The 125000-nt window shown below is 47.5% G+C and overlaps 3 protein-coding genes and 1 long non-coding RNA gene across 4 annotated transcripts in view; all 4 read right to left on the bottom strand.

The window, feature by feature from the left end:
* Window positions 1–15547, bottom strand: part of plekhg4 (pleckstrin homology domain containing, family G (with RhoGef domain) member 4) — a 33381-nt gene extending 17834 nt beyond the window's left edge. The window contains 11 exon segments of the mRNA XM_038701225.1: window positions 1133–1255; window positions 1888–2175; window positions 2364–2462; window positions 2808–2924; window positions 4457–4543; window positions 4971–5064; window positions 5151–5274; window positions 5608–5784; window positions 11601–14061; window positions 14355–14552; window positions 14851–15547. Of these exon segments, the coding sequence (XP_038557153.1) occupies window positions 1133–1255; window positions 1888–2175; window positions 2364–2462; window positions 2808–2924; window positions 4457–4543; window positions 4971–5064; window positions 5151–5274; window positions 5608–5784; window positions 11601–14061; window positions 14355–14552; window positions 14851–14985 (3903 nt within the window). The 5' untranslated portion in view covers window positions 14986–15547.
* Window positions 15548–31969: 16422 nt separating this feature from the next.
* On the bottom strand, window positions 31970–51467 carry LOC119890139. The gene is made up of 5 exons (XR_005442194.1): window positions 51032–51467; window positions 45770–45867; window positions 40990–41059; window positions 37322–37588; window positions 31970–35376 (listed from the first exon to the last, which is right to left on the bottom strand). It is a non-coding gene; the product is annotated as an uncharacterized LOC119890139 (long non-coding RNA).
* Window positions 51468–52794: 1327 nt separating this feature from the next.
* slc9a5 (solute carrier family 9 member A5) lies at window positions 52795–91283 on the bottom strand. The gene is made up of 16 exons (XM_038702149.1): window positions 90909–91283; window positions 85350–85652; window positions 82802–82965; window positions 77169–77247; window positions 76907–77084; window positions 74702–74922; window positions 73068–73270; window positions 70866–70955; window positions 70554–70624; window positions 69384–69510; window positions 68161–68252; window positions 67942–68068; window positions 60483–60632; window positions 59034–59100; window positions 57705–57833; window positions 52795–56734 (listed from the first exon to the last, which is right to left on the bottom strand). The coding sequence occupies exons 1-16, from the start codon at window positions 91267–91269 to the stop codon at window positions 56166–56168; spliced, it is 2931 nt and encodes a 976-aa protein (XP_038558077.1). The 5' UTR covers window positions 91270–91283; the 3' UTR covers window positions 52795–56165.
* Window positions 91284–94617: 3334 nt separating this feature from the next.
* Window positions 94618–122647, bottom strand: fhod1 (formin homology 2 domain containing 1; the record flags this gene model as incomplete). The annotated part of the gene is given in 25 exon segments (XM_038700772.1): window positions 94618–96226; window positions 97148–97324; window positions 98244–98415; window positions 98864–99056; window positions 100140–100330; window positions 100441–100602; window positions 102082–102201; window positions 102815–102997; window positions 104265–104420; window positions 106172–106744; window positions 106967–107136; window positions 107307–107456; window positions 108521–108577; window positions 108689–108834; window positions 110173–110211; window positions 110666–110710; window positions 114474–114563; window positions 115088–115195; window positions 116720–117195; window positions 117289–117432; window positions 118412–118506; window positions 119598–119709; window positions 120180–120274; window positions 122350–122455; window positions 122580–122647. Coding segments are annotated over 25 exon segments (3911 nt in total), but the record flags the coding sequence as incomplete, so codon positions are not given.
* Window positions 122648–125000: the final 2353 nt, after the last annotated feature.

Raw genomic sequence — 125000 nt, 5'->3', positions numbered from 1 at the left:
GAAAGGGCCGTTTAAGACCTGGTTTTAGGACCCAGCTCAGGGGAAAGGGCCGTTTAAGACCTGGTTTTAGGGCCCAGGTCAAGGGAAAGGGCCGTTTAAGACCTGGTTTTAGGGCCCAGGTCAAGGGAAAGGGCCGTTTAAGACCTGGTTTTAGGGCCCAGCTCAGGGGAAAGGGCCGTTTAAGACCTGGTTTTAGGGCCCAGGTCAAGGGAAAGGGCCGTTTAAGACCTGGTTTTAGGGCCCAGCTCAGGGGAAAGGGCCGTTTAAGACCTGGTTTTAGGACCCAGCTCAGGGGAAAGGGCCGTTTAAGACCTGGTTTTAGGGCCCAGGTCAAGGGAAAGGGCCGTTTAAGACCTGGTTTTAGGGCCCAGCTCAAGGGAAAGGGCCGTTTAAGACCTGGTTTTAGGGCCCAGCTCAAGGGAAAGGGCCGTTTAAGACCTGGTTTTAGGGCCCAGCTCAGGGGAAAGGGCCGTTTAAGACCTGGTTTTAGGGCCCAGCTCAGGGGAAAGGGCCGTTTAAGACCTGGTTTTAGGGCCCAGGTCAAGGGAAAGGGCCGTTTAAGACCTGGTTTTAGGGCCCAGCTAAGGGGAAAGGGCCGTTTAAGACCTGGTTTTAGGGCCCAGCTCAGGGGAAAGGGCCGTTTAAGACCTGGTTTTAGGGCCCAGCTCAGGGGAAAGGGCCGTTTAAGACCTGGTTTTAGGGCCCAGGTCAAGGGAAAGGGCCGTTTAAGACCTGGTTTTAGGGCCCAGCTCAGGGGAAAGGGCCGTTTAAGACCTGGTTTTAGGGCCCAGGTCAAGGGAAAGGGCCGTTTAAGACCTGGTTTTAGGGCCCAGCTCAGGGGAAAGGGCCGTTTAAGACCTGGTTTTAGGGCCCAGCTCAGGAGAAAGGGCCGTTTAAGACCTGGTTTTAGGGCCCAGCTCAGGGGAAAGGGCCGTTTAAGACCTGGTTTTAGGGCCCAGCTCAGGGGAAAGGGCCGTTTAAGACCTGGTTTTAGGGCCCAGCTCAAGGGAAAGGGCCGTTTAAGACCTGGTTTTAGGGCCCAGCTCAGGGGAAAGGGCCGTTTGAGTGTGTGTGTGTGTGTGTGTGTGTGTGTGTGTGTGTGTGTGTGTGTGTGTGTGTGCGCGCGCCTTACATATGCAGTAGTGTGGAAATCTTTGAAGTCGTGTTGCTTCTTGTTCAGAAGCTCCAGTGAATCCTCCGGTTCACTCAGACTCTTCAGACGAACCTCCCCGACCTCCTCCAGCCAGGAGCTCACCTGAGACACAGGTATGATTTTACTAGTTGGTAAGACAGCAGCAAAGCCAAAAGGGGTTCTGGGAACTGGGCTGCACCTAAACATGACTTTTTAATTGATTAATCTAACCTTTATTTTCTTTTGATCAGTTCATTAATATAACAATTAAAATAAATATCACAAAGGTGTCTTTTTAATATTCCAACATGTTATTCAGTCATAAAGCTCATCAGGATCATAGCAGCGTATTTATCAGATTGGAGCCGCATATGGATGCGACATGGCCTGTTCACACCGTCATAAAAAGATCAGATCTGAGTCACATATGGGCATATCATCGGGTTTGGGTCGCTGCGGCCTGCAGTCTGAACGCAGCCCTTGTGTCAGATGCCACTAACAGCTGTCTGAACTGGAGGCTGACTGAGCAGATCTGTGGTGTGGGAGACATTTCACTTCCTTTCGCTCTCTGGTGCACAAACTGATCCTGAGAGACAGCATGTTGGCTCATGATGAAACAAGGTGATGCACCTCAGCAGCAGGGTGTCACAGGTGTGGCTGGACTGCAGACTGAAATGTGCTAAAGGTCTGAATCTTCACAGTAACACGATGACCTTCCTGTCAGCAGAGTGCGTACTGAGCGTGCTCAGACTGACCTCGGTGAAGCCCTGCTCCAGGCTTCTGAACTCCAGGATGAAGTGCAGCTCCTGGGTCCTGGAGTTGGACAGCATCACCAGGCGGTGCAGCAGCTCGTCCACCTCCTCGTACAGAGACGACACCGTCTCCATCGCCGCCCGGTAATCTTCGGTCTCTCTGACGCTGCTCTCCTCCCTGCGGAGCCGCGACAGTGAGGCTCCGCCCTCCTGCTGTAACTGTACCAATCGGCTGTCTTCGAGGATGCTACGCATCACCGCCTTGTACCTGGACAACAGCAGCTCGGCGTCCTGGGAAAGAGAGGGAGGTTTGTTGAGCGCTCCGGCCGTGTGACACGAAGGGAGGCGGAGCTGAGGAACCGAACCAGCGGCATGATGATCTGCAGCTCACGGTCAGGCCTGCAGTTTGTTCACGTGGTCACAGGCGTGTTTGTAATTAGTCAGTGACCTCATGAAGGTTAAAGAAAGGTGTGTGTTACCTGAGCTGCAGCAGGTAGAGGTGTGGACTGCAGGATGTTGATGGTTTTCTGCAGGAGGTTGACGACGTTTTCACACTGACTGGTCAGCTGCTCCACCCTCTGACGGACACACACACACACACACACACACACACACACGTTAACACGTCATGTGCAGAAACAGCTGCAGCTGAAAGAGTTGGCGATTCTCTCTCTGTGGGTTCACTATGAACAGTCATGTGAGAACACTGACGAAAGAAGCGGATCGACAAAGATCTGAGGGTTCTGTTACATTTCGATCCAACAGAAACATAAAAGCAAAGAAAAACTATGAACAGCAAAGTGTGCTTCATAAAACTACAGCAGGAGAACACTGTGGAGGGGAGGGGCGCCACCTGTGATAACTACCTGACTGTGGTCGTCCAATCAGAGCATGAATAAGAGTGTCTGTGTGTTTGTACTGACCGATCTGAAGCAGAGCCAGCTGCTCTGACTGAAGCTGAAAGACCCTCCGAACTCTGCGGGAAGCTGCTGGAGCGCCACGTGTTTCTGGACAGACTTCAGAGAGCTCAACACCTCCACCTGCGCACACAGAAACACACACGGTGTGTACGTGCTGTGTGCAGTCACATGATGAAAACCACAATCTGCTCTCTGTTAGCAGGCAGGGGGGGGGGGAGAGAAACCTGGTTTCCTCAGGTAGATTTCACCTGGACAGAGACTGTTGATATATTTAGCCAGGTGAGAGCATGTGCAGAACTACAGACTGCAGAACGGCTGGATGGAAGCAGATCCAAAATAAGATCAGAGGTCGGGGAGAAGTCTGATCACTGAGCTGCTGCACGCTAGGGCTGGGTATCGATTAAAATGTTACGACACCAGTACCAAAACCAGTACCCTTAAAGTGATACCAATACCAAAAGAGTACTTATCCAACGAAGGTTTAAATCAAGGGCAACTGGACTTGGCTGAAGATCCAAGAAGACATTTCGGCCCTCATCTGAGAGCCAAGTCTGAACGACCATCGTTGGCATCTTCACCTGAAGCCAAGAGGAAATGCTCGAGTTTCCTGCGAAGTGATGAAAGTGGGGGGTAAGTGGTGGCGTAGACCCCCTCCTCTGTTCAGCGACGGCTTCTCAACCCGGGTGTAGGTGCTTCCTTGACACCTCTTTCAAACAGTCGATCCTCTTTGTCTAAAATGTGCACCTGGTGTCCTCGGTCCTTCAGATGTAAGTAGACTGCAGAGTCTTGACCTGAGGAGTTGGCCCTTCTGTGTTGAGCCATGCGTTTGTGTAGTGGTTTAGTTTATTTAGTCAGTCAGAACTGAAGAAGTCTCTCGGATGAGGGACGAAACGTCTCCTAGTATCTTCAACCAAGTCAAGTTGCCCTTGACCTCAACCTTCGTTGGATAACTAAGAAACTTCACAGACAACAGAGTACTTCATTCGATACCTTGATATGCCACCTGTTGAAGCTGTAGTAGTTGATTGGTAGCGTATTATTATTTTTATTGTTCTTATGGACAAGCAAGGTTATCTATTTTATTTTTTTCGTGTTTCAAATATCTGTTACGTAAAAGTTTAGGGGAACTGTATCAGATCCTGCTCGTCCTGATTAGGTCCGGAGGCTCCGTCAGGAAAATCAGCTGCTGCGCCACAAAAGCTTTAACTGGTGTGATGGAACGCAGCGATCGATCAGTGACAAGTGATGGGAACAGCAAATAAAAATGTACAGAGACGTGTTAAATGATCTCAGAGGATAAAAACAACAGAAAGCCGAGCTTGTGGTGAGAAACACGCCTGAGACGCAGCCGAAGGTGAGCGGCTGTTAAAATCAGCATAGAGCCTTATTTACACAGTTTATGGTGCAGGAGAAAAAGCTGCTCTTCTCTTTCTTTCTGTGTGTTTGGCTGCAAGTGAAACCACACAAAGTCATTTTCTGCTACCATCTGGTGACAGAAAGTATTGATTGAAGTACTGATTTGACTGGAGACGATTCAATTCTACTCCATACCGGCTGCTTCTGTTGATAACATAAAAGGTATCGACGGAAGTGATACCCGTCCCTACTGCACACACGTGTGGTTTCGACAGTAACCAGGTGTCAGGCGTTACCTGTGTGGCTGCAGGTCTGTCCGGACGCAGAGACGAGTCCTTGCTGACCAGCAGGAACACAGTGTGGATGGAGCCTGGTACGTTCTCCTGCACAGACACACAGACTCAGAGTAAGATTCGTCTTTAATCAGCTGTCGCTTTCACCCCCCACCTCCCTCACAAGGAGCTGAAACACTGAGACCAGAGGACGAAGACGTGCTGCTGCTGGTCCCCTCAGGAGGGGGTTTAAACCAGGACCAGGGAGAGGACGACTCCTGACCTCCTGAGCCTGATGATTTTCCACCTGTTCTCATGTGTCAATATTCAAACAACATCCTGAGAAGTTCTTTGTGAAACATGAAATGCAAATCAACTTGAAGCCCGGCACTGTAATATTGAGACGGTGGTTTGGACTTTCTTAGTCTGCCCGCCCGTCTACAGCGTTATAAAGTTTCATCTCTGAACAGCCGAGTCTTGAGACTTCATCCGTTTCATCTCACTGAACTTTACCTCCTCTAACTTTAAAAACACTCACCTGTAGGGACCTGAGGGCGGAGAACAGGGCGGGGACAGGAGCGGCTCTGCGGGCGTCCACCAGCACCGTCAGCCCCAACGCTGCCACCTCCTTCCTGTTCCACACAAGAAGTGACGTCAGAGGAGGACCACGGTACAGTAAGCTGAGAGAGAGAGCGGTGGAGCGGGTGGGGGTTCCTACCTGAGGGTGGAGGTGTAGTAGAGCAGGAGGCGGAGCAGCTCTGCGCTGTCACAGTCGGGGTTCGACCACACGGTGTTCGTGGTGCTGACCGCCAGCAAAGCGCGGCCACTGCGGTCTCTGGTTCCTGCAGAGAGACGGTGGAGGTGTAAAAATGTATCGAGCTGCAAGGAAACAGGACCAGAACCAAGACTTCATTTTATCGGTGAACCTGATCGGATCTAATCAGGGCTCATTACAGAACCCGTGTGTCCCGGTGATGACATCATGCTTCAAACACCATCAGTCACATGATCGTCGCTGCTTCACACTAAAACAAAGCTCGGAGCTCCGGACTCAAGTGGACATTCAGAACCACCAGAAGCTCGTTTCATGCCTTGACCCTGGTCTGGGTTTAGTCCCGAGCTCGGTCTGTTCCGGGGTCAGTACCTGCTCCGGGTCTAGACCTGTTTTTTCTCACCTGGCAGACAGAGGGCTCCAGAGCTCAGCAGCAACCGGTAGAAGCTGGATTGCTTGGACTGGGAGGACTGGGTGAGCCTCACTGGGGCTGAGGAAGCAGCTGACTGGTCCGGCTGTGGAGAGGCTACGGGTTGTTCTGGTTCTGTTGGACTGGGACCAGCAGACAGACTGCTGAGGCCTGAGGAGAGAACACGCACACCCTGTGAGGACCGTCACTGTGACACAACACATAAACCCCAAAACCAGCTCTTTACCCTCCAACAGACCTTTAAAGACGGGAGAACCTCACTGAGGCCAGTTTATACTTCTGCACTGAACGTACACCTGCCTGACGCGCACACCCCCAAAAACGTGACTCCATGTCGCGCCGACGCAGACCAGAGAGAGCAGACGGGATGAGCACCGTTTACGGTAGCAGAAAGTAACAAGACCTTTTTTTAAAAGCCTACTAAATGTTCCGAAACCCCATAACTGCCACGCTGCCATCACTCAGATTACAGACAGAGCTGAGGGCTTCATTCTGGTTTCCCGTTGATGTGAACTGGAGCATTAAGTTTACTGCTGTGGGCGGAGGTCAGGCGAAAAAAAATCAATATTCGAATCCCAAAATTGAAAATCGAATGTGTACCCAACAATCAAATATTCAGGTCGAGCCCTACTAACCAGCCAACCTCCAACTAGTCCTCTAACCAGCTGACCTGCAGTCCTCTAACTAGTCCTCTAACTAGTCCACTAACCAGCCGACCTGCAGTCCTCTAATCAGCTGACCTGCAGTCCTCTAACTAGTCCACTAACCAGCCAACCTCCAACTAGTCCTCTAACCAGCTGACCTGCAGTCCTCTAACTAGTCCTCTAACTAGTCCACTAACCAGCCAACCTCCAACTAGTCCTCTAACCAGCTGACCTGCAGTCCTCTAACCAGCTGACCTGCAGTCCTCTAACTAGTCCTCTAACCAGCTGACCTGCAGTCCTCTAATTAGTCCTCTAACCAGCTGACCTGCAGTCCTCTAACCAGCTGACCTGCAGTCCTGTAATTAGTCCTCTAACCAGCTGACCTGCAGTCCTGTAATTAGTCCTCTAACCAGCTGACCTGCAGTCCTCTAACCAGCTGACCTGCAGTCCTCTAACTAGTCCTCTAACCAGCTGACCTGCAGTCCTCTAACCAGCTGACCTGCAGTCCTCTAACCAGCTGACCTGCAGTCCACTAACCAGCTGACCTGCAGTCCTCTAACTAGTCCTCTAACCAGCTGACCTGCAGTCCTCTAACCAGCTGACCTGCAGTCCTCTAACCAGCTGACCTGCAGTCCACTAACTAGTCCTCTAACCAGCTGACCTGCAGTCCTCTAACCAGCTGACCTGCAGTCCTCTAACCAGCTGACCTGCAGTCCTCTAACTAGTCCTCTAACCAGCTGACCTGCAGTCCTCTAACCAGCTGACCTGCAGTCCACTAACCAGCTGACCTGCAGTCCTCTAACTAGTCCTCTAACCAGCTGACCTGCAGTCCTCTAACTAGTCCTCTAACCAGCTGACCTGCAGTCCTGTAATTAGTCCTCTAACCAGCTGACCTGCAGTCCTCTAACCAGCTGACCTGCAGTCCACTAACCAGCTGACCTGCAGTCCTCTAACCAGCTGACCTGCAGTCCTCTAACTAGTCCTCTAACCAGCTGACCTGCAGTCCTCTAACCAGCTGACCTGCAGTCCTCTAACTAGTCCTCTAACCAGCTGACCTGCAGTCCTCTAACCAGCTGACCTGCAGTCCACTAACCAGCTGACCTGCAGTCCTCTAACCAGCTGACCTGCAGTCCACTAACCAGCTGACCTGCAGTCCACTAACCAGCTGACCTGCAGTCCACTAACCAGCTGACCTGCAGTCCACTAACCAGCTGACCTGCAGTCCTCTAACCAGCTGACCTGCAGTCCTCTAACTAGTCCTCTAACCAGCTGACCTGCAGTCCTCTAACCAGCTGACCTGCAGTCCACTAACCAGCTGACCTGCAGTCCTCTAACCAGCTGACCTGCAGTCCTCTAACTAGTCCTCTAACCAGCTGACCTGCAGTCCTCTAACCAGCTGACCTGCAGTCCTCTAACTAGTCCTCTAACCAGCTGACCTGCAGTCCACTAACCAGCTGACCTGCAGTCCTCTAACTAGTCCTCTAACCAGCTGACCTGCAGTCCTCTAACCAGCTGACCTGCAGTCCTCTAACCAGCTGCTCTGCAGTCCTCTAACCAGCTGCTCTGCAGTCCTCTAACCAGCTGACCTGCAGTCCTCTAACTAGTCCTCTAACCAGCTGACCTGCAGTCCTCTAACCAGCTGACCTGCAGTCCTCTAACCAGCTGACCTGCAGTCCTCTAACCAGCTGACCTGCAGTCCTCTAACTAGTCCTCTAACCAGCTGACCTGCAGTCCTCTAACCAGCTGACCTGCAGTCCTCTAACCAGCTGACCTGCAGTCCTCTAACCAGCTGACCTGCAGTCCTCTAACCAGCTGACCTGCAGTCCTCTAACCAGCTGACCTGCAGTCCTCTAACCAGCTGACCTGCAGTCCTCTAACCAGCTGACCTGCAGTCCTCTAACCAGCTGACCTGCAGTCCTCTAACCAGCTGACCTGCAGTCCTCTAACCAGCTGCTCTGCAGTCCTCTAACCAGCTGACCTGCAGTCCTCTAACTAGTCCTCTAACCAGCTGCTCTGCAGTCCTCTAACCAGCTGACCTGCAGTCCTCTAACTAGTCCTCTAACCAGCTGACCTGCAGTCCTCTAATTAGTCCTCTAACCAGCTGACCTGCAGTCCTCTAACTAGTCCTCTAACCAGCTGACCTGCAGTCCTCTAACCAGTCCTCTAACCAGCTGACCTGCAGTCCTCTAATTAGTCCTCTAACCAGCTGACCTGCAGTCCTCTAACCAGTCCTCTAACCAGCTGACCTGCAGTCCACTAACCAGCTGACCTGCAGTCCTCTAACCAGCTGACCTGCAGTCCTCTAACCAGCTGACCTGCAGTCCACTAACCAGCTGACCTGCAGTCCTCTAACTAGTCCTCTAACCAGCTGACCTGCAGTCCTCTAACCAGCTGACCTGCAGTCCACTAACCAGCTGACCTGCAGTCCACTAACCAGCTGACCTGCAGTCCACTAACCAGCTGACCTGCAGTCCTCTAACCAGCTGACCTGCAGTCCTCTAACTAGTCCTCTAACCAGCTGACCTGCAGTCCTCTAACCAGCTGACCTGCAGTCCACTAACCAGCTGACCTGCAGTCCTCTAACCAGCTGACCTGCAGTCCTCTAACTAGTCCTCTAACCAGCTGACCTGCAGTCCTCTAACCAGCTGACCTGCAGTCCACTAACCAGCTGACCTGCAGTCCTCTAACTAGTCCTCTAACCAGCTGACCTGCAGTCCTCTAACTAGTCCTCTAACCAGCTGACCTGCAGTCCTCTAACCAGCTGCTCTGCAGTCCTCTAACCAGCTGACCTGCAGTCCTCTAACTAGTCCTCTAACCAGCTGCTCTGCAGTCCTCTAACCAGCTGACCTGCAGTCCTCTAACTAGTCCTCTAACCAGCTGACCTGCAGTCCTCTAATTAGTCCTCTAACCAGCTGACCTGCAGTCCTCTAACTAGTCCTCTAACCAGCTGACCTGCAGTCCTCTAACCAGTCCTCTAACCAGCTGACCTGCAGTCCTCTAATTAGTCCTCTAACCAGCTGACCTGCAGTCCTCTAACCAGTCCTCTAACCAGCTGACCTGCAGTCCACTAACCAGCTGACCTGCAGTCCTCTAACCAGCTGACCTGCAGTCCTCTAACCAGCTGACCTGCAGTCCACTAACCAGCTGACCTGCAGTCCTCTAACTAGTCCTCTAACCAGCTGACCTGCAGTCCTCTAACCAGCTGACCTGCAGTCCACTAACCAGCTGACCTGCAGTCCACTAACCAGCTGACCTGCAGTCCACTAACCAGCTGACCTGCAGTCCACTAACCAGCTGACCTGCAGTCCTCTAACTAGTCCTCTAACCAGCTGACCTGCAGTCCACTAACCAGCTGACCTGCAGTCCTCTAACCAGCTGACCTGCAGTCCTCTAACTAGTCCTCTAACCAGCTGACCTGCAGTCCTCTAACCAGCTGACCTGCAGTCCTCTAACCAGCTGACCTGCAGTCCACTAACCAGCTGACCTGCAGTCCTCTAACCAGCTGACCTGCAGTCCACTAACCAGCTGACCTGCAGTCCTCTAACCAGCTGACCTGCAGTCCACTAACCAGCTGACCTGCAGTCCACTAACCAGCTGACCTGCAGTCCTCTAACCAGCTGACCTGCAGTCCTCTAACTAGTCCTCTAACCAGCTGACCTGCAGTCCTCTAACCAGCTGACCTGCAGTCCACTAACCAGCTGACCTGCAGTCCTCTAACCAGCTGACCTGCAGTCCTCTAACTAGTCCTCTAACCAGCTGACCTGCAGTCCTCTAACCAGCTGACCTGCAGTCCTCTAACTAGTCCTCTAACCAGCTGACCTGCAGTCCACTAACCAGCTGACCTGCAGTCCTCTAACCAGCTGACCTGCAGTCCTCTAACTAGTCCTCTAACCAGCTGACCTGCAGTCCTCTAACCAGCTGACCTGCAGTCCTCTAACCAGCTGCTCTGCAGTCCTCTAACCAGCTGACCTGCAGTCCTCTAACTAGTCCTCTAACCAGCTGACCTGCAGTCCTCTAACCAGCTGACCTGCAGTCCTCTAACCAGCTGACCTGCAGTCCTCTAACCAGCTGACCTGCAGTCCTCTAACTAGTCCTCTAACCAGCTGACCTGCAGTCCTCTAACCAGCTGACCTGCAGTCCTCTAACCAGCTGACCTGCAGTCCTCTAACCAGCTGACCTGCAGTCCTCTAACCAGCTGACCTGCAGTCCTCTAACCAGCTGCTCTGCAGTCCTCTAACCAGCTGACCTGCAGTCCTCTAACTAGTCATCTAACCAGCTGACCTGCAGTCCTCTAATTAGTCCTCTAACCAGCTGACCTGCAGTCCTCTAACTAGTCCTCTAACCAGCTGACCTGCAGTCCTCTAACCAGTCCTCTAACCAGCTGACCTGCAGTCCTCTAATTAGTCCTCTAACCAGCTGACCTGCAGTCCACTAACCAGCTGACCTGCAGTCCTCTAACCAGCTGACCTGCAGTCCACTAACCAGCTGACCTGCAGTCCACTAACCAGCTGACCTGCAGTCCTCTAACCAGCTGACCTGCAGTCCTCTAACCAGCTGACCTGCAGTCCACTAACCAGCTGACCTGCAGTCCTCTAACTAGTCCTCTAACCAGCTGACCTGCAGTCCACTAACCAGCTGACCTGCAGTCCTCTAACCAGCTGACCTGCAGTCCTCTAACTAGTCCTCTAACCAGCTGACCTGCAGTCCTCTAACCAGCTGACCTGCAGTCCTCTAACTAGTCCTCTAACCAGCTGACCTGCAGTCCTCTAACCAGCTGACCTGCAGTCCTCTAACTAGTCCTCTAACCAGCTGACCTGCAGTCCTCTAACCAGCTGACCTGCAGTCCTCTAACTAGTCCTCTAACCAGCTGACCTGCAGTCCTCTAACCAGCTGACCTGCAGTCCTCTAACCAGCTGACCTGCAGTCCTCTAACTAGTCCTCTAACCAGCTGACCTGCAGTCCTCTAACCAGCTGACCTGCAGTCCTCTAACTAGTCCTCTAACCAGCTGACCTGCAGTCCTCTAACCAGCTGACCTGCAGTCCTCTAACTAGTCCACTAATAAACCAGTTCACCAACGGGCCGCCTCCCGTCACTCCTACCTAACTTCCTTCCAAACGGCAGTGTGTTTAGAGTTAGAACAGGAGGTGAAGGTCAGTGTGTGTTTTTACTGAGGATGAAGGTGAGGAGGAGGAGGAGGAGGAGGAGGAGGAGGAGGACTAATTCAGCGAATCAGAGGAGGAGGTGATAGAAAGAGTCTGATGGTTTGTGGGATGAAAAGCAGAAAAGAGGGAAGGATTGAGAGGGGAAACAGGTTTCTGTACCTTCAGTCTGAAGCTCTGTAGTTCTTCCTCCACCAACCTCCTCACAGCTGCACTGCTCCTCTTCTTCCTCGTCTTCCTCCTCCGGCCTTTCCTGTCCACTTTCAGACGGAAGTGAGTCTGGATCCATCGCTGGTGTGTTAGACTCCTCCATGTGTGTCTGTAGTGCGTTGTTTTCAGAATTAGAGTCCTCAGAGTGTGCTAGTTGTTTTTTGTTTTCAGAATCAGTGCCCTGAGAATGTGTATGCTGTGTATTATTTTCAGAATAAGAGTTCTCATTGTGCATTTGTAGTGTGTTTTCAGAATAAGTGTCTTCAGACTGTATATGCTGTGTATTATTTTCAGAATAAGAGTTCTCATTGTGCATTTGTAGTGTGTTTTCAGAATAAGTGTCTTCAGACTGTGTATGCTGTGTATTATTTTCAGAATAAGAGTCCTCAGAGTGTTGTGTGTTGGACTCCACTGTGTATTGTCTGTTCTTTTCACAATCAGAGTCCTCAGAGCTCGTGTTCGTACATGAGCCAGCCTCCTCATCTGTGCGCCTTTGTTCACCTCTGTCATCATCTTCCCCTTCTCCTCCTCTCTTGTCTTCCGTCATCATTTGCTCCTCCTCCACCCTCCTTCCTTGACTCTGCTGCACGATTCTAACTTGAACTTCCTCTTCTAGCTCCACCTCCTCAAACTCATCGCCTCCCTCCTCATCCAACTCTTCCTCACCCTCTGTCTCTTCACATTCATTTCCCTCCTCCTCCTCCTCCTCCTCCTCCCTTTCTCCTCCCTCCTCAGCAGTGTGTGTGCACAACAGTAAATCTTCATCCCTACTACACTTCAGCTCTTCTTCCATTTCCTCATCCTCATCAACCACCATGTCATGCTTCCCTTTCTCCTTCTCCCTCAGCTCCTCCTCTTTCCCTCGCTCTTTCACTGCCACCTCCTCCTTGCTCTCCTCCACCTCCTCCTCTTCCTCTCTCTGCTCTGTGCAGTTTGCAGGTTCAGTGTTTAGCTTCAGACTCCCGCCTGAGTCAGTACCTCCTCTTTGCTCCTGAGACGTCCAGCGCTCCGACTGACAGCTGGAGGTTCCCACGACTTCAGGAGGAGCAGAGGAGGAGGTGGGGGAGATGGGGGTGAGGATGACGGGTCCACAGGAGTCCTGGCTGAGGTTCTCCTCGAGGAGCCTGGAGCACAGCCCAGCGTGGGAAATGGCGTGTGTGTTACTGGCGGAGTGTGTCGTAGCGTCAGTCGGTGTGTGTTGAGGTGTGTGCGTGACGGAGAGTGCGTCTTGAGGTGTGTGCGTGGCGGAGAGTGCGTCTTGAGGTGTGTGCGTGGCGGAGAGTGCGTCTTGAGGTGTGTGCGTGGCGGAGTGGGTGTGTTGAGGTGTGTGCGTGGCGGAGAGTGCGTCTTGAGGTGTGTGCGTGGCGGAGAGTGCGTCTTGAGGTGTGTGCGTGGCGGAGAGTGCGTCTTGAGGTGTGTGCGTGGCGGAGAGTGCGTCTTGAGGTGCGTGTTGAGGTGTGTGCGTGGAGGTGTGGGTGTGTTGAGGTGTGTGCGTGGTGGAGTGGGTTTGTTGAGGTGTGTGCGTGGCGGAGTGTGCGTCTTGAGGTGCGTGTTGAGGTGTGTGCGTGGAGGTGTGGGTGTGTTGAGGTGTGTGCGTGGTGGAGTGGGTTTGTTGAGGTGTGTGCGTGGCGGAGTGTGCGTCTTGAGGTGCGTGTTGAGGTGTGTGCGTGGTGGAGTGGGTGTGTTGAGGTGCGTGTTGAGGTGTGTGCGTGGCGCAGTGTGCGCTGGTTCTGGCTCGGTGCTGCAGACTGATGGACTGGGTTAAGGAGCCTTTCTGAGGGGAGAAGCGAGGCAGCGGGAGCTCCATCAGCTCCACGTACTCGCCCTCCGAGTCCTCGCCCTCACTGCTCGCTGCTGATTGGTCAGTTTTTGTAGCTGGGAGGAGCTGTACATCCTGTCTCCTGTCGCTACACGGATTGTGAGATGCATTAATTAACGCATCTCCATCCTTAACGGACGACTCCTTATCCTCCTTCAGGGAGGTCCGGGGCCGGCTGATGAACTGTGGATAGACCAGGTCCTCCCACGGGACCCTGAAGACGTCTCCGTGGGCAGAGAGGAGGCAGCGCTCCAGCCTGGATGCTCCTCGCTGCTCCCTCTCCCTGTTAACAGAGTCCAGCCAGGCCATGCTGAAGATGGACCGCAGGGCTATCTCCGACACCTCCTGCTGCTCCACATGACGGCTGCCGGCCGACACGCTGCACACGAGCAGGCGGGGGGAGGAGGACACGGCGCTCCGACAGGAGGCGCTGCGTGCTTGAGGACGAGGAACAGCAGCAGGAGGAGAAACCAGCAGGTAGAAGTCTCCTGGACGGAGGAGGCGTTGGTCCAGAGGACAGAGCTGAACCGCTACCTTCTCATGGACGCACAGAGGCCAGCCTTCATGGCGAAACAGCAGACCACAGTACTGCAGCTGAGAGGAGGAGGAGGAGGAGGAGAGAAGATTAGGATCAATTAAAAATTGAAATTGAAATTTTTCAGCTTGAAACAGAGGGTCAGGCAGGCGTTATTCTCCTGACTCCTCCGTCATGTGAACCACAACTCCAGAACAAAAACCCAAAACACAGAATGGAGGAGAGGCAGGTGAGCCGACGATCGATTGGACCGTGACCACAGTAAAAGGGTCTGCAGCACTGACTCCTGCTCCACAGACAGCGTCGAAGGCTCCCCCCCCCCCCAGTACGTATACCCTCCCCGTATACTCACGCAGGCGTCTTGCTGCAGGTTGGCTAACAGCTGCTTTGCGGGCAACAGGAAGTGGATCAGGTAGCGAAGGCCGTCTCCTCTGTAGCAGCTCTGCACCACGCTGAGGACCTGACAGAGGACAGTCGGGGATGTGGCCTGGAAGGGCGGGTAGAGGTCTGACAGAGCAGTCTGGATGCAGCGGTCCAAAGACTCAGAGTCCTGAGAGGAAAAGGACAGAGAAGGAGGAGGGTCAGACAAACAGGGCCACCAGAGTCAGCACCGGGTCCAAGACCACAAGAACTCAGGTTCAAACTAAAGCAACAGGATTCATCATTGCATTGATTCAGATAAGATATTTTTTAATCCCAGTGCGAAACTGCAGATAATAAAGTCACGTGACCTTGCCCCTGTCCTCCGACCCAAAACACCTGTAGTGTGAAAAACCATGAACTCACTGAGGGTTCAGGTTAGTCCAGGTTCATTTGAAAGGTTACAACAGACTCACAGTGGAACTGACCTGCAGACAGTCAGCGGCAGTCTGCAGGTCAGACAGGCGAGTCCCCTGATCCAGGTAGCAGAAGCAGTAGCTGGTCTCAGCAGTGTCCATACTCAGCTGCCGGTCTCCGTTGGTTCTCATACGCCTCGTGTTCATTCTTTCAGTGCAAAGTCAAAAAACAAGTTCAACATTTCAGGCTAACCGCTGAGAGCACGCCCGGCAGGCCCTGGAGGTGTGGCCGGGAGGCCCCGTCTGCCGCGGTGAGAGCAGGAAGTGTAACTGGATCCGCTGGTCTGGAGGCAGCAGAGACCAGTCAGGTAAAAATATCACCCGGCACACGGCGTCTGGCTCCGGCCGGCTCTCTGACAGACCGTCAGAGGCTCCACTGCTCCATCTCTACAGATATTCTGAACACGTCTCTCAGAGCAAACTTTAACTCATACTGAACGCTGCCTCGTGGATAAACACCTGCTCGCCATCATGCACACAGACCACAGCTTTTACAAAAAGCCTGTGTAGCAGTAAAGAGTAACGGCACCTGAGCAGAATCTGCCGCATCTACTAAAGGGGTTAAACTGATCCTGCAGCGGGTCTACAGACCTGCATCTCGGTGGAGATCAGCTGCCAGTTTGCTTCCAGTGTCGTCAGCGCTCTCCTCTCTGCTGGGCTGAATATTCTGGACGTGACTCGGCTCAGCACGATTCACACACACAGCTGGCAGCCAAATGTAGTGCTGAGGCCAAAATTAGCAGCAGGGTATCAGATGACACCGGGGGGGGGGAGGTCTGTACTGGAAGGCTCGGTGGCCGACAGACATGACAGATCACGAGCTGAGGCTCCGAGATAAACACATTTCAAAAAGGGTCACAACACAAACTGAAAACAGTAACGTAGAGACCGGCCACAGAGCGCAGCAGGTCCGGTTCTGTGCAACATCACGCTGGGCGATACGGCCAAAAGGTTACCAGGATAAAACATTTCAGGTTTAAATTCTGATTTTTGCTCCTGAGTGAAAGTTAATGTGGTTTTAAACTTTTCTTTCCGGTCAGAACAAACACTTGATGCCATACAGAGGATCATTAAACCAACCTTAGGCAGAATATTCAGAACCGTTCTGATAAAATCTGACTTCAGTAACAAAATAAAAATGTTCATAGAAGAATTAAGTGCTGATTCGTTCATGATTCTAATTAATTTAATCAAACATTTATTGAACATTGTATTATTGTTGAAGAGCAGTGTTTCCCATCACTGAACGAGACCATGGCGCCTCGCCACAGTCCAGTTATTTAATTTAATAAACTATTTTTACATAAAAACATTTCAGACCTCTAACATTGTGTTTTGTGGGCGCTGCTGTGAGCTCGCACGCTCATACACTTTGGCATCCGACTCCAGACAACCACTTTTGTTTTTTCTTTTGTCTTTTTTTTTGTTTTTTTAGGTAACTACAGTAACGGTCTGTTTCTGTCACTCGTTTCTGAGAAGGAGATTAAGCTAGCAGCACCTAGATTTGGAGTGCACACGTATTCAAGCCTTTACGGTAAGTGAAGCGGCCCAGAGCGAGCTGACAGGCAGGTTAGAGACTTTATCCTGTCAGTTTGTCTCTTTAGTATGAAGAGAGGCTGTGAAGTCTTCATGTTACAACATTATTTATCAAACCGGGTCGGACTGGATGAATTTAGCGTGAGGAGGAAACACATGTGACAACGTCCGTTTTTCAAAATAAGACAACTGTACAGGATGGAAATTCTATTAATTGGATTGTATTCACAGAAAGTATAAAACATATTACATGTGTCCGTTAAAAAAACAACAACAATAAAATGTTAGGGAAATTACTTACTCTAGTTTCTATTCTTTGACTTAGGGTTTTTGGAAAAACATTAAACAAATTTGTTGAACTGTTGCTGTTTCGACACCATTTAAAGCTCTACAATGGGTTTATGGTCAAATAGTTTATTAGAGCACAACATTGTTTACAGGAGTGCACAGTTCTTCATAGATAACCTCTTCATTTTGCACCAAATTAATGCATTTAACTTTAAAATGTACAAAATTGTCTTACAAGGGGGGGCCTATAGCAGCAGTATATACATGTGAGGATTACAGTATTAAGACTGCCTTGGTTTTTGGGGGGGGGGGGGGTGAGGTACATCAAAGCAGGCTGAGTGAGGTTCCCATGGGAGACTGAGAGGGGCCACCCACTCTGAGGCCCTGCTGAATAATAACTTCATTATCCTCCACAGACCAGAGTCCTGGGAGAAAACACACGTTTTAATTTTGCTTTCTTTCAGCTTCACGACGTTTCATTTGGCTCCTGCTCACGTACCAACGCAGAAAAAGCCTCATTTCCAAGGTTAACGTCTAAACAAACAGCCAATTAGAAGGTTAGAGGTCGAACCAGTGGATTTCCAACCAAGTTCCTTCCTCTGCTGAGCCTTCAGACAGCAGCAGGAACAGAAAAACTATCCTTCTATAAATACCAAAGCTCTGCTGTTATAACAGTTGTGAACAATCTGGGGTGTCGCGATCCCATCTGAACATTACAGAGAACAAGTAGCAGCTGTGAGAGCACGTCCAGGACAGATGAATTCAGAAATGAGACAACTGTTAAAATGACAACCTTCACTGTGCTAATTTAATTATTAAATGAATAATAAATTTAAATTTCTTTATAGTCTCTCAGGTTTGAAATGTTTCAGGGTGGTCTCTATCTCTACTGGCAGCGGTCTCACATTTTTATATTGAAAAACCAAACAGTTATTGATGATTGAAATGGATCGTGTTGCCCTAACTCCTCCTGCAGTAACAGGAGCGTTGGACAGACGCTCGGCGTCATCTTTGGTGATTTTCAGGTGATCAAACTGTGAAACGTCTGTCTGAATCAGCTCTCCACCTGGGAGAACTCCAGCACCGGGTTCCTCCTTCCTATTGGACGAGTTGAGGCGTGACTAACAGGAGAGGCCAGATAAACCTGATGGGCGTGTGTCAATAATTCCAACAGGACGCTGTGACACAACATTATTATAAGTCTTATAATAACATTAATATGACTGTGTTGTGTTTGGGTCAGTTTCACCTGAAACACCTGTTGTTACCTGGAGTTTATCTACAGCTGCTGGGTGGGAGGAGCTACGTATTCCTACGTAGTTCGGGTTCTGTAAACTGGACGACGACGACGAGACGGGCCTGAAACCCTCCTGATGAATCATTAAAACAAAAGATCAACAACTGTGTCAGAAAACATCTGCGTCAAAGAGAAGTCAACTACGATTCCCAGGGTGCATTTCACCAAACAAACGTCCAATCACAGAGCTTCGTGTTCTGCTTACAGAGAGCTGCAGTTTAAATCAGGTCACGCTCAGATTCTGGACCAGTTCCTGATGAAGTCAGTAACTGCGGCGCTCTCTGACCATAGCCACAGCAGCCGAGGCTCATGGGTATTGTAGTGCACTGGTGGTCAGGACGTGAACCTGCAGTCCCAAGTTTCCATGGTGACACAACATTAGAGAAAACGTTGAAATGGGAAACAGCTGGCGGATAAACCACAGCCCACATTAACGTGGTGTGAGTGTGTTTTGGTGCGACGCTGTGTCATCATCTCAGATTAACTATCTCTCAGGTTCAGCTGGTTTTAATGAACCGTCTCCACCCGACTGAAAAAACAGTTCCTGCTGGGCGTGGAGGACGAGGGCGCAGCAAAGAACAGGGTCACAGTCAGGCTGCGTCAGGATCCTCCTCGCCAGTGACTGAGGTGCACAGGTATCTGAACAAACTAACCCTGAGAGGGGTCAGGGCTCCTAAAGGGTGAGGCCACGACCTTTTTAGTAACCAATCATGGTGAAACAGCACGGGGGGAGGAGCTCTATGGGGAAAGACCCACAGGAGACGTGACCTTCGACCCCTACCAGTGAACACAGTGAGAGAACAGGCCAGCTGTCGTGCCGCCGTTAAGTGGCATGAACAAGATCTTTCTCCACAAGTTATATGAACAATGTTTTAGTTGTGCTCAATTTTATAAGTGCGTAGTTCTGTATGTTTTGCTTTAGGTATCATCTCAGTTCCTGTCTGCTACACTATGTTAAAGCAGGGATGAATGTTCGGCCATCAAAATGAAATAGCAAAAAAAGATCTTTGGGCGTTCGGCCTAATAAGTCAAAAGACAGATTAAATTTTACCGAAAAAAATAAATAAAAAAATGGAAAAAATGCCTTGCAAATCTTCTCATTAAATTTGGCTTCGGCTGTATTTATATATGTGTTCAAGTACTCTGCTCCTCTGACGCCACTCATCTGGCCATCACGAGTTTTCACTGCACGTAACGTACCGGCGTCACCACGAGCGTACAACGTGAAGACCTGAACACCAGAAGCCTTAGCTCTCCTGCTTTTGCAGTTTTATTTTTTCAGGGAGAATTCATGCGGAAAACCCAAAACAGAGCAGATGTGGACGCCACCTCAACCTCATGTCATTCAGACCGTTCAGTCTCTCTCACACGCTCGGCTCATCTGCTCGGGCAGCTGGGAGATAAAACCACTTCCTGTTTCTTCCCCTGAGCCGTGCGGCTGTGATGTGGCTGAGCATCACCGTCCGGCCTGGAATAAAAACAGGCTGTTTGTGAAATCCACCGCTGGATCAACATGTTTTCACAGTTTCATCCAGTTTGTGAGACGTCAGGCTTCTGTGATCAGTGAAGGACACAAACCTGGTTTCCCCAGAGAGACGGAGAGAGCCTGGTTCCAGGTTCCTGACCCGCTGCATGTTTATGGATCAACCATAAACAGCTTGACGCCGTTCAGCAGGTTGACTGTTTACAGCGGCGTGGCAGGAACGCCAGAGAGAACGAGACGAGGATGCTTAGGTTACCGTCCGTTTAAGTACAGACGAAATGAACTAGATCCTCAGAGGACGATCTGCATCACAACACAACAGAACGTGACCTGTTCTCGATCAGCCGGAGAGGAAGTTTGTGACTCGGCCCTTGCTGAACCTTCCTGTGCTGATTGTATCAGGTGACCTGGGGGGAAACATTCTGACTTTACAGATCACACGCAGGACTAGGAACACCGACGACCCCCGGTTTTCTTAATTACTATGAACTGAGGTAAGACGGCGGCGTGTGAAAAGGACGTGTTGTTCTCCATCTGCAGCAGAGATTAATCCGTTTGATGAAGAGCTCTCGTCTATTTTTACCTGCGGTTACCTGCTGCAGCTTGTTCAGAGACCGAGAGATGAAAGCTTCATCTGTCTGATCGTATCTGGCTCGATGAATGACGAGCAGGAATGGAAGCTGAATGAAGGAGGAACAGACCCAGCAGTGCATTCTGGGGGAAACACGAGGTGTGAGATGAGACGGCGTACCTGGCTGATGTTTCCACAGATAATGCTTTCAGGAATGTTACAGAAACCAGCGCTGTCACAAAACATCCAGCTCATTCAGCGTGACCACACAGTCTGATCGAGCGGCCACTGCCTCTGATCAGCTGATCTGTGCGGCGTTCAGACTCTCCAGCTGTTTCAGCACACGTCTGAACTACAGGTAGCACTCTCCTTTACCTTTACTCTCCTCTGTCTCTGTATGCTGCATCACAGCCGACAGACAGGTGAGAGAGAGAGAGAGAGAGAGAGAGACAGGTGAGGAGAGAGAGAGAGACACAGGTGAGGAGAGAGAGGGAGAGAGAGAGAGACACAGGTGAGGAGAGAGGGAGAGGGGGAGAGACAGAGAGAGAGAGAGGGAGAGAGAGAGGTAGAAAGGTGAGGGGGAGAGAGAGACAGGTGAGGGGGGAGAGAGACAGACAGGTGAGGAGAGAGAGACAGACAGGTGAGGAGAGAGACAGACAGGTGAGGAGAGAGAGACAGGGAGGGGTGAGGGGAGAGAGAGACAGGGAGGGGTGAGGGAGAGAGAGAGAGACAGGTGAGAGAGAGAGAGACAGACGAGGGGGAGAGAGAGAGACAGACAGGTGAGGAGAGAGAGAGACAGACAGGTGAGGAAAGAGAGAGGAGAGAGAGAGACAGGTGAGGGGAGAGAGAGAGAGAGAGACAGGTGAGGGGAGAGAGAGAGGTGAGGGAGAGAGAGACAGGTGAGGGGAGAGAGAGGTGAGGGAGAGAGAGGGACAGGTGAGGAGAGAGAGAGAGACAGACAGGTGAGGAGAGAGAGAGGTGAGGGAGAGAGAGGTGAGGGGAGAGAGACAGGTGAGGGAGAGAGAGGTGAGAGAGAGGTGAGGGACAGGTGAGAGAGAGAGAGAGACAGACAGGTGAGGAGAGAGAGAGAGAGAGGGAGAGAGAGGAGAGAGAGGTGAGGGGAGAGAGAGACAGACAGGTGAGGAGAGAGAGAGAGACAGGAGGGGGGAGAGAGAGAGACACAGGTGAGGAGAGAGAGAGACAGACAGGTGAGGAGAGAGGGGAGGAGAGAGAGAGACAGACAGGTGAGGAGAGAGAGAGACAGACAGGTGAGGGGAGAGAGAGACAGACAGGTGAGGAGAGAGAGAGACAGACAGGTGAGGAAAGAGAGAGGGAGAGAGAGAGACAGGTGAGGGGAGAGAGAGAGAGAGAGACAGGTGAGGGGAGAGAGAGAGGTGAGGGAGAGAGAGACAGGTGAGGGGAGAGAGAGGTGAGGGAGAGAGACAGACAGGTGAGGAGAGAGAGAGGTGAGGGAGAGACAGGTGAGGGGAGAGAGACAGGTGAGGGGAGAGAGAGAGACAGACAGGTGAGGAGAGAGAGAGAGAGAGGGAGAGAGAGGTGAGGGGGAGAGAGAGACAGACAGGTGAGGAGAGAGAGAGACAGGAGGGGGGAGAGAGAGAGACACAGGTGAGGAGAGAGAGAGACAGACAGGTGAGGAGAGAGGTGAGGAGAGAGAGAGACAGACAGGTGAGGAGAGAGAGAGACAGACAGGTGAGGGGAGAGAGAGACAGACAGGTGAGGGGAGAGAGAGACAGACAGGTGAGGGGAGAGAGAGACAGACAGGTGAGGGGAGAGAGAGACAGACAGGTGAGGGGAGAGAGAGGTGAGGACACGGGAGGACAAAGACTGTGGCGGAGGAAACAGACTGGGAGTCGTCACAAAGTAAATACAGAACTTGCAGAAATGTTATTTACACAGTACAAAGTATTTTAATCAAACTCGTGTTTCTGCTCTGACTCACTGATAAGAGCCAATCAGGAAGCAAACGTGAGCGCCATCGTTTTCACCATTCAGCAGTAACACGCTGCGCCGGAGTTTAAAACCAGAATGTTTCAGTCCGGACGGGAGGAAACGTAGCAGAAAGTCTGAGTTTAAAACAAAGACGTAGGAGTGTGGACGGACGCTGAAGGACAGAAACAGACTGAACTGTCCTGAACCGGCCGCACTCCGCTCTCTTTGTTTCTGGTGACTGATAGCAGAGCTGTGACCTTGACACGCAGCGAGTTTCTAAAACAGGAGATTAGATTTGGGAGTTTTAATGCTGCTCTATAAGCTGAGCCCAGCTGTGCAGGGACACAAAGACAGATTCAAGGCCGCTCCTCTGAGGCCCTTTGTAGAAGTTAAGAGGGAAAAGCCTCGGCCCCCGGGGACCTGCTGTGATTCAAGCACCGAGCTAATCTCAGACCCCCGAGAGGCTCAGAGGGGCCGCAGGAGGGGACGGACATCCAGATAATCAGATCCTCAGGATGGGAAGAGAGACGTCAGCCTGGACATGTCTTCAGCCTTTCAGGGAGAAGAATCGTCTCTAAAGCCGATTTCGCCGTCAGGCTGCGATCGGGGGTAAATCAGCGATCGATCGGCCGCCGCCGGTCGTTATGTGTGAACTACTCAACGACACATCAAAACGCTGACACATCGCAGACGCCAGCCAGATATCTAGCACGCCAAATATCTGAGGAGTCGGCCGACTGACATCCACATCCAGCCAATGAGAGCAGGCGGCTGCTTTTCACTGCAGAAGCCTTTTTCCTCCCCTGCTGCTCTCTGCAGCTCAGACCTGCGGAGATAATCCATCCTTTCTCCCAGATTCTTTGTCTTTTTAATAACAAACAGCTCTTTTCTCTGTAGGTTCGCCTCATTTCCTGTTTCACATGTTTTCTTGACTAAACGTGGTTTAATCGGGTGACACTGTCAGCTCCTGTAGTGTGTGACCCCCTGTCACCGATGAACGCCACAACGACTTCAAGACTCCCGTAACATGATGATGAACGGCGCGGCCATCGTTTGATTTAGTTCCATGAAATGAAGACCTGAAGAAAAATCTAGATTTTTCACATAACGCCTCCATGTGAAAGCAGGTTTTAATTGAAACGAACATCATTATACATTTTAAATATGCTTCTCTTCTCCCCTCACTCAGACACACCAGAGGCCTCCACCTCAGGTAAACACCCCGGCTGGCCCCGCCTCTCTCTGTCTCCCCCCCTCGCCGTCTGCTCCACTTTCTCCATCAGCAGTACGTTTTATAAGGTCGGCTAAAAGACACAGAACTCGTCTTTTTCGCCGCTTGTGGACTTGTTAAGACGCAGCCAATCAAACAACTGAAACCAGCACCTGCACCCTGCGTGTTCACCGCTGCTCCACCTGCTCCTGCTGGGAAAATATCACCGCGACTCGGTTAAGTGCTTAACCGAGTGAAGTCTGTGCGAGTGAACACGATGACAGATGGGTGTTGACATCTCTATCCGATGTCAACGCCCATCCCGATGTTTCGATGGGGACATCGCCCAACCCTAGCAGACATGAAATCTGGAGACCACAGTCGAACCTTAAAGTTGATGAAGTTTCACTCAGGCGGCAGGATTCAGAAAGGAGGCGTCTGTAATTAGAAACTAGTGATGAACACCTTTCAACAGCAGGGGAGCGTTTGACAACTCCATCTCTCTGACAACACCTGAACTCACCACCACCGCTGTGCCATGCACTGATAACTGGCTGCGGTTGGTTGAGCCTCTGAATGATGTAATATGGTCATATATCTCTTTGGAACAAAATTTGCCAAATTTTGGGTCATTGGTTTATTTTTTACATTACTGTGTCTTTATAGAGGCTGAGACTAATGTGACCCTCACGGTGCACCGTACCTATCGCAACGTCAGCGAATCAAATCAAAGCAGAAAAATCTAACGGTGACTCCAAGGTAGGGTTTGGAGAAGAGGCGTGACAAAGACATGATGAAGATGTGCAGGAGCAGCAGCACGTGTTTTTCTGAAGATGCTCAGGATGTAAGTTTTCTTTTCATTACGGTCTCTTTAAAGCAAAGACGAGTCTGCGGACTAAAAACCGGAGGTCAGTATTTTCAGTAACGCATCATGCAGTTTAATGGCAGGTGAACCAAAGAGTGGGTTTTGGAACATCAGGCTGAAATTCACTGATTCGCCTGTTAATAATATAATAATGGTGAAGACCAAAGTCCTCATAGGCAGGTCCTGCCACTGGGACGCCACCTTGGAAACGCCTCCGGGCAGCTATTTCGGACTAACAAGACCGGTCTGAATGAATGGGCAGAGAGCCAGATCTGCACTTTCACTGGTCACCGGGACATAAAAACTACATGATCAGAATCTGCAGTAAAAATCGCTGAAAAAGTTTTGACAACCTTGCCCCAACATCAGGTTTAAAAAGCGTTTCCCGACCCGTTGTACTTCCAGTGCGCGTGCCTCACCACTTCCGCGCGCGTGCATTGCATTGAGGATGCGATGGAGTGGCGTGGAACTGGAGCTGGTTTTATTGGTGCGATTGTTAACACTGGGTTGTTCATGATCATTAAAATACTTTAATCTTATAAAATGTTTCCGGTATCTGAGTCGGTTTCAACTCGTATCTTTTCCCAATTTTTCAGTTATTTGGTCGAATCTTATTTTTTGTAAAATGTTGTAAAATAAACAATAAAACAAAAATATACTGGCAGTTGAATAAATGGTCATAAATGTAAATGCAGAATAATCAATATTAATTTCTGTATATAAATTCTAAATCCTGAATCTCTCCCTGCATGTGAAGGAGGTCAGAGACCTCAGAGTCCAGACCGTGTTAAATTCAGGTGGCAGGATACTTTCCCAGACCATGTGGGGGGAGGGGGTTTATGGCTTCATGTGTCAGGAAGACGGCAGACAGTTGAAGTCCTCCAGTCTAAGACCAGGACTTTGTAGTCCTCGGCCCCGGGACTGTCCCGTCCAAACAACACAGCACTCGACACCGAGGACAGCGGACACTTCCTGTCGCTGACAGGTCCTGAGAAACGTCTTTGTCCAGAGAAATGAAAGCTGCAGCTGCAGGTATAAAGGCTGAATTCCTTTCCTGACATCCGACCCGATAGGCGACGTGGAAACAGCTTCCATCAGGCAGCGAAGCGGCGCCCAGTGGGTCAGTGTGTTAAATGTGACACAGATGACCAGACTGACCCGGCTCATGGAACCTCCAGACCTGAAACACCTCAAAACCAACGAGCCCCCAAATCTGGATTTCTTAAAAACAAACACAAGGCTCGCTCCCTGACAGCACACTGGTTCACAGCTGTTCCTCTGCCTCTCCTGGAAGCCAGACTGTTGTGAAAGTCCAACAGAAAGGTTCTCTCTATTACCTCAGCACAGGTAATCAGGCTTTTTACCTTCACACCACAGAGACACCTCAGGCCAGCACCTTCCCCTCCGTCCGTTCACCACACTCACTTCTTTAAACTTCATCACACTTAGGATTTGGTTTAATCTACATGATCCTTCTGTCATTTTCCTCGTAGTGCTTAAAATCTGCTACTATGATTTGATTTGGATCGATTTATCCAGTCCAGCTTCTTAAACGTGAATCTGTCCTGGTTTCTTTCCTCCTCTGAACCTTGGCTTTGGCTTGAGGACTAAACGAGACATTTGAGGACGAATAAAAATAAAGGAGGTATAAAGAGCTGGAAATGAGAATAACATCTGCCCTTTAAGGCCGAAACCAAGTTTTCAGAGGCTTCAACAGGAAACGTCCCTGCGTTTGGATGCAGAACCATAAATCAGAGAAACTCTGGCTTGAGCTTCCCGAAAACACCTCGTGCAGCTCGTGCAGCCCTCTCTGAACCATGACCACACTCCACTCTGTCCACAGAAAGCTGCTGCTGCTGTTCATTAAAAACTGAACGTTGTTGAGTAAAGTTCAGCTGATGTGTGAGCAGTCCGGACTAAAACGGCGAAAACGAAGACCTAAAACGGAGTCTGGAAACGCTGCAGACCTCCTTTTTCGTTTTGAAACTCCGGGTAGCGCTGTAGTGCGTACGGGCAAAAAACAGAGGACTTTAGAAACGATGATGCAGACGTTCCCGTTTGGCTCTCATAAGTCATGCAAAGCAGAAACACGATGTTGCTGAAAGAGTTTTAGTTTTGGTGTTTTTATTAAAGTATCTTGTACTGTGTAAATAACACTTAAACACTTGTACTGTCCGTGTCGCCGTATTTACTTTGCGACGACTCCCAGTCTGTTTTCTGCCGCTTTTAACTCCCGTGTTACATTCAGTAACAGTGCCAGCTCGTTCATGCAAAGTAAAACCAGCTTCTTCGTCTGCTTTACTTTATTGTTTGGCCAAATCTTCTGTAACTATGGAACAGACCATCTGCTTCATGTTTACACCGGCACACACACGCTCAGTGTACCTGAACGGTCACTGGATGTGTTGTTTTAGTACAGGCTGAGATCAGCTCTGATGCGCAGCTAAAACGCTGCTGGTCTTTGTTGTTAAACAGAAACGGAGCAGTGTGGACTCTGCGTGGAGTCGACGCGCCGCTGAATAACTGCATGTTGTTTTGTGTCCCTGCATTACGAGCCTCATCAGAGCTCCCATCAGTCCATTATCTGAGAGCTGAGAACATTCCTGCCCCCCCGTCTCTTCACCCAGCAGCCCCTCAACAAGCCCCAACAGGCCTGATTCTGAGGGAGAGCCTGAACACGTCGGCCCTCCTCCCTCTGATCTTTGTCTCTCAGACTGATAAAGTCATTCAGCCGGTCCTTCTGCCTGTTTACAGCACAACAAAGCATTTTCTGCTCCAGCGGCTGAGGGGCAACATATTTACAGATGACGTGGAACCTGGTTATAACAGGCTACTCTTTGTTTACCGTCCGGATGGCAGACCGGCCGGAATCAGTGAATCTGCCTCCGAGCCGACACTGAAACAGCAACAGTAAACCACGGTGAGGCTGCGGAGGTGCGGGCGTGCTGCTGCAGGTACAGGTGAGGTGACACGATGAAGTATGATGTAGGAAGTGAGGATGCCCCCGAACACAGAGGACTAGTCATCGCACGCTGATGTTTGGGTCAGTAAAAAAAATTAACCAACAGACATCACCATGAAACTTTCCTAGTTGATTACTGACATTAGGACAATCATGTTTTGTATTGCTTGTTTTCTGAAATGTTATGTTTAAATATGCAAATGAGGCAGTATCTATTTAAATACGCACTAATCTGAACACTGGATGAAGTCATGTTCAAAATGATTTTCTTATTTTGTTGACATGTTAGACTCAAATATTTTTACAGAGGGGATTTTGGATATTTCTTTTTATTAGGGAATAAAATGTTCGCTAGTTCAGGCTGTGGACGATATGTGAACAAAGCCCTCAGTACAAACCTTCAGAATATAGTCAGGAATAAACCTGGAAAGTTTGGTGTCTGTAAGAGCTGAGAGATTTCAGGCTCTAGAGATGCAAGGTGCAAAAGAAGTGACCACACAGAGACGAAGCTCTGCAGCAGATGATCTAACTCTGCTCTTCAGGTCTCTGTAGTGACGTGTGTCTCTGCTGGACCTCACTGAGACCACCTGATGAACTGAAGCTGGTCTGCAGCCTTGTGTAGTCCTGGTCCAGACTGACACCCTTCACGCTGCTTTCTCCTGTAACTCGTCTCCATCTGTAGTTAATGAGCCTTTAAAATACTGATTTCAAGCTTACGCACAAAGCGAGCCGACCTGCTAACGGCAAAAGCAGTACCGATTGTGAATGTGTTGAACAACCAGCGAGGAGTTCACGTCGCAGCGTGACGTCCGCTTCACCCTGGCAAGATCTTTAAACCGCCACCTGTCCAAAAGATGACACTCATCTCCAATCTTCAGCTTAAAAACAGAAACTTCCCAAGTAAAGACTCTACAGCTCCGCTGTAACTCCTAAACTGATCGATCATGCTGATGACTCAATGACGGGGTGTACTTCGTGTCCCGAGGCACCGCAGCGAGCGGACGGCTGGGCCGAGCCGGTCCCGAAGACGGTTGTGTACGTGGTCATCCTCCAGAAGACACAACGAAACTGATGAAAACTGTGTACAGATATAAGTGAGCGGTACGCCACGCTCACATGTGTAATGAGAACTGAACGTCAAGGCATGGTTCTGGCCGTGTCACAAGACGAAAGGCCCGGGTCGTGGCCGCCGCCCCCGATACTCTGGTCAGAACAGGAAGTGCAGCTCCCGGATGGAGTTTGAAGACTTCTGTTTTTTTACCTGTGACTAACCGACCAATGAAAAAAGTCAGCCTCTTCTCCTCGGCTTGGTCCACCACCAGGGGGCAGCAGCACTAGGAGGAGGTCCAGTTGGAGGATCAGGTACCACTTTATTATGGTTCTATCTCCTGTCTCCATGACGACAGAAGTAAACAATACAACCACATTACAAAGTCATCTTGCAGGAATGTGCGCCTGTGGACGACATGTGATTGGCCGGATCGTGTTGCATTGTGTCGAGGCAGGTTAAAGTGTTTTTGCAGATGACGCTGCTCTGTTCGTCCCGATGGAGGAGGCTGTCTGAACACGCAGCTACAGTTACTTCACTGAAATGTTGAAACTTCTACAAAGAGTTAGAGCTGGGGTTCCCAAAATAATAAAGCTGAGCTGTTTTTGGGGTGTTGCTTTTACATTTACTTATTTAGCTGACCTGTTTTCCCAAAGCTATTTACAGTTGCTATAAATATCAGAGGCAGCTAGGGGTTAAGCGTCTTGCTCAGGGACACATTGGTAGGAATGTCACTGTGGGAATCAAACACTCTCACACCAAAGGCATGTGTCTCATCCACTCTGCGTGTTCACCACCCCCCTCTGGTTTGTTTGTAGAGCACTACTAAAATGATCAACATCACACATGAACTGGTTCCAGCTCAGACCTGCACCCAGGTAAACAGGTAGGGAACCACTTTGTCAGAGTCCTCTGATGGTGGACTAACGTCTCCCAGAGATCCAGTCTGACTGTGTCTGTGGGGATCAATCCTCCAATCAGAGAGACAGGGTCAAAGGTCACACGAGGGGTTAACTTCAATAAACCGGGTCATATGTCAGCAACATCAGGGTCCAAGACCATACATCACACGGGCCGAGTGCCAGATCACCTAGAGTCAACATCAGGACACCTTCACAGACAGACGGCACCATGTCTGCTTGATGTTACCAACGGCCCCTTTACACCGGGCTCCAGAGAACCTGGATATGATTTTACCCTGAGTACACCTGGCGTTAACATGCATCGCCACACACGGACATTTGGAAATAAAAGCTTCTAGTCTTTGACTAGAACCAGCGCCCCCTGGCTAGCTAGCAGGATGTTCACTCTCCTCCTGGGCCTGTCGAGTTTGTAGCGGCGGTCAACATCACAGCCAGGCTTTAGCAAACGCCTCCTGAGCCAATCAGAGACAGAGTAGGGACGGGTCTTCACAAAAGGCATGCTGGGTAGGCGTGCACAGCGATCAGTCCAGCCTCTCCTGTAGGCCAGATGTTGCTGCTTTCGACTAAAAACACAAAACTACGTTTCTTATTCTGAAACCGCAAATCAAGAAATTTCAGAGGTAAATTTAGGTTTTCAAAGTAAAATGTTTCAATGCTCATGAACGCTGAGGATGGCGACGGGGGGATCACGTCACACGCCAACATGTTCCTCTCTTCTGAAGTCTGTGCAGTCTGAGGCGCTAACTGATCCATCAAACATTTATTACATGAGCACAAATTATGACAAATTGATCTTGCCTTGTTTTAATAGCATGTTTCTCTTTCTTTTGGAAAACCCTTTGTGTTCTGTGCTTTTCTTATAAATTATATTTTAACTGCTGCCTGAACAGCCTCAACACAAATAACAATCATTTAGCTGACGCTTTTCTCCAAAGTGACTTACAATTGCTATTTTATTTATGTCAGAGGTCGCACGCCTCTGGAGCAACGAGGGGTTAAGGGTCTCTCACACCAAAGGCATGTGTCTTATCCACTGCTCCACCACCAGCGTTCTGTTGACCCTGAGCTCAGAGGCAGCGTGATGGCAGCTTTTGAAGACATGTCGCTGTTGCAGAGTTGGGGTCTCTGCCGGGGTCAGTGAGGGAGCACAGGAGGAGCCACCACCGGGTTTCCTCTGCTCTCTGGACACAACAGCTGCCTTTCTCTTTGTCTCACTTGTAAATGGGCAGATCTTCTTTTTGACAGCATCAGCTGGCTGCCGGATAGCGGCGGTGAGTGTGTCCGGCATCTGTAATCTCCTGAAATAAGCGTTACGTGAATTTGGATTTCTCGACGGAGGTTACCAACACCTCTAAATCATCTGACCCTAAATTCAATGATAGTTGTTGTTTCTGCTCCATTTTCAGTTTGTTTCATTAAAAAAACAGCGATTAAAAACTGTTTAGTTCGGCGAGATGAGAAAAGTGGCACTGGTTGCTAGGTAACAGACATAAAAGTTGATAACCGCTGTTGGATTGAGTGTTTAGGATTTCCTAACCTACAACGCTGTTGAATGATGCTAAATTTTACTTTCTCTCTCATTTTCCAGGCGTTTTCCATGACTGGAAAATTGGTCAACAGTTTTCCAGGTTTTCCAGGACAGGTAGGAAACCTTGTCACACAGTCCGATAATACAAACGGGTTCTGGTTTCAGTCTGTGTGGATCAACCTGGTTCTCCAACATGTCTGAGCTCGTGTTTTCACTAACATGTCACCTTTATTCATATAAATATATGAAAACACACCCAGTCACTGTGTGTGTACAATCACACAGCGTCTCCATGGTAACACCGCGACTTCCTCACGGCTCAGGTGTGTACAACCTGGTCAGCGTCTGCTGTTCATACAGAGCGAACTGAACTAAGACTGAAGAGCAGAACCCAAATCCAGGGTCCACACATAAACCGAAGACATTACTTTAGCTGCAACGGTCAATACGAGCGGGAGACGTAAAGACAACAGCTCCGTTTTAATAATTCAAAGCACAGAGAGCATCCTGACAGCTGTACCTGTGCTCACCTGTCACACCCTGAGCCTCCACAGCAGCTCTGAGATATTTCCTACATGTCTGCTGCATCACACCGTCCCAGTCTGGATCGGTGGAAACTTCAGGATCTCTAGAATATAAGTTCTGACAGTTTGAAAAAACTGTACTGGTACTGTGAGCTGCTGACAGAGGCGCTTCGGGTGTGTTCATGACGCGCTGCGACGACGACTGAGCCGAACACCTGCGGGTCGAGTGTAAACCGATTCCACCTCGCACACAGAGCAGACGCCTCCCTCTGCAAACACACACTCAGTGCTCACTGTTTCACTGAAAACACCTCTGGACAAATGTTTGAATACTACACCTTGGAGGAAACCCTACACCCTGCAGCCCCCCCCACCCCCTCCCCCACCCAAAAACACACACACACTCTCTCTCTACATGTGCTTTGAACCGGAGCTGCCAGCTGTGTTGGTGATCTTACCATGGTGAACGCAGGGTCGTGTCGGTCGCTGTATATTCCAGTTTGGGATCATTGTTGTCCTCCAACTTAGTCTCTCTCTCTCTGTGGTGTGTCAGGGTCTCTCGTCCTGACCGATCTGATTCTGTTGTAACTCTCAGTGGAGTAGCTCACATGTTAAGCCCCACCCACCAGCTGTCAGTCATTCTTCTCTGGATCCCCCCCCCCCCCCAACTCTGTCTCTCTCTGCTGGCAGCAGAGGGTAAATCCACATTTATTACTAACAAACTAGTTATTCATACACAGAAGCTGATCAATTCATTTTTTTTGTCTTTTCTATTAATATATACACACATTTACAGTTTTTTAATTTTTTTATGTTTAATATTTATTTTTACTATATTTTTATATCTTTTATTATTATCATTTTATATTTTTAACACACAAACACACTTTTACTGTTTATTTAATGTAATGTATGAAATTAATTGTTGAAATATTGTTGCTTTACATTCATGCCAATAAAGCTGAATTGAACTTAAAGTGTAAAATTAAAATGAAATAGCAATAAAAATGTGACTTTTTCAAATAGTAATCAATGAGTACCAGGACCGTCCTGGCCCTGGGAGGTTTTCTGTCAGCTGCAGGTAGTGATCACTTCTGGACTGAGCAGAGAATAATCAGAATCAAAGCTCCAACAGTGGGAAGGATCCGACTACTCTCTGGAGCCTTCTGTTGAATCCATTACGGCACTAACAGGTTCCACATGCTCACTGAGAACAGGGACCTGGACTGAGCTGGATCTGAACAGCTGGAGACAAACTCGGGGTCGGGGGTGCAGTCAGACCCTGAGGAAACCCGGAGATGATGATGTCGCATCATCTGGCTGCAGCTGAAGCAGAGTTCACACGACATGGTTTTAGGCCCGATTCTGTGGTCGACGCTCGCCATTCGTTATGTGTGAACTACTCAACGACGCATCCGAACCTCTCGCTGACGCCCAACGCCAGACAGCACGCTAAATATCTGGAGCCATCGGCCAATGAGAGCAGGCAGCTCCTCTCTGTAGCTCAGACGGTCCCTGCTGCATCACGAGGGGTTTCAGAGTGAAGCCGTCTCCTGCTGGTTTCTCAGCCGCCGCCCACCGCAGCCTTTCAATATAGTGACCGACTGATCGATCGGTTCAGCTCCACACCTAAGGCTGTCACGTTAACAGACAGGTGAAAGCAGCTGTTGCAGGTGTTCCAGGTCTGAAAAGTCAATAACTAATGAATGAATTCATTAGCAAGTGTAATTTATAGGGCTCAGTTCATTAGTCAGCTACTGTATGATATTATAAACAAATAAATGAGGCGAACCTACAGAGAAAACAGCTGTTTGTTATTATGTGTGATTGATCAATGATTTACCCCAGATCACAGCCTGACGGTCACCGAGCTCGGCGGATAAAAATCGTGTAGTGTGAACTCGGCTCTAGCCAACATTATCGGGCTGGCAACAAAGGAACAGCTCACAGAGCTCCTGAGCTTGAGGTTTGTTTCAGCAGTTAGCGTGTTTAGATCCAGCTGTGCGACAGCCAGACTGCATGTTCTGTGTTCTTTCATTATATTAGTGTCAGTGTTACCTGAACACACCTGCTGGTCCCAGGCTGGCACACTGAATGTTTGCAGTAGGAAGCTTTCAGCAGATTAGACCAGACAACGTGAACGGGTCAAACAGGAGCTGGTGATCGGACCCCGACCAAACGCCTGACGCCTGCACGTCTTGCTGCCAGCAGAGGACAGGAAGCTTTTTAGTCCTCTGAACGCTAATGAAGCACGGACATGTTGCTTTGGTCTCCTGTCTCCAGAGGAACCAACGCTTACTCACATCCACTGAGTCTTTTCTATTTGCTGAGTTATCATTTAGTATAAAGAGAGAAGAGATTCAGGCCTTTAAACTGTTAAACATTTTGCTTTTATCCAAAGCGACTTACAGCTGCTGTAGATGTCAGAGGTCACACGCCTGTGGAGCAACGAGGGGTTAAGTGTCTTCCTCAGGGACAAGTTGGTGTATGGGTCACAGTGGGGGATTGAACCCGTGTTTCTCACACCAAATGCATGGGTCTTATCCACTGAGCCACCCCCAAATATATTGAATTAAACGATATGAGAGAGCGAATCAGATCCTCACACTGGAAAAAGTGCAACCAGAGAATCATTAATGGGACGACTGAATGTGCTGCTGAATGAATGATGCGAGCTGTAAGTGGCTGTCCTGCTCCAACACATGTCCATGACGCTGTGTTCAGGACCACGCTCTCTGATACAGACCTATTAACGGTGACCCCGACCTTCTGCGAGCTGACAAATGGCGCTCTGCACAACAACAGACAGCTGCGTCGGCACATAATGAAGTTTCTCTGATGGACAGAGCAGATGAATGTGTCCACTGCGACACAAAAGGTATTAACCTACATCCTGTTCCAACACTTCTGTCTCCCTGCGTTTCCATCAGTGTCCATATGGTTTACCTGCCACATGATGTTCAGTGCGCCGCCGCCTACTCGTCCAGATACACAACGCCGAGCAGACGGTTCTTCACACCCTGTTTGCATTAAAACAACTTCTCCTCAGGTTCAATCCCACCTGTCAGTCATGGCCAGAGTCATTTCTGCACCGCTGCTGTCATGGTAACGTACCGATAATTAGGTGATAAACAGATTTTACTTAATTTTCCTTGTGCATATTTGTTACAACAGATTTTATCAGAACAGTTCTGAATGTTCTGCCTCAGATTTGTTCAAGTGAAAAGTTTAAAACCACACTTTCACTCAGGAGCTTTAAACTGAAGAAATAATGATCTGACATTTATCCTGATAATTATGGAAATAGCCTGAAATGAAATGTTTTATGGTCCGTTTCGCCCAGCCCTCTAACGAACGGCAACACACGGGGCCTGAATCGCTGATCCAGAGAGACGTTCAGCTTCACCAGCAGCAGGAGGTCAGAGGTCACTGCAGACACAAGTTCCTGTCGGGTCTGAGGTCTCCGGTAACCTCCACAGACCCCAGGTCAGTTCTATCCTTCACACCTGGGCGACGAATTCATCACATCGGCCGCAGACGCTCCTAAAGCTCTGGTGACCTTTGACCTTTGCTGTTGACTTTGGCGGGAGGAGGCGGGGGAAATCACCTGCCCCACTCTACAGAAGCGGTCTGTTCTTCTGCAGAGCCTCTCGTACCAAGAGGTCAAAGGTCAACGACATCAGGGGCAGCTCTCGTCGAGGTGAACAAGTTAAAGCCCGGTTTATACTTCTGCTTCAAATCTACGCCGTAGACCGACGCGCACCTCCCCAAAAATGTACCTACTTGTTGCGCAGACCACAGGAGCTGTGATTGGTCGGCTTGGTAGCGTCACATTTCCTCCTGGCCTACAGGAAGTGCTCTGAAGTCAATTTAACTGACGTTTGCCCACAGACGTACACTGTGAAAGAAGCCGCTGTAACACGGTGGGTCCATTTTTTTGAGTGTCACAACTCTCGTGCCATGTTTCACTATCAGAGTTTGATCCATTCGGTAACATTTGGAAAGTCTAGAAGAGCCGCAGGGTCGTTATTTTACCCCATTCAAGTAAGCGGAGAGCTAAACAGGAAGTCAGCTGGCTCAGTGGCAGAAGTCCCCACAGTGGACGCTATAACGCTACTGCCAAGACTGGACCTGCTAACCTAGCTCTAAACAAAAAAAAAAGCATGCTCCTGCCGCTCCGTCACTCAGAATACGAACGCCACCGGTTCTGATCAGCCTCGTGTCAGGTCGTCCGTCCCGTTCCCCGGAGGAACAGAAGCTTTGTTTGTGCTCTGCCTGAGAGGAACTGGATCCAGAGACGCCGCCTGGAGACCAGCTTCAGCTCAGAGACCGGGGAGAACAGGGGCTCTGGTTCTGTTCAGGAGATAATAAGAACCACATTCAGAACAAAAGCTGCGAGTCCGGTTAGCGTCGCTCTGATTGGTTCCATAAAACACAACCACGCATATTCTCTGAAGAGGACACAGTGCATTATGGGTACAGGGAGCAGGACAGGAGACGCTCTGAGGAGGAAATTAAAGAGAGGGCCCGACTGAAGGATCCAGTTAATATCCTGTCGGTGTGAGCAGCTGAGGTAACAGAACACATCATGTCTGCAGAATCAAACACTGAGCGTCTGATCTGAAACTAATATTTAAATATTGATTAAACACACCTACAGACTAATACATTCAGACCAGTGGTCCTCAATTTGGGGTCCGGGGACCTTCAGGTGGCCTTGAGGGGGTTCCAGGGTTCCCCAGCAAAAAGGGCAATCTTTATTTTTTTCACTATAATTCCATCAGTAAGTTACACAGGAACGATTTAGGTCATAGTTTTCATACAGTTGAAGAAAACCCCTTTACAGTAAATACTCTAACGTTTGTAAAGTCGACAGTTGCACAAACTGCCATGCTGTCGATATTCTTTATTATTCTTTTATATTTTTCATAGCTTGTCAATTTCATAATTTATATATTCAGATTATAGTTATGCAAAAAGCCACCAAACAAAATTCCTTGTACGTGTAAACCTACAGAGCGACGAAGCAGATTCTGATTCTAAAAGCAGTATTTCTATCAGAGGGGCGACCCCGGGACAACTCTTATCAAACTGGGAGCCCGTGGTCTAATTTGTGTCAGTTTAGGGGTCCGTGGGGTGAAAACATTTGAGAACCACTGTGTCTAAAGATGGAAGACATGACAGTCCAGGCACGTCCAGGCACGGGCCAAACTCAAAGTTCATGAAATAAAATGTTTCTTATCAATCTGATGTTTGACTCAGACGTTATCTGCGGAGTCAGAGGAGAAACCTCGGTCCGGTTTAACATTCTCACTTTAAAACAGCAGCTGATCGCTGAGCAGACTACTGAAACCTACAGAGGTATAAACATGCAAAAGAACTTTCAGCTGTTGACCTGAGACATTTGGACTTCTTTGATTATTTTCATATGTAGCGACTGGGAGAAAACTATGAGCCCAAACTCAGGAACCACACAGGCAACATGTCCACATAATAAAAACTACAAGTGGAAATGAACCTTCCAAACCCAACTACATGAAACCTAGAGCTGCCCTGCCATGAAGGACAGGGGAGGACGGGGGCAGAGGGGGGGAACCTGCCTCCATCTTGGCTCCAACATCAAACTGTGCAGCCAGTTTCTCCCCCTGCAGGCCTCCACTAACTGTGTGACTCTCTCCTCTGAACCTTTAACACCTTCAGCACAAACTCTCCGAGCACAGTTCTGATCTGACATCAGGTTTTATTCCCACTCGGCCTCCACACACACAGTAACAGCGCTGCATGTCGGCCTTTCGTCTGCCGCCTCAGTCTGGGATCATTTCCATCAGCTCTTCTCCTGCGAGTAAAACATTTTCACACGCGGTCCTGTGAACAGGACAGAAACCCAGCAGACTGCAGCACCAGCGTGAACCGGGGTGTAAAACACGCTCTGATGCACTCACCAGCGTTCTCCTCGCTTATTCACACAGTTCAGCACATTTACCTGTCCTGAAAATCCCCTGACATTCCAGGAATTCCAGGACCAGTGAATAAAGTTTAAGAGTCCTTCAGGTCCCTGAAACCCGGCCAGAGAAGGAAAGCATTGAGGTGCAAATTTGTTCTTTCTATTCAGTGCACAGAGCAGAACCACGGGGAGAGACCCTTTAATGACCCCGAGATGTTTGTCTTCATCAGAGCAGGCAGATGTTAGAAAGCTGCTACACCAGTCAGCACCACGATCGGTGAGGTTTCTGAACAAAACAACCTGTGCAGCAGATAAAGCCAGCGGTGCAGGAGGCTGAACGAGCAAGGCACTTACCCTCAGAGACCGGAGTCCGACTCCCACTCAGCCCCGTCAGAACTAAAGTAATCCAACAGCGACCACAAAGACCAGGACCGACAGACACGACGGAAAGCCCTGACAGCAGCGGAGTGCAGAGAGAAGCAGCTCAACAGGGAGAGGCAGGCAGAAATGTGTTCAGAGAGAGGATCAGGCTGCAGCCTCGGACAGCTCCACCCACAGCTCGCTCGCTCTCTCTCTCTCCCCCGCTGAAGCATGCGAGGCTCTATCAGATCCACCAAACAGCTGCTAACACACAGACACACACAGTGAGTGTTGGCAGGGGTTTACAGCACATTCTTTGGACAGCAAATCAAACCTTTAAATAGGCCAGAAGAATCCTCCTGACCTCCACAGAGAGCTGGGCCTGGTTTAGAGCGGCTACTAAAAGCTGCACAGATCAATATGTTCACATCAATAATGGGGCAGATGACTTAGTGATGTCACAGCGTCTCTGGGACATTATCACATACATGGGACATTTCCTGTTCTGGGACGTCTCAACTGTTACAGTCTGTGCTTTTTTTTTTGCTTTGCTTGTGTTTCTGAGACCGCCTGACGATAGCGTGCCGAAAACCTTCTATGGAGAGAGCTAGCTACTGAATGCTAACACACTGAACGCCACAGCTGAGAAACGCACAACATTAAAAGCATCTGTAGTTTGAAATCTGCAGGATCATACTTTTTAACACCGGAGGAAGCTTGAAAAGATTTATGCAAGCAGAAGCATATTTTTAGGAGTGAGCTCAGCTATTCTGCAAACTGCTCAGTGTGGTTTCAGGAGCTTTTATAAAAGGAGCCCAGGGTCAAACATCCCTCACCACGTTACGGACAACAGAAACTTTACAAACCAGGAAAAGAAAGAAAAACACCTGAACTGCAGCAAGATGTTTTTATTTCATCAGACGGCAGCTGGGAGGGATTCGGAGAGAAATCTGAGACAACTCCCCATGTCTGAAACATTAGATATTCTGCTGCTATCAGCGCTGTTCGGATCAGTCTGCCTCCGTGTTCATCGGACACTCCAGAAGCCGGCTGCTGACCAGCTCCAGGCGCCGTTTACAGACATTCACGAGCATCACAGCCGACACCAGAGCCCGGCGTGGTCCAGTGTCCCTGAGACCACACCCAGCTGGGCCGCAGTGTGCACAGGGTGGCAGGAAAACGGCCGTATTAGACTTTTACAAGGCCGCCCAAATGGTAACAATGAGAGACTTTATCCAGCTGAACGCACCGCATCACAGTCTGCAGCGCTCACAGTGTGAATGTGTAGGTAGCCTCTGGAAAGAGATCAAAATAAACTGCACACTTCGAGTTCAAAGGTGGGTCTGAGATGGTTGCAGATGAAGAACCGTGGCCTCGTTAAGACCCGTGCGTTTGGATTCTGCTTCTCGGTTCCTGACTTCCTGCATATCTCAGCTCCTGATTGAACTGCATTTTACAGTCCATCAAAGTGTCTCTTATCTGCCAGCAGCTGCTACGCCAACCTAACGTCGCCTCATTTGTTACATCAACAAAGCGTGAAGACGAGAGCACCAGCTGCAGTCAGGAGGTTCGGTGCGAGGGAGGAAGCAGCTCCAACATGACGAAGCGTTTCCTTCGACACGGCGTGAATCTGAAGGAACGCATCACCGTGTTCAACGTGTCGCGCTCTCCCAGCAGCAATGACGCCCCAGATCCAGCTAACGCTAACAGCAGCAACGTCTCAGGTACAAAACACAGGTGAGCCGAAGTTCAGCTTTTATACTGAAGGGAAACCAACGATGGCTACAGATGAGACGAGTCCCAGAGACGCCGCTCTAGGACAGAGACCCCTTTTGCTTTAGCCATGAAGGGGAGGAGGAAGAGCATCTGTGATGAAGGGGTTGGAACCAGAAGCAGATGAGTAGAACCAGAATCGATAAATTGAAACGATACCCAACCCTAGCCTGGACACACAAGAGGCAGGAAGCTGCCGGCTGGCGTGCGTCGCCTCATCAAGGTGTGATGACATCGACATCTATCGAATGTACAACATAAAACTAATATCCAACTTCAAGTCGCCTTCAACCACCTGAAGTTTGGGAGCATTTTAGAAAGACACCCAACAACGTGCTGTGAAGCGAAAGTATCCCTGTGCACCGACGGCAGCACGGCACGAGCACGCCACGTTATCAGCCTTCATGTTAAAAGTCATTTCTGCCCCGCTGCTGTCATGGTTGTCAACGTTACGTTACACCGTGTGTCATCTAACATTCTGCCATTTCATATTTTCTGATTACTTAACGGCCTCATATGAGCGAGCTGTCTGGAGCTGCCGTGCTGCTCTGGACCGTCCCGTCCTCTCATGTTAGCTTTGAAGCAGCAGGTAGCGTCAGTTTGCTAACCCGCGAGCTAGCTAACCTTAGTTACATTACTTGTGTCGTTGTTCACTCTGTCATGGTGTTGGTGTCACGGTTACGTAGCCCGCCTTTATAATGCAGAGAAATATCCAGAGTTCCAGTTGGAAATGACATATTTCATTGAATTTACAAAAATGTTCTATATCGGGATATGATTTTTTTTGTCATATCGCAGAGCCCTGGGTCACAGCTTCTCTGCTGAGGTCGTTCACCACAGCATCACAAACAGCTGCTCTGGAACTGAAATGCACTTTCAGTGCCACAATATCACGTTCTAACTGTTATTAAGCCACATGGAGGAAACAGATGAGCTGCTTCCTCTCGGTGGGTTTTTGCTGTATCTGCTAACACTAAGTGGCAGCTGGTCCTCCTAACACCAGTGACCTTTGACCTTGAGGCTCTTTAGTGGGGCCGAGGGTCTCTGGGGAGACGACACGAGGGGGAATCAGAATTAATGAATAATAAGCGGCGTCGCACGGGGAGCTGCAGTACAGGCCGTAACTTTGACTGCCATCTAAACAGGAGTCCAGCTATCCACAGCGGGTCCCGTCCTCTCTCAGGGCCACACTGGATCTGTTCAGTACCGCTGTGCGCTAGAACCAACACCCAAAGGCCCCTACGCTGACTAGTAACAGGCCCGATACTGATCATGTTAGGTGGGCCGGGTACCGGCCACGATCCGGTTACTTTATAAACTTAAATATCACAATCAAACATATAAAACAACAACACAATACAGCTCAAAACAACGTAAACACATGAGCTTCACGACTTCTGCTTTAAGCTGCATTCATTCAGTCTCCCTGGTGCGTCCTCCTGTACTGACGGAGCGTTTACTCTAGGTGGGGAAATATATCGCAGATATGCAGACGGTTCTGAATTCATTCACAAATGCAAAAAGGTGGAACTCAGAAGTGCAGATTCACTCTAAATCTCACCGCCCCCTTCGCTGCAGCGTCCCATCTGGAACAAGTGTTTCTGTTCCTGCTGGTTCTTCTAACCTTCCAGCTGACTGGCCACAAGGTGAACTTATTATGGATCATTACAAATACTTTAGTCACACAGTGAGAACAAAGACCTACACTTTGGGTCACAGCTGTGTGGGTGAAGCTGGATCAATTCAAAGTGACCTGAAGGGTTTCGTCAGGAGGCTGGAACATGTTGCAGGATATTTTGGTTTTTGTGTACCTGTTTGAACTGCGTATCCAACGGTCTGATCTTCTTAAAGAGGCCGTTATCTCTCTGTGTTGGGTTCCTGATTCTTACCTCTTTATGCAGATGGTCCTCCAGGGTGGATAATTGCAGGCTGCTTCTCATTATGCAGCATTAAACTGACCTGCAAGCACAGAACCAGACATCACATCATGAGCTTCACCTGGTTCTGACTTTATTACACGTAATGGCTTCAACCTGACACGTTCTGGTGCTTTTGACCATTTGAAGTGTGTATATAAACAACAAGCTGAACTGCCCTGTGACTGCAGCAGCCGGGCCTGGGCTCAGAGCCCTGGCTCTGTGCTGCAGGTCACTTTGTGTGGTCCTGCAGCAGGAATGTGTGGATTCAGCCAAACGGAGCAAGAGTGTCGACAGCCTCACTCCACCCTCTGCTGAAGACTCAAGAGGAAGAGGTGGAACTCCTCCATCACCCTGCAGCAGCCATGATTAATGACTGCTGGCTGGAGAGGGTGAAAGTAAACACAGTGACGCGCCGTTAACCGCACAGGCCCAAGTACTTAATGATCCGTTACTGATGTGAGATGTTGTTCTACTCAGAGATCAGCCTGGAGACAACAGTGAGGGGTCGCCACAAGATGAGGAGAGCTAAGCTAACCGAGCAAACCACAATGCACAGATGTGTCGCAATATGTTCAGACGTGCAGGGTACGCTTCACGCTCTCATGCGTAGCAGGTTGAAGGTGTTGGCCCACTTAAAGCTGATCTCTAACTTCACATTACTGCCAAAGTGTTTATTTTATTAATACACACACAGGAAGGGATGTAGCTAAGTTGTGGGTTAGCATAACGAGGCTACAGCTGCTGCTGCCAAGCCAACATGACGCTAACATGCAGGGAGGACAGCACAGCAGCCCCAGACTGAGATCCTCACAGCTCTCCTGCTGCTACAGCTGACATGACAGCAGCAGCAGGTCTTGGTGAAGTAAAAGCTGAATGTCTGTGGGGAAGTCATCAAACGTTACAGACACACACATCATGGCTGGAACTTCGCCGTGTGTCCGTATGTTTAACATCTACAGAGCCAGGGCACAAACGGCAGGTTGTTTTTCAGCGCACACAGAACGGACCGCGAGGAGATAATCACACCTTTAAGTTCCACACATTATAGAAATGTACCTGTGAAGGTGAACATCATGTCGGCTTTGTTAATGCAGTGCAGACGTCCAACTCTACCACAGAACAATAACACAACTGACAACGAGCAGACGGGATCAGTTCATACCACAGAGAAAGGAACAGAAGCCCGGTTTTCAAAAGTTTGATGTGTCCAGTTCCAGGTCTCTCTGTAATCTGCTGCAGGTCCCAGATCTTTGTGTCGACACAGACTGTTAGATACCTGGTGACAAGGTGACTCTCTTCCAGATCATGTGATGAATCACCATCAACAACTAGTGTTTTTAAGACAGTGTGTCAGCTGTTAAGGGCGGGAAACACGACGAGCGCTGCTGCTCTTTCATTGGTTCATTGGGCCTGTTCTGGTCCAACACATTCTGGACCAGCTCATTTACGCCGGGCACTAACAGTGTTACTACAGTTCCTCCTGAGCATGAAGGTCTGAACCACACCACCTATGAAGCCGTTCAGCTTCCTGTCTGCATTAACTCTCTGTGAGTGCATACTCTGTCCCGCTGTTCTGTTGTTGGAGCTGGTCATTTAAAAACAGCATCAGTCTAGTGAACCTTGGCTCTGAAGGGGCCCCTGTGGAGTCTGCCTACAATCCAAACCTTTGAGGTGTCCGCCAGGCTTCCCTGGAGGGCTGCCTGAAGCAGACACTTCAACCCAACTGCAGCTTCAGGGGCCTCAAAGCTGCCTCCTTTCATTCGGCTGCTGAATATGTAGAGAGGAGGCCGAGGGCAGGAGGGCGAGCGGGGTCGGCTGGCAACGGATCACTCAAAGCTCACACAATCCAGGGAGGGTTAAATCAAGGGCACCTGGACTGGGCTGAAGATACTTGAAGACGTTTCTCCTTCTTCAGTCAGGAGCACTAACGAACCAACCGCTTTTTATCACCACCACCTGGAGGACTGAGCCTCTTCAGATGATCCCAGCTACGTTTCTACAGGAAGCATTGAGAGATGGATTAACTGCTGCTTTAGATCCAAACACGAGATCTGACGATCAATAAGGAAATATAGGTATCATTTAAAATGTTACGCTACCTGCACCAAAACCAGTACCCTTACAGTGATACCGATACCAACAGTACTTCATCACTCTCATAAAATGCCACCTGTTGAAGCCGTAGTAGCTGATTGGTCACCTATTATTAGTTTTACTGTTGTTATGGACAAGCAAGGTGATCTATTTTATTTTTTCTTGTTTCAAATAACTGCTACATAAGTTTTGGGAAACAGATCCTGCTCATCCTGATTAGTTCATCCTCACAGGTAGTTTTATATACGGGGAAAGACTGCAGCTCGGGAGTTTTTTTATATGTGAATGAGAGACGAGGAAACAGTTTAGTGACAAAATAAGTTGTGGGAAACAAATTTAAACTAATCAAACTAAAATAACAACTTATTGATGCTTGTGTTGAAAGTAAACAGTGGAATGCTTTTTCCTTTAGTGGTGAGTCAAACCTCCAAAACACGAGTCAGTCTGTTTAAAGAAGTCACTAAACTACACTAAAGACTCTCAGAGTAAAGAGAAGCTGCACGTCCAGCCGATCAAAGAAGCTGCACCTGAAGCAGCCGCAGCTGCAGCCGGAGGCTCCGTCAGGAAAATCAGCTGCTGCGCCACAAAAGCTTGAACTGGTGTGATGGAACGCAGCGATCGATCAGTGACAAGTGATGGAAACAGCAAATAAAAATGTACAGAGACGTGTTAAATGATCCCAGAAGATGGAACCAACAGAAAGCCGAGCTGGTGGTGAGAAACACTGAGGAACACTGCGGCTGTTAAAATCAGCACGGACTCGGCGCTGTTATCTTTCGATACCACAGAGGCATCGAGTAGCGATACTTGTCCCTACTGTCTCTGTCAAGATAACTTTACTGGTGCTCAGAGCGGCGAATCCGCTGTCAACTGTGTTTCTCAGTGGTGTTTAAATGCTGTGTGTGTGAGGTTGATGTGGTGAAGGTGTGTTTAAGTTGCTTCACACTGAGCTCTCTTGGCACTTCACATCTTTGTTTGTGGAGTTATTTGTAAATCCTAACAGGTTTACTTGTATTTGCTGTTTACTGTATAAAGTGAAACACTGTTTATCAGATTAGACGTTCATCTGTTTGCTTTGTGTGCATCTCTGGCTCACGTCGTCTTATGCAACAGCACAGTGTACATGTGTGAACGTCTCAGTGAAAGCTCTCCCAGCCTGTATGTGTTCTGATGACAGCGAGGACGGGACGTCCAGCATGCAGTCACATGCAGAGCCTGAGCCCGGCTGAATGGAGAGCGGTGATTACCCAGCCTGCCTCGGTGGGCCGGCCTGTGTCTGCTTCTGTATAATTACTGAGCTGTGTGAGCTGAGGGGGACGAGGCATCGACAGTGTCGCTCTGCTCTGATGGAAAATTACCGCCGAGTGCTCGGAGCTCTCTGAGCGACAACACGACTCATCGGAGAGGAATGTGAACAGGTTTTCCACCTCGCAGAACAAATTACAGACAGCCAATGAGGAGGAGGGCCGGACGCAGCCCTCACAGAATAGCTTTTTCTTGGCCGGCTGGTCCGGGGCCTCTGTTTCAGAGAGCAGGACCTCCCAGCTGGCTGAGGGATTGCTTACCGATAAGTGATTATTGCAATAGGCAACAAAAATATAAACAGGGAACAAGTGTTTATTTTATTAATAAAACTATGACTACAGACTTTATTTGTCCATTAAAATCCGAAAGAAATGTCTCCTCGCTCTCTACCTCAGCTCCTGACGTCACGGCGTCCTCTCTTTTACAAACGGCAGTATGATGTAACCATCAGGATGTGCAGCACGTGTACAGAGTCTGATCTTGTACCTGGTGTTCTCCACCCTGGAGTAGTGAGTGACATGTTGGGTTTTACTGCTGTAGATGCTGAAGGTTGAGCTCATTTTAACTCCTTCAGATCCTCCTGGGTAGTTTCATCTACAGCAAAACATCATGTTCTATAACATCAGATGCGTTTGTGCGGTGAAACCCCTACAAATGGTTCAGAACTCAGCAGCCAGTCTGGTTTTCCATCAGCCCAAAAGGACTCATGTCACTCCATTACTCTCCACTGGCTCCCCGGGGCCTCCCAAATCAAATCCAAGTCCCTAATGCTGCATACAAAGAGACTACTGGGTCTGCCCCATCTACCTGAACTCCACAATCCAAGCCTACGTTGCTTCTGGGCCACTGCGCTCCTCCAACGAACGCTGCCTGGCTCCGCCTTCCCTTCACACTAATCAGCATCAGACCCTGTTCTCATCTGTGACACCACTCTCTAACTCTTACTTCTTCCCCGAGGTATTTACCCCACTGATGCTGACAAGTGCTAACAGCTCTTACTAGTATTCATTGTCACTTGCAGATCTCTTATTTTACTGATGTTTGTATGCTGTTCCTCAAATGTAAGTCTCTTTAGGTTAAAAGCGTCTGCCACATGAGTAAATATGAATGTTTGTAGAAACTTTCAGAGAGAACCTGAGGCCGGAGCAGCAGAGTGAGAGTTGAGAGGCTGAATGAGAGAGTCTGAGCGGGCGTGTCCTCCTCAGCCTGCTGTTTATCTGCAGTCTGACTAACCCAACAATCAGCCTCTGATTTACTCCCACCAGGCCAGGTGAGCCTACACAAACCATTACATCCATTTATCTGCTGTGTAGAAACAAAAACAGACTGCGACCCTGCATCCATCGCTTACCGTGCTCGCCGGGAGGACAGTCTTTGTTCCTCTTCTCCGACACGGTGATTCAAGTCCAGGCCTGCAGCTCGGGAAGACGCAGAGTGAAAATCACAGCCCTGCAGGTGGAAAGCAGAGCCTTCAGGGAGCTAATGACAGCGTGCCTCTCCCTTAAATCACACGGGATGAATGATCTCTGCTCCAAACTTAACGACACTTCTAAACAACCCAGCCATGCTTTATCCAACTCAGCATGAACACGTCTGATCCCTTTCATAAACAGGGCTGAGTGAAACTCACCCGCTCTGTGCAGGACTGACAGTGATAGGAGTAGTTTGGGTATTTATTAAGCTTTCTATTGGAAATCACAAATAAGGCCCCATCCATGTTTAGTACTACAAAGGAAGAACCAGATTTTATTTGCATGGACCAATAACGAGCTGGGACTGTTACTGAATGTAACGCGAGACTGTGGCGGCGGAAAACAGACTGGGAGTTGTCGCAAAGTAAATACGGAGACATACACAATACAAGTGTATAAATGTTATTTTCACAGTACAGCATATTTTCATAAAAACACGAAAACTAAAACTCTGTCAGCATCATCGTGTTTCTGCTTTCACTGCTTGATAAGAGCCAATCAGGAAGCCAAACATGACCGTCTGCGTCATCGCTTCTAAAGTTCTTCATTTTTGCCCTCTCTGGAGTTTTAAAACAAAAAACGGGGTCAGCAGCGTTTTCAAACTTCTCTGTTTTAGTTCTTTATTTTTTTTTCAGGACGGGAGGAGCAAACGCAGTAAAAGGTCTCCGTTTTAAAACCAAAACTCAGTAGTGTGGGCGGGGCCTGAGATTAGCAGCACTTGATGTAATAACAGCCAACACCTTATGGAAACATGAAAACACATCAACATTAGGGCTGTTATAAAGTGTACGCAGTGAGTCTGAAACACAGAGGAGTGTTGTGCGGGAGTCTGCAGCGTTTCAACACGTTTACTACCAGTTCATGACTACCGGACTTTAAATGAACCGCAGAACAACATGTGGAGGTTTTACAGCACACTGACAGCTTCACTTTACAAACTGTTAGCAAGTCAGACAGACAGCATGTGTTCCTCGTTCTCAAGTCCACACATCAGGGCTAGGAGCTAAAGCTAAGGACTCGTTAGATCTTTCTCTCAGCACTTCTATAGAAACCAGAATACGACCACACTTCAGCCGTAGTCCTCCGAGCAGCTGCTGACTGGGACGTACGACTGAGGACTGACACTGATAAAGTCGACATGTGCCAGTCCTCTCGGTAGATGTTGAGATATTTCACAGGATAAATAAAAAGTGCGGGGGTCATTACAGTAATCAGGAGGTACCATGGGCAGCTTAATTAAAAATGATGGCAATCAACCTGATAATTGTTGAGATATTTCAGCCTGGATGGACTGACACGCCGACACTGACAAACCCAAGCAAGATCTATAACTAATCACACAGGTAACTAATAACAACTCTGATAACCAGTGAAACTCTGGTTCCAGCTTCTCAGTCTGCTGGATTTCATCTCTCTCCAAACTGAACCCCGTGTTTGTGGACTGTTGTTCAGACTGAATGAACTCTCCTGTTCTTCAGATGTGGCTCCGCTAACGAAGGCTACCATGCTGCCATCAAGCTAAAACAGTGCTCTTCATTCTCAGCCAGAAAACTGTGTTCTTTAAACGCAGTTTGAGGAGTGATTTGTTAATTTGCTGACCAACACATAATCCAGTCCAGAACCCGGCACACTGATACCGCACATCCACAGACTTACTGTCTCTCTCTGGACCACATCGTCTGGCTTCAGCTCATCCTGCAGGAGGAAACCTGCTGCCGAGCTTCAGGATGTTTAAAACCTTCTTTCTGACGGAGGGAGGTTCACGCCTCGCAGTAAACCCGCCCGGGCGGTATGTGCCGTCGCTGGGGCTCGGAGCCGGGAGCAGGGCGAGGCTGTGATTCAGAGGATAAACTCTGAGCAACACCAACAGCTGAGGGCTTAGACCAGCCACAGATCTGAGAACAGCTGCTGGAAAACAGATGTGTCACGCTCCGTGTGTGCAGGACAGGTGGGGTTTCCATTACATGCAACCCTCCACCTCTGAAGGGGCAAAACACTCTGGAAGACCCCACTGAGGGCTGGAGGTCCAGGACCGGGGATTTCTGCGACGTGAAAAACACGGACGCAATCGAGGAATTTGATTTTAAAAATGGAGTCAACTGTAAATATCATGGAATTTACCAAAATAAAGTCTCTAAGGTATTTTATTTCAGATGTTCTGTACCACTCGCCATCAGATTTGCCACCAATGCCCCTTTAAAAACCCATCAGTGCAATCTATACTCCACCATAGGCTGGCCGTCCCTGCATACTAGACGAAAACTTCACTGCTTTAGTTTAATTTCCAAAACCCTCCTGGGTCCGACCCCCACCATATCTGAAAAACCTACTACTATGCTCCTCCTCTGTGTATAACACGTGGTCCTCTAACCATATACAACTAAATACTCTAAAAGTAAACACTTTGGTCACCTGGCCTTCAAAGTCACCTCGCCCTGTGACCCTAAAACTGGACAAATTTAATTCTTTAACGTTTTTTAAGAACAATATCATGGACATTTTCTCAGACACATGCCAGCGTGTCCTCCCAAACACCAATAATCGTTTATGAAGTGTGATATTAAAAGTGTTCTTTTAATATCACTATACAGAGAGGCTGCGAGCTGATGATCTCCTAACCGTTTGAAAACGGTTAAACACGATCATTGTTTGCATGATCCTGTTGAAATCCATCTACAATTAAAACTACAATAGTTAAGGATGCACCAAATGTTTGGCCACTGAATTAATCTGCCGGAAATAGCAAATAAGCACTTTTTGTGTTCGGCCTATTGAGTCAAAAGACCAAATAAATTTTACCAAACAGTCACGTTGACATGTCAGCAGTGTGGAAGTATTTTAAAGTGTCCGAGCAGTTTGCTGAACTGTCTCCCAGCGCATCCACTCCATCTGTGGATGACTTCTTAGAAAAGAACCGCTTCTAGTGTTTCTGTCTCTTGTCTGTGAGAAGGTGATTAAGCTAGCCACGCCTACATTTTGAGTGCACATGTATTCCAGCCTTTACGGTAACTGAACTGGCCCAGAGCGAGTTGGCAGGCAGGTTAGAGACTTTATCCTGTCAGTTTGTCTCTTTAGTATGAAGAGAGGCTGTGACGTCTTCATGTTACAACATTATTTATCAAACCGGGTCGGACTGGATGAATTTAGCGCGAGGAGGAAACACATGTGACAACGTCCGTTTTCCAAAATAAGGCGTCTGTACAGGATGGAAATAAGATTAATTGGATTATATTCACAGAAAGTATAAAACATATTACATGTGTCCATTAAAAGTAAACGGACACATGTAATTCACTTTACCGGACCCTCTCGGGCCCCGGACCCCCCCACCATAGTCTCTCCACATCCTGTGAGAAACACTGAGGAAAACGCTCATTTTGACTGATTAATTTATGCAGTAAAAAAAAAAAAAAAAAAAAAAAAAAGGCAAAATAAAAGGAAAATATGTGAATGCACTTGTTCGGTATTTGGCTAGAGCATTCATTCTTTATCCAGCGGAAAGCTAAGGCTTCTGACGTTCAGGCCGTCACGTTGCATGCTCGTGGTGATTTCAGGAGACTACTTTACATACGGTGAAAAAAAATCATGTGACAAGACGTGATGGCCAGGTGAGTGGAGCAGCGTAATTGTAATGCCAGAGGGAGAAACACTACGAGTCAGTAGTTTAGTATATGGTTCACACAGTAGGACTAGCTCTAACATACTGTAGTATTTGCAGTATGTTTATGCCTAAGCTCAATGTGAAAACCACAGCAGCACAATCACCATCAGCAGCCCAACATCCCAGCGGTCAGCGCTGAACTGATCCTCCCCGAGTTCCTGCTGCCTCATTCATCAGACAGCTCAGGACATGCTGCTGCAGAGCTGACGAGTTACACAACGCGTAGCTGCAGGGAAGCTGAGCGACGACAGAAATTCACAACTCCAGGACGCTTCGTGTCAGTCAGACCACCAGGCAGGAAAATAAATATATACTAAAACTGAGTCCTGAGGTGAAACAGTCACTTAAATATGGAACCATTTCCTCCAAAGCTCAAAGATGGCAGAAAGATAAACTGTTTACAGCCAATACAGCTCTGATCAAAGAACTCCACAAGTAAAGAATGCAGTTGTTATCATATGATCTACTTTTACAGCCACATGAAGGTCAACAACAGCCATTTCCAGAGCTGCTCCTCCTCCATCTAACTGATGGGAGCTCATTCTGCACTCTGCAGGTCCACAGGTCAAGATTCAAGACTCATTTAGTATCATTCCTTCATTTATACATAAACAGTTTCCCCAAAAAGTGGCAGTGGTAATAAAATAATATATGAATCATAAAAACAGAAAAAGATGGATTAATAAACACACGTGCCCCAGGTCACAGCAGTCCAGCTGTGCTGTCTGCTTTGTCCTGTACCTGCACACACCTGACCATGGCTGGAGGTGGACTAAGCTGCTAGACTACTTCCCTCACCTCTGTTCAGGTGAGGGTTTCCTGTTATCAGACCGCTCACTACTATTTCAACTTTAGAGACTAAATAAAGTTTTGCTTTTTATTAATTGTTGGTTAAACTTTATTCTGCTATTCAACGCTAACTCAGAGGCTTAATAACTAACTTACCTACATAATTTACAATTAATTTTAACTTACATAGTTAACTTACATATATAACTTATTTTTAAATGACTTCATTACTAACTTAAGGTTAGTTAACATTACATAAGGTATTGGTATTTAACAACCTTACATAATAAACCTTCATATATAACTTTTTTGCATAATTAACTTGCCTATATAACTTACTTTCATAAGTTATGTAACGTTAATTAAGTTATGTAACATTTAACCTGTATTCTCAGGCAACAGTAAAAACTTTTCGCTCTGTCATCAGCTAACATGCTTAGCTAACATGCTAACTAGCAGCTCCCGCCGTTACAGTCACACCTGGGCATGCTAACAGCTAGCAGCTAACAGCTAGCAGCTAACAGGTGAAGGTTATCTGGGCAGTCAAACAGCATCACTAACGTTTTCCAGCCGTTACCGGCTACCTGCCGGTGGTTTAATGCTAACGTTAGCCGAGGTGTAGCTGACGTTTTGTTAGCATCGGTTTAACGAGCCAGACTTTCCTGAACCCTGCAGGTGTGTCCTCACTTACCATCCGGCGGGGACACCGAACCCTCCGTGAGATGGACGTTTAGCGGCCCGGTTCAGTTCAGCCGGTACAAACTGCTCGGCGCTCGTTAGCTTTGTCATTTACATATTTAGTTCTTCGTGTTTCTGTGTTAATCTTTCTGTCTGTTAACACTTATTTTCATTCAAACCTTCGTCACTTTCTCGCTTCCTACGCGAAGTTGTGTCACTTCCGGCTGCCATCTTTGTTTTGATTTGACAATCAGGGGAATCAATTCAAACTGAATATTAAATGATTATTATCTTGGGAATTGTTGGGTAAATAATCTATGGAAAAGAGTTTGGTCTAGACCTGCCTCATATGAAAACTGCAAAGAGAGAACTTTTGTGTCCTTCACACTGGGACATGTCGCTTTCTGAAAGCATTTGTTAAAAATGGTCTGAAAAAACAACAAGTGTTGAATAACAAAGGAAAATGCTTTGAGAAAGGTTAACTGCACAATAAGAAAACATGCAAATTAAATAAATGTGCATTGTCCAAAAAAAAAAAGGTAACTTCAATTTAGAACACAAGCTGCTAAACTCTGATGTATATTCTGTTATATTTTATATTTTGAATTGTCACCTGCCAGCTTTTGTGTCCCTTCATATAAATAAAGACATTTCCACAATAAAATGGTGCAGAAAATTTCTCCAGAATGTTTAATGCTCAAAAATTACTTGGGGAGGACTCCCACACCGCTACTTATTTATTTCACCATTGAATATTACAACCTGTGAATTCCTAAATGTGAGTGGTGTCCTTTATTTATTTATTCAACAAGTAAGTAATTATAATTAATTAATATTGTATAGCTGTGTTTGGTCTGATACCCAACTGATTTGAATCATGACTGCAGTAAGCCAGCTGCGTACCATAGTTTGGACAACAGACTCCTCGATCCAGTTAAATGGGTGTATCCCAAATTCATTTACGGGTGTTTCCTGTGACTTGTCTTTTTGTTTTACTAAACTGAACTGAGGTCTTCAGTGCTGAATGTGTTAGTCAGTCTGTCGTTGTTGGTACATGATGTTTTCTCTGTCTGCTCAGGTCACCACAGCTGGTATGTGATGTTTTGTGCAACCAATGGTACCACACCTGTTCAGCACAAACCTGCACTGTGCAAGTACATAATTAACTCATAACTCCAGACATCTGATGGAGTAAAAATATAATGCTTCCCTCTGACACACTGGAGAGAAAGTAAAAAGTCTCACTAAATAGAGTAAGTACAAGTGAAATACTTATGGTAATGAAGAAGCAGAGTCAGCCGTGTTCATTCAGAAAAACACACCTCACATTTATTGGCTTTTAGTTCTCTGGGCAGAAGCCCAAGCTGACAAACATTTGGCACAAAGACAAATTGGTTTCATTTGATTTTCCACACAACAACCTGAATCACAGATTAAACAAAGAGCTCGGAGACAAAAACAAACGTGACGCTGTGCAGAACATTCCTGTGTCTGTGTTGAAATAAAGAGTGATTAAAGCATCTGCCGCTGACAGCTGAAACACCATAGAGATGATTAACAGGACAGCTACCCCCACCTCACAACTGGTCTGGTGTCAGCTCCAGCTCAGGTATCTGTACAGTGTAAGGGCTTCTCTGCAAGCTACAACATGTTGCTGTCTGTTATTACAGTATTTACAATGAGCAAACAAGAAAGGCAGCACACACCACCAACAGCCTGCTACACCAGCTCAACTTCTACTTCATCAATTCAATAGTCAAGTTCAACAGGAGTTCAAGGCCAACAGCAGCAGAGCCGACAAAACCGTGTGAGGCTCCAGTGACCTGCAGGGGGAAGCAGCCAGCGCCAAGCAGGAAGCTGCAGTTTGCAGGAACAGAGCTGTGAAACAAGACTAACCACCAGATTCTCCTGTTGAATTCATCCAGAGGTTTTCAGGGAGCCTTCCCGGGTGGGCGGGGTTCAGACGGAGATCACATAGAACAGCCTAAATGTGCGTACCTACAGTACAGTTCAGCAGTTTGGGGGAAGTTTAGCTTTTTTACACTTTCCTACAGTGAGAAACTAAAAAAGACCTGAGGACAGACCTCTGTGTGTATTTGGTGTCAAACAGAACTATTATGCTGTCTCGGTTCGACTGTTGAGTATCTGTGGGATCAAATAACATAATCATGATCTCATAGGCTTCCAGGAACTGAGCGAAACTAAGTTTCTGAAAACCCCTGAATGGATCTCAGACAGGATGATTCTTTCACTTTGCTGATGCCACACAGGGAACGACTTCTTCCCTGGCAGGTGCTCCTTTGAGATGCGTTCATGTCACGTGGTTGGTCAGGTTTTCAGAATTCTCATTTTGCATCCAAGGGAGGTTGGATTTTTCTGGAAGCTCTGACAGATCGGACTCTGCACTAAACGCCACAGACGCTCAGATCTAATAAAGCTTATAAAACCCAAAGTTAACATCATGTGTTCGGGTTACTTTCCTCGTTGGTAACCAGTAATACGAGTGTAATCTATTTAAATGTTAGAGAGGTGGGATTACTTTTGAATTGATTGGGTTTGTTGGTGCCAGTAGGAGTTGGTTTTGGTATCGAAACAACAGCAGCAGCAGGACAGCTGCCATCTTGTCTGATGATGGTAACAATCAGCTGCAAACATGGAACTCTTTCCTGTTGATGCCCCACGTGACCTGAACGCAGCATCAGAGGGATTAACAGCACGTGTTGGTGTCGTGATATGAACACCGGACAAGACACTGAGCAGAGACAGACTGTTTGATCAGAAGGAGTGAGAGCAGCTCTGACATTAAGGCAAGCTGATTCTTTGGCGAAACAAGCGACGCAGCAGACTGAAAACTAAAGAAGGCGTCACAGAAACGTCTTCAGTGTGCACACAACCTGCTGGTGGAAATATAAACCTGTGGACGGTCTGATGATTGGACGTTACCTACACACACACAGCTACACGACAGAGTAAGGCAGTTATAGACACAACGTGTAAATGTTCATTATGCTCTTTGATTCACACTTTGGTCAGTCAAAATAAACTACTCTGTAGATTGGATATATTTGCAGATTTACAAAATACAGTTAGATTTTACATGAGCAGCTTTGACAGAATAAATAGACGTGTGGATGTTTACAGCTGACTCAGAGACATAAGGCTTTAAAAAAACTTCTGTCAGCTCAGTTTAAAGTGAGGCAGACAGCAGCTTTCACTCATTAAAGGATCATCACGTTTTATTACAACACGGCCTAAACTGCAGCACTTCTCTCAGCTGTGAAGATGTGATGGAGCCACGAGAAGCCAGATTTATCCATCAGTCAGTGTCTGCCTGCAGCAGGATGGTGTCGTTAAGATTGATTACACACTAATTATAGAAGAACTGATCAGCGCTGTTTGTCCTATAAAGATCTACAGCAGAGCAGCAGCAGTAAGACAATTCTGTCCATGAATGCTCTCAGCATTTTGTCACAGAGCCCAACAGCGCCCCCAAACTGTGAAGTGAATCATCAGTGGGCCAGGAGAACATTTTGGGATCAGTGGGAGCTGCTGAACACAACAACACGACCAGAAAGAAGATTTGATCCGTCTGAGGATATTTTACATTTTCCTTCTCGTCATCAAACCTCGTGTTCAGATCAAACCAGTAGTGAACTCCTTCCTCATGTTCCTTCATCACCATGAACTCACACACTGTAGTTTATTCTGTCCCACATACACCATCCTGCTGCCCCCAAACACTCACTACAGCTCCGCCGCTGAAAGTAGTCTCCAACAGATGCTCTATTCCCTCCTGTTTGTCTGATAGAAACTACAGCGAGCAGCTGTTTGAGGAAAATTACTGAGCCTTTTAAACATGAAACTATAAATCTGTGAGGAGTTTTAATGAGGTCATATTCTGCTTTTTGTCTTTTCCCCGTTCTTTTATAGTGTTATTTGTCTTATTTGTTCAGGGAGTTCCCATCTCCCACAGAAAACTCTGCTCCTGAACTGACCGCAGCTGGATTGTAGTCCAGCCTTTCCTTCAGTAACCTCTCAGCGTCACTCTGTTACACGCAGCATAATGCTGCCTAGCAGCTATTGTGGCTAATAAGGTTAGAGCCCCTCCAGGCAGTCTGAGGACATGAAGCTGCTGCTGTGATGTAGAGACAGAGCTCAGTTCAAAGAAAAATGTTACAGATTAATAACTCACCACTTTGAAACTCTTGATCCAGTCTAGGTACTGAAGCTGGTTCTGGTTGTTCTGGATCAGACCCGGGTTCCAAAATGTATGGCTGAACGTGGTTACTGACTTGTCAGGAGTCGCCCTACTCTGCTTCTGATTGGCTAGTAGTCCTTACCTAGGTACTGAGCATGTGCTCCCAAAAAAAAAACTTATAGAAGTGAGATGCTTCACTCTGCAGCTAAAACGGAGCATTGAACACTCAGGGTGAGAAGAGGAGCTGCAGCGGTGAGCAGTCTAAACCATGCGAACCTGTTCTGGTCCAACCCCTAAATAAAACGATGAAACCTGACAATGAGCAGAACATGACCTCTTTACAGATTTACGCCTTCAGGAGGAACCAATGGGCTCGGAGTTGAGAGCCACAGACAGGAAGTCAGACAGCTTGCTGGTTTGATTCTGAACATGATGGAGTAATGACAGAATAACACAGACAGGTGTTTGTTATTGTGTGTCAGGTGACTGACAGGAAGTGAGACAGCACTGATGTTTAAAAAGACCCAGTGAGGTGCGGAGCAGGAGTCAACAGCTGATCTCAGCAGAGACTCTGTGGACATTAATAATTATATAATTATAAAACAACATGTAAAACATTTCTTGTCAGCTGAAACATCTGGATCAGAGCTGGTGATGTGTGACCTCTGACCCCTGCAGTCTGGTCACATGGCTGCACACACAGGAGGGGAGGATGGGTCAGCCTCCATCATTAAACCACGTGGCTGTGAGACAGAGGATGACCAGCGCAGCCTTCATCGGGTGGACAGGAAGCTGCTGACAGAGAGGAGGCTTAGTGAGCTGGTTTCCTATTGGACGGTGTGGCAGGCCGCAGGTCGCCTGATGAGTGTGTATATGTGCGTTGCTGTGAAGGTGTCCTGAAGGTCCTGCTCTGCAGGCGATGGATGTTTAACTGATCTGGGATCTGTCGTTACAGCTGGGTGGGGCCCCGGCTGTGCGGCTCGCCGCTGCCAGGAGGGGGTGCCGTCACCAGGCTCCTCAGGTAGACGCAGGGGTTCCTCCTCCTCCCTGAGCTGGGAGGCGGCGGCGGCGGCGGCAGGGAGCCGGGAGGCCTCAGAGACGACATGAGAGGCTGCAACTCCTGCAGCGCTCCCACTTCCTCCTCTTGCTCCTCCTCCTTCTTCTCTGGGAAGCGGAAGGAGCCCTGCAACACCTGAGGTCCAATGGAGGAGGTGCTGCCCGCCATGCTGCCCGGAGGGGTGTAGGAGGCCGGGCGAGGGCCTCCCAGTCTGGCGAGGCTGCTCACCCGGGGGTGGATGGGCTCGGCCGGGGCGGGCGGGGAGGAGATGCTCTCCAGGGAGGAGATGCTCTGGTTCCAGGCCTGCTGCAGGTCCACAGGGATGATCTTTGTGGCCTCCACAGACACGCAGGGGGGAGGCGAGCCCACGCTGCCCTTCCACGGCAGATGGCTGTCTCCACTGGGGGGCGAGGAGGACGGGGCAGCTGAGGGACTCTGACACCCATCCAGAGCTGCTGGGACTGATGGAGGGACAACAGAGAAACACAGTCACATGATCAGTCACATGATCTCAGGATGCTTATCCTAGGTGTGTTTGACTTCATGCAGTGCTGACTTAAAGTGATGCATGCTGGACTTAAAATAAGGCATGCTGGTTAGAAATTGTGGCGCTGCAAAATGTCACCATGTCACATGTGACATTAAAACCTCACAGGAGCAAGTGGGGGCTGCAAAACAAACCCCAAACACTTTTGTCTGATCTCGCAGGATTTGCAAAGAAAAATGCAGCAAGATTGGTCGTTGATCTCCGCTCACAGTAAGCTCACGCAGGTAGAATGTGTCTGACTTGATGGCGCTGTTTTCATTCCCTGCCCCGCCTCACATTAGACTATCAAGTCGGCGAAAGTCAGCCGCTGTCATCTCAAACGCACCTGATCTCTTAAAGCTGCAGTATCTAGTCTTCCTGGCCACTGGGGGGCAGCAGAGTTACACTGATGTCATGAAACACAGTCCTCCTCAGCAGACATGATCACCTGTTCTCCAAGACTGAGCAAACCCTCAGATGAAACTGAATTAAATTAACATGTTAACCAGCAGAGTTTTATATGAGCCGTCAGCTGCGTCCCTCCACCCAGCAGCAGCGTCCGACACCAGTCGCTTCTCTCTGAGCCTCATTTTTAATCACACGGCCCAGCTGCTGTTTGTGCTGTCAGACGTACGAGTGGGAAAGAAAGAGCAGATCCTCTAGTGGCAGGAAACCTTTTCTTTTCTTTAAAAGTTTCTTTAAAACTTTGCTGCCCGTTCAAACACAGGTGTTTCATGTTCAGGTGTCACAAAGCCTGACGGGAAAAGAGTTTATTTCTGCTTTACCTGACAGCCAGAGGGCGCCACCATACTTTAACGTTTGAGGAGAAGGGCAGCCAATGAGTGAGATATCTGTGTGTCTGTGTGTGTGTGTGTGTGTGTGTGTGTGTGTGTGTGTGTGGTTACCTGATTTGGGTCGCTGTTTTGGCGTCTCTACCTTGCGAGCTACAAAGGTGATCCCGACGTCTTCCTCCTTCTCAGGGTCTGAATGTTCACCTTTCTCCTCCTCAGACTCCATAGGGACGGTCACCGGATCTGAACACACACACGATCATTTAGAAGACGACGACCTGTAACACGTTTTGCAGCTCTACAGCTCGTTTGTGTCGGAGGCAGCATCACGTGCACGAGGGGACTAACAGAGTTTGAGCATTAACACTTGTTCACGTCTGTAGGGCGTCACTAAACTTTAGTCCTGCACAGGCAGCAGCCGCTTCGTTCCTTCAGGAAGAGCAGCTCAATAATCCCACAATCCCAAAAATACTCAGTGGATTGAATGATGATGAAGATGACAATAATCTGCAGTCACAGCCCGACGAAAGATCCCTCCTTCAGCCAGAGAGGGGAGGTGAACAGCAGTCAGTCTGCAGCCTGAGTGCTGACCCTGCTGACCTGCTTTCTGCTTTAATCTGGCTCCATTCTAATCAAAGGTCTAACAATTAGCCTTCAGAAAGCTCTGAAGAGACATCACCCTCTACCTGCATCACATGATTCATCACGTTTGGAGCAGGAACAGCCAATCACACGATTCCCCTCGTTTCTGCCATGCTGCTTTTATCAACCCTCCTTAAATGCTTTCACTCAGTGAGTTTTTTTATCTTGATTATCTTCAGTACTAACATGTGAAGTAAACAACAATCTAATATATTTATAAAATATAAAAAAGGGATTAAATAACTGGCTGAAACTGAAGCAAAAAGAAAGAAAATAAAGAAAAAAGCAAATAAAAAGCTGGAAGTGGCCTTTCCTCTGACGTGTTGTTCATCAGGTCTCACCTGTGTGCTCATCTGTGTTTCAGGAGCCTCTTGGATTTAAGATCTTTGTGAAGGTGATCACATTATCCTAAAACACTGAATACTGTCTGCTGGCTGCTGAAGGACATGACTGTTTATTATAAATACTTGAGGTCATTTTCAGCTGCGCTCTCATGTATTCACCTGCTTATTTAAATGTTTTACTTTTTTGGTTAAACAACCAAAGTATGTGCGGTTTCCTCTATTTGCTCTGGCCTCTCAGCCAGGCCATAACACTCAGATATACAGTGAGCATATATATATATATTTCTGTGGGTGTTGTCATGAATGATGGAGTTCGTTGGGATAATTATCTAGTTTCTTTATGTCTGTAATGGTCCTGGGAATCCTGTGTAGTTTAATGTTCATCATGTGTTGGATCTGTGTGGACTGTCTCGGTCCATCATGTTAGGGGGGCAGAGGGAGAGAACTGCTGAGTTACTTTTGTCCTGCCAGCTGACGTTGCGTCTGGGTTTGTCGCCGTCGTCCTTGGCCTCGGATCCTCGGTGCTGTTGAAAGCAGGACAGAAGAAACACGTCAGTTCACCTGCAGCCGGCCTTCAGTCTTTAGAGTAATGATAAGAACCACAGACCAAGCCAGAAATCTTGGTGTGGTCATGGACTCAGACCTGAATTTGAGGAGCCATATTAACACAATTACAAAGTCAGCCTACTATCACCTGGAGAATATATCAAGGATTAAAGGACTTATGTCTCAGCAGGACCTGGAAAAACTTATCCATGCATTTATCTTCAGTCGACTCGACTACTGTAACAGCGTCCTTACAGGCTCCCTAAGAAATCCATCAGACAGCTGCAGCTGATTCAGAACACTGCTGCTCGAGTCCTCACTAAGACCAAAAAGTGGATCACATCACTCCAGTTCTGAGGTCTTTACATTGGCTTCCTGTATGTCAAAGAATTGATTTCAAAATCCTGCTGTTAGTTTATAAAGCACTAAATGGTTTAGGGCCAAAATACATTTCTGATCTTCTGCTTCTCTTCTCTACCATCCAGACCTCTCAGGTCGTCTGGGATCAGGTCTGGTTTCTGTCCCCAGAGTCAAAACTAAACAAGGAGAAGCAGCGTTCAGTTAATATGCTCCATATATCTGGAACAAACTCCCAGATTTTAATTTAAAGCCGTAGATTGGTACCTTTCACTGCACTGTAACGTCCTGTTTTCATTTTCTTTTTCAGATTTTCAGTGCCCTGATTGTACACTGCGCTGTAACTTTTACTGTCCTGTTTTTAAAATGTGTTTTATTTTTTTAATTTCCCTCGGTTGCTTTTATGTTTGATGTAAAACACTTTTAATTGTCTTGTTGTTGAAATGTGCCATACAAATAAACTTGCCTTGCCTAGAGAATCATCTGACAAAGATGGAAGCTGCTGGTTAAAGGTGTGTGTGTGAGGACACATCAGGACACACTGACAGGAACCTCTCAGCTTTAACTTTTGACCTCTGTTCATCAGTCTCCCAGTAAAACCAGGACTCAGCTGGGGGAACTGGGCTGTAACTCTTCTAATACTGAAGTACTGCTGCACACATTTAACTTCTATTCACCTGGTGTCCATCTCTATTTCACGTAATTAAATGAGATTTTAAACGATGTGCTTAGGATTTCCTTGTAAGAAGCTGAGTCCAGGCGTTCAGCCTGTATAATCACTGTTTTCTGTGAGGTGAATAAATAAAACTCTTTTACTAATTTATTCATGTGGTGAAACAGTAAGAACACAAACTGCTCTGACCAGCGACCAGCGTCCTCCCAGCTCGCTGGTGATATGTGAAGCTTCAGTTCTCAGCTGGTGTTAAACACAGAACATACCCTGAAGTGAACCTCTGCTCCACAGAACCAAGCTGAATGAATAAACTTTGGAAATGTTTCTTGCCTTCTTCAGGCTTCTCTCCTTCTTGTGTCGTTTGTATCGGGTGGATTTGAACGTTTCCATGCGGCTCTTCATGTTCCTCTGAAACACCTCCCGGTCCTGCCGCTCCTTCTCCCCCAGAGGCATGAAGTGACGGCTGTAGTGGGACTGGTACTGAACACAACACCAGAACACGTGAACTACAATTTATCTAAGAACCCTACAATTTCTTTAAGAACCCTGAAACTTTTTCAAGAACCCTACAAATTTCTCTAAGAGCCCTGCAATTTCTTTATGAACCCTGCAATTTCTCTAGGAACCCTACAACTTCTCTTAGAACCCTGCAATTTATCTAAGAACCCTGCAACTTCACAAAGAACCCTATAACGTCTCCAAAGACCCCTGAAATGTCTACAGGAACCCTGCAATGTCTCCAAGAACCCTGCAACGTTTCCTAAAACCCTGCAAATGCTCCAAGAACCCTACAAATTCTTTAGGAATCCTACAACTTCTCCAAGAACCCTGCAATTTCTCTAGAAACCCTACAACTTCTCTAGGAACCCTACAGTTTCTCTAAGAACCCTGCAATTTCTCTTAGAAACCAGCAACTTCTCCAAGAACCCTACAGCGTCTCCAAGAAAACTGCAGCTTCTCCAAGAACCCTACAACTTCTTCAAGAACCCTACAACTTCTCTGGGAACCCTACAACTTCTCTAAGAGCCCTTCAACTTCTCCAAAAACCCTGCAATTTCTCTAGGAACCCTACAATTTTTTTAAGAACCCTGCAACTTTTTCAAGAACCCTACAACTTCTCCAAGAAACCTGCAGCTTCTCCAAGAACCCCGCAACTTCTCCAAGAACCCCGCAACTTCTCCAAGAACCCTACAACTTCTTCAAGAACCCTACAATTTCTCTGGGAACCCTAAAACTTCTCTAAGAGCCCTGCAACTTCTCCTAAAACTCTGCAATTTCTCTAGGAACCCTACAGTTTTTTTAAGAACCCTGCAACTTTTTCAAGAACCCTACAGCTTCTCCAAGAACCCTACAGCTTCTTTATGAACCCTGCAATTTCTCTAGGAACCCTACAACTTCTCTTAGAACCCTGCAATTTATCTAAGAACCCTGCAACTTCACAAAGAACCCTATAACATCTCCAAAGACCCCTGAAATGTCTACAGGAACCCTGCAAATTCTCCAAGAACCCTACAAATTCTTTAGGAACCCTACAACTTCTCCAAGAACCCTGCAATTTCTCTAGAAACCCTACAACTTCTCTAGGAACCCTACAGTTTCTCTAAGAACCCTGCAATTTCTCTTAGAAACCAGTAACTTCTCCAAGAACCCTACAGCGTCTCCAAGAAAACTGCAGCTTCTTCAAGAACCCTACAACTTTTTCAAGAACCCTACAACTTCTCTAAGAGCCCTGCAACTTCTCTAAGAGCCCTGCAACTTCTCCAAAAAACCCTGCAATTTCTCTAAGAACCCTACAATTTTTTTAAGAACCCTGCAACTTTTTCAAGAACCCTACAGCTTCTTCAAGAACCCTACAACTTTTTCAAGAACCCTACAACTTCTCTAAGAGCCCTGCAACTTCTCTAAGAGCCCTGCAACTTCTCCAAAAAACCCTGCAATTTCTCTAAGAACCCTACAATTTTTTTAAGAACCCTGAAACTTTTTCAAGAACCCTACAAATTTCTCTAAGAACCCTGCAACTTCACAAAGAACCCTATAACGTCTCCAAAGACCCCTGAAATGTCTACAGGAACCCTGCAATGTCTCCAAGAACCCTGCAACGTTTCCTAAAACCCTGCAATTTCTCTAGAAACCCTACAACTTCTCTAGGAACCCTACAGTTTCTCTAAGAACCCTGCAATTTCTCTTAGAAACCAGCAACTTCTCCAAGAACCCTACAGCGTCTCCAAGAAAACTGCAGCTTCTCCAAGAACCCTACAACTTCTTCAAGAACCCTACAACTTCTCTGGGAACCCTACAACTTCTCTAAGAGCCCTTCAACTTCTCCAAAAACCCTGCAATTTCTCTAGGAACCCTACAATTTTTTTAAGAACCCTGCAACTTTTTCAAGAACCCTACAGCTTCTCCAAGAAACCTGCAGCTTCTCCAAGAACCCCACAACTTCTCCAAGAACCCCGCAACTTCTCCAAGAACCCTACAACTTCTTCAAGAACCCTACAATTTCTCTAGGAACCCTACAGTTTTTTTAAGAACCCTGCAACTTTTTCAAGAACCCTACAGCTTCTCCAAGAACCCTACAGCTTCTTTATGAACCCTGCAATTTCTCTAGGAACCCTACAACTTCTCTTAGAACCCTGCAATTTATCTAAGAACCCTGCAACTTCACAAAGAACCCTATAACGTCTCCAAAGACCCCTGAAATGTCTACAGGAACCCTGCAAATTCTCCAAGAACCCTACAAATTCTTTAGGAACCCTACAACTTCTCCAAGAACCCTGCAATTTCTCTAGAAACCCTACAACTTCTCTAGGAACCCTACAGTTTCTCTAAGAACCCTACAATTTTTTTAAGAACCCTGCAACTTTTTCAAGAACCCTACAGCTTCTCCAAGAACCCTGCAACTTCTTTATGAACCCTACAATTTCTCTAGGAACCCTACAATTTATCTAAGAACCCTGAAACTTTTTCAAGAACCCTACAAATTTCTCTAAGAACCCTGCAACTTCACAAAGAACCCTATAACGTCTCCAAAGACCCCTGAAATGTCTACAGGAACCCTGCAATGTCTCCAAGAACCCTGCAACGTTTCCTAAAACCCTGCAATTTCTCTAGAAACCCTACAACTTCTCTAGGAACCCTACAGTTTCTCTAAGAACCCTGCAATTTCTCTTAGAAACCAGCAACTTCTCCAAGAACCCTACAGCGTCTCCAAGAAAACTGCAGCTTCTCCAAGAACCCTACAACTTCTTCAAGAACCCTACAACTTCTCTGGGAACCCTACAACTTCTCTAAGAGCCCTTCAACTTCTCCAAAAACCCTGCAATTTCTCTAGGAACCCTACAATTTTTTTAAGAACCCTGCAACTTTTTCAAGAACCCTACAGCTTCTCCAAGAAACCTGCAGCTTCTCCAAGAACCCCACAACTTCTCCAAGAACCCCGCAACTTCTCCAAGAACCCTACAACTTCTTCAAGAACCCTACAATTTCTCTGGGAACCCTACAACTTCTCTAAGAGCCCTGCAACTTCTCCTAAAACCCTGCAATTTCTCTAGGAACCCTACAGTTTTTTTAAGAACCCTGCAACTTTTTCAAGAACCCTACAGCTTCTCCAAGAACCCTACAGCTTCTTTATGAACCCTGCAATTTCTCTAGGAACCCTACAACTTCTCTTAGAACCCTGCAATTTATCTAAGAACCCTGCAACTTCACAAAGAACCCTATAACGTCTCCAAAGACCCCTGAAATGTCTACAGGAACCCTGCAAATTCTCCAAGAACCCTACAAATTCTTTAGGAACCCTACAACTTCTCCAAGAACCCTGCAATTTCTCTAGAAACCCTACAACTTCTCTAGGAACCCTACAGTTTCTCTAAGAACCCTGCAATTTCTCTTAGAAACCAGTAACTTCTCCAAGAACCCTACAGCGTCTCCAAGAAAACTGCAGCTTCTTCAAGAACCCTACAACTTTTTCAAGAACCCTACAACTTCTCTAAGAGCCCTGCAACTTCTCTAAGAGCCCTGCAACTTCTCTAAGAGCCCTGCAACTTCTCCAAAAAACCCTGCAATTTCTCTAAGAACCCTACAATTTTTTTAAGAACCCTGCAACTTTTTCAAGAACCCTACAGCTTCTCCAAGAACCCTGCAACTTCTTTATGAACCCTACAATTTCTCTAGGAACCCTACAATTTCTCTAGGAACCCTACAACTTCTCTTAGAACACTACAATTTATCTAAGAACCCTGAAACTTTTTCAAGAACCCTACAAATTTCTCTAAGAACCCTGCAACTTCACAAAGAACCCTATAACGTCTCCAAAGACCCCTGAAATGTCTACAGGAACCCTGCAATGTCTCCAAGAACCCTGCAACGTTTCCTAAAACCCTGCAAATTCTTTAGGAATCCTACAAATTCTTTAGGAATCCTACAACTTCTCCGTGAACCCCACAATGAACCCTTCAACTTCTCCATGAACCCCGCAACTTCTCCATGAACCCCGCAACTTCTTCAAGAACCCTACAATTTCTCTAAGAACCTTACAACTTCTTCAAGAACCTTACAACTTCTTCAAGAACCCTGCAATTTCTCTGGGAACCTTAAAACATCTCATAGAACCCTGCAACTTCTCCAAGAACCCTGCAACTTCTCCAAGAACCCTACATCTCCAAAGAACCCTGAAATGTCTACAGGAACTCTGCAATGTCTCCAAGAACCCTGCAACGTCTCCAAGAATCCTACAACTTCTCCAAGAATCCTACAACTTCTCCAAGAATCCTACAACTTCTCCATGAAACCTACAACTTCTCCATGAAACCTACAACCTCTCCAAGAACCCTACAACCTCTCCAAGAACCCTTCAACCTCTCCAAGAACCCTGCAATTTCTCTAAAATCCCTGCTATTCCTTTAAGAACCCTGCAACTTTTTCAAGAACCCTACAAATTTCTCTAAGAACCCTGCAATTTCTCTTAGAAACCAGCAACTTCTCTAAGAACCCTACAGCGTCTCCAAGAAAACTGCAGCTTCTCCAAGAACCCTGCAACTTCTCCAAGAACCCTACAACATCCCCAAAGACCCCTGAAATGTCTCCAGGAACCCTGCAATGTCTCCAAGAACCCTACAACTTCTCCAAGAACCCTACAACTTCTTCAAGAACCCTACAACTTCTCTGGGAACCCTACAACTTCTCTAAGAGCCCTTCAACTTCTCCAAAAACCCTGCAATTTCTCTAGGAACCCTACAATTTTTTTAAGAACCCTGCAACTTTTTCAAGAACCCTGCAGCTTCTCCAAGAAACCTGCAGCTTCTCCAAGAACCCCGCAACTTCTCCAAGAACCCCGCAACTTCTCCAAGAACCCCGCAACTTCTCCAAGAACCCCGCAACTTCTTCAAGAACCCTACAACTTCTTCAAGAACCCTACAACTTCTTCAAGAACCCTACAATTTCTCTGGGAACCCTACAACTTCTCTAAGAGCCCTGCAACTTCTCCTAAAACCCTGCAATTTCTCTAGGAACCCTACAGTTTTTTTAAGAACCCTGCAACTTTTTCAAGAACCCTACAGCTTCTCCAAGAATCCTACAGCTTCTTTATGAACCCTGCAATTTCTCTAGGAACCCTACAACTTCTCTTAGAACCCTGCAATTTATCTAAGAACCCTGCAACTTCACAAAGAACCCTATAACGTCTCCAAAGACCCCTGAAATGTCTACAGGAACCCTGCAAATTCTCCAAGAACCCTACAAATTCTTTAGGAACCCTACAACTTCTCCAAGAACCCTGCAATTTCTCTAGAAACCCTACAGCTTCTCTAGGAACCCTACAGTTTCTCTAAGAACCCTGCAATTTCTCTTAGAAACCAGTAACTTCTCCAAGAACCCTACAGCGTCTCCAAGAAAACTGCAGCTTCTTCAAGAACCCTACAACTTTTTCAAGAACCTCTACAACTTCTCTAAGAGCCCTGCAACTTCTCTAAGAGCCCTGCAACTTCTCCAAAAAACCCTGCAATTTCTCTAAGAACCCTACAATTTTTTTAAGAACCCTGCAACTTTTTCAAGAACCCTACAGCTTCTCCAAGAACCCTGCAACTTCTTTATGAACCCTACAATTTCTCTAGGAACCCTACAATTTCTCTAGGAACCCTACAACTTCTCTTAGAACACTACAATTTATCTAAGAACCCTGAAACTTTTTCAAGAACCCTACAAATTTCTCTAAGAACCCTGCAATTTATCTAAGAACCCTGCAACTTCACAAAGAACCCTATAACGTCTCCAAAGACCCCTGAAATGTCTACAGGAACCCTGCAATGTCTCCAAGAACCCTGCAACGTTTCCTAAAACCCTGCAAATTCTTTAGGAATCCTACAAATTCTTTAGGAATCCTACAACTTCTCCGTGAACCCCACAATGAACCCTTCAACTTCTCCATGAACCCCGCAACTTCTCCATGAACCCCGCAACTTCTTCAAGAACCCTACAATTTCTCTAAGAACCCTACAATTTCTTCAAGAACCTTACAACTTCTTCAAGAACCCTGCAATTTCTCTGGGAACCTTAAAACATCTCATAGAACCCTGCAACTTCTCCAAGAACCCTACATCTCCAAAGAACCCTGAAATGTCTACAGGAACCCTGCAATGTCTCCAAGAACCCTGCAACGTTTCCTAAAACCCTGCAAATTCTTTAGGAATCCTACAAATTCTTTAGGAATCCTACAACTTCTCCGTGAACCCCACAATGAACCCTTCAACTTCTCCATGAACCCCGCAACTTCTCCATGAACCCCGCAACTTCTTCAAGAACCTTACAACTTCTTCAAGAACCTTACAACTTCTTCAAGAACCCTGCAATTTCTCTGGGAACCTTAAAACATCTCATAGAACCCTGCAACTTCTCCAAGAACCCTGCAACGTCTCCAAGAACCCTGCAACGTCTCCAAGAACCCTGCAACGTCTCCAAGAACCCTGCAACGTCTCCAAGAACCCTGCAACGTCTCCAAGAACCCTGCAACGTCTCCAAGAACCCTGCAACGTCTCCAAGAACCCTGCAACGTCTCCAAGAACCCTGCAACGTCTCCAAGAATCCTACAACTTCTCCAAGAATCCTACAACTTCTCCAAGAATCCTACAACTTCTCCAAGAATCCTACAACTTCTCCATGAAACCTACAACCTCTCCAAGAACCCTTCAACCTCTCCAAGAACCCTACAATTTCTCTAAAATCCCTGCTATTCCTTTAAGAACCCTGCAACTTTTTCAAGAACCCTACAAATTTCTCTAAGAACCCTGCAATTTCTCTTAGAAACCAGCAACTTCTCTAAGAACCCTACAGCGTCTCCAAGAAAACTGCAGCTTCTCCAAGAACCCTGCAACTTCTCCAAGAACCCTACAACGTCCCCAAAGACCCCTGAAATGTCTCCAGGAACCCTACAACTTCTCCAAGATCCCTACAACGTCTCTATAGACCCCTGAAATGTCTCCAGGAACCCTGCAATGTTTCCAAGAACCCTACAAATTCTTTAAGAACCCTACAACTTCTCCAAGAACCCTAAAGCTTCTACATGGAACCCTAAAGCTTCTCCCAGAAACAGATTTGGATGAGACGTAACGCAGGAGTCATTCAGGCCGTTCGGGAGATAAAGAGATCTGATTGGACAGTAGGGTGAGACTATCCAATCAGAGAACATCTGTGACTTTTTACTGTTTGCATTTAAAATGTTCACCCCAAACATTCTTCTACAGAACAAGGTCACTGTCATGTATCATCAGAGAAACAAATTGTGCGTCTGTGTTACCCGTCTCCTGGGCTTGTACAGGTTCTCGGCGAGGACGTGGTGCGTCTCACTGTCCTCCTCCACTTTGGCTCCTGGGACGTTATCGATCACCTGGAGGTCCAGACACACGCCGCTGCCGTTCTCGCGCCTGGAACACGGCAACAACACGCAGTTATCACGATGCTAATAACTTTGAGATCGGACTGTCGGAGGTCAAAGCACAGAAGTCATGTGACTCACAGGTAGTTGGTGACGTTGGTGACTTCGGGGAACGAGGCTCTGCTGGCCATTGAGGGCAGAGACAGTCTGGCTGAGGTCAGGACGTTCCCACCCTACACACACACACACAGAGGTCAAAGGTCAAATCATTACCTGTCCCATCAGGTATTTTTACTGTTCCTGTTTTGCCCTTTGAAGACCACATTTCCCAGAAGCCCTGTGGCCTGTTAACACATGACTTTATCAAGAAACTGAAACAACAGTGGTGGACAGTAACTAAGTACATTTACTCAAGTACTGTACTGCAGTACACAGAGGGGATTTTGTACTTTTTACTTCACTACTGATATCTGAAGTCAGATTTTTACAGGATTAGTTAGAAAATGAATTACCAATTATTTTGATTGTTTCAGTCATTTTTCATGTAAAAACATTTAATGGTTCACACACGTGAAGATCTGCTGCTTTTCCTTTTAATTATTTAACGGTTTGAAGGTTTGTTAACGTTGAGCTGTGGACTGTTAGAGAGTGAAGGAGTCACTTTGGGCTCTGAGTAACTAACGGTATTTCTCACTATTTTTAGAATTTTTACAAACAACTGATCAATGGAGCAGAAGAATAATAAAATTATCATCAGCTGCAGTCTGATGGATCTAAATTGCAGCTGTCCAACAATGGTCCCATGTTTTCCAGGACATTTCCAAGACTTTTTCAGTGACCTGTTTCATTGAATCCAACCGTTGTAGGAACCAAACACATTTGTTTTCCAGGTAATTTACTCAATGCTTAATTTCAAGGACTTGGAAATCTGTACTAATCCCAGGGTTTTCCAGGATGTAATGCAGCGGCAGACGTTTAAACCTCAGTGCCACCAGCTGTTCAGTCACGATCGTATCTGTGAGATCGTATGAGTGTGAGGACTCATGGTTTGTTAACAATGTCAGTGATCAGCTGAGGCTTTAATGAGCAGCGTCGAGACCATGAACTCTCATACTAATTATTTTTACTAACTGAAATATACAGCGTGTGTGTGTGTAATTATTTATTAAGCATCCTATGTCAGTTTGATCAGCAGCTCTTGCTGTTACACAGCAGGAGAGTTTTTCTTCAGAACCTGAGGATGACAGAAGGTTGATTGGACTGCAGGTGAAGAATCTTACAGATTTATGTATGCAACAAGTAACAATAAGGAGTTCAAAGCACTTTAAAAATGACTTTCCTGCAGTATACCCCCCCCCCCCCACCTGGTCTATGACGCTGATGGCGTCCCGGATGTTGATCTTCTGATAGGCCTCCCACAGCTCACTCTTCCTGTACACGGACTTCCTCAGCAGCAGCTTGCTCAGGTAGTTCTTATCAAACTGCTCCCACCTGACCACAGACAGGTGGAGAGAGAGAGACAGACAGGTGGAGAGAGAGAGACAGGTGGAGAGAGAGAGACAGGTGGAGAGACAGAGAAAGAGAAAGGTAAAGAGACAGGTAGAGAGACAGGTGGACAGACAGAGACAGATGGAGAGACAGGTAGAGAGAGAGAGAAAGGTAAAGAGACAGGTGGACAGACAGACAGGTGGACAGACAGGTAGAGAGAGAGAGAAAGGTAAAGAGACAGGTAGAGAGACAGAGAAAGGTAAAGAGACAGGTGGACAGACAGAGACAGGTGGAGAGACAGGTAGAGAGACAGGTGGACAGACAGGTAGAGAGAGAGAGAAAGGTAAAGAGACAGGTAGAGAGAGACAGGTGGACAGACAGACCCAGGTGGAGAGACAGGTAGAGAGACAGAGAGACATCAGAACTACAACAGATGGGAGGAGCGTCTCATTGAGACTCTACGTGCAGAAACATCCTGAACATTGAGAGAAAGTCTCCTACAGATGTGTGTGGGACAGAATCAGGGAGGTTTCACTGATAATAGATCCATAAAGAGAAAACTAAACTGTCTGCTGCACCTCAGACCAAGTCCCCAAACCTCCCTCCAGTTCAAGGCTCTTAAAACCCTGAAGAGACCTCCTCATGCCAGCTGGGACGGCGGCCATGTTTGTCCTTAAACACACTGTGTGCAAACAGCTGATCTGCTCCAGAGGGAAACGCCTTATATTTAATTTATTATTAATATTATAAATTTAATTCAGTTCAAATGGGCGTTATTGGCCTGCAGAACAAAACAAATCTCACTATCTTTATTATTATCCATCCTTTCCCTGTCAGTGGACCTGTCTGTCTTTCTGTCTGCAGCTGAAACGTCCGTCCTTGTTGTGGGTTTGAAAACTTTTTCTGCTGGTCTGAAGTCTCCCCCTGGTGTCCACCGCCCGTTACTACAGTGACAGGAGGCACACACGACAAGCCCCCCTGTATGTTCATTACTCCGCCTGAAACGCTCTTACTGTTACTTCAGATACTCAGTAGGATGGACTCACTTGTCCCTCCAGTGGTGGTACCCCTGCAGTCCCGCGATGTCCTCCACTGCTGTCAGGATGTGGTCGAAGGCCTGAAAACACACAGAGCCAATCAGCTCTCAGTAAACTCCTTTCTGCCAGCTGAGCGGGGGCGTTCATCAAACACAATCAAACTCAGCTAGAAGGAGGATCTGTGGATTCTCATCAGTGACACAGTCGCGGTTTCACAAGCTAAACTCCTCCGTGGACAAATAAAACCCAAACTATCCGACTGGATAAAGACGCAGTGCGGCGCCGTCAGGCTGTAACATGCAGAGGAGGAGAGAAACGCACCCTCTCGTGGATCTCCTCGTTGATGGTCGGCTTCCTGCTGGTGGAACGAGGAACTTTGAGCCAGTTCACCAGAGGTTTGATGGTCAGACCCTGACGGAGGAGAGACACAGACAGAGAGGTGAAAAGCAGCAGAGCGGCCGCTGCACGGAGGACGAGCAGCTGCAAACATCAGCCCGTCAGAGGAGCGTGGCGTTATTCTGTCACACAAAACAACACACCGCAGCACAAAACATACAAGTTCAACCAAACACACTGAACACACAGCAAACTGTGGAAGGCAGAGCAGAGAGAACAGAATCAGGTCGATTTATTGAAATCATTCACATTCGTTCATTTAGCTGGAGCTTTTAGTTTAGTATAAACGTCAAGCGCGTCTGGACTGAAGCGTCAGGTGTGTGCGCTCTTAAGATTAAAATCTCTTCTTCTTCTTGTGTCAGTTTTTCAAGCCTAAATGTGAACCACTCCTGCAGCTTCTCAGTTTCAGGATTTGATGTGAACATGTTTGCGTTGGTCACAGCGGGTCAGATGAAAGGAGAACGAAACTGTTTTCATCTGACAGCCGCCGGACGTCATGAACTCCTCCTGCAGGCTGGAACGGACACCAGGTGAGGCGACGCCTGCCGTATCAAAGTGCTCTGATCCAGTTAAAGTCAGTAAGAAGTCAATTAGCAGCTGCGTCCATCTGCCTCCCGTCACTGACGATAATCAAGTCCCGGAGTCCCGTCGACGCGAACACACAGAGCTCGTTAAAGCCGAGCAGCAGGTCAGAAACGGAGAGCTGCGGGAGGCCTGTTCCTGTCTGGCTTCATAACCCTCAACAAGACACCCTGCAGTGACGCATGGCTCACCCTGGTGGTCCAGGGAAGTCTGACACTGTGGGGGCCCCCCTCAGACAAAATCAAGACAACTGTCCCCTTTAAGAGTAGCTGTACTGACTGTTCGCAGTTAGCATGGATGAACAGACAGTGGATTACTGAGACACCGAGGGAAACATGAAGTTTCTCAGGAAGTTCTGTGTTTTAAAGTATTTAAGTCCCTGCTGCAGCTGCACCTGGCATCTGGGTTTAAGGTTGCAAGTTTATTGTCATTCATCCTCATATGAAATGCCGTTTCTCACAGTCCGCGGTGCTCAAAAACAAGATCCCAATAACCAGCTTCCACCACAGTAAGTGACACTAGGCGAGACAAACGAGAGCAGATCTGTTACACTGTGAGGCGGAGATCCAGAATACAGCTGGCTTTAAACGCCGACTGCGCCCTTTGTGCAGTGATGTTCAGCCTCTTCCCTCTGGACGGAGCGTTTTTGTCCCACGGTGCAAAACAAAGTGGTACAAACCGCTTTGTTCCTGCTATAGAGAGATCTGCACACAGCAGCACTTTTTACTTTGGGTAAAAAAGTTTGGGTCTCTTTTATGTCTTGATTGTTGGAACCTTGAGTCCTCGTATCACTGTCTCACATGCTTTTCATATTTCTGTGCTTGAGTACTTAGAGGAGAAATGGATGTCATACTCTGGATGCAGAACAAATCTACCTACGGGCACAAATAAATGAAGCTAGCCTCTGTGGCCGAGTGCTGCAGGTGGAGAACCGTCTCTATAAATAATATTAATGCGATGTAGACCTGCTCTATATGTGAGGTAACTTCTGTTCGTGCAGTGAAATCTGCAGAAGAACACCGTTTTATTTAAAGTCCAGGAACAGAAGACATTTACAGGACTCAGCAGCATCTGCGGTGGTCTCTGCGATTCACAGTGGGAACGCAGAAACTGAGAGGGGGCTCAAAGAAGGAGCCACACAGAGAACCCTCTGCAGAGTCTGAATACACACTATCTCACTGCGCTGTTTCCGCGCTTCCATGTGGTGGGATCGCACAGACGTGCAGCATTAATGTGGGTTTCTTAAAGTGTCATCTAAAGAAACAGGAAGGACAGTGAATCCTTCATTACTGACCGTTAGCTCGCCGGGCTAACGCTACACACTGACCACAAGCTTATTATTTTGATAATTGTTCCTTGGAAAAATGCAACTGCTTGTCAAAAAGCAAGACATATTTTCAATGTACGATATCTTCTGTTTTTAGTTTGTTTTTTCTTTTGTTAACCTGAACATTCTGCTAATAAAGTTTTTTGAATTGAGAGGAATAACCACAGCTGAATCTTTATACGACAGCAGGTCGGTTCTGAACAGGAAGCAGTTCCTACCTGGAACATGACAGTGAAGAAGACGACCACGATCGTCGTGGCGACAAAGTAATCCTTGGCTTTGACCTGCTCGCCGTCCAGCAGCACCACCAGAGCGAACGCCACCGCCCCTCGCAGGCCGCCGTACGACATCACCACCTGGTCGATCTTGTCCAATGGGACGAGGCGGAAGCGGTTCAGAACCCAGGTCTGACCAATCACACCTGGAGCACAGAGGTTACTAAAGGTCAGGACAGTACGACTTACGGGGGGAAAACGTCCACTGCTGAGGACGCTTTAAATCTCGCTCTTCTGATGACGTGCAGACTCTGAGACATGTCAGTCTAGAAAATGAACCAATGGGCCGCTGTCGGTGCTCTGTTGGCCCATTTTTTAACAGTTACATAAATAAATAATTTACGATATACCGGCCCCATAGGTGCGTAGGGCCCCATTAGGGCCAGATTACCAGTCCAGCCCTGGTGTCACGACAACACGTCCTCATTCCTAAACAACAACAAAATAGGTCGATTGTTAAGTTTCGGTTCAGCTAGAGGCCTACCAGATTTTACCTCTGATCCAAGTCACGTGACGTTTAACGCGTGGAAAAGGGGTTGCAGTTTAGCCATGTCTGGGAAAAGATGGTTGTCTGGGTTAAAGTAAGTAAAAACACGTGAGTCACGTGACTTGAGTCAGCAACGTTATCTACTTTAGCTTCATGTGGAACTCGAACGCCCTTCTCCTGGGTTTGACCCTAACGCGGACTTTATAATATGGCGCTAAAACGTAAACTTGGGCGGTATTAAGCGCCGTAATAATCGACCTATCCGGCGTGTATCTGTTGAGGCAGGCGGTGCAATAACCCCGTCACTCCGCCTTTATCTATATACTGTTTATTTTTCATTGTTTCAACTTAGTTTCTCTCTTTAAACACAAACAACCCTGTAAATATTTATCATCTCCACCTACCTCACGTACATACCTGCTCAAAAACATATATCCCAGCATCCTTTGCACTCTTGCGCACTACACTATCGTCTTGTTTTTGTTTAGACTTGTGTGTCTGATAGTTTGTGTCTGTTCTTGCTGAGCTTGTTCGGTCTGCGTACGTACATCGAGAGCAAAGTAAGACTGAGTCAGATTCCTCGCAGGTGAACACACACCTGGCCAGCAGAAGTGATTCTGAGCTGGAAATACTGATTTGTTCTCTGGCAGCTTTCTGCACATGGACACGCTTGTCAGCAGCAGCAGGAGGAGGCGCAGCTGAGAGAGAGGAGAGGCTTAAAGGTTAAAAGGGAGTCCGATACCAGTTTGACATTTTAACCTGCGCAGTGGCGACCGGCGAGCAGCAGAGTCTTTCAGCTGTGAAGCTAAAATGTCACGAGGCTGAAGCTGAAAAGGTCGAAGCTGCTTTGTTCCTCCGGGATTCATCACGGTGACGCGTCGGCGTGCACAAAGGAGTGATGGTGAAAGTGTTTCTGCTACACGACCTCTCGTTAGGAGGTCAGGTTTACACACGATGAATTATTATTAGATGATTGATCCCTCTCTTGTATTCTCTCGTTCTCTTCTGATCAGATTTGTCGTACATTTATCTTTCTGTTTCTCTGGAAACACTTTGAACAGAGCAAAGCAGCTAAAGAGACGTGACTGACCGGCAGCCCTGAAGACAAAGATGAAGACCAGGGTGCAGGACACCAGGCCCGTGTCCCAGGCCCACTTGGACTTGTCCACCGCTGAGATCCCCAGGAAGATGAAGATGATGGTCTCGGCAATGCTGGCCAGAGTCTTCATTGTGTACTTCACCGTGGTCCGAGACTTCTGGGAAATGTTGGCCTCCACGTATTTATTTGCACCGATCCCACAGAAGGTCATACTGAGGACAGAGAGGAAGACAAAGAAAGAAAGAATCAGCCTGGGTTTATTTTTTCTTTACTTTCCTGTTATTTACCAGCTGTTCGACAGCAGGCTCCCTACAGTTATAATACAAACCCAAATCACAACAACTTAAACGCCTCAGCACCTTCCAAACACTACAACTGTCCAGTGGTCATCTGGGAACAATTCTACAGAATCCCTACGTTGTTTTCATTGGTTGATTTTGTCACATGACTGATCAGGAAATGCTCCAGTGGTTACATGCCATGCGGTCAGCGTGCAGCTCCAGCCACCTTATCCTTTACTCTGTTTGTGCCTTGGGAAAGCATTTACAGTTATTTATATTGTTGCATCAGCGTCATGTACGACATTCTGTTACTTAAACATTTAATGTGTTTACATGTGAACACCGTCGATAGTACATTAGCCACGTCTTCCTGCAGTGAGCACGCCGGCAGCTGGCGAGCTGCTATATTTACAAGTTATTTACAGCTATGAATGATGTTACAACTTTGTAGATGACATTTACATAATTTTATGTCGATTGATGAATGATGTGATTGGTGCAAAACTCCTTCATTTAAATTACGACGACAGCAAAGAGCCTTGAACTTCACTCCAGCACACACTGAGGGCAGAATAACGCTTACACTGCCAGCTTCCAAGCAGCTAACTAACAACACTCCTGTAAACACTCAAAATGCCTTTGCAACCACTTAGCAGCTACTAGGCTGTCCACTTTATAGACTTATAGACGTGTGGTTCTCCCTGTTCGGCACAGACAGACAGCTGTTTGATTGAACATCGACTGCTGCAACTAAACTTTCACATGATCAATAAAATCAATGCGCAACTCACGTTAATGATTTTCACCAGCACACGGTGCAGTGCGGTAGCGCTCAGCTAGCGTCCTCTGCTCGTTCTTCAAATGACAGCCATGTGACAGGCGGCAGTAGGTGACGGTGAAAACATGAGCGCTGCGCTCTTCAGTCTGGCAGTGAATGTACAGTGCAGGTCGCAGTGTGTCCGTTTATTAAAGTCTGTCTGTCGACTTCCAACTGCTGGATAAGTGAAGGCGGTTAGCGCTAACGTTAGCTAACATCTCCTCTTCAGCTGCCTGCTAGTTCAAGTTCATCTGTTTCCATTCATCCACACATCGAGTACACAATGAACCAACGGCCTTTCTGAAGGCCCGCGGTGCTCAATACAAGATGACAATAATCAACTTACAGGACACAAACATGTAACTACACTGTTTGTGGGTAAAGATATATTAAGGTGGAGTGAACGTGGTTTGGCGTGAGCGTTGTAAAGTGCGTAGTTCAACACGTATCTGACTCTATACTAATAACAGCAGCATCAGAAATAAAAATAGCAGCAGCAGCGGTCAGTAATAAAGTAATAATGCTATGCAATGTTAGCTGCATTTATATGAAATAACATTTAATATCTGCATTTCATTACTACCTGCTTGTTTGTACTGTTGTTAAATACTTTGCTTTAAAAGTAGTCAAACAGTGAGAAAAACACATCTTTATCCAATTTGTTGTATCGTAGCCTCATAATCGTATTGAGGTGCCTAGAAATCCCCACAGTTCAGGTGATGCATCGAGGAACTGAATCGAATCGTGAGACGAGTGAAGTTGCAAACCCGTAGTCTGTACGACCTCCTGGAATCAAACTAGCAACACCCGAGCAATGACGTCAAACACCTGTCTAACGTAAGCAACTGCCCCCAAAAAGCTTGGCCGCCTTCTAGAAATCAACTAGCAAAACCAAACGTGTGCGCCTAAAGCAACCAACTGACCAACTGTGAACCGTTTAACAGCATCACGTCCGTCACTGATGTTTTCTGGTCAGGTTGGAGATCCAGAAACTGAAGTTCGTGGCACACGTGCTGCTTAGAAAACGGATTCTTTCCGCAGCAGCATGTTATACTGGTGATAGTGGTCTTTCTGGTCGTACTGGTTGGGGAGACTCACGACAGAATGGCGGACAGGGAGAAGAGCTCGGCGGTCAGGTAGGCCAGGTAGACCAGCAGGAAGACAAAGAGCGGCTCGATGATCCGAACCTTCTTGGTGAAACGAGTGATGAAGCCCAGGATGACGGCGAACACCAGGCCCACCAGAGTGCCCCCGATGCTGACGATGAGGAAGGAGGCTGCAGAGCAAGAGGAGGGAGGAGGAAGGTGAGTGACAGAAGAGTCAGATACGCATGAGATGTTGTTCCTTTGTGTGGACTCACCGACTCCTTTAAAGTAATCTGCGGTCTGAACGTTCTCCGCTCCCACTTCCACGAAGGAGATGTAGACTTTATATAAAACCTGGAGAACAGAGAGATTAGAGGTTACAGCACAAGGAATCAGCGCTCAGCTCAGCGTGATGAACAGGAACCCGTGAGGTCGCATCTTTGACCTTGTAAAGTCAAGTTATCCTCAGCCTTCCCGGTTGCTAGGTGACTGACAATGAAAACAGACGTCACCGTCTTCCTTTTTCAAACACGGTGGACGACTTTGTGTCTTCTGTGTTTCAAAACCCCGTCAAGGAAGAAAAAAACGTGGCGGCCAAAAGTGATCTTTAAAAAGGGGCTGCGACATTTTCAAAAAACCATCAGCAGACGTCACAGCCTCAGAGAGACTTTGACGAAGTGCGAACAGCGAGCTGCCGGACACAAACAGTTCACCGTGAACAGGAAGGCAGCTGCCCATCCTCCTCCCCTCCACCAGACACAATCACCCTCCGGTCCCATCAGCTGATCCTCCTCGCTCACCTGTTGCCGCTGTCCTCATCAGCTCTGCAGATATTCATCCAGCCCTGGGCCTGAAGACTCTCCCGTCTAACCTCTCTGGACAAGTTTTCCTGCCTCCCTGGTTTTGACCCTGTGAGCTTCTTTCTTCTCCATTAAATCACTGAACTCACTTATTTAATCAGAGAGAGATTGCGCCAACAGAATTTCGTCGTATGAACGCATGCAATGACAATAAAGATCCATCTATCTGTTTTGGGCCCCTCCCCTTCTGCCTGGGCCCCTGATAGACTCTAATTATCACATTATAACGTTATGAGTTTGAATGCTGAACTATATGAGTGGGTCTTGGGCTCCTCCTACTGAAGATTCTGAGCATTAAACACTTTATTTCCTGCATTCTGGAGACATTGTCTGCTCCAATTTAGGTGGAAATGTTTTTATTTACATAATTTATCATTTATTTGTTACAATTTTTTTGGACAATGCACATTTGTTTCTTCTGTATTTAAACTGTATGTTTTCTTATTGTGCAAATAAAACTTTCACAAAGCATTTTCATTTGTTAGGTAACAATTCTTGGTTCAAACCTGTTTTTCAGAACATTTCTAACAAATGCTTTCAAAAAGTGATGGGAACAAAATCAGCCGACAGTGGTGGGGACATGTCCCCAGCGTCCCCGGCGTAAATGACACCTATGATACAGCCACCTTAAATTAATTCAATATTCTTGATATTCTTACTGGCTTCACTGTGACTACTGAATGATGATGCCAACTGTTTATGGACTGTACTTGTGTATTTTTGTTATCTTGTACAAAGATGTTCTGGCACGTTTATTTCCTTCATGTGGAGGAATCTCTGATGTGCAGCCACAGGATCTGTTAAACATGGTTTATTCCTGCGACTCCTTCCTGTTTCCAAGCTTATAGGACACTGTATGACAGCATGGAGGCATTTTTATATGGGACCCCAGGATTTTGGGAACTGAACCTTTTTGTAGGTAAAACTGTAACTGAGCAGGTCATTTACTGTAAAACGCCGGTAAGAAGCTGATGTAGAAACATGTGTCTGCCCCACTGAGCCTGGGAAGGTAACAGGACCCCCGCCTCTCTTTGGTCTTTATGGGATTGCAGGTCACACTTTCAGTTTTCCCACAGGTTTTCCATTTGTTGGCGGGATTAGCTCATATTCTGAGTGCTGCTGAGGATTAGAAACCTACTGCGTTAATCTGCTCAGAACGGTTTAATCTCAGCTTTCTCAAGCTCACCATGTTGCTGGGTAAGGTTTTTTTTCAAACATCTGTTTCTGTGGGAAAATTGCAGCATTGAAGGAGCATTCAGTCAGACTGCAGAAAGAAGACTGATCTGAGACCTGCTCTCCAGAGGACGACTCTTTATATACATTTACAATCATGTAAAGATCTCAAAAGGGAATGAGTCTGATGTTTAAGTGCTGGAGAGAAACCTTCAGTCTCCACTCAACTCTTTTGTTTAATCATCTACAGGTCAGACAGTTTGTTCACTTCAGAGCTGATTCAGTTAAACACCTAATTAACACATGAGCCGCGTTTCCACCAAAGGAACTAAACCCCCGGAACTAGGAACCTTTGGAGGAACGTTTCCACCGAAGGGACCAGGGTCTCTCTTTACCCCCCAAAAAGTTCCAGCTCGGGGGGTAGTACTTTACAAAAGTACCAGTACTTTGGGGGGGGGGCTTGCAATGAATTTCTGAATGGAGTAGAGGCTACTAGCTTTAAATCGCGCACGTCGGACGTTTTCCACCGTTTGCAAACTAATAAATCACAATCAACAGTCAGAAAAATCTATCCAAGATGGCGCTGCATACAGAAGAGCTCATGAACATCAGGGGAACAACTCCAGCGGATTTATTTCCCACTTTTCTCACATCATTAGTGGAATTATTGAGTATTTTGGTGAAGGCCTCGCTCGCTGTTGTTTCGGCGGTGAAGCGCCGTTGGAGAGGAAAAAGAGCAGAGTCGCTCGTGACGTAGATTCTGCACACCCTGGAACTTCAGCTACTTGTGAAGAAAAACAGAGACTTTTATTCATCTTCTGTTCTGTGCTTCACAGCTGTGTGAGCTGATACCGGACTCCGCGCTGCTGCTGGCAGGCTTCCAACTGTACAGAGCGACCGCGACACAGAACTCTCCGGCAAAACAAAAGGTGGAGGTGTTTTTATATTAACAATGGCTGTTGCACCGACGTGACAGTGATTCAGCAGCACTGTTCTCCTGATCTGGAATCATTAACTGTAAACCGTTTTCCTCCCCCCGTGAGTTTGCTTCATTCACTCTGCTCGGTGCACGACGCACAGCGCATGCTGGCCGACCGGATACTGTGTGTGGAGCAGACAAACCCGGACTCCCTTGTTATTGTTCTCTGTGACTTTAACAAGGGGAAATCTCAGCCATGGACTCCCCAAATACAGTTTTTTTAACGTGTCCAACCAGAGAGGGGAACACTTTGGATCACTGCTACACCACAGCTAGCAGTGCCTATCACGACGTCACACGCGCTCCACTGGGACACTCTGATCACGTGATCTTTAAACCTGCAGTGAGGACATCAAAGAAGTGGACTAGTGAAGCTGTTGAGGACCTCCAGACGTGTTTGGACTGCACTGACTGGGATGTTTTCAGGACTGCTACCAACAATCTGGATGAGTTTACAGAGGCTGTGACGTCCTACATCAGCTTCTGTGAGGACAGCTGTGTACAAACACGGACCAGGGTGAGTTATAACAATGACAAACCCTGGTTCACAGCTAAACTCAGACAGCTGAGGTTGGAAAAGGAGGAGGCATTTAGGAGTGGGGACAGGGCCGGGTGCTGCAAGAAGCTAAACGACTGTACTCAGAGAGACTAAAGGACCAGTTCTCTGCAAACAACGGCACTTCTGTCTGGAGGGGGTTCAGACAGATCACTGGCTACGAACCCAAAGTGCCCCACTCCATAAACGATTCTCGCCTGGAACCGGTTCTACTGCCGTTTTGAGTGTCAATCGGACACCGTCCCCCGTGACTCCTCCACTCAGCTTCAGCCCCAGTCCACCATCTCCTCAGAGTTGACCAGCTCCACCCCCTCCTCTCTCCATCACACAGAGGGAAGTCAACGGTCTTTTCAGGAGGCAGAAACCCTGCAAGGGGAGACTCCGTCTCCCCATCCACCCTGAAGCACCTGCTTCAAAGCCTCCACCATCATCCCTGTCCCCAAAAAACCAAGGACCACTGGACTAAACGACTTCAGACCCGTCGCCCTGACCTCCGTGGTTATGAAGTCTTTTGAGCGTCTTGTGTTGTCCCACCTAAAATCCATCACAGACCCACTCCTGGACCCCCTGCAGTTCGCCTACAGAGCCAACAGGTCTGTAGATGATGCAGTAAACATGGCCCTTCACTACATCCTCCAGCACCTGGACTCCCCAAGAATCTACGCCAGGATCCTGTTTGTGGATTTCAGCTCTGCTTTCAACAACATCATCCCGGCCCTGCTGTGGGACAAGCTCTCCCAGCTAAACGTGCCTGACTCCACCTGCAGAGACTCCCCAGTCACCACTGTGGACTCCTTCCGCTTCCTGGGCACCATCATCTCCCAGGACCTCAAGTGTGAGCTGAACATCACCTCCCTCACCAAGAAGGTGATGTACTTCCTGCGGCAGCTGAAGAAGTTCAGTCTACCAAAGACAATGATGGTGCACTTCTACACCGCCATCATTGCGTTCATCCTCACCTCCTCCATCACCATCTGGTACGCTGCTGCCACTGCCAGGGACAAGGGCAGGCTGCAGCGCATCATTCGCTCTGCGGAGAAGCTGATTGGCTGCAATCTTCCTTCTCTTCTGGACCTGTACGCCTCCAGGACTCTGAGGCGAGCAGGAAAGATTGCAGCTGACTCCTCCCACCCCGGACACAAACTGTTTGAGACTCTCCCCTCTGGAAGGAGGCTGCTTATATATTTCTACATTCATTTATGTCGACTGTATGTTTGTCTACGTGTAGCACATCATCACCAAAGCCAATTCCTCGTATGTGTAAAACACTACCTGCCAATAAAGCTCCTTCTGATTCTGATGGCCAAAACAATAAATCACAATCAACAGTCAGATAGCCACACAAGTCTCGCCGATGTCGCCTGAAATTGTTCGTCGGCATTAAATGTATTGGTCGGAAACAGCAGCCAGCGTGCAGCGGTGTGTTTACAGCGAACAGCTGATGGAGTTAAGCTAAATACTGAGTCCAGAGTTGTTGTTTTTAGTTTTCATCAGTCAGGAGGTTTTTTACACAGAGTCGGTCTCCTGTTCTCCAAAACAAGTGGAACAGCTTATTACAGCAGGTGATAAAGCTCGTTAAACATCCTGTTCCTCCGACGCTCAGGCGACACAGACGTGATGCTGCAGCTGGTCTGCAGCTCTTGTCGGCTGGAAATGTTTTAATAACCTTCCAAACTGTCACAATTTTATTTTTGTGTTTCTTTCTCTGTCCTGGCGTTATTTTATGAACTTTATGGCTTTATCCAGTTTGTTATTAAATTTGTAACAAACATTATCGTGTGTCTCTTCATTATACTCCCACACAAAAATCTGTTTTTAATGGTCAAGCTCAGTCTGTAGTTTTTCATTATATTCCAGTCAAATCCGATGTTCATTTATGAATGTGGCTCATGGATAGTGGTTACAAATAATGATGCCTGTGCATCGATTTGTACGGCGTGCAGGCCTACAGCCTACGTCAGCTGGTTAATTTGCCCAATCTTCAGTCTTTAGACCGCGGTGGAAACGCACACAACAGTGGGCTGAAAGAACCTTTTAGTTTCTTGAAAAGAGATCCGGGGACAAAAAGTCCCGGGTACTTTTGGTGGAAATGCGGCTATAATCTAATAATAATAATAATAATAATCTATAATCTAATCACAAATACTCCTAATACTACCACTAATACTGCTTTAATTACAGCTGTTACGTACTGCAGATACAGGAGTGGACCTGGTGACGGTACAAGGAGAAGGAAGAGTATAGAATAGTTTAAGGATTCAAAGTCATTATTGACCTTATCAGCCTCTCTGTTGCCATAGTAGCACCTCACATGATGAGGGGTGTGTGCGTCTCTCTCACCACTGTGACGGCGTCGTTGACCAGCGACTCTCCGAACACGATGATGAAGAGCGTGTCGTTGACGTGAACCTCCTCGAACACGGCCAGCACAGCCACCGGGTCCACGGCCGAGATCAGCGCTCCGAACAGCAGGAAGTCCATCAGGTCCGCCTGCACGCGCTCATCTGCACAAAACCACACACACACAAGGTGACACGCACACAAACCGCCGTATTCTGCTGCTGACTCTCATGAGGAGCTCTGGATTCAGGTCTGGTTTGTCTACATTTTGAGTCCAGATGTTTTTTACTTGAACGCGAGTACAGCGTGACATCGCAGCAGATATATCAGTTTCAGGAAGTTTCACTGAGGTTTATGAAGCAGGAACGAAGAGCAAAGCTAAAAGGCTAAAAGACCAAACACTCTTTTCTCAGTGGTTCCATATGTTGAAAAGTGTGACCAGAAGATTTCCCCATGTGCTGACGGCTGAAGTCAAACATAAGAAGTTATTTAGAGGAACTTTCTTCAAACTAAATGTGCACAGACACTCCAGAATGTTCTTCTCAGAATGTTTCCGTGTTTTACCCGTGTGAACATGAAGACCTGGTATAAACTGTAAAGACTCACAGTTCCTTCGGATTCTCTGTGAACAGTTCCCAGGATAATTAGAATGAAAAAATATATATTTTCACTTGCTTCAACAAAGAGATCGATTGTTAAAATTAGAGCCCAACCGATTTATCGTTTTGAAGATATTATCGGCCGATATAAGCTACTTGCAGATATATCTGCATCGGCGGTTATAACAGCCGATATTACTATTAAAGAAGAGAAACAGCGAGTCGGATCCTTCCCTCAGGTCATGAGTGTTGCATAGTTTGCCCACCAGAGGGCGCGCTGCAGCTCCTCTGTACCACAGAACAAAACATCAGCTGACCGCAGGCTACCGTAGCTCCCGGTAGTGCTCACAGTCAGTGTTCCTCAGTGAGTTGGTCTTTCGTCACGTCAATTACGTGACTTAAATATTAATAAAAACATCCCTCATCACTTTTCCTCTTCGCAGACCAGACTTGCTAACCCTCCCGTTGTTCACTGCCCTCTCCGGGCTCGGCAGCGTGTTTAATGTTTCGGTAACCTAGTGTTGGAGGCTACGCTGCTCACAGACGTGATTGTAGAAGTAGCTTGGCAGTTATAACGACCTTTTCCTCTCATTTCTCTCTAACTTATTACTTCTAAATATTCTCTAACAGCACATAACGCTGCCTGTTGCTAAATTAGCCACAAAGCTAACGCTGTGTTTAACTGTGGAGGAGGGCGACACTAATGAGCGAGTAAAATGTAGTTTCTCTAGTTGGTGTGTCAGAAATGATTAAACCAGAGGGGACTTGTGAATAAACGTGAGATGAACAAGTATCACAGGTCGTTGTTGTAGACAGTCATGTAGTACTAGATTAAATCAAGTGCAGGTGATAAACTGGATGTAGTGGTCATCGTGGCAGATTGCATGACAAAAAAAATAATAATAATATGTATAATTATTTGCCTGTATATGACAGCCCTGTTCATCATTATTATGACAGCAATGACATGAGAGATGATATATAGTATTATTTTTAGTAGTAGTACTATATTGGCATTTTTTCATAGTTTCTGTTTCGCTGGCCCTCACAATACATACACTATTTAATTTAATGTTCAGTAATAGTAGTACTCTGTAATTTATAATGAATCAGATATTTTAAAAATGTTTTCTGTGGTTTTATACATTTGACTCTTATTTATCAAAACTTTAATATATTTGTTGTACTTTTGTTCAAAGTACTATTTCTAACAATAACAAAGTTTATTTTTAAACTGCATTATGTCATGGTATTTTGGTGAGGTCTCAACATAAAAACATTTTAGGGATAATTTGTTTATTTTATGCGTTTCTTAAAATAAAGGGGAAAAAGAATATCGGCCGATATATCGGCTATCGGATTTTAAGATCCTCATATCGAAATCGGTATCGGATTCAAAAATCCCTTATCGGTCAGGCTCTTGTTATAATATTGATTTTAAATCTGCTTCAAAGCCCAATTTACACTTCTTCATCAAGTCTACGCACGCAGCCACGCCCTCGTGTGTGTTTATAGCTGTGTGTCGCTCTGCAGCTTCATCACCACCAAAACACTAGTTGGCAGGGGGGTTTCTATGTTACTTCCTGTTTAGCGCTTTTAATGGGAGTAAAATGAAAATTATGCAGCTCCTAAAGACTTTCTTTTTTCGAACGAATGGATCAAACTCTGACAGTGAAACGAGTCGTGTCGGGGGAGTCATGATGCTCACCGTTGAAGTCCGTTTAGACGAAACATCTCGTTCAACCCGGAAACGTAGCAAACATTTTGAGATTGAACTTAATTTTGGGGAAGGTGCGCGTCAGGCTGCGTGTAGATTTGACGCAGAAGTATAAATTGGCCTTAAGGAAGAGAAAATATGGAAAATCCAACATGTGGCTGTGGTGAGACGGCCTATCAGCATGCTGAACATGTTCACAGACCGCACGCTCTCAGTGTGACCTCAGACTGACCTATGACCCCCAGCAGTTTGGCGGCGTACAGGCAGAAGCCGGTGCAGAAGGCGTTCCACAGCGTTCCCACCACGGCGTAGGTCAGGATGGCTCCCAGGTTGTCGAAGAAGAGGCGGGCCGGCATGAAGTACCCGGCGTCGCCCACGATGGTCGGCAGCAGGAAGAGGAAGAAGAGGGCGGGCTCAAGCTGGTACAGCTGCTTCTTATTGGCTATGAGGACGATCCCGCCCAGGACCAGACCCAGCAGGATCAGCATGCAGCTCTCCGGGACCACAGTGGTGAACCGCTGAGAGAAGTGGAACACTGCAGAACGAGGAGCCGCAGTTAGATACTCAGACAGCAGCAGAGAGAGAAACAGACGTCTCACAGATCCACAACATCAGATCTGTGTGTGTGTGTACTTCATACATAGAGAGGACTGCAACAAGATTTTAACCTACAGAGTGAGGACATTTCTGGAAAGTGAGGACATTTTGGCCGGTCCTCATCAACTTCAAAGGGCTGTTTGAGGGTTAAGACTTTATTTTAAGGGTTAGGGTAGAAATAGGTTTAGGTCAGGGTCCATGAAACACATTATGTGAATGACGGTCCTCACAACTGTAGAAGTACAAGGATGTGTGTGAGTCTGCTGTGAGTCGTGACGAGACACACACACACCAGGGACAAACATTAGCGACGCTCCTCATAAATCAAAACCATCAAAGCCTGACGTGAACACATGAATCTCTGTCAGAGCTGCACAGGTAAACGATACTCTCATCATCACTTATCCAATAGATTATTTAGTTTTTAATCAGTTACTCATTTATGTGTAAAGTTGCATCATCTCTCAGAAACACTGAACCTCCCAGCAGCTGCAGCGTTTATGACCCTACTAGGAATTCCTATTTCCTGACTCAGAATTGAACGCAGCATGACCCCGATGATGACTTCCTGCATGAACGCCAGATAAAGAACAGAGAACTTTCGACTGTTTCTGTGCATTGATTGCAGACAGATCAATCTACACACACACACACACACACACAGGTTGGAGTAAACAGGAAGAAACACAGCTGAGCCTCCCACACACCAGCCGGATGGCGAGGACAGAAATACCGAGAAAATTCAGCTGCTCCACATGAAGCTCAGACACCAACAGAGAGTTAAACCATAACTGATAATTTTCTCTCCGTTTCTCATGTTCAGACTCAATCCAGCAGTGAACGTCTCTCCTGATGAGTCCTGAGAGTCTCTCAGCCTGACGCCTCCTCTTCCTCAAGTTCCTTCATCACCCTGAACTCTCACACTGTAGTTTATTCTGTCCCGTCCTGCCGCCCCAAACACTCACCACGGCACCACATGTGGAGCTGAAGTTACTGATCAGATACGGACTCAAAGAGCTGGATCAGGTCTTGGTCGCAAGGGGGGCTACTACACTAGACCCAAACATTTTACTAGGAGAGCTAACATAGCATGGAGGGAGCTAAAAACAAAAGGGCTCAAACGAATTGTTCTTGGGCGTTTTTCCCGATTCGGTTTTGAGACAACGAACCATACACGGACTGCGGTATTTCACGCTAGCTACGCCAACAGGTCCTACATGCAACATCTGCTCAACAATCAAGCAGCTGCAGAAGCAAAGATAGGAAGCGGTGTTTAAGTGAAGCCTGATGTTTCCTTACACACTGGTATCAGATCGGTACATCGGACGATACCCAAAGGCCAGGTATTGGTATGTGGACTGAAAAAGTTATATCGGTGTATCCATAGTTTTTATACATGACACTATAACTCTGTGAGGAGTTTTTAAAGATTCCCATCTTCAGGAGGAACCAATGGGCTCGCAGCTGAGAGCCACAGACAGGATGTGAGACATTTAGAACACTTTAAAGGGAGAAAGTAAAGAAGAGTAAACGGGGGAGATGAGGTGAAATGAAGGAAGTAATGTGGGAAGGGATGGAAGTAAACAAGGGGAAGAGTGTGGAGGAATTTTCCTTCTTCAGAGGTAACATGACACAGGCTCTCTCCAGGTCGCATTAGGGTCGCTTGCAGAGCTAAAGTAAGCCAAAGGTCACAGCCTGTGGAGCTCTTAAAACTGCGTCTGGTTGGCTGGCTGACTGATGCAGCGGCCTCGATAAGGTTGAACGCCGTGGTACATCTCCACGGCAGTCCAAGGTCAAGATTAGCTTTGTTTAGTTTCAGACAGACAGACTGACTCCCCTTCAGCAAGCATGACATGTGACCTGCTAACTCCAACGTGAGGTAAAGCATCAGAGTCCAACATCCAGTAAGATGGTTACACATTTAGGCCTGTAGACACTCGGGTTGGGGATCAAGAACAGGTTCCAAGTCTCCAAGACCCGTGGACTGGATCAGACCCGTGCGTTTGGATTCTGCTTCTCGGTTCCTGACTTCCTGCATATCTCAGCTTCTGACTGAACTGCAGTGAGCATTTTTCAGTCCATCAAAGTGTCTCTTATCTGCCAGCAGCTGCTACGCCAACCTAACGTCACCTCATGTGTTACGTCAACAAAGCGTGAAGAAGAGAGTCCTTCTGGTTCCAGGGAGGAGGAAGAGGAGCGAGGAGGAAGAGGATCTGTGATGAAGGGGTTGGAACCAGAAGCAGATTCCATAAGAACCAGATTGAATGAGTAGAATCAGAATCGATAACATTGAAACGATACCCAACCCTAGTCGAAAATGACCTGGGATACATCCTGGACTCCAGTAAAGGGGGCACATATTGTGGACCTGGAGGACTTCATTCAGACTGGACTGCTGCTGCCAGTCTCCTCCGGCGGAGCTTCAATAAACATAGACGGAAGGAAAGAAACAAGGCAAAGTGGTGGAGAGGAAAAAAGGATGGAACAAAGAGAAGACCGACGAGGGGAAGAAAAATAGAGAGTAAGTCTTCGTCCTCATCAAAGAAGCTGTAAAAAGGCGCCGTGAACGCGCTGCTCAGCAGGAAACAGCAGGCAGATTCGGTCAGAGAGCAGCTGGGGGACATGGTGGAGCATTTAGCCGCTAAAGAAACAGATATCCTCTCTTTACAATCTTCAGAACTCCCCACAGATTAAAAGTTTCATATTTAAAAAGGTTCAGTCATTTCCTAAAACAGATTCTCACTGTAATTTCTATCAGACAGGAGGTCATGATGCATCTGCTGGGGACTATTTTCAGCGGCGGATGAAGTCCAAAGTGTGTTTTAATAGTTTGTGGAGACAAACTGAAGGAGAACTTTTTTCTGGTTCTGGTGTTTTCATCAGCAGAGCTATAGTTCTGCTTTAAATCCTGCCTGCGAATGATAGTTGTCATTTAATGGATCCAGATTAGTGCAGAACGGACAGACACGTCTGTGTTTAACTCTCACATGATGAGAGACGACCGGATCCAGATTCAGCTGCACAGACAGAGCCTCAGTGTGTGAACCACAGGACCACATTAACACGCAGCACGTACAGCACGGCATTGTCCTGCAGCAGGGAACATGACTGTGTGCGCGTCTGCAGAGCCATGACGGGCGGAGGGAGGGGGAGTCCTGCTGGTCTGTTTCTGCTCTAAAACATCCTCTAACACAGAAGCTTTAAAGCAGCAGACTGATGTTTCTCACTCACATAAACTTCAGCTCCCTCCGGGTCAGCCTCCACCGACTTCGCCTCCATATGAAAACCATGCAGAGTGATCATCTGTACAGCTGCCCAATAAACCACTTGTAACGAGCTGTACGAGGCGAAAGGAGTAGGATTTAGTCGGCCGCCGAGACTGATGTGACTGTAATCAACATTAAAGTTACAGACGGTCTTGTGACGTAAGAGACGGCACTCTGTGTTTGAAACGAGACACGGGAGGCCGGTGCTGTGTGGCCCCAGTGAAATATTCTGCTGTTCAGACGAGCTAAAACTGGAACCTCTGTTTGGTTTGATAAGTTTGCTAACTTTGTCTCAAGATTTATTCAGATTGGGCCGTATTCACTAATATCTTCCCACATTTTTTCTTTAACTTGTTCTTAAGAAAGTTCCTAATAAAGTCTACGTCTGATTCATGACGAGTTCTTAAACTGCAGAACTGTTCGTATCGGTGTTCTTACGATGAATCCCACTGTCTTCGTAAATTGAAAGCGTGTGCACGTTTTTCCAATTTAGCATTAATGCCTGTTAATCCCCGTGAAAGGGCACGAGACGCCAGGCCGTGTGCACAAGTAAAGCAAAGACAGTGGAGTTATTTACGAAGAAGTAAGCAACAAACCAGCCGTCATATTAATGGCGTCAGCACAGGACATAAAACAGCAAACAAAACCATGCGTGGATTTAAATTACTCTACACTATCTATTGTAAGCTATAAATAACCCTTTTTCAGCTCCTTGTGCTCCAATGACTCAACTTAAAACAAAATAAATCACAGCTAATTTCTGTATAAAGCCTGTTTTTACTAACGAGCACTTAACTGACCAGGAACTGGACTGAAACGCTGTCGTCCAGTTACAGATTATTTTGTGTAAAATAATAACTTAAAAACTTATAAATGAAGAGAAATGTTTTAATTTAAATAAGAACGGAAGAAAACAGAGTAATTACTTTTTTTGCACAAACATGTCAGCTGTCTGTTGTGCGTAAGAAATAATCCCAAATAAGCAAACGTTTTTTTAATGCCAGAACCTTCCTGAAAACTGCGTCAGTAGGTTTTAAGAAAGAACTTGATTGGTGAATGGGGCCCCATGTTTTGATGGAAGACTGGACTGTGAAAGTTTCTCTGGTGTTTGATGGTGTAAACGCACTCCGGGCTCCGCCGGGCTCGTACGACTGTCTGGCGTCCTGTCAGATGGACAAAGTTACATGCACGACACAATAACAACAACACCACTCCATCCTAACTGTAAAGGACTCAACATGCTTCACTATTTTACACTGACAGGAAATCGTCCTGCGTTCTGGAACAATAAACGTGTCTCACAGTTAGTGTGTTGAGGAAAGTGAACTCTGGGACGCCATATGAAACTAAAACTACTTTGACTTCTCTGACTGGTTTAAAGGTAAAAACAAGCAGCTGCATTATTATAAATTATTATTATTAGATGCATTTGTTGTCGATCCCCCAACAGAGGCTTGGAGTTTAATTTATTTTAACTAAATGCAGTTTAACTTGCACTGTAGTTGCTTAATATCTCAATCACACCTTCATAAGAATTAGAGACATCTTTAGCTGTAGGATTTCTGCCCCTCATCGTCTCCTGCACCTGTGATCCACTGTGAGCGGTACAGGAGGTCCAGGATGGTTCTGGTTCCAGTAAATCCTCTTTGATGGTTTGCAGCTGTTCCCAGTTACAACATGAATATTATAATATTTATTTTGCAGGCTTTGTTTCTACTGAGGTTTCTCTGGCTCCACTTCCAGTATCAGAAACCAGTAGCTCATCTGTCTCCAGTCTGACGTCCTTACTGGACTTGTTAAGATTCACTGATTAATAAAACACAGTGAGAGAGATCACTCTGGCTCAGATCAAACTGTTTCCAGTAATTAGACCAGTAAAGACCCAGTACTGGTCCAGTAGTAGCCACACACGCACACAGAGGACTTACGGATCTTGGCCACGCTGGCCACCAGGAGCCAGATGGCGATGATGTACGGAGTCTGGACGTAGCTCCACTCCCACTGGACCACCCGGTACCCGCCGCCGTGATGATGATGATGTTGACCCCCCTCTTCCTCCTCTCCCGGGCGGGTCGGTTCCTCCGCGGCGGACCGGGCCAAGGCTACACCGGGCGCACCGTATTCCGCCCGGGGCTGCGGGAGGAGGAGGAGCGGCGGGGCGGAGGGAGAGGCGGGGACCGGCGGAGAGAAGCCGAGCCCCGGCCCCCGGAGCGGCGGAGCGCCCGACCCGGGCAGGTCCGCGGCGGCGACCGGCAGCAGCAGCAGCAGCATCAGACCGAGCGGCAGCATCTTCCCCCGGAGCTCAGCGGGAGGACATCCTCCTAACCTTTATATACGCACCGAGACACGGAGAGGACGCGGAGCAGCGGAGGGAGGCCGGCAGCCGGTCCACAACATCCACACACACACACACACACACACACACACGGAGGAGGGACACCGGAGCGGGACATGTGACCCGCTCAGTCCCGCGTTAAAGAGACGGAGACACTGCAGGTGAAGAAACACTGATGAAGCGCTGCTGTGATGTACTGCAGTGAACCTCAGTGACACTACAGGATACTACAGTACACTGCATCAACAGCAGATTATACTACAGCAGCCTATATATACACACACTACAATATACTTACCCTGCAGTAACTGTACAGTAGTAGTACACCAGGGGCGTCAGGAGTCCGCACCAGGCCCCGGTGCCAGATTTTAAAAGCCTCCCATTACACCCAGAGTAACATATGGACCTCATTCACACCTGGTATTAAAATGGTATTAAAATGTAATACCAGGTGTGAATGGGGTCATGATGTCAGCAGTGAAGGAAAGAGGTGAAAGCAGCTTTAAAACTGTCAGGCCTGCTCAGCTAACAGCTACAATATGAGAACAGAGCTTAAAAGATGAGTCATAACAGTTATTGACAAAATGTCTGCCCATAGGCTATATAGGTGTGTGAATTGATTATTAGTCCAATAAATTATAAATACTTCTACTTACATTGTGGCCCATAGGTGTCCACATGTCACAGCTTGTACTCGCTACTATCCCCTCAATCTTTCTTTTTAAGGAAACTGAATGTGGAAGCTTTGCTTTTTCTTGCTTGGTAGATTCTCTGGGTTTTCACTTCCGAAACCCACTTTTGTGCTTGTACTCCAAATCACTTGTTTTACAGTTGGTGTACTTTGCTAGCAAACTCATCATCCTCTTCTCTGTTTGGCATTTACTACACAGTAGTGTCCACAACAATGCCCAAAAGCAGAATTTTACGTGGAAACACATTGCACAATTTTAAGAGAAAAACTCACCCATGAATCCTTATTTAAAGTTAGTTTAGATGTTACTGCACTACAATGCAGCAATACTACAGAATACTACAGGAAAAATTAACAGTGCAGTACACTACAACAGAAGATTAACACTTCAGTCAACACTACTATTAACGCTACAGTGACACTAAAATTAACACTAAAGTGACCCTACTATTAATACTGTCACACTACAATAACGCTACGCAGTGACACTACAATAACGCTACACAGTGACACTACAATAACGCTACGCAGTGACACTAAAATTAACACTAAAGTGACCCTACTATTAATACTGTCACACTACAATAACGCTACACAGTGACACTACAATAACGCTACACAGTGACACTACAATAACGCTACGCAGTGACACTAAAATTAACACTAAAGTGACCCTACTATTAATACTGTCACACTACAATAACGCTACAGTGACACTACAATAACGCTACGCAGTGACACTACAATAACGCTACGCAGTGACACTAAAATTAACACTAAAGTGACCCTACTATTAATACTGTCACACTACAATAACGCTACACAGTGACACTAAAATTAACACTAAAGTGACCCTACTATTAATACTGTCACACTACAATAACGCTACACAGTGACACTAAAATTAACACTAAAGTGACCCTACTATTAATACTGTCACACTACAATAACGCTACGCAGTGACACTAAAATTAACACTAAAGTGACCCTACTATTAATACTGTCACACTACAATAACGCTACACAGTGACACTACAATAACGCTACGCAGTGACACTAAAATTAACACTAAAGTGACCCTACTATTAATACTGTCACACTACAATAACGCTACACAGTGACACTAAAGTGACCCTATTATTAATACTGTCACACTACAATAACGCTACGCAGTGACACTACAATAACGCTACAGTGACACTACAATAACGCTACACAGTGACACTAAAATTAACACTAAAGTGACCCTATTATTAATACTGTCACACTACAATAACGCTACAGTGACACTAAAATTAACACTAAAGTGACCCTATTATTAATACTGTCACACTACAATAACGCTACGCAGTGACACTACAATAACGCTACAGTGACACTACAATAACGCTACACAGTGACACTAAAATTAACACTAAAGTGACCCTACTATTAATACTGTCACACTACAATAACGCTACACAGTGACACTACAATAATGCTACACAGTGACACTAAAATTAACACTAAAGTGACCCTACTATTAATACTGTCACACTACAATAACGCTACAGTGACACTACAATAACGCTACAGTGACACTACAATAACGCTACGCAGTGACACTAAAATTAACACTAAAGTGACACTACAATAACGCTACACAGTGACACTACAATAACGCTACACAGTGACACTACAATAACGCTACACAGTGACACTACAATAACGCTACACAGTGACACTACAATAACGCTACGCAGTGACACTAAAATTAACACTAAAGTGACCCTATTATTAATACTGTCACACTACAATAACGCTACAGTGACACTACAATAACGCTACGCAGTGACACTAAAATTAACACTAAAGTGACCCTATTATTAATACTGTCACACTACAATAACGCTACGCAGTGACACTACAATAACGCTACGCAGTGACACTACAATAACGCTACAGTGACACTACAATAACGCTACACAGTGACAGTACAATAACGCTACGCAGTGACACTACAATAAAAAAGTGACACTACAATAACGCTACAGTGACACTACAATAACGCTACAGTGACACTACAGTGACATGACAGTTCAGGCCTCTGCTTATCCTTCTTCCATGTAGACGTTGGCCATAATAGGAGATAGTGATCTCCACCTATTTGGTGCAGCACAGAGAGGCCTGAAGCTTCAGAAGAGACCCTCTGGACTGGTACCTTAGACTGCTGAAGCCTCTTTATTAACTTCAGATTACTGGATAGAGTTTTGGATACAAGAACATGAACAGAAGGAACAAGTACAGCACATTAATCCCGTTTCCTGACAGTTTTCTACTGTCCTGTTTAACTAGATCTTTTTTATAAATAATACACACAATCTGTTTATGATACAGCTTGATACCATATGTTTTCATTGAGGTAGTCATTCTTCATTTGGTGACATTATGTCACTTTATATTTGACTTCTGTAAATGAATTAATTTGTCTAGCTCAACATTTTGTCAATGTATTCTTTTGGGTCATAGCTTTGCGATTTTATAATGGTGTATGTCACAGAAAGAAAGACTGATTCAGTTATGACACACTGAAGTCATTATTCCACAAAAATATATAAACATAAAACTCAAATCATTTTTAAATCCTTTCGTTCTTTATTAAAAATCATTATTAATCATACCTGGAACACATTCAATCTTCCATAAAGTCTTTCTATAAAATGTTCATGAGTCTCAGACGGTCTGTGCCTGAATGAACACGACAACAGAATGAACACGACTGACCCCAAAAACACCACAAAGTGCAAAAATAACACAGCTGTACAGAAGCGATAACTCTCCATCCTGTGAATCAACGAGATAAGAAAACACCAGAGTGACAGGTTTTTGTGACGTGTGATTTTGTTTAGTTGAAGCCTGGTGATAAGAAACATTCACGCTTAACTTTTCAAGGACTTTCAAGGAGCTTTCTGTGCAGGCTGGAGTGATAATAGAGCAGGTTTGTTTAGAAAACACATTTTTAAGCTGTTCAGCAGCGGTGACGTCGCCACAGACACCAGATTTCAAAAAGCCGGTATGCCGCGAGTACAGAGGTTTACGTGGCGAGGAAAGCGTTAATTATTTAAATGTAGAGCTCTTGCACTCCAGCTCTAAAAACGTGCCAAATTAGTTTGATTCATTTTTACAGGATGTGATGGATTTTCACATTTTAAATCTCCTGCTTTAACATTCAAAAATTATTACTGTAAGAACAAACTGTAAAGACTTTATCTACTACTTTATTTTGTTTTCCAGGATGGCAAATGCTTGATGCTCGGGTTAAATGTGCATTTCAAACTGCTCCCATGTTAGTTAACTTTATTTCTTCAGTGTTGTGTGTTCAGATTTCTAACAATGCGTGAATTTGTAAAGTGGTAAATGTGTAAAGGAAAGATCCACAGGTGCTCTGCAGGTGAGGAAAACACAAGCACAAAGATATAAAAAGGAAGAAAACACCTCGACTTTCACACTGCGAATAAATAGAAACCGAGCAAGTGACGGCTCTCACTGTGACGGGCGTGGTCAGAGGTGTTGCACAGAGGTCAACAAAGACCAGATTAAAGTTCTCAGTTACACTTTGCCATCCAATCAAAAGCTCCAGACGACTAAACGGACCTTGTGGTGAGAACGTCTTAGAGGTGAAGACGTCTCTTTAGCTGAGTTGCAGTGTAAAGAGGTCGCCGCTGCAACCATCAGTGTGAAGGGGAAAGGTTATAAAAACACGGAGGCAGTTTGAAAGCACGTTATCTTGGCTCACGTTCTGCTCAACTGTTCATATGAAACATCTGCTCTTTGTCAACACGTTAATATTAACTCATTATTATTCAACTATCCTGATGTGTTGTCACTCCGCTTTCTGCATTCTGATTTTTTGCATCAAATTTATAAACATTCATGGATGTTCAAGAACCAAAACCACAAACCACAAACTAGAGTCCGGTCTAATGTGCCAACGTTTCTTCCTGTTTGTAACCGAGCAGTTGAGAGAAAGGTCCTCGAGCAGGTCGATGATTCTCCTCCTGCAGGAGACCAATCGCCTGCTCCTCGTGACGTCCAGTGGTGTCTCTCAGCTGCTCTGGGTTCAGTCTCTTTAATCAATAGTGTTCACTGACAAATGGATCAGACGTTGTCTCCTGTTTTGCTGTTGAGTCCCAGAGCCTGAACCACGTCCACAGTGAGGCCGCTCTTCAGAGTCCTCCTCACTGCAACACACAAAAACACCCATTAGTGAGCATTCAGGCGCCACACCAGCAGCAGCTACAGGACGCTGAGGTCAGAGCGTCCCCAGCGACGGGACGTCAGCTGTGATCAAGGACGCCTCTCTGTGTTAAAGCAGTGGGGACATCAGGGTTAGGGGTCTAACGGTACACTGATGCACGATATTCAGTTCATGAGAACCACGAGCAGATATTTATACTGAAGGAATATTAAATACTGATATATATGACGGGGGATCGGAGGATGGTGGAACACTAAATTCAGACAGTTTCAACAATATAAAAATATAACAGAATAGAACAGTAATCAGCTGTTTGTCTTTATATATTTGTGGTTTTTTTTGGATAAAGCACATATTTCTTTTATATTTAAACTGCATGTTTTCTTATTGTGCAAATAAACCTTTCACGACAGCATTTTCATTTGTTACATTTCTTGGTGCAAACTGTTTTTCAGAACATTTTTGACAAAAGCTTTCAGGACGTGGTGGGGACATGCGTCCCCGGTGTAAACACTTTGCCCGTGATGATGATCTGCTGGGAGAGGATTTACTGAGGAAGAGGAAACAGAGACATGAAGCTGCACAGATACGGAGCTGTTTTGGACACAGAGCTGCTTGTTGTGTCTCAACACAGCGAACCAGATTAAACCCGCCGAGGTCTGCGTCCTCTGCAGAACAAAACAAATCCAACAACAGGTTGGACCCGATCTGTTTCCTTTTTGTGCACCTTTCCTTAAAAAAAGGGCACAAAAAGTTCTGACCCAACATCTCCTTAAAGGATCAGTCCAACATTAAGTAGATCCTCTTCTTCTGTCCTCCCCTCAGTCAAACCTGATCCCTCCACCAGAATCTGGAGTAAAAACTGAGTGTAGTAACTGAAAGGTTCATCAGGCCGTGCACTCACGTGACTTCCTGTTCAGTCGGGACCGTTTTCGGGTCTTGGGGCTGGACGGTTTCTCTGATGGATTCCGGGTAACAGACTTGACCAGTCGGTCCATGATCTCATCTGTGGCGTCGTCCTGGGAGCTGACCCCGTCTTCTCTGGCCACAGACATCGGAGACGGACTCACCCTCCCGAAACCTGAGGACCAGAATCAGAATCAGTTCCAGAATATCAACCAGAACTGGGCTAACACACAGAGGAGCTCCTGACATTTTAGTTTCTGCAGACGCACGCCTGTGTGAGGCGTTTACCACCTGAACTGTCGCCCTCGGCTCAACACGACACTACAGAACCAAATATCAACTCAGTGTTGCGTTCAGGTGCAGAAACCTTTCATTCATCCCCCATTAACGCTTTCTGATTGGCTGATGGGACCGAACAGGCACCTGCTTCAGGTCCTGGCGGGACATGAAGTCCAGTCTGAGGACTAGATGAGGGAGTCCGAAGGTTTAACAGACACAAAACACAGCACAGAGGTTTTTGTTACCACGAGACGGCACTTTACAGCTCGCGGCCTCTGGTCGTCACGACGATGGCATGTAGAAATACTCATTACACAGTGACCTGCCAGGAATGTGAGCTCGCACGTATTTTATGCTCAGAACCAGAGTCTGTCTGCAGCGCACAGGTTCAGCACAGACCTGACCGACAACACGCTTCAGTTTTAATCAGTGCAGCTCATCAAACCCCGGTGTTGACGCTTAAAGCCTCTTGGTCACCAGGACTGAACCCGAACTCCACTGTGAAAGATTTGTGTGCAGGTTTCCTGGTGGCCTGAGGGTTTAAGGCGCCGACAATGAGCCTCAACACCCCCAGTGATATTGAAAAATAAACTGTGGTGTTTGTGGGGTGAAAAAGGGACAGTTTCCTGCTGGTCTCATTTATCTGACAGCTGTTGGCGACGTCCGTCTGTGCCGATGACTCCGGTCGCTCACCGTGGGGAAACGATAACAAACTCGCAAATATGGTCAACCAAGATGGCGACGGCCAAACTGTGGCGCAAAGGACGTGAACATAGTGAGCTGGTGTGAATCATGGTGAAGCGAGCGGGTCTTACTGCGGACGGCTCTGGAGCGCCTCAGGCTCCTGGGGTCGGCGCTCAGGCTGTCGCTGCTGATCAGCAGGTTCTTCATGTTCTCATGCTCCCCGTGACCCGGCTCCGCCTCCGCCGCCATGGAGACGGGGGAGATGCTGTCCTGATGATCCACCGCCCCTGAAAACTTCTCCGTCTGAGAGAAGAAGGAGGAAAGGAGGAGACGTGAAGAGTTCATTTCTGTGCGCTGCCTTATTTCTACATTTAACTGCTTTAAATTCTGCTCACAGTTTATATAACAAAGTGTGCACCCTGTTGCATTTTGGGTATCTGGGGGCGGGGCTGGGAAACACGTTGAACTGTTCTACATCCCAAATATCCTTAATAAAGCGTAAAATGTACAACAGCTCAGAAAACTAAAGACAAAGACCACTTTGCTTCTCAATGAATCTATTAACGTGAGCACATGTTCATTACTGTGTCATGCTGTAGTATTGCAGTTTTTCCTCTAAGTAACAGATCTTAATACTTCGTCCACTCCTGGATTACAGCTCAGACTGGGACTGTGGGTCATATACACAGAGAGAAAGCAGGCAGGTCCCGGTCCTGCTGGGGGCCTCTGCAGGTCTGTGGAGGAGGGTTACCTCTGTGATCATCTTGCCTCTGGTCTTGGTCCTCTCTCTGTGAGTGGCTCGCTTTCGTTTGATGGTCAGGACTCGCTCTCTGGTGGTGCGGTACTCCAGAGCGAACTCGCTGATGATCCGACAGAAACTGGTGACTTTGATGTCCCGAACTGAGGAGGAGGGCTGACCCAGGAACAGCAGGAAGGAGTGGAACCTGGAGAAGGAGGAGGGGAAAGTCTCTCTCTCTGTCTCTGTGTGTGTGTGTGTGTCTCTCTCTGTCTCTGTGTGTGTGTGTGTCTGTGTGTCTGTCTCTGTGTGTGTGTGTCTGTGTGTGTGTGTCTGTCTCTGTGTGTGTGTCTGTCTCTGTGTGTGTGTCTGTCTCTGTGTCTGTCTCTGTGTGTGTGTCTGTCTCTGTGTCTCTGTGTGTGTCTCTGTGTGTGTCTGTCTCTGTGTGTGTGTCTGTCTCTGTCTCTGTGTCTCTGTGTGTGTCTCTGTGTGTGTCTGTCTCTGTGTGTGTCTGTCTCTGTGTGTGTGTCTGTCTCTGTCTCTGTGTCTCTGTGTGTGTCTCTGTCTGTGTGTGTGTCTCTGTGTGTCTGTCTCTGTGTCTCTGTGTGTGTCTCTGTGTGTGTCTGTCTCTGTGTCTGTCTCTGTGTGTGTCTGTCTCTGTGTGTGTCTGTCTCTGTGTGTGTCTCTGTGTGTGTCTGTCTCTGTGTGTGTCTCTCTGTCTCTGTGTGTGTCTCTCTGTCTCTGTGTGTGTCTCTCTGTCTCTGTGTGTGTCTCTCTGTCTCTGTGCGTGTCTCTGTGTCTCTGTGCGTGTCTGTCTCTGTGTGTGTCTGTCTCTGTGTGTGTCTGTCTCTGTGTGTGTCTCTGTGTCTCTGTGTGTGTCTCTGTGTCTCTGTGCGTGTCTGTCTCTGTGTCTCTGTGTGTGTCTGTCTCTGTGTGTGTCTGTGTCTGTCTCTGTGTGTCTGTGTCTGTCTCTGTGTCTGTCTCTGTCTGTGTGTGTGTCTGTCTCTGTGTGTGTCTCTGTGTGTGTCTGTCTCTGTGTGTGTCTCTGTGTGTGTCTCTGTGTGTGTCTCTGTCTCTGTGTGTGTCTCTGTCTCTGTCTCTGTGTGTCTGTGTCTCTGTCTGTGTCTCTGTCTGTGTCTGTGTGTGTGTCTCTGTGTCTGTCTGTGTGTGTGTGTGTCTCTGTGTCTGTCTGTGTGTGTGTGTGTGTGTCTCTGTCTCTGTGTCTCTCTCTGTGTCTCTGTGTCTGTCTCTGTGTCTGTCTCTCTCTGTGTCTCTGTGTGTGCGTGCTGACCTGTTGATGACCCTCCGGTGCACGACCTTCAGGATGATGATTCTCTGCGTGCAGTCCTTCAGGAAGTCCGTCATCTTGTTCTTCAGCACCGCTTTGGTTTCGTGTTTGGCCACCACCTTCAGGTTGTCCCATGATGCTTTGCAGCGTCTCTCCAGCTGGACCAGGTTCTCCGCCAGCAGCTCAAAGTCCACCTGGAGGGACAAAAAAAAAAAACAACCTCTCCTGGTCATCATCTGCCTCCTGAACCTGAGGGCGCAGCAGCGCGGGAGACAGGTGGAGCTACAGAGGAACAGAGACGTACTTTGGCGGAGCGGGTGATGGCGGGGACCTCGGAGTAGACATCAGAGGATTCTGGGTAATTTTCCACCACCTGGCTGCAGGTGTGATGCAGCAGAGACTGACGGTGAACCGTGTCCTTCACCTCCACCACCTTCTCCAGGTAACCCAGCTCAAAGCCTTTAGCCTGGACACGAACATGTTAACACACACACGCACACACACACACACACACACACGTGAACCTGTTATCTCTAATCTGTGTTTGAGGACACAACAGATTTATCGGTGTCTGTCCTCTTAATGACTGAATATCTAATCTGTGATCAGAAGGGTAAATAAAGAACTTGACTCTCCAGGCTTCCGTAAGATGAGGCCCCTGCAGAGCCTTCAGTCCTGCAGGGCCCAATGGGGGCCAGGAACGTCTGTCCTATAGAAGTCTGTTTTAATAAGAAACTCCAATGCGTTCACTGACTGAGGAGCAGAGCCTCGGGGCCCTGACTTCAAACCATTTTATATTTATTACATTATTTTAGTAACAGCAGTCCTCGCTCCTGTGTCCACGTCTCAGCACGTTTAAGTACGCCGCCGCATAGTTTATTTCAAAAGTCAGTTGGGGCCCTTTGGAGGGCGGGCCCCTTTCAATCCAAACGGGTGAAACCTAGCTAAGGGTTTCAAACGCAGCAAAAGGTCAACGTTTTAATTAAAAAATACAGTAGAGTGGGCGGGGCCTCCATCTGTGGCAGACTTCTTAGAAAAGAGCCGCTTCCAGTGTTTTCTGTCACTCATCTGTGAGAAGGAGATTAAGCTAGCAGCACCTAGAATTGGAGTACGCACGTATTCAAGCCTTTACGGTAAGTGAACTGGCCCAGAGCGAGCTGACAGGCAGGTTAGAGACTTTATCCTTTCAGTTTGTCTCTTTAGTATGAAGAGAGGCTGTGAAGTCTTCATGTTACAACATTATTTATCAAACCGCGTCGGACTGGATGGATTTAGCGCGAGGAGGAAACACATGTGACAACGTCCGGTTTCCAAAATAAGGCGTCTGTACAGGATGGAAATAAGATTAATTGGATTATATTCACAGAAAGTATAAAACATGTTACATGTGTCCATTAAAAGTAAACGGACACATGTAGTTTACTTTACTAGACCCTATCGGGCCCCGGACCCCCCCACCAACCATAGTCTCTCCACATCCTGTGAGAAACACCGAGGAAAGAGAACATTTTGACTATTTGATTTATGCAGTGGTAAAAAAAAAAAAAAGGCCAAACAAATGAAAAAGTGAAAGTACATGTTCGACAAATTATTTCATTAAATTCAGTTTCTGCTTCGGCCAAGAGTTGAGACGTTCATCAGGCTGGAAAGAGTTTGTGCTCTTCAGTTTGTTGTTAGGATTTGACTTGAAACACTCGCATGAAAAAGTTCAGTTTGAAAATCACATGAAATTAATCCTTTCATGTTGTGACACATGAATTATTTCTGATGATGTTATTAGGGCTGTCCAACCAAAACTAGCGCCAGGCTGCGTCTCATGTCACAGGAACGCACTGAAATCCAAACATCACTGTGAACTCCGGCTGCTCTTTGCTTTTCTTCCTCTTTGTGTGTGAGGAGGTGTTTTTATGTATATTTATATCTGATGGAGTGTGTTTGTTCTCACGTTGGAGCTGTTGAGGAAGTTCCCGATGGCGAGCAGCGTGGCCAGGATCCTCCTGAAGGTCTGATTGGAGGCCAGCTGCTCCATGCCCAGCTTCAGGTCAAACAGCGGCTCTGCGATCTCCTGCAGGGGGCGACACGGTCACAGTCTGAACTTCCTGTTTTACACACCGACCTGCTGACAGGTGCACTGTGGAGATATTCTGTTTTTTCCCCCTCATAAAACTTTAAGACGCTCGCTGTGACGTCTGCAGAGCTGCGGTTAAACATTTCAGCCTCATCATCAGCGTTATACGTGCAGCATGCGGTCAGACAGCTCGGAAACCGCTTTACAAACTTCATGCATGGCCCCCTGTCATGTGATGGGCCCCCTGTCATGTGATGGGCCCCCTGTCATGTGATGGGCCCCCTGTCATGTGATGGGCCCCCTGTCATGTGATGGGCCCGGCCTTCCTTACAGGTGGTGATGTAGATAAAACTAAAAACATCAGTGCCTTGCGTCTCATTTCTGCTCTTCTTCTTCTACAGTTGAAGTGCATGTGGTCATTTTACTACATATCAGCCTCCCTGTTGCATGTTAGCAGAGCTCTTCACATTAAGTTCACCACGTGTTTGAAATGTCTGTATGGTGCAAACATCCTGCAGCCTCTCAGGAGGTCTGGACGCTCTGGACTAACCAGCGACACCGGGTTTGACCTTGAGAACCAGATCCTCTGCCGTGTGTGTGCGCGCGTTACCTTCTCCAGAGCCTCGTAGTTCAGTTTGAAGGCCCAGAGCTGCAGACGGGGGGTCAGGGCGCTGATGGAGGCCAGGCTGAACAGGAACTGCTCCGCCGTGCCCAGAGGAACGTCAGGATTGGCCAGCTGGGCCTCCTGGATCTTCTGCTTCTCCTCCTCTGTGGGGGTCATGGTCAGGATCTTCTGCTCAGGACAGAGGAGGGTCAGTCTAACATCTGTGGTCTACTTACTCACACAAACTTTTAATTTCAGTAAATACTTTAATCACAGACATCTTCTGCCATCCAGCTACAGGCCACAGCGCCCTCTGCTGACAGCACCAGGGCTCTCATTTATAATCAACTTGAAATGTGGTGCAAGTGAGGGAGCGCCACGTCCCACCCGTGAAACGCCGCTCATTAATATTAGTCCGTCCTGACTGCAGGAAGAAAAGGAGGCGAATTCTGACAGAGAAGCTACAAACTGAGATTTAACTCAGTGACACTGTCGTTCCTTTTGGTGAAGCTGAAGCTGTTTGGTGGGTAAAAGACGCACTTTCACGGAACGCTTGTGCACAGGAGAAAGGGGGGCCCGGGGCTCCACCCCTTTATAACCGATCTGCAGGAAGGGGCCTCCCTCTGAGTAGTGACGTCACTGACCGAAGGGGGACACACAGACGGGACGACCCAGATACTGATCTGGATTCCCCCGTTTGAAAAGAGAGGAAACCAAATGCCTCCCGTTTGTGTTTAAACATTTATTTACACAAACAGTCGGCACCCTGAACGAGGCTGCTGATGAGTTGACTTGTTTTATGTGACACACACTGAAAGATTTCCTTAATAAAACAGTGTTTTATTTTCCATAGTGTGTTTTTACAAGCAGCGCATCACATCCACACGCTGGCGCTCAGCGTTTGGCTCGATAAGGAAACGAACATGTGATAACAATGTAAAATATGAAACTCCGCTCTCGTATTTGCTCGACTGACGCACTGAAAACGGCATCAGTTTAAATATAATTTGTCCTCCCATTCACCTTATTTCTGAGAATAAATTGCACTGATTCCTGATTAAACTGTCCAACATATTTGAGGCGTTCTTTTGCAGACACAGAATCTCCGTTTGGGTTTATTATCCTAAATCTGCATCTTTTTGTGGCTGCAAATTTTTTTTTGCCCACTTCAGGGGTTTAAGGCTGTAAGCCTGTAATACTCAGAGGTAATATTGCCATTTATTTTACACAATATTCGGCCTGTTTTCAACCCGTTTCATCCTTCTGCCATGTGAGTCACCGTTTCTCTTTTCTCCTCTTTATGTGCGTACGCGTGGTTCAGAGTTTACTTACGGCACATTCTCCCGTCAAGTTTGTTTCTTATAAATCAAAACCTTTGCTTGGGAAGTGGCGTCCGCACGTTTCCAGCCCGTTTTGTACGTACGCACCGTTTATAAATGAGACCCCTGGTCTTTACCTCTATCCCCTCCTTGCTGATGGCGAACTCATCGAAGTTGAGGATGGCGGTCTTGATGACGTGCACAGCCGGCAGGACGGTCATCCCGATGTTGATGGCGTTACTCCTCTTAGAGTCCAGAACCAGAATCTCAGACTTCTTTGTCTCAGGTCCTTTCTGCACACGGAAACCTCACGTTAACCATGTTCACAACAATTACTGCGATGAAATTCACAGACTGTACCGTTAGTCGATATCTCAGATCCTTCAAACGTCCTGCATGTCTCGTCGGTCGTATTTCCACTTTCTATTAATACTTTGATAAAGTTTTATCCAACCTGCTGGCCCGACTGAGCAGCTCTGTATACAGCACATTACACATACTGTAGAATAATACTTTTATTTTCTACTTATAAACTGCACTCAGGTACATTCAGTGTTACTTTCTAAATGTAATACGTTACCGATTACAAGTTACCCTATTTAAAATGTACATTTAGTTTGTAATTAAATGACGTAACTAAATTACATGTAAGCTAATTACTCCCCAACACTGCGTACAGCTCAATCCAGCAAGTGATGCATTAGGATGAAATTCAAGCTTATATAATGAAGCTTTATTATTAATCTACTGATTCAGTTTCCCTGACAACAGCCTGACGCCTCTTGACTAAATACTGCTCAGTTCCCGCGTCATTTTCTGAAAATATTAACTGTAAATCAAAGAATTAATTAAATCATTTCGCCCCCTAAAGACACACATAGGTGGTCTACGTAGTGCTGCCAGCCCGAGTAGTCAAACAACCTGCAGCAGTCAGATGGCAGAGCAGCTTTCAAGGCGGATATTAACATCGACATTTTTTATGATTAAACAATATATATATCTGCCAATATTCATGTTTCAAGTGTTCCTTAAATTTGGTTATTAAAGGCTAGTGACCCAGTTACATTCTGAGCGGAACATTTTACATCGTAAAGATAAACTGGTCAGGGCTCAGCTAGCAGAGGAGCTGTCTCTAAATCACCTCAAACATTTGTCTAATGATCTTTCTTGTTGTTTATTGGCCAATACATCAAACGATAATATATATCTGTCATAACATAATATAGACCTGGCTGTAGCCTGGGAGACAAAATCTGGGGCAGAAAGTAAACCTTAGCTGCTGTCAGTAAAGCAAACTGCTGGGAGTGTGTGGTTATTATGGACTACCACCACTACCACCACCACCACCACCACTACTACTACCAGCAGCTGGGCTGTCACATTCTATAGGGGGCAAAAGCAGAGTTTCTATGGAGGACCGAGTCGGCCACAATCAAAAATGAGTACAAAAAAAAAAAAAAGCACAATAAATAAACAAACACCCTATAAAATGCACCAAAAATTTAATTAAATGAAATAATCAAATGCATATAATTTGATATCGTTTTTTAATTTGCTTCTTTATTTATTCACCTTTTCACCCTATTATTTACCTTATTTATTGATTTTCCTTTATAATTTTTACTTTTATTCCTTAATTATTATTATTTTTTAATATTTCTTTGAATATTTTTGTATTGTTTTTACCTTATTTATTTCCCCAAAAGGTATTTATTCCATCTCCCCTATCTACATTTTTTTTACTTTTTACATTTCTGTATAATAAAAAGACCTTATTAATACAAAGGTGATTAATAAAAGACACAAATTAAAAGAGATGTATCAATTTATGTATTTCTTGAACATTTTTTCTGTATTCATTTTTGATTGTGGCAGACTCGGTCCTCCATAGCTTCAGGCTCCTGACACCTTACTTAGTCCGCTCTGCTTCTCCATCATCTCTACATGTTTTAGACACTTGGAGCTCTAACGCTGCCGTGCTTTGACATGAAAAGGAACTGTACTCTGTGCTTCCCACAATGCATTTGTCACCTAGCCTGGTTACCTTGGAGACAGCGAGCTCCTTGGCTCTAGACTCAAACAGGTGTTCGAGTCGGGACGTGTCAACCGCCACCTTGTCCAGAGACGCCCACACCGTCCCCCGACCGAACCGGCACTTCTGAGGTCCGTCCGCCTGCTTCAGCTCCTTCCAGAACAACTTCACCATCTTCTTCTTCTTCTGAGAGGAGGACGATGAGGACGAGGGAGGAGGAGGAGGAGCACCTGGAGGAGGAGGAGGGGGAGGAGGTGGGGGACAGGCTGGACCCCCTGGTGGAGGAGGAGGGGGAGGAGGAGGAGGAGGAGGACCAGCTAGGCCCGGGGGAGGAGGAGGAGGGGGAGGGATGCCGGAGGAGCAGGAGGAGGAGGAGGAGTCGACGAATGTGTCCATGTCCAAGACGTCGATGTCCTCCTCGTCCAGCAGGTCTGAGAAGTCCAGGTCTTTGATGCGCAAGGCGGCGGCGCTCAGCTGCAGCTGCTCCCAGGCGTCAGAGGGGCCCCCGGGGCCCAGCGGGGTCATCTCCAGGCGGCGGACGGGGCCCTCCACGTCTACGCTGCTCTGCTGCCGGAGGTAACGGGTCTGATGGAGCATGTTCAGGTGTTCATCATGAGACAGAAACTCACTTTATATTTTCTTTATGTAGCCACTGTTCACTAAGCCCCGCCCCCAAACAGTGATTACGTAAACCTACAAAACGGCCGCATTTCATCCTACACACTTCGTTTTGCTTTTTTCTGTGCCGGGTTCAGTTAGGTGATCAAATATGACGAGCCAAAAAGAAAAAAGGCTCTTTATTCACACCTGTTGCTCTTCAGCCAGTCGGGCCCGAGCTGCCTGGGCGGAGCCTTCCAGCCCCTCCAGCTCCGCCCTGCGGGAGGTGCTGCGCTCGCTGGGGCCGGACGGCTCGATGGAGCGCGCTCGGAAGTCGGACAGACGGTCCACCACACGCCCCCGACCGCCCAGATCTCCACCTGAGAGGAGGAGACAAAAGGTTCCTGACTGTCTTTAACAAGCGGCGTCTTTTTAATCGACGTTCAAACAAAGAAACTGTACAAGTAGATTTTAAAGGCCTTTTCTAAAACTCATTCAGATGTATTGATTTATTCATTGTTTACAGACATCACAGCAGCAGCTCTCTCACCGGGCAGGAGGCTCCCTTCTTCCTCGGTGGTGTCCGAGGCTGCAGCGGTCGGGCTCAGAGGCGCTGCGCTGGACGTCTTGGAGAACAGCATGTCCAGCAGAAACTTCTTGTCGTTGGACAGAGTGCTGCACTGCCGCTGCACCGACCCTGCTGCAGACAGACGTGAACAGGAAGTCTCATAAACATCCTTCAGAATAAAAGCTGACGGATGTATGTTGGTGTACAAAGACGTACAGAAACAGGACAGAGCTTTGTGTTATTTTTGCTAGTGAGATTTTGGGAGTTTGTCTCTGGTCAGTGGAGCAGGTACACTTTTTTTATTTTATCAGTAGCACAAAAGACAAATAAAATATATATAAATACAGGTAAGAAACCCCCAAGGGCTTTTAGTGAAACCTCCCCTCTGGATTTTCAGTTGATCTTATTCAAAATTATTATAGAAAACATAATGACAATGATGAGAAACGATTAAATAAAAACACACAACACGCGTAAGTATTGTTTCATATTTAACTTAAATACTGACAATGATGGACGCGTTTTGATAGAAAAGGGGAATAATATTCCAAAGTGAAGGTCCTCTGTATTTTATAGAGCTGTTGTATGATAATAAGGGAGATGAATATGCTTTGCTTGATGGGTTGGATATGAACGGACATCACAGTTAGTTAAAAAACACTTATGAAATACTTTTGGTAGGTTGTGATTTGGGACAATACATTATACATAAAGATCCATGTTTGATGGATACAGATGTTGAAAATGGATAAAATATTTATCCTCTTGAACAGAGGAGCTGATGGTTCATACCGATTTGATGCAGTTGCCAATCTTAAAAACCTTTTTTGGATTAAAATAATTTTTTGAAGAGAAGAAGGATAATTACTGAACAATGTGACAGCACGAGATGTACGGATACTATAATAAATAAAGAGGATTGAGTTACCATTAATATCTAATACTTAATTAGATTAAAGCCTTTCACTCCCATTTATTAATATTTGGTTTGATTCACAGACCAGTCAGCTGTCGGCCAATCGCTGCAGGTTTAGAGACCGTTCACGAGGCCTGATGTCAGCTCCGGCAGCAGGGGCACGGGGTGAGATATGATTCTGTGTTCGCTTCAGACTCTGATGGACTCGCATCTCCTGAACAGACAGGAACTAACAGCGCAGGCGGGCAGCAGAGGATTGTGGGTAAATGTAGTGTCTCACCTGGGTCATTCTGGGAGTCAGTGTGTTTGTTTGTGTCCAAAGTAGCGGACGTCGAGGCTGCAGACAGACGAGAAGGAAAAACCGTTCCTTTAACAGGAGTTACCGAACAACACACGATAATATACTGATCAGTTTTATCTGTTAGACGCCATGAACACGGTGTTTCACCCTGAGGCGGCAGCTCCTCAGCTGGGGCACCGCTGCCCTCCTCTGCAGGCTGCAGGCTCGGGGTTACGACATCATACTGGTCCAGCTGTTTACTTCTCCTCTTCTTATCCCACTGTGTGGCTGCCAGGGTGCGCAGGAAGGCGTCTCTGTTGGGGGGGGGGGGGGGCAATGAGAAGGAGTCAACATGGCCGACACGCAGCAGAATCTGACCTGCTGCCGCCGGGACTCTCAGGTCGCCACTTTCACATACTGTTGATTTCAGAAAGCGGCTTCATAATCTAACTTTGAATGAACTGATGATTTCTTTAAGGTAAACTCTGATGATCCTCTACTTTTCATCTCATCATCGAATGTTCAGACTCAAACCAGGATTCATCCGCCGCTGAAAATAATCCCCAATAAATGCTCTACTTCCTCCAGTCTGTCTGATAGAAACTCTGTGAGGAACCAATGGGCTCGGAGCTCCACAGACAGGAAGTCAGACATGCTGCTGGTCTGAGTCTGAGGTTTAATGACAAGAAGAAAAAACACACCAGCAGAGTTATACACAGTATGTGGAAGCAGAGCGACACTAAATCACTTGAATCAAAGAGCGAGAGATTCGTTTTCTTCTTCACTGCAAAACCCAAAACCAAACCAGCTCCAGATTCAACACCAGTGATTAGACCACACCCAGCAATAAAAAAAACTAAACAAAACACTCGGGTCAGGACCTGAGGATGCCATCAACCCGCCACCACACACCCGTGAACACACACCATCAAGCTCAGATTCATGACTGATGTTAAGTTTTGGACAGGCCGGAGACACAAACACATTCCTGTAGTTTTTAGTTCTTATTCACACTCCGTCTGTGGAGGGCGGGGGGCTTTTAGGGCAGGGCAGGAGATGGTTATTCTACTTTCACATGTTCTATCCATTGTAAAAAAATATTTACATTGACATAACTGGAAAAATAAATGTTTATTAGTGTTAATTACACTTCTAATTTCAGCGTCTATAGTTAAAATTATTGTTCCACTGAGAGTTGGGAGAAAGTTAAAAGTCCTGTATTCAAACTTTAACATAACTATATCCAGTCCAGCTCAGTAATCTAGTTGTGGAGGTGGACCTGGTCCAGGTCTGAGGCACCACAGAGCTGCTGGTTCCTGCTCTGTAATGTCACGTCTGTGTTTAGTGGCTGCAGCAGTCACAGTTTCTATTTCTATTGTTCTGATCTGAACAGCAGGAGGACAATAGAACCAGAGCAGGACCAGGAGACAGAGAGGGGGCGGCGAAAACAACAGGACAGAGGAGGTTTTCTGTACTTCATACATAATGAGATCAAATCACGGCCCAGGAAGTCATTTCCTGCTCAGTCTTGACAGCAGGAGGAGGAACCAGTAAACACGACTTCACTGTGAAAAGTTAAAGTTCTGAACACCCAGAAATCACCACAACCCAGGCTGCAAACTTCTTCCTGCTTACTTACTACTGGTACTTACTTATACATCCTCAGAACCGGCTTGTTACAGTCATCTGGGCTGCAGAGACACAACACAGGGCTGAGCAGGACACACACACACCACCTGAACCAGCGCTCAGGCTCACAGTTTCTAGTCCAGCTCGGTCTGGTTTCTGTGCCGCACTCAGAAGGGTGAGATTTTAGTATTGGGGAGTATTGATGGTGTGACAGCTGGTCTGTGAGGCTGCCACAGAAAAACACGTTTGAAAGGAAAGTAAACTGTGTCCACAGACTTGTGGAGAGAAGTTCTGACAGCAGACGGACACAGAAAGAACCAGCGGGATCAGTAATCAGTCAGAGCTGGATGCTGATTGGATGCTCAGCTGCATAAACTCTCATAAACTCTTAAATAATAAAGACTGCTTCAAACAAAAAGAATGAAAGTTACTTCAGGGACATGAAGCAGGGAAACATCATAACCATTCATTTTATACGGCGGAGGAGGAGGAGGAGGAGGAGCAGCGTGTACTCACCAAAAGGAAAGGTCCGCCTCCCCAGACCCAGAGCTGGGGTAGGAACTTGGGAGGAGAGCAAGAGAAAAAAAGACGATGCAGGAGGAATTTTGAAAGAGAGAGAGAGAGAAAGATTAGTCAGTCAGACAGAGACAAACTGATCAGAGCTGACGGCCAAAAGGAAATCTGAGATGAACCAGAAGTGAACAGAAAAGATCTCAAGATAATCTAGAAATGATCCAGAGGTGTTTCAGACACACGGGGCCGACCGTACAGTCCGCCATCAGACACACGGGGCCGACCGTACAGTCCGCCATCAGACACAGTCCGCCATCAGACACACGGGGCCGACCGTACAGTCCGCCATCAGACACACGGGGCCGACCGTACAGTCCGCCATCAGACACACGGGGCCGACCGTACAGTCCGACCGTACAGTCCGCCATCAGACACACGCGGCCGACCGTACAGTCCGCCATCAGACACACGCGGCCGACCGTACAGTCCGCCATCAGACACACGGGGCCGACCGTACAGTCCGCCATCAGACACAGTCCGCCATCAGACACACGGGGCCGACCGTACAGTCCGCCATCAGACACACGGGCCGACCGTACAGTCCGCCATCAGACACACGGGGCCGACCGTACAGTCCGACCGTACAGTCCGCCATCAGACACACGCGGCCGACCGTACAGTCCGACCGTACAGTCCCCATCAGACACACGGGGCCGACCGTACAGTCCGCCATCAGACACACGGGCCGACCGTACAGTCCGCCATCAGACACACGGGGCCGACCGTACAGTCCGCCATCAGACACACGGGCCGACCGTACAGTCCGCCATCAGACACACGGGGCCGACCGTACAGTCCGCCATCAGACACACGGGGCCGACCGTACAGTCCGACATCAGACTGCGTACAGTCCGCCATCAGACACACGCGGACCGACCGTACAGTCCCCATCAGACACAGCGGCCACCGTACAGTCCGCCATCAGACACACGCGGCCGACCGTACAGTCCGCCATCAGACACACCATCAGACACACGCGGCCGACCGTACAGTCCGCCATCAGACACACCATCAGACACACGCGGCCGACCGTACAGTCCGCCATCAGACACACCCGGCCGACCGTACAGTCCGACATCAGACACACCATCAGACACACCATCAGACACACGCGGCCGACCGTACAGTCCGCCATCAGACACACGCGGCCGGCCGTACAGTCCGCCATCAGACACACGCGGCCGGCGTACAGTCCGCACACCGCGGCCGTACAGTCCGCCATCAACACACCATCAGACACACGCGGCCGGCCGTACAGTCCGCCATCAGAACACCATCAGACCACACGCGGCCGACCGTACAGTCCGCCATCAGACACACCATCAGACACACGCGGCCGACCGTACAGTCCGCCATCAGACACACGCGGCCGACCGTACAGTCCGCCATCAGACACACGCGGCCGACCGTACAGTCCGCCATCAGACACACGCGGCCGACCGTACAGTCCGCCATCAGACACACGCGGCGACCGTACAGTCCGCCATCAGACACACGCGGCCGACCGTACAGTCCGCCATCAGACACACGCGGCCGACCGTACAGTCCGCCATCAGACACACCATCAGACACACGCGGCCGACCGTACAGTCCGCCATCAGACACACCATCAGACACACGCGGCCGACCGTACAGTCCGCCATCAGACACACGCGGCCGACCGTACAGTCCGACATCAGACACACCATCAGACACACCATCGACACACGCGCCGACCGTACAGTCCGCCATCAGACACACGCGGCGGCCGTACAGTCCGCCATCAGACACACCATCAGACCACGCGGCCGGCCGTACAGTCCGCCATCAGACACCATCAGACACACGCGGCCGACCGTACAGTCCGCCATCAGACACACGCGGCCGACCGTACAGTCCGCCATCAGACACACGCGGCCGGCCGTACAGTCCGCCAGAGACACACGCGGCGACCGTACAGTCCGCCATCAGACACACCGCGGCCCGTACAGTCCGCCATCAGACCACCGGCCGACCGTACAGTCCGCCATCAGACACACGCGGCCGACCGTACAGTCCGACATCAGACACACCATCAGACACACCATCAGACACACGCGGCCGACCGTACAGTCCGCCATCAGACACACGCGGCCGACCGTACAGTCCGCCATCAGACACACGCGGCCGGCCGTACAGTCCCACACGCGGCCGCCGTACAGTCCGCCATCAGACACACGCGGCCGGCCGTACAGTCCGCCATCAGACACACGCGGCCGGCCGTACAGTCCGCCATCAGACACACGCGGCCGGCCGTACATCCGCTCACGCGGCTGGCCGTACAGTCCGCTCACGCGGCCGGCCGTACAGTCCGCACACGGCCGGCCGTACAGTCCGCACACGCGTCCGGCCGTACAGTCCGCCATCAGACACACGCGGCCGGCCGTACAGTCCGCACACGTGGCCGGCCGTACAGTCCGCCATCAGACACACGCGGCCGGCCGTACAGTCCGCCATCAGACACACGCTCGCGGCCGTACAGTCCGCCATCAGACACACGCGGCCGCCTACAGTCCGCCATCAGACACACGCGGCCGGCCGTACAGTCCGCCATCAGACACACGCAGCCGGCCGTACAGTCCGCCATCAGACACACCATCAGACACACGCGGCCGGCCGTACAGTCCGCCATCAGACACACCATCAGACACACGCGCCGGCCGTACTTCCGCCATCAACACACGCAGCCGACCGTACAGTCCGACATCAGACACACCATCAGACCACACTCGCCGACTGTACAGTCCGACATCAGAACACACCATCAGACACACCATCAGACACACGCAGCCGACCGTACGTCCGACATCGACACACCATCAGACACACCATCAGACACACCATACACACGCAGCCGGCCGTACAGTCCGCCATCAGACACACGCAGCCGACCGTACAGTCCAGACACACCATCAGACACACGCGGCCGACTGTACAGTCCGACATCAGGCACACCATCAGACACACCATCAGACACCCGCGGCCGACTGTACAGTCCGACATCAGACACACCATCAGACACACCATCAGACACACGCACCGCCGTACAGTCCGACATCAGACACACCATCAGACACACCATCAGACACACCATCAGACACACGCAGCCGACCGTACAGTCCGCCATCAGACACACGCGGCCGGCCGTACAGTCCGCCATCAGACACACGCGGCCGGCCGTACAGTCCGCCATCAGACACACGCGGCCGGCCGTACAGTCCGCCATCAGACACACGCGGCCGTACAGTCCGCCATCAGACACACCATCAGACACACTCAGCCGACCGTACAGTCCGCCATCAGACACACCATCAGACACACTCAGCCGACCGTACAGTCCGCCATCAGACACACGCGGCCGGCCGTACATCCCCACACACCCAGCCGTCCGTACATCGCCATCAGACACACGCAGCCCCGTACAGTCCGCCATCAGCACACGCAGCCGACCGTACAGTCCGACACAGACCACACTCCGCCGACCGTACAGTCCGACATCAGACACACGCAGCCGACCGTACAGTCCGCCATCAGACACACCATCACACTCACTCAGCCGACCGTACAGTCCGACATCAGACACACGCAGCCGACCGTACAGTACGATATCAGTGACAACGATCCAACAATCTCTTGATAAAAATAAAGACTTGCAGTGAACCTGTAGCATCGTGGTTGCCATTGCTGTGTTACCTCACATCCCAGTACAGTCCAGCTCATCTGCTCCACTTACTTGAAACTGGTTTTAGTCTCCGTCTTGTTGTCAGGCTGCTCCGGGTTCAACTGGGACGAGTTCTCTTGGTGAGAGAGGTCTGAGGACGAGCTGCAACACACACACACACACACACAGAGTGAAGCCAAGAATGGAGAGTACACACTCTGGTTTCCAAACATTGTTTTCTGCCAGTTCATTCCACTGCTGTGTGTGTGTGTGTGTGTGTGTGTGTGTGTGTGTGTGTGTGTGTGTGTGTGTGTGTGTGTCTCCACATACTCTAGGCTGTCAAAGATATAACCCCTTTCTGCAGCGAGGTCAGAGGTCACCTCCTCAGCCCCCTGAATGTCTCAGTGGTTCATTAGTGAAACAGTTAAATTCTGTTGTTAATGATATTAACTTCCCCCCTGATGCTTAAACCCTGCATGGCCAAAAGTATGTGGACAGCCAACCCTCCCTATGTGTCCGTGTAACGTCATTGTGAGCGCTCTGCAGCCAGGATTGCACAGCACCAGACCTGGACTGTCCGAGTCTTTAAGAGGGGGACTGTAATGCTCTCTGCAGCCTGTAGGACACCAACAGGAGCAGAAAGGTCCTGTGAGCAGGTCTGGGGTCAGATTCTCTGTGTTACAGACCTGCGGGTGGCTGAAGGCTCCTCGGAGATGGAGCTGGCTTTGGAGAAGAGCCTGGACCTCCTGCTCAGACCTAGAGCTGACATGTGGTGGCTGAGGAAAGAGCGACTCCTAGTGGTCGAGACGCAGCACAGCAGAGAGACGGCGAGGGAGAGAGAGACAGAGAGAGAGAGAGGCAGGGAAACACCAGTGATTATATCAGAGACAGTGAACCAACACCACCCGAAAGAAGAACAGAACCAGAACCAGACAGACATGCAGCGAGCCCAAAGTGTTCCTCTCATGGAATTAGAGCTGCTAGCTAACAATTATTTTTATCCACTCGTATCTCTCTGATTGGATTAGTCCTTCGATCTTTAATTTCAGAAAATAAACTACAATGAAGACGTCGAACTGGAGAAGCTGGAACCCTCAAATGTTCAGTATTTCTGCCTTAAACAATTTCTCATGGATTACCAGATTAATTAATTGATTTTGATCGTTTCAGCTCGGAATCTAATCATCAACATCACGTCGACGCCCACAAATAACATGCTGTAGTCATCAGCAACAAATCAAAATTAAACAGGTTTTATAGATTTATAGATTTCTTCTTCAGCGTGAGAGCTATTTAAAGAAGTTGCCACTAAATTTTCAGAGGTGGAAGTGACTTAAGTAAAAGTACAGAAGAATCAGCAAGGAAGCGTATTTAAAAGCAGTAAAAGTACTTACAATGCAGAGTAGCTCAGTGTTATTATATTTGTATTTCTTATTATTATTATTAATGTTTTAATATGTAAGCAGTACTTCACATTTGGCAGTTTGATCTTTTTGAACCATGGATGATGTTTTCTAAAGTTTTGTTTGTAAAATCTTAATTTGAAAAGTAACTAAATCTCTGGATTGTAGTGAAGTAGAAGTACAACGGTATTTCCATTTTATGCGACTTTATACTTGTAAGTACCTCAACACTGTACTTAAGTACTTCACTTTCCATCCATCCGAGATTTGAATGGATTCAGGACTCAAGTCTGTCAAAGCCCAACCCTGATCCCAAAGCTGTGAAAGGATCAATATGCTGTTTGTTTGTTGAGCATAAACCCACATTTGTGAGAGGATGCATTAATGAAGCGCAGCAGCAGTTTGACTGTAGCAGTATTAATGTTTCGCCTGAACTCTGCCTCTAAACGAGTGCAACTGTGGAAGAGACGCCGGCTGGAGAAGAACTGTTTCTGCAGAAACCAAACATGAGCAGAAATGCTTTCCGTGTGCCGCTGAGGACAAACATTCCTGCTGCTTGAACTCAGAGAAAAGCTCTTTCCAAATAAAACACGTTCCCTCCTCAGGCCGTTGGCCTAAACTTGGTAAAGCTCAGAGCGGCTGAAGAGGGCGACCAGTGACCCCAACACCGGGGGGCATTGACTCTGCTCACTTCCTGTTTTGAGCTTTTTAGAAAGTTTCTCGTCTGCAGGAGGAGACGTGTTCTGAAGCTGACTGAGCTTCATCTTCAGCTTCACTTCTGTGCTTCCTCCACAGACCACGTACGTTACACCCAAAGACAGCTGGGTAATCGCTAACCGCCCTCCCAACACAGTCCCATCCTGTTGGCAGGTGAATATGAGACAAGATAAAAAAGTAAAAACGGAGTAAACTTACGCGCTGGATGGTTTCTTTGGTTCCTGCTCCGTGGTCATGGTACCGTTGGGGGCTGTGAGGGGGGGCAGGGGAGACCCTCTCTGGGATCCAGATGGACTGGAAGCAGGACTGCCGGGGTCAGAGGTCAGCGGGGACGAGGACCTGCTACCTAACATCGCCGTGGGGCTGGGGGAGGAGGCAGAGGAGAGGGCGGGGGAGAGGGGGATGTTGGCGGTGGAGGGGGAGAGAACGGCAGGAGGGGTGGGGGAGAGGACGGCAGGAGGGGTGGGGGAGAGGACGGCAGGAGTGATGAGGGAGGGGACGGTAGGAGTAGTGGGGGAGGAGCCTGCAGAGGAGGACAGGAGGTCGGGGAGGTTTTGGCTGGACGAGCGGCGGCCCTTTCGTCCCTCCTGCTCTCCGGTGGCCAGCTTTCTTCTCTCTTTGCGGATGTGAGGGGACGAGTCGTCCATCTCGCCGTCCTCATACCTCAGAGCTGCCTGCAAACACACACACACACACACACACACACACGTTATTTTACAAAACTCAAACCAGGTTCCTGCTTCCCGTCTTACTGCGGCTGCCGTTACCTCGTAGATGGTGAACTGCGCTCGCAGGTCTGCCTCCGTCCCCTTGTTCTTCATGTGTTTGTGGATGACCGTCTCCATCCCCAACTGCTCCAGACTGTCTGTCACATCGTAGAACGAGTCCTGGTCCGGGAGCACCGCTAAAGTCTGACACACAAGGTTTGTTTTAACTAATCATGCGATCAGCCTGTGTGACGCCATTCAGTCACATGAAGTACCTCAAAAGTATTTCTACTAGCTGGTACCTTGTTGAATGTCCGTTTACTTCTCCGTCCTTATTGACAGTGATGTAATCAGGATCGAGGTGCGTGTGGAAGTGACAGTGAAACACACTGCACTCATACAACAGGTACCAACAAAACAAAACATCCAATCAAGTTTATATTGTAGCCGTTTCCCTGGAAAAACACGGGGTCTGACTAATAGCTGGAAAATAATCAAAGACTCCTATGAAATGAAACCAAGTCAATACTCCAGCAAGTAGACCGACCCTTAGGAACGCCCAAGCACCAGAGACCTCTGGTCCCTGCTGAGTCGAGTTCCCAGACAAATAAACACAGCGCTGCTCTGCGAGCTCAGTCCTCTGATAACTAACATGTCTGCTGATATGTTAGTTACACCAGGAGATACAACAATGCTGTTGGACTGAATGACAAATCAAGGAAGAAGATATTACTGTTTTGAAGCTTTTTAGATTTCAGTGTTAGAAAGACGAAGGAGGTGCGTTGATTTTAGACGTCGTATAAATATCTGGGAATCCTCATCAATAACAAGCTGAACTTTGAACTAAACACAGACATGCCGAGTAAGAAAAGTCTCTCTAGCCAAGTTTCCAGTGGGCAGATCACCCTCCTCTGCTCTCTGCTTAACTCTGTAAAGAACAGGGAACGGCTGCACATAAGGCACACATGAACTTAAACTTTTTAAATGTTGTGGTATTTATTTACCCAGATGTCTGACCCTGTATTTTTAATCGATGTTGTCGTCTTTGTCGTCATGTACTGGATGTCAAATTCTTTGCTACTGCGGCAAAACTAAAATCGCCCCTCTGGGACAAATAAAGCTCTTGAATTGAATCATCAATCCTCCGTGGACCGTCGCCTCCCGCCTCCCACGGCCCGTTTACCTTGTTGATGAGCGTCATGGTGAACATCAGGAGCTCTGTGTCGGAGCCGTTTCTCTCATGCAGGACCTCCATCACGTAACTCCACGGCTTCTCACCTACAACACACACACACACACACACACACACACACAGTGAAACCAGCTCCTAAAGTTGGTCACAGTCTGCTGTAATCATCACTTCCTGTGTCCCCTTTGTGGCGCTACGACTACAAATGAACATGAAGATGTGTTCGGGGCGGGACTGTTATCAAGCACGTAAAGTTTGGTGCAGATGTGAGCATGCACACTGAAGTTAAAACAACTTCTTCTTTCAGGGCGCATCACCGATTTTGGACGCCACGCCACGGGCACGGCGTTTCACGAAAACTCACCGTTTGTACAACTTTTAATCGTCACTGGGATTAGACTAGACAGCCAAAAATCTGAAGTCGGTCAGACTAGTTCTCTAGAAGGAGTTTGTTAAAGTACGGAGTGTGTAAATCATCCAAAAATGATCACGTGTTGACCATTAAATCCAAAATGGCTGACTTCCTGTTGGGTTTAGGCAATGGTTCCAGAAGGCTTTTTTGTGCGTCTGGACGGGATACACGTGCCACAGAAATTGCGTACACGTAGGTGAAACTTTGTCCGGGGGCTGCTCTGCAGGGGGCGCTAGCGAGCCATTTTGCCACGCCCATGTGCGAAACCCATAAAATACAAAAAAAAATTTTCGCCGCATCTGAATTATGTGCAGAGTTTGGTGAGTTTTCGAGCATGTTTAGGTCCCCAAACTTCAGGTTACTTGAAAGAAAGCAAGAAAGAGTTCCAGCACCAACAAGACCAATTTCTAAAATATCTAAGAAATCAACAAGAAAACACCAAGACGGTTGTTTCATATCGAAGACCCGACGGCAGCCGGCAGGAAGCGGATTCTACAGCTCCACCTAGAAATGATGCGATTCACACTGAAACGCTTCTCAGTTTCTTTTCATGTAGTTTTAGAAAAGCTGAACAGCTCTGCAGATGTTCTCCTCCGACTGAAGGAGGATGGATTTTGCACCTTCAATATGTTTAACCAAATGTCTTTTACTGTTCGGACATCTTGGGGGAAGTCTGATTCTTAAAAAGGGTCATTGTCTGTTTTTTTATTATTCCAGATTCATTTACAGCGTGTGAGTGAGTGAGTGAGTGAGTGAGTGAGTGAGTACCTCTCCTTCCGTCCACTGTGTTGACGGCGCTGATGAGCAGAGGACTGTTGGACTCTGAATATTCCACGAAGACGATGAGCAGCTTCAGAGACGTCTTCACCAGCAGACGGGACTGCAGAGAGAGAGAGAGACGCTCAGTATCGTCCACCAGGTGGCGCCACAGCTCCACTCGGAGGTTTAAACCTGCTCTGACTCATCTGAAACTTTAAGACTTTATCAGGCTGGGGGGTTAACTCTTTCACACCCAGCCCTGAACGACAACTCGTGTTTGGACAGAATGTTTTGCAGGACGGTCAGAAGACACCACCCGTTTAGGGTTTCAGGTGTAGAAGCTACTTCTTCTTCTGTGGTGGATGGGTCAAACTTTATGGTGAATATAAACGGAGGCTCTAAATGTTTCTGTCTGCTGCTTTAAACACGCTGCGTTAGTTTATTCAGAACATCATGAGTGAATCTAAACCGGCTGATCAGGATCTCTGAATCAGCCAATCCAAACACTCGTCTGATGGATCAGAAATGACTCGATTGGTCGATTTTCAGCTTTAATCTTGTTCACTGAGTTCGGCTGTTGTGAGGACTCACCAGACTTCCTGTCAGCGTGTAGAGCCACTGCACCGTCTCATTGTGGTTTATCACTCCGTTCATCCCGTCCACAAACAGCATGATCTGACTGAGAGCTGAGGGACAGAGAGAGAGGGACAGACAGACAAACAGAGAGGGACACAGAGAGAGAGACAGACAAAGACAGAGAGAAACCGACAGACAGGGAGACAGACAGAGAGGGACAGACAGACAGAGACAGGGATAGAGAAAGACAGAGACAGAGGATCAGAGACAGAGAGAGACACAGAGGGACAGAGAGAGGATCAGAGACAGACAGAGGGAGACAGAGACAAAGACAGAGAGGGAGGGAGACAGAGACAGACAGAGGGAGACAGAGACAAAGACAGAGAGGGAGGGAGACAGAGACAGAGGGAGGGAGACAGAGACAGACAGAGACAGACAGAGAGAGAGACAGACAGAGACAGACAGAGAGAGGATCAGAGACAGACAGAGACAGACAGAGAGGGAGACAGACAGAGACAGACAGACAGGCAGACAGAGAGGGACAGACAGAGAGACAGACAGACAGGGACAGAGAGGATCAGAGACAGACAGACAGAGAGACAGACAGAGAGGATCAGAGACAGACAGACAGACAGACAGAGAGACAGACAGAGAGGATCAGAGACAGACAGACAGAGAGACAGACAGAGAGGATCAGAGACAGACAGACAGAGAGACAGACAGAGAGGATCAGAGACAGACAGACAGAGAGACAGACAGAGAGGATCAGAGACAGACAGACAGAGAGGGACAGACAGAGAGACAGACAGAGAGGGACAGACAGAGAGACAGACAGGTCAGTGTTCAGGTTTCCACAGACGGCTCCAGCAGCTCCACAGCAGCCTATAATCTGCAGCGCTGACTCAGCTCTGTGGGTTTGTTGGACGTGTGAAGCTGCAGCTCTGTGTTTCCATCATCAGGGGGACCAGGGGCCCCGAGTCTGGAAGCCTCTGCTGGTCTGCGGGCTGGTCTCAGGACTGTGGCTGTTTCAGCTAATTAAAACTGTCCACTTGTGTTAACGGTCAGGTGACCTGCTGGACCTGGGCCCTCCCTGCTGGACCTGGGCCCTCCCTGCTGGACCTGGGCCCTCCCTGCTGGACCTGGGCCCTCCCTGCTGGACCTGGGCTCTCCCGCTCTAGGTTTTCAGGAACTTTGGTTCCTGTGACTTTGAGCTGCAGAAGCTGAACGTAGTAAACATTAATCCGGTCCAAAGGTAAAAGACACTGAGCATTGGAGTCCCACCTGTGTCCAGGTGACTCGGGCTGGTGGGACAGAGTGCAGTCAGTCAGTCAGTGTTCATTTTCCAAATCATAATTTCTATTTTCTTCAGCTGATCTATTCCACAGCCTTTCCATGACGCCCCTGGGGGCCGCAAACCCCTGCTTGGGAATCACTACCCACAATGATCCTGCTTTTCCAGACTTTGTGAATTATCACTGTGTAATTGGCTGGGAAGGTCGTGGAGTCGCTTATTCACTCGATGCCGCTTACTGAGAGCTGATTCTCCACGCTGATGTCCGGGGGCAGAGATTTGCGGACTTTTGTGTCAGTGAGGAATGAGGAGCGCCTGTCCGATGAGGCGTGGCTACCGGACCTGGGATTTCAGACGGACTTAACGGCAAAGCTGAACCTCACCTGGACAAAAGGTGTTGATATACGTCATGGAGGTCACTGCTGCATGATGTAGGACAGGCAGCAGCCAAATTCCATCAAGGATTTGCTTTGCAAAGTGGCGTTGACATGGAGATAGTTCATTTGTAAAATGACAGAACTGAAAGAGTGATTCCCCACAGTGGATCCACTTTCTGACAGACGCCTGGCTCTCACACTGATACAGCGTGATTCAGTTTCTTTTACTGGGGACGTTACTGCCACTAATCTGCTTTCTTGAATGATGAAACGTTAATTTAGTAACATACATGAAGCAAGTAAAACTTTTAATAGCTTTTATTTGCTAAAATCCTGCATTGACCCTGCCTCTATTTGGGACGGACCTTTAATTCCTTTTGCACAAAACTGAAACTACTACGAAGCACTTTATTTCAAACAGTATGAATATTACTCGTATAAAAATACAGTACAAGTACATCAAATACACGTCCGTCACGTCTGTGCTGATGGCTGGCAGCAGGTCACTCGGTCTCACCTCTCAGGATGTAGTTCTGGTAGTTGTGGTCGGCCTCCGCTCCAACTTTAATGAAACAGGTCAAACCTTCAGAGGCCACGAACTCTGGAACCAGGTCTTTATCATCCTGCAGACAAAAGACAGGAGTCTGTCAGACAGGACAGGATGAACCAGTACGAGCTGCTTCTTCTTCATCACCTGTGTCCTGCATTTAGAGATAAACCAGCTGCTGTTGAGAGGGTGTGTTTTACCTGGAAGAGCTGTTTGAGAGAGAAGAGGGACCGCCTGAGCTCTGGACCCTGAGAGTTGTACAGCTTCTCTGAAACACAGGAAGCAGAGGAGGAACAGGAAGTCACTTTACCACCAGAATAAAAGGTGGACAAAGACCGTCTGTTAGAGAGAGAAGCAACAAGGCCAGAGGCCAGATCCAGAACGGCACTGGCCCCACCTTTAGCTGATCCAGCCCCGGCACCTGTAAACCACAGGGCTGACAAACGGGGGGGGACGTGTTAAGACCGGCACTGACGAAGCCCCCCAGAGGAAGCTCCTAAACAAGGAGAGGCCTGTGGGGGTTGTGGGGGCCTTCAGAAAGGACTGAAACCATTTCCTGTTTGTTTCCATCAGAGGTCAGGACCCCTGACTCATTCTGTGTTTCAGAGGAGACGGTGAGCGATTTAAAAGTTCTGCAGTTTCAACGAGTTCATCCAGAACGAAAAGCAAGAGGACCAGGAGAAGAAATCCACTCCACGTTCCTGCCGCCAACAGCAGCGTCGCTCACGTGACGTCCAATCGGACGCAAATAAACCGGACCGAATGAGGAAGTGAAGAACGAATGTAAACAGTTCCCGAGGAAAAACAAAACAGCAGTAACCACACAGTGAGTAACCGTGGCGATCACAGTAACAGGAAGTCACAGGTTGAACTATGAATCACCGTCACCGCTCTGCGCTGTGGAATTATGGGACGTCAGAGCTCGACTGGTCAGACTCCAGACTGTACTGGGGAAAACTCGCTCTCTCACACTCAGTATTCAGATACTTTAATAATACCTCGCTGTAAAAGTACTCTGTTACAAGTAAAAGGTCCTGAAAAGTTACTTTAGCAAAGTAAAAGTACTCAATGCAGAATGAAAAGTGTCGTATTATCATCCATCTCATCACCAGCAGGACGCTGCTGCTCACTCTGAACCGGTCTTCTCATTCTGGATCAACCTGCTGATTATTTCCTCCAGTAATCGACTGATTGTTTTGAAGTAAAAAGTACAAGATCTCCCTCTGAGGTGGAGCAGAAGGAGAAAGGGGCATGAAAAGAAAATACTCAAGTACAAGCTGTCCACCACTGAGTTAACAGACTCGTCTTCATCGCCGGTGACCTCAGGTGACCTTATTTCAGTGATGAAACGAGCCGTCCAGCTTCCTGTGAACAGGAAACCAGCTGAGGGCGTCTCTGCAGTCGCTTCCATCATCATCAAATCTGGAGGAGGATTTAAACTTTACTCGGACGCAGGCAGATCATTACCGTGTGCGACATTGTTACACATCGACATTCTGATTGGCTGAGAGCCAATGTTGGCATTGATCCATGGCTGATGACATCTAAAGCCAACAAGGAAGTGCAGTGTTTACATCTTGAACACACACACACACACACACACACACACACACTCTCTCTTCACCGTCTTGCTAACACAGTTGTGGGAGTTCGAACTCGGGCTGAAATGTTTGTGTGGGATGAAAACAGGATTACAACACAGAGAGAAGACTTAGGAGGACAAAGTTCATCTGAAGAGACAGAAAGAAAAAGACTCAGGAGACAAAACCACCACATGAGAAACAGCTGGGGGACAAATCCGTCTGCAGCAGGAACAACTTCCGTATAACCTCAGAGACACTGACCGTCTGTCCGTCTGTCTGTCTGTGCTGCAGGCTTCGAACGGACCCGCAGCTCCGTACAGAAAACAGCTCATTACTGCAAACAGGACTGATCACAGCTCCACATTAATTTCAGTCTCCATAACAATATTTAACAAGACCGCTGCAGGTCCTACACGCCGCGTGACACCACAACAGAAAAGGTACTCCATCGACACCTGTTCTTGAGAGGTCCACATCCCGATCAGAGTCCTTCAGTATTGATTATTTGCTGACACCCAGTGAACAGCAGCTGTAGATCAGTTTCTACTTTCATTAGCTACTTGATACAAATACTGAAAATCCTGATGAAGTAGATTAAATTATTGATTGAGTATCTCATTGGCTGGATGTGTCGGTCGACTCCTCCAGATATTTGGCGTAACCTGCGTCGCGAGTTCACGCATAACGACTGGTGACCGCCAATTTACTCCCGATCACAGCCTGACTGTCGCCGAGCGGCAAATCGGGCTAAAAACCGCGTGAGCTCGGCTGCGTCCCTTTACTCTGGCTGTGTTCACGTGAAACTGCTGCTTCAGGATGAAGGGTTGAGCTCACAGATAGTCTGCAGCGTAAATGTATAAATGTTTGTTGAAATCGCCCTCTCAAGATTATTTACTGAGGAGTAAACAGGACGCTGGCTCTCATGGAAACTCCTCAGGTCATGTCAGCGTTCTCATAGCCCGATAACCAGAGAGGCCGCGGCCTGCTGCACTGCTTCGTCTCTGCAGGACAGAGTCCAAACCTGATGAGCACAGATTC

Source organism: Micropterus salmoides, unplaced genomic scaffold (assembly GCF_014851395.1).
Source record: "Micropterus salmoides isolate LMB-PRFRI ecotype aquatic unplaced genomic scaffold, ASM1485139v1 Ms_hic_scaffold_6, whole genome shotgun sequence".
NCBI lineage: Eukaryota > Metazoa > Chordata > Actinopteri > Centrarchiformes > Centrarchidae > Micropterus > Micropterus salmoides.
This window is presented reverse-complemented; position numbering and strand designations above follow the sequence as displayed.

Bases quoted from the DNA above. Each gene is read 5' to 3' on its own strand.
- slc9a5 (XM_038702149.1), bottom strand. From the start codon at position 91,269: ATGCTGCCGCTCGGTCTGATGCTGCTGCTGCTGCTGCCGGTCGCCGCC. The intron at 82,966-85,349 runs GTCAGTCTGAGG...GGTTTTGTGCAG, and splicing joins CAAACTGCTGGGGGTCATAG to ATGAGCGCGTGCAGGCGGAC. The intron at 56,735-57,704 runs GTAACCACACAC...TCCCTCCATCAG, and splicing joins AAAACAGCGACCCAAATCAG to TCCCAGCAGCTCTGGATGGG.